The sequence below is a fragment of the Pelodiscus sinensis genome, chromosome 5 (genome assembly GCF_052426305.1).
Source record: "Pelodiscus sinensis isolate ZL-2025 chromosome 5, ASM5242630v1, whole genome shotgun sequence".
Classification (NCBI taxonomy): Eukaryota; Metazoa; Chordata; order Testudines; family Trionychidae; genus Pelodiscus; species Pelodiscus sinensis.
The window spans coordinates 128,306,561-128,449,647 of record NC_143056.1 but is presented as its reverse complement, the minus strand read 5'-3'; the positions used below and the strand labels follow the sequence as shown (position 1 = coordinate 128,449,647).

The 143,087-nt window shown below is 45.8% G+C and overlaps 9 protein-coding genes and 1 pseudogene across 10 annotated transcripts; 8 read left to right on the top strand and 2 right to left on the bottom strand.

Moving 5' to 3' along the window:
• Positions 1 to 4,952: 4,952 nt before the first annotated feature.
• On the bottom strand, positions 4,953 to 8,923 carry LOC142829017 (mas-related G protein-coupled receptor member H-like). Its single transcript, XM_075926067.2, has one exon. It carries the CDS (start codon positions 7,862 to 7,864, stop codon positions 6,902 to 6,904), a length of 963 nt encoding a protein of 320 aa, XP_075782182.2. The 5' UTR covers positions 7,865 to 8,923; the 3' UTR covers positions 4,953 to 6,901.
• Positions 8,924 to 17,227: 8,304 nt separating this feature from the next.
• LOC102455027 (mas-related G protein-coupled receptor member H-like) lies at positions 17,228 to 20,156 on the bottom strand. The gene has a single exon (XM_089778228.1). It carries the CDS (start codon positions 19,213 to 19,215, stop codon positions 18,253 to 18,255), a length of 963 nt encoding a protein of 320 aa, XP_089634354.1. The 5' UTR covers positions 19,216 to 20,156; the 3' UTR covers positions 17,228 to 18,252.
• Positions 20,157 to 26,375: 6,219 nt separating this feature from the next.
• Positions 26,376 to 27,895, top strand: LOC142829016 (proto-oncogene Mas-like). The gene has a single exon (XM_075926065.2). The coding sequence runs from the start codon at positions 26,485 to 26,487 to the stop codon at positions 27,421 to 27,423; it is 939 nt and encodes a 312-aa protein (XP_075782180.2). The 5' UTR covers positions 26,376 to 26,484; the 3' UTR covers positions 27,424 to 27,895.
• Positions 27,896 to 38,843: 10,948 nt separating this feature from the next.
• LOC142829280 (mas-related G protein-coupled receptor member H-like) lies at positions 38,844 to 40,114 on the top strand. Its single transcript, XM_075928575.2, has one exon. The coding sequence runs from the start codon at positions 38,944 to 38,946 to the stop codon at positions 39,754 to 39,756; it is 813 nt and encodes a 270-aa protein (XP_075784690.2). The 5' UTR covers positions 38,844 to 38,943; the 3' UTR covers positions 39,757 to 40,114.
• Positions 40,115 to 48,521: 8,407 nt separating this feature from the next.
• LOC102454511 (proto-oncogene Mas-like) lies at positions 48,522 to 49,513 on the top strand. Its single transcript, XM_089778227.1, has one exon. The coding sequence runs from the start codon at positions 48,570 to 48,572 to the stop codon at positions 49,503 to 49,505; it is 936 nt and encodes a 311-aa protein (XP_089634353.1). The 5' UTR covers positions 48,522 to 48,569; the 3' UTR covers positions 49,506 to 49,513.
• Positions 49,514 to 65,372: 15,859 nt separating this feature from the next.
• Positions 65,373 to 67,954, top strand: LOC102454029 (proto-oncogene Mas-like). Its single transcript, XM_075926064.2, has one exon. It carries the CDS (start codon positions 65,676 to 65,678, stop codon positions 66,621 to 66,623), a length of 948 nt encoding a protein of 315 aa, XP_075782179.2. The 5' UTR covers positions 65,373 to 65,675; the 3' UTR covers positions 66,624 to 67,954.
• A 5,462-nt stretch (positions 67,955 to 73,416) lies between these two features.
• LOC102453797 (mas-related G protein-coupled receptor member H-like) lies at positions 73,417 to 77,998 on the top strand. Its single transcript, XM_025178094.3, has 2 exons — positions 73,417 to 73,594; positions 75,763 to 77,998. Exon 2 carries the CDS (start codon positions 75,815 to 75,817, stop codon positions 76,727 to 76,729), a length of 915 nt encoding a protein of 304 aa, XP_025033879.3. The 5' UTR covers positions 73,417 to 73,594; positions 75,763 to 75,814; the 3' UTR covers positions 76,730 to 77,998.
• Positions 77,999 to 81,653: 3,655 nt separating this feature from the next.
• On the top strand, positions 81,654 to 90,805 carry LOC142829279 (mas-related G protein-coupled receptor member H-like). The gene is made up of 2 exons (XM_075928574.2): positions 81,654 to 82,197; positions 85,933 to 90,805. Exon 2 carries the CDS (start codon positions 85,977 to 85,979, stop codon positions 86,946 to 86,948), a length of 972 nt encoding a protein of 323 aa, XP_075784689.2. The 5' UTR covers positions 81,654 to 82,197; positions 85,933 to 85,976; the 3' UTR covers positions 86,949 to 90,805.
• A 24,276-nt stretch (positions 90,806 to 115,081) lies between these two features.
• On the top strand, positions 115,082 to 133,762 carry LOC102453307 (mas-related G protein-coupled receptor member H-like; annotated as a pseudogene). Its single transcript, XR_016349720.1, has 3 exons — positions 115,082 to 115,209; positions 120,234 to 120,335; positions 130,529 to 133,762. The product of XR_016349720.1 is annotated as a mas-related G protein-coupled receptor member H-like (transcript).
• On the top strand, positions 115,171 to 117,516 carry LOC149524386 (mas-related G protein-coupled receptor member H-like). The gene has a single exon (XM_075928569.2). It carries the CDS (start codon positions 115,171 to 115,173, stop codon positions 116,083 to 116,085), a length of 915 nt encoding a protein of 304 aa, XP_075784684.1. The 3' UTR covers positions 116,086 to 117,516.
• Positions 133,763 to 143,087: the final 9,325 nt, after the last annotated feature.

Sequence of the window (143,087 nt, the reverse complement as noted above, 5' to 3'; positions counted from 1 at the left end):
CTTTCCAAGATATTTAAGTTTTTACATTTTACGTCTCTATATATTGTGTATATAGTAGAGTTTTAATCATAAATTGTAAACCTAGGTCTTTTCATGTGTTTATGGTTGCTTTACATGATAATATTTCACCTGTACTGTTTCCTCGTCTACACTGGCCCCTTTTCCGAAAGGGGCATGTTAATTTCACAGGACGTAATAGGGAAATCCACGGGGGATTTAAATATCCCCCTCGGCATTTAAATAAAAATGCTCGCCGCTTTTTTCCGGCTTTTAGAAAAGCTAGAAAAGAGCGTCTACACTGGCCCCGATCCTCCGGAAAAAAGCCCTTTTCCAGAGGATCTTATTCTTACTTCAAAGTTCATCATCTCGAAGAAGTTCACGAATCTGAGGGCCAACAAAGACACCTTCCTTTATCTCAGCTTCAATTAACCTTGGAAATTTTCCACGGAAGTACTTGAAAGCTGCTTGTGTTTTGTCCATGACCTTGACAAAGTTCTTCATCAGACCCAGCTTGATGTGTAAGGGTTGTAACAAAATCTTCCTTGCTTCAACAAGTGGTGGATGCTGAACTCTTTTCCTCTCAGGCTTCAATGACTGTCGGAGTGGCCAATCTATCTTGATGTAGTGGGAATCTCTTGCACCACTATCCCATTCGCAGGGAAAACAGCAGTACTTTGTGTATCCAGTCTGCAGACCAAGCAAGAGAGCAACAACCTTCAAATCACCACAAAGCTGCCACTGATGTTGGTCATAGTTTATGCACCTCAAAAGTTGTTTCATGTTGTCATAGGTTTCCTTCATATGGACTGCATGACCAATTGGAATTGATGGCAAAACATTGCCATTATGCAGCAAAACAGCTTTAAGACTCGTCTTCAATGAATCAATGAACAGTCTCCACTCATCTGGATCGTGAACGATGTTGAGGGCTGCCATCACACCATCGATGTTGTTGCAGGCTACAAGATCACCTTCCATGAAGAAGAATGGGACAAGATCCTTTTGACGGTCACGGAACATGGAAACCCTAACATCACCTGCCAGGAGATTCCACTGCTGTAGTCTGGAGCCCAACAGCTCTGCCTTACTCTTGGGTAGTTCCAAATCCCTGACAAGGTCATTCAGTTCACCTTGTGTTATGAGGTGTGGTTCAGAGGAGGAGGATGGGAGAAAATGTGGGTCCTGTGACATTGATGGTTCAGGACCAGAAGTTTCATCCTGTTCCTCTTCCTCATCTGACTCAAGTGAGAATGATTCTAGTGCATCAGGAACCGGCAGTCCTTCGTGTGGCACTGGGCATATAGCTGATGGAATGTTTGGATAATGCACAGTCCACTTTTTCTTCTTTGACACACCTTTCCCAACTGGAGGCACCATGAAGAAGTAACAATTGCTGGTATGATCTGTTGGCTCTCTCCAAATCATTGGCACTGCAAAAAGCATAGATTTCCTTTTCCTGTTCAACCACTGGTGAAGATTTGTTGCACAAGTGTTGCAGCATATGTGTGGGGCCCACCTCTTGTCCTGATCTCCAATTTTGCAGCCAAAATAAAGGTGATAGGCTTTCTTAACCATAGTGGTGATACTGCGCTTTTATGATGCAAAAGTCACTTCACCACTAACATAGCATCTCTGCTCACTTTGGCTAAACAGAAATGTCTCCCTTTGCAAAATCAAACACTGACAAATGAGAGCACGACATTATGATTTCTAGAGCTGATATAGGGCAATTTGTTCAGCAGAGTGATGTAAGCTTCGTTATGATTGCATCATCCATGACTTCTAGGAATAACATGATGCAATTCATATCATGTATGACTCAATACCAGCTTCAGATTGCATCATTCATTGTTTTGCCTAAAAAGCAAGTACTGTCCAAACCCAGTCATAGATTTATTCATAGATCCAGTCAAAGATGTATTTTAGTCATTTCTGGTTTAAATTGAGATCCCTTCCCTTTATAACTCACTTATCCTCTGCCATTCGCAAATCAAGGGTCATATATACCGATCCAATAGCATATCTTGAAAACTAGATCCAATCAACAATTTCGAGCATAATTTTCATTCTCAGTGACCCAGAATTAGTAAAGTTTGACTACATTTATTTCAGAAGCATTTTGGCTGTAGAGCAGTGTTATCCTTTCTCCTGACAGTCCTTATTGAGGTTCTTGTCCTTATGTTTTTGGTAAGAAAGTTGCTTAAACATTGCCAGATAATTCCCTGATATACATAAATATTTCTTACTCAGGTGGCTTCTTATATTAATAACTAGCTAGACCATGCGGTCCTTCATTTTCATATTATTACATAACATAACATATTTTGGTGTTTACATAGTAATGAGAGCAGTAAGACACTACATCACATCCTTGTAACTATAACATCTGCAAAAAAGCATCACTAAAGCACCTTATAACATATCTATTAAGAGATGATTTCAACTCCATGGTTAGTTGATAGTAATTCTTAAGGGTATGTCTACACTTGCTTCCTAGTTCAAGCTAGGGATGCAAATGTAGCTGACCGAAATTGCTAATGAAGCGGGGATTTAAATATCCTGTGCTTCATTAGCATAATCTCATCCGTGCGTTATTCCGCTCAACAGCTGATTCAAACCAGGAAGTGAGCTCCGGGCCGTGTTAGTTCGAATCAAATGCCATGGTTCGAACTAACGTTACTCCTCATTTTTTTAGGAGTAACGTTAGTACGAACCTAGGGATTTGATTCCAACGAACGCATCCTGGGGCGCAGTCCCTGGTTCAAATCAGCTGGCGAGCAGAATAACGTGAGGGCGAGATTATGCTAATGAAGTGCGGGATATTTAAAGCCCCGGTTCATTAGCAATTTCAGTCGCCTACATTTGCATCCCTAGCTCAAACTAGGGAGCAGGTGTAGACGTACTAAGTGTTTCCATTCCAAGAGTAGTGAAGGTTTCAAATATCAGCCTGCAGAAGTGAGAGTCCAGGGCTGCATAGAAGCACCTCCTGCATTTCATGGACAGGAGAGCTGGCTGTGGAATGACTGAAGTGTAGTGGGGCTAACAGGCTGGGCAGGCCAGTGTATGTGTGGAGGGGTAGGGGGTGGGATCCATGCTCCCAGATGGGGCGGAAACTTGGTCTGAAGGGGCGGGACTGGAGACAGCCAACCCTCAGTGCTGTCTGGAATGCACCATGCTGGTCCCCTCCCTACCACTAGGCCACCCCTGAGACTTTGTGTGCTCCGCGGTGCTCCAGTTGCAATGTAAAGGCCTAGGGCTCCAGCCGCCACTGTTCTTGTGGTAACAGCAGCAGCTGGGAATCCCAGGTCCTTCTGAATCCCCCTTTCCTTCCTTTGAGCCAGACTCCCACTACAGGGCCCCTACTCTAGGAAGCAAGCACAGGAGGGAGAGAAGGGCTGGAGGAGGGGGGCAGGTCACTGAGGGCAGTGAGAAGGGCAGGAGTCAGGACAGCAGAGGAGAGTGAGGAGTTGGGGGGTAGTAGGCACAAGGGGAGATGATGGAGCAAGGAGAGGATACATGACAGTGAAGAGAAAAGGTAAAGGTTTACAAAATATTTATTAATAACTTGGTATGCTGCCCATGGCCAGTTTGTTTGCGCCCTGTGGTGCAGTTTGGGTTTATGTGGGGATCAACATGTGGCCGGCGAGTGAAGCCAAAACAAAAAAAGTAGTCAGTGTAATGATCTTCTGTTGATATGTATGTTAGTAGTTAAATTCTTGGACTGTCATTGCTCATGAAAAGTGCTGTCACATGAAAAGCGCTGTCGGGTGACTATTGCATTTTATTAATATCAGCAGAACTGACTTTAATGGCGCCTGTGTGTTGTGTAGTCTTGCCTTAATCTTTGTATTCATGCCTGTCAATGCGAGAGAAGCTATTTGTATATATTTGCTTGCATATGCAACCACACTTAAGTTGAGTCTCTCATGTTCTGTAAGTATCAGTGCGGCCTCTGGGGCTTCCAAAGTTGAGTTGTCCTAGCTCATCCCTGTCAGGTGTCTGTCTAACTTGGTCTTAAATATCTCCAGTGATGGAGATTCCGCAATCTCACTAGGCAATTTATTCCAGTGTTTAACCACCCTGACAAGTAGGAAGTTTTTCCTAATGTCCAATCTAAACCTCCCTTGCTGCAATTTAAGCCCATTGCTTCTCATCCTAACCTCAGAGGCCAAGCAGAACAATTTTTCTTCCTCCTCCTTGTGATACTTTTTTAGGGTATGTCTACACTAGTCCCCTAGTTCGAACTAGGGAGGCTAATATAGGCATTCGAAGTTGCAAATGAAGCCCGGGATTTAAATATCCCGGGCTTCATTTGCATCTTCCCGGGTGCCGCCATTTTTAAAAGTCCCTTAGTCCAAACTCCGTGCCCGTGGCTACACGCGGCATGGAGTAGGTAGTTCGAATTAGGATCTCTAATTCGAACTACTGGTACACCTCGTTCCACTGTAGACTCTGGGGGAGAGGGGTGTAGGCAGGCAGAGGTGTCTCCCAGCAGCAGATGTAGACACGTCTCTGTATTAATCATTCTCTCATTGAAGTTTTTAGCTTTGTAGTGAGTCCTTTTACATGGAAACTTTGTATTATGTCTTAGTAGAATAGTTCCTGGGACAAGTGAGGCAGAGACTGTCCCTGTGGGGTGAATGAGGTGGGAATGGATAAGGCGGAAGGTGAGCACCTCTGGGCAGTTGCAAAGGTTGGAGAGGGGATGGAAGCCGGATCCAAGATCAATGAGCCCTGGGAAGTGGACCCGTTGAAAGGAGACTGGATCTGTGGATGCCTTGGGGGTCAGCTGCAAGGGCCTGCTTTGGGAAGCCCCCTCTTTGGAGGTGAAGTGGCAGCATTGAAACACCACTCAGAAGTAGGTGCCACAGACACTAACTGCTTGAAAGTAGGAATAAGAGATCCTCCAGAAAAGAGCTTATTTTCCAGAGAATCACGTCCAGACTGGCGCTTTTCTCCGGCTTATCTACAAGCCGGAAAAAAGCGGCAGCCATGAAAATGCAAATGCCGCGGGGGATATTTAAATCCCCCGTGGATTTGCCTATTCCCAAGTGCTACATTAGCATCCCTATTGCGGAATAGGGGCCAATGTAGACACAGCCCCAGTGTTTAAAGGCAGAGCTGACCAGAATCAATTGAGAGTCCTTGTCTTGTCTCAGTGATCGCTTGAACAAAAATCATTGATAAAATCTTGTGTAGACTGACCTTGGACTCAACATGCAGTCAATGTGTTGAAGGGCAGTGCAAAGGAGGCAGTGGTGGTGAGATACCATATTACCTAGTGCAGTAGTCCCCAAACTTTTGGGGCTGCCGGGTGCCCGGAGGTGGGGCCGCTCACGCGGTGCATGCCCGGGGTTGGGGCCGCCCATGTGCCGCATGCCTGGGGCCAACACTGCCCATGCGCCACGTGCCCGAGGGTGGGGCTGCCCATGTGCCACGCACCCATGGCCAGCACCGCACATGTGCCACGCGCCTGGGGCAGGGCCGGCCCCGATCACTTGGCGGGAGCACATAAATGCCCCGGCAAGCGCCATGGCACCCACAGGCACCACATTGGGGACTAATGACCTGGTGAAATCATTGGTGCTGAATTCACTAAGGACTGGAATTTGACTACTGAACTGACACTTTCTTAACAAAGACTCCATTTTTGCTATTTAAAAAGTAAAACAATGTAACAGAAAACTGCAATGCTCTCTGGTAACTTTTTAAAAATCAACCTTTAAACTTTATTGAAAAGATTGGATAGTTTGCCATTGAGAATATTTGACCTACACTTCAGGCAACTGATTTAATTTTGTGTAAAATTTTGCATAATGAAGGATGCCTTTTTTTTTTTAAATGGTCAACTATATTGATATACATTTTGATCAAATCCACTTCTGATGTGATATTTGTGGTTGTGGTTTGTAGTGTGGGTGTCCTTTTTTTTTTCCTCAACAAAAAATCCTAGGTGGAGGAAGAGGGAGCCACCAAAACTGTTCCAATTGGGCCCCGCACTTCCTAAATCCAGCCCTGCTAGGAAGGACCCTTCACTGGCTTAGGTCTGAGAGGAATCGAGCAAATGTTCTTGCCATCTTTGATGACGTGAATTAGGGAATTCTCCATTCCCAGAGCAGGGCGTCCCCAGCTGGGTGGTGCCTAGATTTAAATAGACATCCTCACTGTGTCTTGTCTAGAGATTTCTCCATCCTCACTGAAATCTGTCTTCTCTTCAAAGATGGCCCGCAGTGCGACCAGGAGACAGCCTCTGAGTCGGTGCTGCCTGTAGCTCCCAACGATGAAGTAAATAACTGGGTTGGGCTGCAGTTGATAGAGGCCAGCAGGAAAGAGAACTCATTAGTGAGACTTTGCTCAATCAGGTCAAGGAAATATTGCACACTGAGGGGAACAGCAAAGACGAGGAAGAAGAAGACGGTGAGCAGAATAACAATGTATAACAAGTGTATAGTCTCCACTCCACCTACATATGGTCACTGTGTGATCACCTCCATGAGTCTGATTGATTAGAAGGTGGGCTCTTCTTCACTAGAGGACTGGAAGGAAATCCCAACTCTGCTCAGAAATGCCACATCCAACGAACACATCCGCTCTTCCGAAACATTTTTCGGGAAAGCGGGCGTGCTCTTTCACCAAGCCTGTAAAGCTCTTTTTATGAGGCCTAAGGGATGCATCAAAAGAGTGAGTTTGTCTGAAATTTGGTGCCGTGAAGAAGCGTCAAATTTCAGAAAAGCCTCTTTCAAAAGAAAAGTGGGAAAAGACACACACATTGCAGTTCGCAATTTGCATATTGTTAAAGCCAACACTCCTCTGGTTTGGCAGCTAATAAACAGCTTTATTGATCAATAAGGGAATTCTCCATCCCCAGAGAAGGGCGTCTCCAGCTGGGTGGTGCAGAGATTTAAATAGCCGTCCTCATTGTGTCTTGTCTAGAGATTTCTCCATCCTCACTGAAATCTGTCTTCTCTTCAAAGATGGCCCGCAGTGCGACCAGGAAACAGCCTCTGAGTCGGTGCTGCCTGTAGCTCCCAACGATGAAGTAAATAACTGGGTTGATGCTGCTGTTGATAGAGGCCAGCAGGAAAGAGAACTCATTAGTGAGACTTTGCTCAATCAGGTCAAGGAAATATTGCACACTGAGGGGAACAGCAAAGATGAGGAAGAAGAAGACGGTGAGCAGAATAACAATGTAAAGCTTTCCTGGGCGGCGGAACTGGAGGCTACGTCGGAGCTTGATAAACAGGACCAGGCTGGACCCCACCATGATGGGAGCAAAAATGAGGCAATTCAGACCATACACGGGTAGGAATCTCTCCAAGCAATATTCTGTTCCATCCACAAGACACAAAGAATACACTGTTCCTGAGACCAGGCAGGAGAGAGCCCAGAGCAGGACACAGATGATGGCAGACAAGTGTGTTGGGCGGCTACGGCGGTGCCAGATGGGAAAGAAGACAGACACGCACCTCTCCATGCTGATGGCCGTCAGGAAATAAAGGCTGGCGCTGTATGTGAGCAAAGACAGCACCAAAAACTTGTTCATTAAGTTTCCCCCATCTAAAGCAACACAAAAGTGCTGTTTGGCATTAGAGGTTATAAGGTAACCAGGCAGGAAAAGGAGGAAGCCAAAGTCTGCAGCAGCCAGGTTGAGGATGTAGACGGTGAAGACGTTCCTCTTAATGCAGAAGCCGAGGAACCAGAGGACGATCCCGTTTCCCACCAACCCAAACAGGCAGAGGAGCAGGGTGATGCTGTCGATGGTCACGACAGTTACATCTGTTGAGCAACCAGCCCAGTCGCTTTCCTCCTCAGGCCACAGGCCGGTCTCATTCTCAGTAAAATACATTTCAGTCGTCTCACTCATCACTGTGGGATGCTGGACCTTCTGGTTGGCACTCACCTGTTGGCAGAGAGCAGACAGGGACCATCAGTGAGTGGCACCCCCAGCGCTGTGTCTCACTGCTCATTCCAAGCCATCCCCAGCCTCTAGCCTTGGAACAGCCAGGTCTCAACGAGTGAGAGGAAAAAATGTCTAAAGAGATATTGGCCATGGGGATGCCAGGCAGAGAGAGAGACAAGGAAGGAAGATTGCTGTGTACAGGCCCTATCTGGAGAGACAGACAGGCACACAGAGGGAGAGGGAGGGGAATAGAAAGAGAACACAGGAGGTACTGTTGGCCGTGTATGTGCAGAGAATGGCAGGAGGAAGAAATGTTGGTGAGAATTGAAGAGTGACGTAGAAAGAGGCAGAGAGAAAAACAGAGAGAGCAATCACAAATCATTAATGATGACAAAAAGCAATCCTTTACCTTCCTTCCAGTGACCTGATCCAAGTATTTACTGGAGCTGGGCTGAGGTAGGTTTGCTCCAGAATCTCTCTGTCTCACAGGTTTCACTGTAGGATCTTCCTGGGAAAGATCTTTGGGTAATAACGTATAAAACAGCTATAAATTTTCCTGTCAGTGTCTTGCGCCGCATCAAGTCCCTTCTCTGTCAGGGAAATGTCTTCTCCACCTTGAGCAGAGTGGGACTCACAGATCACACAGTGTCAGGGCATCTGATGACTCTTGGGCAAATAGATAGTATCAGCCAACTTCAGCGCTGCATTTCCCCTTTCCGCCTGCCTCTGGCTGCTTCTGCAATAAAGGAAATGCTTGCACACGGTTCAGTCTCATGGGAGAGATACTGCAGAAAGTTCTCGCTAGCTTCTCTTCATCTTCCTCGATTTGCACCTTCTTAATTGTTTAATTTTTCGACTGTTTTTCCAAAGGTATTTCTGGGAAACTTGAGTTGTGACTTTTGTCATTTGATGCTAGGAAATCTTATGCTCTCCGGTCCCAGTCTGGTGCTAAGGGAAGCTTGACCTCAGGCTGGAGGAGCCAGAGGGCAGCCCAGAACCAGAAGGGGGCTCAACTCAGGGCTGAGGGACACTGTGCAGGCCTCCTACCATCACTCCCTGACTCAGGGTAGCTGGGGGCCGTGTGAGCCTCCCACTGGTGTTCCGTGGGCCAGGTTGAGGGGGACGAGGGCCACACATGCATCCCACTGGCATTCTCTGGACTCATCCCAGGAAGGGAGGGAGAGGCGACACTGGGTGGCCTGGCAGTGCTGGTAGTGAGGTTGTCTGTGGGTCCTGGGGAGTGGGCCATGACTGTGCTGCCTGGCTGCAGTGGTGCTGCTGGGGGGGCCGTGGTGGGAAGCCTGGGGGGATGTCTTTCCTCTGTCCTGTGCTAGGACTGAGGGCCAGAAAGGAGAAATTTGGAGCAAGGGGGCTGCTTTGGTGGCAGGCAGTGTGGCAAGCTCCATCTCTGCTCCCTGGGTAGTGTGGCTGCCCCAGTGGTCACTCTCTGCTGTACAGCTCTCCCCTGCACTCACTGCCCCGGTGGTGTCTGTGAGTATCGTATCCCTCTCTCTGTGCCCTTTTCTTCCATGTGATGGAAAATAATGTAATTCCAGGCACATCCCATTTTTCTGGCACAACCAAACCGTGATCTTGCTTTAAGTTAGGAGACGAGGAAGCTACATTCCAAATTTGGTTGCCCTAGCTCTTGCCGTTGATGAGGAGTTCTTGGACAAATGGACTCGCAGACAGACAGATGCACCAATCTCTAATATATAAATACCGAGTTTTTACATGTGATCATTAGAAACTGTAAATAATCCTAGAAGGCGCCAAAGAGCCCTCCGAGAACGAGGGAAATGCAGTGGGTATAAGAGAAGGAAACAGGCATAGAATCCTCTTGTGATGAGTTCTTGGGGTACAACATGGAACTGGGGTGTCACTGAGCTCTCTGTCCCAGCAACCTGGGCTCTCTCGCACTCTGCAATGCTGTGACAAGCTGCAAATAGTGACTTTATTGTATTGGCCCACAGCATGAGAACTGAAGGGCGGGGGCGGGAGGGAAAGGTTTAGTGACATATAGATATAGCTACAGTGAAACAAAATTTCAGTTAAACCGAACTTGACACCTTTCCTTTGGACACAGATACTAGGGCTTACAGCTGGGGGGAGACACTGACACAAGAACAGCAAGCAGCAGTGTAGAATCTATGGCAGAGGGGCCAAAGCTGGTTCCTTGCTTGCCTAGATCAGGACCCTGGGGATCGGGGCTCCTTTCCCAGCATCGAGGAGCTGGGCTGGTTCTCCAGCTCTGTGACTCTCCTCGCATCCAGACTCCATGCCCCTATTCTGCTCTTGCACCCTACCTCCCACCCAGCCCCACCACCCTCCCAGGCGCACCAACCGCCAACCCACTCCTGCATTCTCCCTCCTGCCCAGACCCCACACCACAAGAATGCCTCCCAGTAGCTCCCAAACACTGAACTCTTCATTTTTGGTGCAACTCGAGAGCACAGGTGGGCCCACAAACTCTACTAGCTGCCCCTCCTCCCCAGCTTTGACGTGGTGGGAGTGTCTTTCTCCTCCTCAAGCTTCAGCAGGGGACCCAAGTTAGCCTGTAACTGGAAAAGCTTTAAAAAAAACAACAAATAGTCCTGCAGCACCTTAGAGACTAACAAAACATGTAGATGGAATGATGAACTTTTGTGTGCACAGCCTACTTCTTCAGATGAAGAAGTGAATTGTGCCCACAAAAGCTCATGATACTATCTACATATTTTTTTTTCTCTAGGGTGCTGCAAGACTATTCGTTGTTTTTGTAAGTATTTCCTTCTAAGCTGGTATCACAGATCGTCTGTCCCAGAGCCCCACACACCCATGTCAATAGGTGGGCTTCTGGGACCTCTGTCTACTTCTCCTGATGCACCTTGCATCCTCTGAAGATATTAGTTTATACCATTATAGACCTAGCACACACCGCTGGATGCCCCCGGCTTGGGTTGATCTGGGTCCTACTACCTGCCCCAGGGGAGGGACGGGGGACCCGGGCCCTTCCTCTCTGCCTGGTCAGACCCTCCACCTGAATCCAGAGGTGCAGCAGGTGACCCTGCACAACGGCAATGGTCCCCAGCACCTCGGGCTATAGGTTGCAGGAGAGGAGGTGACGGCTACCGGGTCGTATGCTTTGGGGGCTGGGTGAAAGCCACCCCCAGACCAAGCGGAAGCAACAAAAGGGTGGGAAAGAGGAGAGGCCACAGCTGGCACCAGGGTCATGGCCTGGGGGTGAGCCTTCACCACAGGAGATTTAGTCTTCTGGGCAGGGCTCTTGCCCCTCATGGTTGCCTGGCCCTTCCTGCTTTTCAGAGGCCACTTCTTAATGGTGCGACTGGTGGCAGAAGGTGCCACGGCAGGAGAGGCAAGTTCCAGGAATCCCCGTCCTGTTCAATTCCTCCATTGTATGAATAGATATCCCGACAGCCTCAGAGGGCTCAGCATTTGCAGTGGTAAATGTGAAGATAGGAGGGGAAGGGGCGGCATCACAAGAAAGCCCCTCCATTGTTGTCATGGGCAGGGAGGGAAGGACAGGAACAAACAATTGGGGGAGGACAATAGTGCCAGGGGAGGGAGCAATGGGAGGAAGGGAGGGGAAGAAGAAGATTCACCACTCCCCCCACCGCTGGGCTGGGAGCAGGATGGGAGAGCAGCAACAATACAGAAAGGAGGGGGGTAGAGAGACAAGAGGTGCAACTCCCAGCACAGGATGGAAAGACCAGTTCCTCCAGCTGCAGTGGGGTTATGAGAAGGTAAATTTGAGGGGGTAAATTATGAAGAGGAGGCGACCAGACAACTCACCAACACCGGATTCTACAAGCTTCTCTCCTGTGATCCCACTAAAGAATACCAAAAAAACCTAAAATAACTGCTCATGAAGCTCTGTAAGAACTAAACACTCTTTATTAGTATGATGGACTCCATTTTGTTTAACTCCATCTTGTACAATGGACTCCATTTTGTTCCTACAAACTCCATATTGGATTGTGCCCTGCACTAAAACCAGCTTCATCCGTTTTTTCCCGCCAAAACTGAAATTACCTCAGGGATGCACTACCCTGTACTCGGCATGGGACAGGTTGCACACAGCACAGAGTCAGTGCACTCAGATCCCTTACTGTTTTTCCCACTCAAGGAACAATAAAAGGACTGTCAGGAGTGGGGCTTTTGCTCTTCCTCATGCTCCTACTGAACACTTTGCTGCTTGGTCCTCCAGTCCTTGGCCTCTTGCTGCTTCTGGTTCATCCTGCTGTCACTCTGTAGCAAAGGCTCAGATGAGGCCTACTACCCAGTTACAGGATAGAAGCTGCCTGAGGATTGGAATCTCTGAGCAGGAGTGGGCGCCTCCCGTCAGAGCTACAGCCCACAACTTAACACCCGCTCCCTCCAATGCATTATCAACAATCTTCAACCTCTCCTGGAAAATGACCCCACACTCTCACAGGTCTTGGGGGAAAGGCCAGTCCACGCCTACAGACAATCCCCTAACTTCAAACAAATTCTTTCCAGTAACTACGCAGCACACCTCCATCGTAATCATCCAGGAACCCACCCCTGCAATCAGCCCCAACCCCAACTCTGTCCACACATCTACACAAGCAATTTCATCACTGGATCCAACCACATCAGCCACTATATCAGGGGCTAATTTAACTGTACATCCACCACTGTGATTAATGCCATCAAATGCCAGCAATGCCCCTCTGCCATGTATATTGGCCAAACCGGACAGTCTCTACGGGAAAGAATTAATGGACACAAGTCAAATATCTGAAAAGGTAACACACAGAAACCTCTTGGAGAACATTTTAACTGGCCCGGGCACTCATTAATGGAACTCAAATTCACCGTGTTGTTTCAGGCCAATTCCACAAAACAAATACACAGGGAAATGTTAGTGCTTAATTTCATTTTCAAGTTTGGCGCCCATCACAAAGGTATGAATAAAGACATTGCCTGGCTAGCACACAACTGTCCACATCCCAATGACTTAACCAACCAAACAATGGGGACTTAAGAACAATTTGCACTTTCTCCATCAGCTTCATATAATAGGAACACTCTAAATTCCCTATTTTTTCCCTTCCTTCTTCCCCACACCATCCCCTATTTATTTTGGATCTGGACTATTAATACTCCATTCATCTGAAGAAGTGGGTTGTACCCAGGAAAACTAATGATACCATCTACGTGTTTTGTTAGTCTTTATGGGTATGTCTACACTACAGAGTTAGTTCGAACTAACGGACGTTAGTTCGAACTAACTTTGATAGGCACTACACTAGCGCTCCGCTAGTTCGAACTTAATTCGAACTAGCGGAGCGCTTAATTCGAACTAGGAAAACCTCATTTTACGAGGATTAAGCCTAGTTCGAACTAGCTAGTTCGAATTAAGAGGTGTGTAGCCCCTTAATTCGAACTAGTGGGAGGCTAGCCCTCCCCAGGTTTCCCTGGTGGCCACTCTGACCAACACCAGGGAAACTCATCTGCCCCCCTCCCAGCCCCGGATCCCTTAAAGGGGCACGGGCTGGCTACGGTGCCCGTGCTAGGTGCAAGCCTGCCAGCACCCAGCTAGCAGACCCTGCACCTTGCACGGATCGAGCCACCCACTCGATGCCCTCCAGCCCTCCCCCTCTTCCCGGGACCAGGCTGGTGGCTCCCAGGAGCTTGCCTGGGACCGCAAGAGGCGGGCACCCGCCTGGGCTAGTGCAGACATCGTGGACCTTGTCCACGATCTCCGCACTAGGCACAGGAAAGTGGCCGGCTAGGGCAGGAGAGCTGCCAGCCTGGCCACCCAGGAGCAGTTGTGCAAGGGAATCAAGGGGGTCCACTGAGACCCCGACCCTGAGCCCTGAGCTTACAATGGCCGTCCTGGGTCAAACCAAACGTCTATCTAGCCCAGTAGCCTGTCTGCCGACAGCGGCCAACCCTAGGGACCCTGGAGGGATGGACCAAAGACAGTCACCAAGCCATTTGTCTCGTGCCATCCCTCTCCAGCCTTCCACAAACCTTGGGCAGGGACACCACTCCTACCCCCTGGCTAATACCACTCCATGGACCCAACCTCCATGACTTGATCTCACTTCCCTTTAAACTCTGTTCTAGTTCTAGCCTTCACAGCCTCCTGCAGCAAAGAGTTCCACAAGTTGACTCTTTGCTTTGTGAAGAACAACTTTCTGTTACTAGTTTGAAGCCTGCTACCCATTCCTTTCCTTTGGTGTCCTCTAGTCCTTCTTTATGGGAACTAATGAAGAACTTTTCTGTATGCACCCTCTCCACCCAACTCCTCTTTTAGAGACCTCTATCCTGTCCCCGCTCCATCTCCTCTTTTCTAAGCTGAAAAGTCCCAGTCTCTTTAGCCTCTCTTCATATGGGACCTGTTCCCAACCCCTGATCATTTTAGTTGCCCTCCCCTCTCCTAGCCTCTCTCTTCCCCTCTCCCACCTCCTTTTCCCAGTCTTCCCCGGTTTTGTTCAATAAAGACAGATTCCATTTTGGAAGACACGTTATCTTTATTTTGTACATCAAGAAGAGGGGCTAGGGAAGGGTAAGTGGAAGGACGTGAGGGAGGAATGGGGCACGAGCCCCCGATGGGGAGGACTGGGCTGGCTCTGCGGGCTTCTGGGGGTGGAAGCTCTCCTGCAGCCCCCCAATTGCCCCCTCTCCCCAGATGGCAGCCTGCGGCAAGTGCAGCCGGGCTGATGGCCGAGTGCTGTGATGTGCCCAGTGTGGGTAGTCCGGGCAATCCAAGCCAGGACTGCTTTGCAAGCGGGGCACCCCTGAGAACTGTCTGTCCGGGGTGGGGGTCGGGACACTTTAAGCACAGCCCTCAGCTAGCCTGAGACAGCAGCTCCACGCTCTAAGTCCTCCTCTGATGCCCTTCCGGCACTGCTTCCGGCCATCCTTAACCCCGGTTCAGGGTCCACAGCCCTCGGCTAGACTGAGACAGCATCTCCACGCTCTAAGTCCTCCTCTGATGCCCTGCCGGCACTGCTTCCAGCCATCCTTAACCCCGGTTCAGGGTCCACTTAATGTGGACATGCTAGTTCGAATTAGCAAAACGCTAATTCGAACTAGTTTTTTAGTCTGGATCCGTTAGTTCGAATTAGCTTAGTTCAAATTAACTAATTCGAACTAAGTTAGTTCGAATTAACATTGTAGTGTAGACATACCCTATCTGCTACACTATTTGTTGTTTTTTAAGTTTTTCAAGAAACATATAGCCAGTTCTGACACCGTAAAGCTTACAGCAAACTTTCCTTAAAACTGATCATATTTCAGTTAAACCTCCAAGACAAAGAAGATCTTTTCCTCCTGGTTTCTCTGGTTCACCCTCTTGGGAGTGACGCGCAGCCAAGGACTAAGGGGCAGCTAGCAGCTTTCCATTGTTTTATAGATTCCTCTTTGGGACAGAACTTGGAGTTCTCTCTCCTACCTTCTACTGAACATTACCTGGTCCAGTCCTACCAGCTGGGATACTCACATGACTTCCTAAGACCAACCACAGCTTAGCCTCAAAGGGCTAAAGAGGGTGTTTAAAGGTGATCACCCAGACATTCACGAAAAGACCCCTGACGGCTTTCATTTGCACATTTAAAACCATTCCATAACCCACATTTCTAACTTTACATACAAACCTGATACATACACCAGAGTAAGATATACAGATCCAGCAGATTGTAACATTAAAATGGATGAGTCACATGAGGAATTTTCTCTAAAGCATCTTCGAATTATTTACATTTGTATCCATAAGACAATTCCATAATCATCATGGGGTGAGGGTGTCTCAGTATCTTTACAGCTACGATAGATAAGTTCTGCATTTCTCTAGATGATAAAGCAGGGGTGGGCAAACTACAGCAAAGACATATCATTATAACAATATGTAACAGAAATACTGTATTTGGGAAAAACAAACAAAAATCCTGAGGAATAAGGAAACTTCTAAATTTCATGCTAAGTAACTCAGCTGGTCACACCTAAATGTACCAAATGACTTTCTCAGATAATATCCGTTTTCTCTGATAGCGATCCATTGAGAAATACCCTTTGGTAAGTCGTTTCCATTATGCTTTGTAGAAAAGAAGTAACAAAGACATTGCCTGATCTTATAAAACTGACCTTTGCTCACAACCTGTGCTGATGTTATGATCTCTGTATCCCACTCAGCGTAAGGAAGACATTTCTTTGATGAGATTTGACTAGAACTGGTTCTCGGACACAACACAGGGAAATTCTGTGACCGTGTAACATGGCCACGTTTGTAAGGTTTTTTGTTGTCGCTGTTGTTGATTTGGAGGGGCTTCTTGCTTGTATGCAGCCTCCAACAGATTTTTCTGGGGTCAGCAGTTCCCCACCTGAGTTCTAGGCTATTCAGATCATGACTATGCAATCTGCCAGTGACTACTGAGCTGGGTTGTAATCTTTATCTTTATGACCACATTGCTTTTGTTTCTGTGGCAAGAAATTCTCAGAACTTGATTCAAGAAAGAGTTCTTATTGCACCTCGAGTCATTGTCTTAGTTGTTCCTTTAATTCGAATAGCAGTGAATAACAGCTAAAAATCTGTTTCTGCTGAGTGTGACTAACTCTATTTCCTGTATAAAACCCTGCCATATTTTAAAATTATATTTGTTCTTCAGTGCTTTTTGGGGAGTCGTTAAACTTTAACGGCCATCAGAGAGAATCCCATTATCCTTTCTTCTGACGGTCCTTGTTGAGGTTCTTGTCCTTATGTATTTGGTAAGAAAGTTGCTTAAACATTGCCAGATAATTCCCTGATAGGCATACATATTTCTTACTCAGGTGGCTTCTTATATTAATGACTAGCTAGACCATGCGGTCCTTCGTTTTCATATTATTACATAACACATTTTAGTGTTTACACAGTAATGAGAGCAGTAAGACACCACACCACATCCTTGCAACTACAACATCTGTAAAAAAGCATCACTAAAGCTCCTTATACCACATCTATTAAGCGATGATTTAAACTCCATGTTTACTTCATAGTAATTCTTAAGGATACGTCTACACTTGCTCCCTAGTTCGAGCTAGGGATGCAAATGTAGGCGACGGAAATTGCTAATGAAGTGGGGATTTAAATAACCCACGCTTCATTAGCATAATCTTGCCCGCGCATTATTCCGCTCGACAGCTGATTCGAACCAGGAAGTGCGCTGCGGGCCCCGTTTGTTCAAATCAAACACCATGGTTGGAACTAACGTTACTCCTCATTTTTTAAGAAGTAACTTTAGTTCGAACCAATGGATCTGATTCAAACGAACGCATCACAGGGTGCACTTTCTGGTTCGAATCAGCTGGTGAGGGGAATAACGTGCGGGCGAGATTATGCTAATGAAGTGCGGGATATTTAAATCCCTGCTTCCTTAGCAATTTCGGTCGGCTACATTTGCATCCCTAGCTTGAACTAGGGAGCAAGTGTAGACATACAAAGTGTTTCCATTGCAAGAGTGGTGAAGGTTTCAAATATCAGCCTGCAGAAGCGAGAGTCCAGAGCTATATAGAAGCACCTCCTGCATTTCATGGACAGAAGAGCTGGCTGTGGAATGATTTAAGTGTAGTGGGGCTAACAGGCTGGCCAGGCTAGTGTGTGTGTGGACGGGCGAGGGGGGGAGGGCTCCATGCTCCCAAAAGGGGCGGAGACTTGGGCTGAAGGGGTGGGGCTAGAGGCAGACAACCCTCAGTGCTATCTTGAATGCACCATGCTGGTCCCCTCCCTACTCCTAGCCAGCACTGAGACCTTGTGTGCTCTGCGGTACTCCAGTAGCAATGAAAAGGCCTAGGGCTCCAGCCACCACTGTTCTTGTGGTAACAGCAGCAGCTGGGAATCCCAAGCCCTTTTGAATCCCTCTTTCCTTCCTCCCCATCAGTAGGCTTGTGTATGTGGGAATATTTCTGCATGATCACTGTAAGCCTGCACCATGCTTTTTCCTGCCCACTGTGTTCTCATTCAGTCGGAAAAGTCGTGGGACTGAGAGGAGTCAGTGACAAACGTTGGGTGCAGAAAGGGCGACAACAGTCCTCCGGCAACACTGGGTTGTCACGTGCCACCCCAACTGAAATTGCTACTCCATGGCATGTTGAAAACAAAAGGAAGAAGCCCATTATGTGGCTCTTCATGCTCCCATTTAAGTCCATAGGCCTCTCCCCATTGATGCCAAAGACAGACGGGTTGGGCCTGAGGTAACCCACCACGGAGATCCACTCTAGGAAGGATCTTTCCCTGGCTTAAGTGGAGGAGAAATCGAGCAAATGTTCTTGACATCTTTGATGACATAAATTAGGGAATTCTCCATCCCCAGAGAAGGGCATCTCCGGCTGGGTGGTGCAGTGATTTAAATAGGCGTCCTCATTGTGTATTGTCTAGAGATTTCTCCATCTTCACTGAAATCTGTCCTCTCTTCAAAAATGGCCCGCAATGCGACCAGGAGACAGCCTCTAAGTCGGTGCTGCCTATAGCTCCCAACGATGAAGTAAATAACTGGATTGATGCAGCTGTTGATAGAGGCCAGTAGGTAAGAGAACTCATTAGTGAGACCATGCTCAATAAGGTCGAGGAAGTATTGCACACTGAGGGGAACAGCAAAGATGAGGAAGAAGAAGATGGTGAGCAGGATAACAACGTAGAGCTTTCCTGGGTGGCGGAACTGGAGGCTACGTCGGAGCTTGATAAACAGGACCAGGCTGGACCCCACCATGATGGGAGCAAAAATGAGGCAATTCAGACCATACACGGGTAGGAATCTCTCCAAGCAATATTCTGTTCCATCCACAAGACACAAAGAATACACTGTTCCTGAGACCAGGCAGGAGAGAGCCCAGAGCAGGACACAGATGATGGCAGACAAGTGTGTTGGGCGGCTACGGCGGTGCCAGATGGGAAAGAAGACAGACACGCACCTCTCCATGCTGATAGCTGTCAGGAAATAAAGGCTGGCGCTGTACGTAAGCAAAGACAGCACCAGAAACGTGTTCATTAAGTTTTTCCCCTCTAAAGCAACACAAAAGTGCTGTTTGGCATTAGAGGTTAAAAGGAAACCAGGCAGGAAGAGGAGGAAGCCAAAGTCTGCAGCAGCCAGGTTGAGGATGTAGACAGTGAAGACATTCCTCTTAATGCAGAAGCCGAGGAACCAGAGGACAATCCCGTTTCCCACCAATCCAAATAGGCAGAGGAACAGGGTGATGCTGTCGATGGTCACAACGGTTACATCTATTAGGCATCCAGCCAAGTCGTTTTCCTCGTCAGGCCCCGGGCTGGTCCAATTCTCAGTAAAATACATTTCAGTCGTCTCACTCATCACTGTGGGATGCTGGACCTTCCCGTTGGCACTCACCTGTTGGCAGAGAGCAGACAGGGACCATCAGTGAGTTGCACCCCTAGTGCTGTGTGTCACTGCTCATTCCAAACCATCCCCAGCCTCCAGCCTTGGAACAGCCAGGTCCCAGCAAGTGGGAGGGAGAAATGTCTAAAGAGGTATTGGCCATAGGGATGCCGGGCAGAGAGAGAGACACGGAAGGAAGACTGCTGTGTACAGGCCCCATCTGGAGAGACAGACAGCCACACAGAGGGAGAGGGAGGGGAATAGAAAGAGAACACAGGAGGGACTGTCGGCCGTGTATGTGCAGAGAATGGCAGGAGGAAGAAATGTTGGTGAGAATTGAAGAGTGATGTAGAAAGAGGCAGAGAGAACAACAGAGAGAGAAATCACAAATCATTAATGATGACAAAGAGCAATTCTTTACCTTCCTTTCAGTGGCCTGATCCAAGTATTTACCGGAGCCGGGCTGAGGTAGGTTTGCTTCAGAATCTCTCTGTTTCACAGGTTTCACTGTAGGATCTTACTGGGAAAGATCTTTGGGTAATAACGTATAAAACAGCTACAGTTTTCTTGCCCGTGTCTTGTGCCGCATCAAGTCCCTTCTCAGGGAAATGTCTTCTCCACCTTGGGCAGAGCGGGACTCACAGATCACACAGTGTCAGGGCATCTGATGACTCTTGGGCGGATCGATAGAATCAGCCAATTTCAGCACTGTGTTTCCCCTTTCCGCCTGCATCTGGCTGCTTCTGCAATAAAGGAAATGCTTGCACAAGGTTCAGTCTCATGGGAGAGATACTGCAGAAAGTTTATTTTCTCTGAGAAAGGTTCTTAGTGTGTGAATGAGCATGAAGATTTCATCATCATCATCATCATCATCTCCAACAACCATGGGTTCAATGCTTCTTGGTGCCTGATGCCTCCCTCACTATTTCCTTCCATCTTTCCCTGTCCAGTACGGAGTGGTTTCTGTAGACTAGCTCTGCACCAATCTACCATAACATCTACCCATTCTCTGTGGGGTCTGTATCTCCTATTTGGACCATCCATTATGCCGAATACCAGGGTCTTAACTTTTCGCTCGTTGTTCATTTTGTGGATATGCCCAAATAGCTGTAACTTCCATTGTATAACCTTCTGCCACAGGTTCTCTTTCAACTATATCTTCCTATGTAATTCTTCGTTGGTGACCTTCTGCAGCCATCCTACTCTCGGGATCTTTCTGTAACAACTCCTCTCAAATGCCAATATCCTTCTCTTCTAATGTTTCATATCACTTATGTCTCACATCCATACAAAATGCTGCGAAATACACACGTACACACGTTTTCAAGATGCTCAGCTTCGTTGCTAAGCTAATAGCTTTACTTTTCCAGATTTTATCCATCGCCTTCAAACTCACTCTTGCTTTTGCTATTCTAGTTGCAATTTCCTTCTTACAGTCTAGATCATACATCATGTTGCCCCCCAAATATGTGAACTTCTCTACGTTCTCTAGTTTGATCCCATCTACACTGCTCTTCCTTCCAATTTCCTTATCTCCAAATACCATTGTCTTCATTATATCGATATTCATAATCAGTCCGTACCACTTCCCTTCCTCATTTAGCACCTGCACCGTTCTCGCTAGCATCTCTTTATCTTCTCGATTTGCACCTTCTTAATTGTTTAATTTTTCTACAGTTTTTCCAAATTTGGTATTTCTGGGAAACTTGAGTTATGACTTTTGTGACTTGATGATAGGAAATCGTATGCTCTCCGGTCTCAGTCTGGAGCTAAGGGAAGGTTGGCCTGGGTCTGGAGGAGCCAGAGGGCAGCCCAGAACCAGAAGGGGGCTCAACTCAGGGCTGAGGGACACTGTGCAGGCCTCCTACCACCACTCCCTGACTCAGGGCATCTGGGGGCCGTGCAAGTCTCCCACTGGTGTTCCCTGAGCCTGGTCGAGGGGGACGAGGGCCACACATGCATCCCACTGGCATTCTCTGGACTCAGCCCAGGAAGGGAGGGAGAGGCAACACTGGATGGCCTGGCAGTGCTGGTAGTGAGGTTGTCTGTGGGTCCTGGGGAGTGGGCCATGACTGTGCTGCCTGGCTGCACTGGTGCTGCTGGGGGGGGCTGTGGTGGGAAGCCTGGGGGGACGTCCTTCCCCTCTCCTGTGCTAGGACTGAGGGCCAGAAGGGAGAAGTTTGGAGCAGGGGGACCGCTTACCTGGGCTGGTGGCAGGCAGCATGGCGAGCCCCATCCCCGCTCCCTGGCTACTGTGGCTGCCCCAGTGGTCACTCCCTGTTGTACAGCTCTCCCCTTCACTCACTGCCCTAGAGGTGACTGTGAGTATCGTATCCTTCCTCTCTGTGCCCCTTCCTTTCCATGTGATGGAAAATAATGTAATTCCAGGCACATCCCATTTTTCTGGCACAACCGTACCCTGACCTTGCTTTAAGTTAGGAGACGAGGAAGCTACATTCCAAATTTGGTTGCCCTACCTCTTGCCATTGAGGAGGAGTTCTTGGAGAAATGGACTCGCAGACAGACAGATGCACCGATCTCTAATATATAAATACCGTGTTTTTACATGTGATCATTAGAAAATGTAAATAATCCTAGAAGAAGCCAAAGATCCCTCCAAGAATGAGGGAAATGCAGTGGGTATAAGAGAAGGAAACAGGCATAGAATCCTCTTGTGATGAGTTCTTGGGGTACAACATGGAACTGGGGTGTCACTGAGCTCTCTGTCCCAGCAACTTGGGCTCTCTCGTACCCTGTAATGCTGTGACAAGCTGCAAATAGTGACTTTATTGTATTGGTCCACAGCATGAGATCTGAAGAGCAGGGTGTGGGGGCGGGAGGGAAAGGTGTAGCAACATCTAGATATTGAAATGAAACAAAATATACACTTGGTCCAGTTCAGCATTAAGACTGATCTTAAGAAAATGTAAATAATCCCAGAAGGACACAAATAAAAGAACAGAAAATGGGGGAAGCACAACGAATAGACATTACTCACATGCTAGAAAACAGCGAATCAAGTGTGTAACCCCCACTGCATGTGCAGATGGATTGTTTCTACTGCCTCTCTTCCATTGTTATTCAAAAGAATAAAACGTTTTCTAATGGTATTTACAATGGGAGTGCCCAGCTACAACTTGCGACAAAACCTCCCCGGTGCCAGTTTAATGTTTCAGTACAGAGAAGGGATTTACATAACAATTTATGCTTGGGCCTGACACACGCCTCAGCGCACTTTGTTGTGCATTTAATAGAATTCACGGAAGGGGACTGGATTACAACGTGACTGAGTTGGTGCTTTATGTGTACTTCATATTGGTACTGCTCTTGCATCAACAGTGGAAAATGGAACCATCAGCAACCAGGATGGAGGCCTAATCCAGGATACTGCGGGAAGACTGTGGGTGACTACAGGGCTAAATGAAAGTTAAACCAAACTTGACACCTTTCCTTTGGACACAGATACTAGGGCTTATTGCTTGGGGAAGACATTGACGCAAGAACAGCAAGCAGCAGTGTAGAATCTATGGCAGAGGGGCCAAAGCTGGTTCCTGGCTTGCCTGGATCAGGACCCTGAGGATTGGGGCTCCTTTCCCAGCATCAAGGAGTTGGACTGGTTCTTCAGCTCTGTGACTCTCCTCGCATCCAGACTCCATGCCCCTATTCTGCTTTTGCACCCTACCTCCCACCCAGCCCCACCACCCTCCAACCCACTCCTGCATTCTCCCTCCTGGCCAGACCCCACATCTCAAGATTGCTTCCAAACACTGAACTCTTCATTTTTGGCTCAACTCAAGAGCATAGGTGGGCCCACAAAATCTACTAGCTGTCCTCCCCCCAGCTTTGATGTGTGGGGAGTGTCTTTCTCCTTCTCAAGCTTCAGCAGGGGAGCTGAGTTAGCCTGTAACTGGAAAAGCTTTTTAAAAAGCAACAAATAGTCCTGCAGCACCTTAGGGTATGTCTACACTTTCCCCCTAGTTCGAACTAGAGAGGCTAATGTATGCATTTGAAGCTGCAAATGAAGCCCAGGATTTAAATATCCCGGGCTTCATTTGCATCTTCCCGGGCGCCGCCATATTTAAATGTTCCTTAGTCCGAACTCCATGCCCGTGGCTACACGCGGCACGGAGTAGGTAGCTCGAATTAGGATCTCTAATTTGAACTACTGTTACTCCTCATGGAACGAGGTGTACCGGTAGTTCGAATTAGAGATCGTAATTGGAACTACCTACTCCGTGCCTCATGTAGCATGGGCACAGAGTACAGACTAAGGGACATTTAAAAATGGTTTCGCCCAGGAAGATGCAAATGAAACCCGGGATATTTAAATCCTGGGCTTCATTTGCAACTTCGAATGCCTACATTAGCCTCCCTAGTTTGGACTAGGGGGTTAGTGTAGACATACCCTTAGAGACCAACAAAACATGTAGATGGTATGATGAACTTTTGTGCGCACAGCCTACTTCTTCAGATGAAGAAGTGAGTTGTGCCCACAAAAGCTCATGATACAATCTAAATATTTCGTTTTCTCTAGGGTGCTGCAAGACTACTCGTTGTTTTTGTAAATATTTCCTTCTGAGCTGGTGTCACAGATGTCAGTAGGTGGGCTGCTGGGATCTCTGTCTACTTCTGCCGATGCACCCTGCATCCTGTGAAGATATTAGTTTATACTATCATAGGCATCGCACACACTGCCAGATGCCCTCAGGTCGGGTTGATCTGGGTCTTACCACCTCCCCCAGGAGAGGAACAGGGGGACCTGGGCCCTCCCTCTCTTCCAGGTCCCAGCTCAGGGCCCTAAAGCGTAAGGGTTCGGTTGCCCTTACCCAGTTGACGGGGTGCCTCCCTGAAACTCATCGGGTGCCAATACACGGGTGTCTATACATAATCTCCTCTCCTGTTCACCTTTTCAAAATGCCTTTTTTCAAACTCTTCAAGATAGCTTTGTAGTAAAATTCACAAGTATTTATTACCACATTAAGTTAAAATAAATATTCTTGGCAATAATATAGCTTTGGGCATGTACAGAATATATAGTATTGGCCCACAAATCATGGCAATGAGATTTTTAAGACATATAATTGTAATAATATGTGACAGAAATATTGAATTTGGCAAAAAACAAGAACAACAAAATCCCGGAAGAATAAGGAAATTTCTAAATTTCATGCTAAGTAACTAAGCTGATCACGCCCTAAGTGCACCAGATGCCTTTCTCAGATAATAGCAGAATTCTCTGATAGCTATCCATTGAGAAATAGCCTTTAGTAAGTCATTTCTGTTATGCTGTGCAGAAAAGAAGTCACAAAGAAATTGCCTGATCTTATAACACTGACCAATGCTCACAACCTGTGCTGATGTTATGATCTCTGTATCCCACACTATCCAGCGTAAGGAAGACGTTTCTTTGATGGGGTTTGACTAGAATTGGTTCTCGGACACAACACAGGGAAATTCTGTGACCGCATAACAGATTATAAATCAGAAAAATTCAAAAAAGATAAGATTCATTCGCTGGGATTAAAGGAAGCCAAAGGTAAGTGTTTGTTAAATAGATTCTTTGCTGTTGACTGGTTTCTCTCTCTAGCTCCCTATCTCACCTCCTGCCACACACAATCCATAAATGGTAGAGAGTTCCTCCCAAGGTCTTTTTCTCTGTCTGCCTGTCTCTCTCTCTCAGATGATCCCTGCCCATAAGGCTTCTCTCCTCCCACCCCCGGTATCTTTCCCTGCCATCTCCCAGGACTGCAATCTCCCTGGCTATTTCTCAGTCACATCCACTGGGCTCTGGCTGTTCCAGGTCATTAGACAGAAGAGGGGCTGGAATGGTCAGTGAAGCACAGGGCTGGGGATAATAACCACATCTCTCAATCCCTTCTGTCTGCTCTGCTAACAGATGTGCATATGCAGTAGATTTAAGAGGAAGGTGCCACCTATCACAATGAACAGAGGTTTTATGATAACTGAGGCATCCACAATGTTCCCACCTCCCACAGAGACCGGCTTTCATAATTCTGGTAAAAATATGGGAACGAATGCTCCAGAGACAGTTTTACTGATGTCACCATTAACACCATTAACTCTGCTCATCGGCCTGTTGGGTAATGGTTCAGCTTCTGCATTAAGAGCCCTTCCGGCATTTCTAGCTCTCTCCCCCAGTCTGCACACACATCGGGACCATGTGTGTGTTTTTTAACAATATCAATATTTACATGAATTACTTTTTTATTATTTAGTGATGAAGCTAGGTAAGCCAGTCTGCATTTCAAAACAGACACAAAATCCATAATAAAAGGTCCTGGAAATATGGATAATTTTCAGGATAATTAACAGACAGTTACAGCCTAAATATATCAGGAGAAATTCAGAGATATAAGTGGCTTTTTTTCTCAAATTCTCCAAACTTAATAGTTAGAAAGCTATTTCCGTTATGCTTACCAGATCAGAAACAATCACGGACAGAGAGCAGAGACCTGATACTTTCAGATATCACAAAACTTCCCAGTACTCATGCAAAACCTCTGGTCTCAATGTATCTCCCTGTCCAGTGCATTGCAGGCATTTCTCACATGGGGTCCATTATGGATTGAGTGTCAGGTGTGGCACAGGAGCCCACAGGGAAATGTTTAGTATCCTGAAAACAGAGTCTTCCTCATATAACTTTTGGGAAAGGATCCTATGGGGAGAATCTCAATTAGTGACCAACCGATCCTGATATTCTAAGTTGGATCCACACTGCTCCAGCTCCAATACACACTTAATCACAGTTCAAGATACAGCAGTACACGCTCAGTTCAATAGAGGGAAGCAAGGCAAGGATTTGGTGGATGGATTCTCTGTTCTTTGTCATCATTAACACTACATGGATCTTCTTTTTCACTCTCCCAATATCTACTCTGCACCACTGTCCCTTTCCTGTCATTCCCTTTCTATGCACAGTCCTTCTAATATCTTTCTTCCTCCACCGCTCCGCTCTCCATATTCAAGTGCCTCTGCATCTGAAGTGGTCTACATCCATGAGCCTTTCTCCATGGCTCTCTCTGTTACTAACATCCCTCAAGGCCATCATGGCTCTGGAGATATCACACTCAGGACCTGGCAGTTCCAGGCTAAGAGGGTTGGGAGCATCTGGAACAATCAGTGAAACACAGAGAGTCTGAGACACTGATACCCCATCTGCTCTCTGCCTACAGGTGTCTGAGAGAGGGGTAGAAGGAGAGACCAGCATCCAGCAACAGAGGTTTCATGATAACTGAGCTGAGAACAACATCCCTACACCCGACAGAGTCCAGCCTGAAAAATGGAACCATATATAATTGGAATGATTTCAAAAGATACTATCCATCTAGAGATCAACATGTAATTATATCAATGGTTTATGTTACTCTGCCCATCTGCCTGTTGGGGCTGCTTGGAAACGGGATTGTGCTCTGGTTCCTCGGCTTCCGCATTAAGAGGAACCTCTTCACTGTCTATGTCCTCAACCTGGCTGCTGCTGACTTTGGCTTCCTCCTCTGCTTGGCTCTTTCCCGTGCAGTCTTTGACTTCGATTTATTTTACTTATCAATGTCCTTGGACTTGTTAATGGCGTTCACATACAGCACCAGCCTGTACTGCCTAACAGCCATCAGTGTGGAAAGGTGCATATCTGTCCTTTTCCCCATCTGGTACCGATGCCACCGCCCACAGCACTTGTCTACCATTGTCTGTGCCTTGCTCTGGGCTCTCTCCTGCCTCCTCACAGGAGTGAGATCTTTTGTTTGCTTTTCCGGCTCCAATGAACGTTGTGAAGAGATGCTCCTCCAACTCACTAGCATGAATTTCCTGATATTCACTCCCATCACAGTTCTGTCAAGTCTGATCCTCATCATCAAGGTCCAACGAAGTTCCCTGCGACGTAAGCCAGGAAAGCTCTACATTGTTATCTTGCTCAACGTCCTCTTCTTCCTCCTCTTAATTGTTCCCTTCAGTATTGTCACCTTCTTTGAAAATGTTATTCATTATATGTATTTCATTACTTCCAGTTTAATGCTGGCCTCTCTCAACAGCAGTGTTAACCCAGTTATTTACTTCCTCGTTGGGAGCTATAGGAATCAACAATTTAGGGGATCAGTCAAAAAGGCACTCCAGGGAGTGTTTGAAGAGGTGGCAGATACCAGAGAGGGAACAGTTAGTGCTGCTTAAATCCCTATGGCAACCAACCTGGAAGACCCTATGATGGGCTGAATGTTTCTCTAGAACAGTAGTTCCCAGCATGTGGGCTACTTGATGCCGAATCAGTACACAGCTGCAGCCCTTCTGACAGCGAATACCCATATAGATACTGTAAGTGTTGTGTGGCTGCATATTGGCCCACAATGATTGTCTGAGAACCACTGATCTAGAATGATCATAAATTTCAGAGAAATTAAAGATGAGAAACTTCCTCTCATTCCATTCCCGTGTTCTGCATATCTAGAGGACTCTCATCCTCAGTTACAGCCCAATCCTGGTGCCACCAATATCAGGGGTATAATTTCCTTTGAATTTAACACGAATAGAGTCAGGACCATACTGTTTATTTCCCTATAATAAAATAAAAATCTCTGATCATGAATCTCTCCTTAGATGTTCTATTTCTCCAATATAATGCACATTAGCTTGATCTGATGTAAGCAAAGCCTGAACAAACTAAGCCCTCACATAAGAAACTGAGGCAAAGAGCAATATCCAAAATATTGCAAGAATGTTTTATATGTGCTTTCCAGTCACTAGAGCAGCATTTTCCCACATCAGGGCTGTGTTTTCATCTCTTAATAAAGCTTTGCTTATGTAATACACAGACTCAGTGTTTGCAGTAATACAAGGATTGCTTCAGAGAGGTAGCCGAGGTGGTGTGTAGTTTCCAAAGATTTCTGGCTGGCAGGTTTGGGCTGGTCCTGTTTTGTGCTTTTTGGAAGCATCCCTAGATGCTGAACCCAGGAGTTTTTGCTGCCAAACCCATGTGGCAGAAGGGTCACTCTGATAATGACATGCTCTCAAGTGTGTTACTGTCTCCCCTATAGAGGATGTTTGCAAATAGCATCTCGCCGCCTGTAAATTAGACTTGGTAATAGGGGAGTGAACACGTGCGGATTTGGAAAAAAAAGGTCTCAGCAGAAGAACTGAAATACCAGCATAAAGCATCCTGTCGTGAGAACTCCTGTTCAGAGACAACCCCACAGAATGCGCAGGATGACCATGCCAGGGCTCTGATTTCTGTACCTTTGTTGGAAACATTTCCTTCTCCTCATACTAAAGACAGTAAATTCAGGTGCGAGTTTATCCCATTGCAAAAGCGCTCTGGGATTGCAGAGCCATGTATTAAATTGTGCTTTCAGCCTCAGTCTCCCCAATAGATTCCCACCTGGGTCCGTTCTTTCCTCACCCACTACATGCACTTTCCTCTACCTCCTTCTCCTGACTCATTTGCAGCAGGAAGCCCTGTCAATGTACAGGCCTAGAACCAGAGTCTCACAGAAACGGGAGGATTGTTCCCCTTGGTGACCAGACACAGGCTCAGGTTATGCTCCTTGTGCAACTGTATATAAGAAAATTTACCCATGATACCACTGTTATACAATTACCATAAATCTTGTAATATAAAGTCTCAATAGAAAAGCTATGATCTCTCAAGCATAATTGTCCTGATTAAAGTCGTGTATCATCTTTGTATGTAAACTTATGAATATTGGCAAGGTATTGGCATCTTCAAAATGTGTGTTGATCATGGGTCAGACAGCCACGCACACTGACAGATTTACATTAGGACAAAAGAGCTCTGTGTTGTTTGCCCAGTAAAGACACTTAATACAAAATGAGCCACTGAAGAAATTCATCTCTCCCAATGAATCCTCCTTGTGGATACCTCAGGCAGCAAGACACCACTGGCCATCCTTGTGACTCAGCAAAACATGGAATGACATGTGAGGACAACATGTAACCTAAGACTCATCCTGGGCCAGAAACTTTCCATTCACAGGTGCTGTAGGCTTGGTTTGGGACACTAAAATTTGCATGTACACAGGACAGGCCCCGAGACACCTGCATTTTGCCTCTTTGCTGCTCTAATTCCCTAGACTATGGATTTACAACTAAAAGTGCCATCTACAGCCATGGTCTGAGGACCTACCTATCTTTTAGAAGTGGCCAGAGAGACTTTTGCCAGCCAGCAGCCAGTCCCATCATTTCTACAAATCTGATAGAAGCATATTGCAATCATATGTAATTAACCGATCTATTAACCATTTACACCTCTATTCTGTTCTTGTATTATTAAATCTAGATACATATTGAGCTGGAGGTAAGTGTCTGATCCTTCATTGTCAGTAAGAACGTCACATATGGCAAAATGAGGTTTCACCCACCTCTCATTGCATTAGCCTGGTACCGCTGGAGCAATTCTGCAACACTGTTTAATGCAGGACTCTGCAGACATTAATTGCGTGTGCACAGAATCCTGCCTTCACGCCTGTCCAGAACACGCAGAGAGAAATGGGCTGTAGAGATACTGGTCACCACTAGAGACTGCTGGATCTGGTAAAACTCAGTTCACAAATAGGAGTCAAGTCTGGTGGGAGGGCACTGGTGGGTTCCCAGCGGCTACAGTTCACAGCATGCCCGATGAGTAGCTAGCCTACAAATCTGTAGCCATAGGCCGCATATCGTGGTAGCGTTTTACCGCTAAGGTGGATAACATCTGCATTTCTCAGAATGATAACGCAGTGGTGGACAAATGAAGCCACAAGCCACATTCAGCCCATTGGGCCTTTTCAACCTCTCCTTTAGCATCTGCTGGTGAGTGGGATTCAAGGATATTCTGCTCCTTTCATTTCTAATCCACCAATGGAAGGAAATTAAGGAGATAAGCACTTCTGCTCCATCATAGTATTTGCCTCCTTAGCTATTGCCCTCTGACCAAAACGTTTACTGACTCCTGTGAACAAGGCAAACACAATTTTAGATTTCAAAATTGGGAAGAGGCCCTCTGAACTGTTCTTGCACCTGGGTCTTTTCAGGGCTACTTCGTTGCTAGGGGAAAGCCTGAGCCCAGGTTGAAGGTTTTGAAAAGCCTCCTTCCTCCTCTCAGGAGCAGCAGCATTAGACACTGCTGACCTAACCACTTGTTTTCTTTCTCCTGACCAGTCTCTTTGACAGGTGATTGGCCCTGGGACAACAGAGTGGCCTGCCACCCATCCCATAGCTCCTCCCCGCCAGAGCAGGCATTCTTCTTCTGCACGGATACATGGACTGGCAGCAGGGAGTTAGGATGGGATTTCCTCACACTGATCTCACCAACCAGCATTCTAAGGCCAGCTCCCCTCTCTGCTAAACCTCATATCCCACAGGGCTCATGGGACTGGAGCTCTCACAATGCGGCCATCTGCATGGAAGGGATGTGCCTCCATTCTAGTTTCAGTCTCTTATAGCTCTTGGGTCATATAAATCTATTGAAACAAAATACAGGACTATGTAGCACTTTAAAGACTAACAAGATGGTTTATTAGATGATGAGCTTTCGTGGGCCAGACCCACTTCCTCAGATCAAATAGTGGGAGAAAATAGTCACAACCATATATACCAAAGGATACAATTTAAAAAAATGAACACACATGAAAAGGACAAATCACATTACGGAACAGAAGGGGGATTTGGGGGGGGGGGGGAAGGAAGGTGAATGCCAGTGAGTTAATGATATTGGAGGTGGGGAAGGGGAAATGTCTGTGAGTTAATAGAATTAGAGGTGATAATTGGGGAAGCTATCTTTGTAATGTGTAAGATAGCCAGGGTCTTTGTTAAGTCCGGTGCGGAGAGTGTCGAATTTTAGCATGAATGCCAATTCAGAGGATTCCCTTTCAAGTGCAGATTTGAATGTCTTCTGAAGTAGGATGCAGGTTAGCAGGTCATTGAGACTGTGTCCTTTCTGGTTGAAATGACAAGCAACTGTTTTTTCTTTGTGATCCTGTCTAATGTCTGTTTTGTGGGCATTGATTCTTTGGCAAAGTGTCTGAGACGTTTGTCCAATGTACATAGCAGACGGACACTTTTGGCACATGATAGCATAGATTATATTTCTGGAGGCGCAGGAATATGTATTCTTGATCTTGTAACTCACTTGGTTAGGCCCAATAATGGTGTCAGCAGAGTGAATATGTGGACAAAGCTAGCAGCGGGGTTTGTTGCAAGGGAAAGTACCAGGGTTGGTATTAGTGTGGTATGTCCTGTGGTTGTTGGTAAGAATCATCTTGAGGTTAGGTGGTTGTCTATAGGAGACTATGGGTCTGTCTCCCAGAGCTTCTTGGAGTTTAGTGTCCTGTTCCAGTATAGGCTGTAATCTATTGATAATGTGTTGGACAGGTATAAATTGGGAGCTGTAGGTAATGACAAGTGGTGTTCTATTGTTGGTTTTCTTGGGTCTGTCTTGTAGTAGATGGTTTCTAGGTATTCGTTTGGCTCTTTCAATTTGCTTTTTTATTTCTCCAGGTGGGTAGTTGAGGTTTATAAATGCTTGGTAGAGATCCTGGAACAGGACACTAAACTCCAAGAAGCTCTGGGAGACAGACCCATAGTCTCCTATAGACAACCACCTAATCTCAAGATGATTCTTACCAACAACCACAGGACATACCACACTAATACCAACCCTGGTACTTTCCCTTGCAACAAACCCCGCTGCCAGCTTTGTCCACATATTCACTCTGCTGACACCATTATTGGGCCTAACCAAGTGAGTTACAAGATCAAGAATACATATTCCTGCGCCTCCAGAAATATAATCTATGCTATCATGTGCCAAAAGTGTCCGTCTGCTACGTACATTGGACAAACGTCTCAGACACTTTGCCAAAGAATCAATGCCCACAAAACAGACATTAGACAGGATCACAAAGAAAAAACAGTTGCTTGTCATTTCAACCAGAAAGGACACAGTCTCAATGACCTGCTAACCTGCATCCTACTTCAGAAGACATTCAAATCTGCACTTGAAAGGGAATCCTCTGAACTGGCATTCATGCTAAAATTCGACACTCTCCGCACCGGACTTAACAAAGACCCCGGCTATCTTACACATTACAAAGATAGCTTCCCCAATTATCACCTCTAATTCTATTAACTCACAGACATTTCCCCTTCCCCACCTCTAATATCATTAACTCACTGGCATTCACCTTCCTTTCCCCCCCCACTAAATCCCCCTTCTGTTCTGTAATGTGATTTGTCCTTTTCATGTGTGTTCATTTTTTTAAATTGTATCCTTTGGTATATATGGTTGTGACTATTTTCTTCCACTATTTGATCTGAGGAAGTGGGTCTGGCCCACGAAAGCTCATCATCTAATAAACCATCTTGTTAGTCTTTAAAGTGCTACATAGTCCTGTATTTTGTTTCAGCTACACCAGACTAACACAGCTACATCTCTATCATAAATCTATTGAATTACCCTTGATCACTGCTCCTTCACTTGTGTCCTTCTGGGATTATTTGAATATTACAATAATCCTACTTAATACTGAATCAAGCAATGAGTTAAATTGTGTAACTATACCGATCCTTATATGTAATACTTCTTTTAGGAGAGTTTGCATTTGTGGGGTCTTACATGTTTGCGCAAATATAATAAAGTCACCATTCCATGGTTAATGGCTGTACATTATTTCCTCTCCTGTTCACTCTGAAATGCTTTTCAATTTCTCTTTCTACTAGACAGCTTTCTAGTAAAAATCACTAAGATTTACTGCCACATTAAGTTAAAACATATCTCCCTGGGGGGGAAACATAGCTTTGGGTGTATATAGAATGTATTTATAGGCTATATAAACATATAAAATGTAACAACATGTGACAGAAATATTGTTTTTGGCAAACAAGAGAAAATACAGAACAATAATGGAAGCTCTAAATTTCATGCTAAGTAACTAAGTTGTTGCACCCTAAATACCCCAGTTGCCTTTCTCGGATAACAACAGTGATAGCAGTCCCTTGAGATTAACATTTAGCAAGCCATTTCCGCGATGATTTGCAGAAAAGTAACAAAGACATTGTTCTCATCTCTGTATCTCACCCTCTTCATCATAAGACAGAGACATAACACAGGGACATTCTGCGTCCATATAATGGATTATGATTCAGAAAAGATCCCAGGAAGACAGGCTCATTCGCCAAGTGCTAGAGGAAACAAAAGTTTGTTATCTCTCCAGTTCATATTCCCCCATGACATCTCCTGCATGCCCAGTCCACAATGGCTGACTGCTCCTCCAAATATCTTTTCCCTTTCTTAATAAAGTTTACAGCTCTCACTGTATTTAACACTCTCACTCTCTCTCTCTCTCTCTCTCTCTCTCTGTTGAGGTTGCTCCCTCCCCATCAGGCTTTCTCCCCATCTCTTTCTGTCCCTAGCATCCCCCAGGACTGTAATTGCGCTGGACAATTCTCAGTCATGCTCACTGGCTCTTCTGTGCCGTGAGGGAGCAGAAGGGCTGGTTTGGTCAATGAAGCCCAGGGCTGGGGATAACTGAGCCTCTGAACCCCCTCTGTCTACCCTCTAGTAAGAAAGACTGTTTTATTGATATCTTCATGAACAGTGTCCCTCTGCTCGTGTACCTGTTGGGACTGGTAGAGAATGGAACCATCCTCTGGTCCTCAGCTTCCACATTAAGAGGAACCTTCACCATCTCCACCCTGCACCTGGGTGTGGACAACTTCTGTTTCCTTCTCTTCCTGCATGTTTTCCTTACAATGAATATGAGGGGTCATTTCCTCTGTTTGGCTTTAGAATGGAGGTCTTTTCTGCTGCTGTTTCTGTTCACATACAACACCAGCCTGTATTTCCTAACAGCCATCTGAATTCAGAGGTGTCTCTGTCTGCTTCCCACTCTGGTGCCTGGACCCTGCACCCAAAAAAAGTCACAGCTGTAACTGTCGACTACTTAGTGTTAACATGAATGAACACCATCTCACACTCACTCTCGTGCTTGCAACACGACTTATTGTCTCTTGCCCTGAACAGGAGACGCTCACAAAGGCTCAATCTCCAGAAAAAACAGACCATTTCTATGGTTACTCAGCGCATTTTTAGAAACGTGGCTTTTGGGTCAAACCTACTGGGGCTGCAAAAGAGCAGACTACAGGTGATGATGGGTTGAAATGCGAGGAAGCCTGAATAGCTGCTCTTTCCCATGTGTCCAGTCAGGTCAGGCTCCTCCCTTCCTGTCAAGGAGATGGCTAAACAACAAGTGCCAGCAAATCCACTTATCTCACAGGAACTCGGCCACCGCACCAGGCATACCAACAGTTGCACAAGGTACTGCTCTGCACTCTAGTTATAAAGGGCCCGGACACAGGGGAATTCATGACTAACAGAAACAGAGAGTGAGATGGATGGTCATGCGCTTACAAGGTATCCCCAAAAGTGGTGGGGGGAGAGAGAGAGAGAGAGAGAAAGAGATTGCTGGATGGTGGTACACTTAGGAGGTGTACACCCAGGAGACATAAGAACCATGTGGGATTAAAATAGTGTGGAAACCATCCCTGACTTACTATTAAGAGAGATGGTTTCTATAGTTTGGCCCCCTTGCATTTGTCTCCATTATGCATTTTTAGTAATTTGTGAATTCAAATTACATAGCGCTCCACACCTTAACACCCCCAACCCCGACATGCAGGAGAAACTGACTCACAGATGCTGTGTAAGGGGTAAAAAAAAGGGTGAAAAAAATGAGTCAGACTCTCCTACAGGACACTTTCCTGTTGACTCTGTTACTCTACCATGGATGAAAAGATTAGGAGAAGTTCATGGGAGTATTTCTCCCTTTGAACCCCCACTGTAACCTGACTTAAGGTAAGTCAACTCCAGCTACATTAGTGGCATTTCAGGAGTGGCAGAACTTAAATCAACTTCCTGCTGTAGCCTAACAAATGAAAGAAGAGAGAACCTCTTCAAATGAGATATTAATACGCTCACGGCACTTTCACCTCTGATTGGCCTATGGATGTCATGTTTTTCCTACAAGCAAATAGCAACAAGACAACAAAGATCAAGGAACCAGCCAGCATGAAGAAGCAGCACTTCTCTAATCCAGCTCTGTTTCTGTATCAGATCACCTCTCCCACACTTCAACATAATGACTCAGATAAAGTTTGCAGAAGCATCACTGAGGGTATGTCTACCCGGGCTTCATTTGCATAAACCGGGCGCCGCCATTTTTAAATCCCGGCTAGTTCGAACCTATGCCGCGCGGCTACACGTGGTACGGAGTAGCTAGTTCGGATTAGGCTTCCTAATCCGAACTAGCTGTACTCCTCATTCCTCATTTGCAAGTGCGGTATGCCTACATTACCCTCCTAGTTCGAATTAGGAGGGTAGTGTAGACATACCCTGAAGGATTACACGTCATGTACATGTGATCCTTGTAACGGGAGATTAAACTTTCTCTTAATTTCCAGACAGTTAAGGCTTCCTGGAGAAGAGTGTCAGGTAATTTTGATAAACAGAGAAAAATAGCAATAAGCAAGGGAAATTTCCTTCCTTTGACTGTCTCAAAACCACTCCATAAAGTGAATGTTATGGGGGTAACACTCTTTTAAGGGCATCTCCTCCCAGTCGCTCCTAGGATTAGCTCTTTCCCGGTGCTCACCCTCATGGTCTCTTCCTCTGTCCTGTCTCATGCTGCAGCCTCTAATTCTCCGCTGAACAGCAGATTCCTCTTCATGACTGGGCCCTCCAGCCAGGTCCCTGTGATCCTGACCTTCCAGGATATCAAAGTCTTACAAGGCAAACTCTCCTAGGCCAGCCATGCTCCCCTCTGTGCCTGCACCACTTCCCCAGTGGCTGGTAGGGAACCTGGACTCCAGTGACCTACTCATCAGCAACTCCAGGCACCAGAGACATCTCTGAATTCAGATGGCTATTAGGAATTCTGGAATCTCTCAAAAGTTCTGCAACACTGTGTAATATAGGATTTTGCAAACTTTAAGGTTGTGTCCACAGAATCAACCCATTCCCCTCCCTCCCTGACCTGCACCCACACGCCCACACACACACACACACACACACACACACACACACACACACACACACATACATACACAGAAAGGGGTTGCAGAGATCTTGGCCACTACTAGTCTTCTTGACCTAGTAAAGATCAGTTCACAAACAGAAGGTAAGTCAGGGGGTAGGAACCTGGAGGGTTCCCAGCAGCTCAGTTCACAGACCAGTGTGTAGCTAGCCCGCAAAGATCTGTAGACAGATCTGGCATATTGTGGTAGCGTCATTATAACCACTAAGGTGGTTAATTTCTGGATTTCTCAAGATGATAAAGCAGCGGTGGGTAAACCTTACACCACAGATTGCATTGAACTCTTTGAACCTTTTCATCTGACCCTTAAGTTCCTGCTGGGGAGTGGGATAAGAGGCTTCCTTACATAGCTCATTACGAATTAGCCACTGGAAGAAGGTGAAGCAAACAAGCACTTAGGACCTGCTGTACTATTTGCCTACACAGGTATCGCCCTCAGGCCAAAACCTTTGCCTAACCCTGTGATAAAGTTAAACAAAATTTGAGATTTTAGAATTGGGTTAGCACCCTTCTCCCTTGTCCAAACCCTGAGCCCAGGTTGAGGGGCTTGGAGTTTCCGTTCTCCAACAAGGAGCAGAAGCAACATTTACTGTTGACCTAACCATGTGTTTTCATTTTCTAGCCCAGTTTCTGTGCCAGCTGATTGGCCCAGAGACAAGAGAATGGCCTGTAACCCATCCCATAGCTCCAGCTGGATTGGGCAGGGTGGATTCTTTTTCTTCAGTAATAGATGGGCTGGCAGCAGGGAGTCAGGGGTGGAATTTCCTCACACTCATCTCACCAACCAGAATTCAAAGGCCAGCTCCCCTCCCTACCCAATCCCGTATCACACAGAGCCAATGGGGCTGGCGCTTTCACACTGTGGCCATTGACATATTGGATGGTGCTTCCACTCCAGATTCCTTCTCTTATGGCTCATTACCTTTGATCACTGCACCTTAATTTGTGTCCTGGGATTCCTTGAGTGTTAGAATGATCATACTTAATACTGAATCAGGCAATGAGTTAAGTTGTTTAACTATATTGATGATGAATATGTATCGTGTCTTCTAGGACAGTTTCCAGTATTTGAGCATTATATGTTTAGACAAATACAATAAAGTCACCATTCCATTGGTAAGGTCAATACAATATCTCATCTCCTGTCCACCTTTTCAAAATGCAGGTTTTTTAAGCTCTCTTCCTAGTAGAGAACTTTGTAGTAAAATTCACAACTTTTTATTGCCACATTAAGTTAAAATAAATATTCTTGGCAATAATATAGCTTTGGGCATGTATAGACTATATCTTATTGGCCCAGATATCATGGTGATGCAATTTTTAAGACATATAATTGTAGCAATATGTAACAAAAATTCTGTATTTGGCAAAAATGAAAACAAACCCCCTGAAGAATAAGGAAACTTCTAAATTTCATGCTAAGTAACTAAGCTGATCACACTCTAAATGCACCAGATGCCTTTCTCAGATAATAGCAGGTTTCTCTGATAGCAATCTATTCGAAAATAGACTTTAATGAGTCATTTCCGTTATGCTTTGCAGAAAAGAAGTAACAAAGACATTGCCTAATCTTTTAACACTGACCTATGCTTGCAACCTGTGCTGATGTTATGATCGACGTATCCCACGCTATCCAGCGTAAGGAAGGGATTTGACTAGAACTGGTTCTCGGACACAACACAAGGAAATTCTGTCAGCATGTAACAGATTATAATTCAGAAAAATCCCAAAAAGATAAGATTCATTCCCTGGGGTTAAAGGAAATTTAAGGTAAGTATTTGCTAAATAGATTCCTTGCTCTTGATTGATTTCTCTCTCCAGCTCCCTATCTCACCTTCTGCCACACTCATCCCATAAATAGCTGACAGTTCCTCCCAATGTCTTTTCCTCTGTCTGTCTGTCTGTGTCTCTCAGCTGCTCCCTGCCCATAAGGCTCCGCACCCCCCAGCACTTTCTGTCCCTGCCATCTCCCAGAACTGTAACCTCTCCGGCTATTTCTCAGTCACATCCACTGGGCTCTGGCTGTTCCAGGTCATTACACACCAGAGGGACTAGAATGGTCAGTGAAGCACACGGCTGGGGATAATAACCACGTCTCTCAATCCCCTCGGTCTGCTCTGCTAACAGATGTGCACATGCAGTAGGGTTAAGAGGAAGGGGCCACCTACCACACGGAGCAGAGGTTTCATGGTGAATGAGGCATCCGCAATGTTCCCACCTCTCACAGAAACCGGCTTTCATAATTCTGGTAAAAATAATGGGAACGAATGCTCCAGAGACAATTTTACTGTCACCATTTACAGCATCACTCTACTCATCTGCCTGCTGGGTAATGGTTCAGCTTCTGCATTAAGAGCCCTTCCAGCATTTCTAGATCCCTCCCGCAAACGGGGAGAGTTTGAGACACTGATACCCCATCTGCTCTCTGCCTACAGGTGTCTGAGAGAGGGGTAGAAGGAGAGACCAGCATCCAGCAACAGAGGTTTCATGATAACAGCTGAGAACAACATCCCTACCCCCAACTGAGTCCAGCCTAAAAAATGGAACCATATATAATTGGAATGATTTCAAAAGATACTATCCATCTAGAGATCAACATGTAATTATATCAATGGTTTATGTTACTCTGCCCATCTGCTTGTTGGGGCTGCTTGGAAATGGGATTGTGCTCTGGTTCCTTGGCTTCCGCATTAAGAGGAATGCCTTCACCGTCTATGTCCTCAACCTGGCTGCTGCTGACTTTGGCTTCCTCCTCTGCTTGGCTCTTTCCCGTGCAGTCTTTGACTTCGATTTATTTTACTTATCAATGTCTTTGGACTTGTTGATGGTGTTCACATACAGCACCAGCCTGTACTTCCTAACAGCCATCAGTGTGGAAAGGTGCATATCTGTCCTTTTCCCCATCTGGTACCGATGCCGCCGCCCAAAGCACTTGTCTCCCATTGTCTGTGCCTTGCTCTGGGCTCTCTCCTGCCTCCTCACAGGAGTGAGATCTTTTGTTTGCTTTTCTGGCTCCAACGACCACTGTGAAGAGATGCTCCTCCAACTCACTAGCATGAATTTCCTGATATTCACACCCATCACAGTTCTGTCAAGTCTGATCCTCATCATCAAGGTCCAACGAAGTTCCCTGCGACGTAAGCCAGGAAAGCTCTACATTGTTATCTTGCTCAACGTCCTCTTCTTCCTTCTCTTAATTGTTCCCTTCAGTATTGTCACCTTCTTTGAAAATGTTATTCATTATATGTATTTCATTACTTCCAGTTTAATGCTGGCCTCTCTCAACAGCAGCGTTAACCCAGTTATTTACTTCCTCGTTGGGAGCTATAGGAATCAACAATTTAGGGGATCAGTCAAAAAGGCACTCCAGGGAGTGTTTGAAGAGGTGGCAGATACCAGAGAGGGAACAGTTAGTGCTGCTTAAATCCCTATGGCAACCAACCTGGAAGACCCTATGATGGGCTGAATGTTTCTCTAGAACAGTAGTTCCCAGCATGTGGGCTACTTGATGCCGAATCAGTACACAGCTGCAGCCCTTCTGACAGCGAATACCCATATAGATACTGTATGTGTTGTGTGGCTGCATATCGGCCCACAATGATTGTCTGAGAACCACTGATCTAGAATGATCATAAATTTCAGAGAAATTAAAGATGAGAAACTTCCTCTCATTCCATTCCCATGTTCTGCATATCTAGAGGACTGTCATCCTCAGTTACAGCCCAATCCTGGTGCCACCGATATCAGGGGTATAATTTCCTTTGAATTTAACACGAATAGAGTCAGGACCATACTGTTTATTTCCCTATAATAAAATAAAAATCTCTGATCATGAATCTCTCCTTAGATGTTCTATTTCTCCAATATAATGCACATTAGCTTGATCTGATGTAAGCAAAGCCTGAACAAACTAAGCCCTCACATAAGAAACTGAGGCAAAGAGCAATATCCAAAATATTGCAAGAATGTTTTATATGTGCTTTCCAGTCACTAGAGCAGCATTTTCCCACATCAGGGCTGTGTTTTTATCTCTTAATAAAGCTGTGCTGGTGTAATACACAGACTCAGTGTTTGCAGTAATACAAGGATTGCTTCAGAGAGGTAGCCGAGGTGGTGTGCAGTTTCCAAAGATTTCTGGCTGGCAGGTTTGGGCTGGTTCTGTTTTGTGCTATTTGGAAGCATCCCTAGATGCTGAACCCAGGAGTTTTTGCTGCCAAACCCATGTGGCAGAAGGGTCACTCTGATAATGACGTGCTCTCGGGTGTGTTACTGTCTCCCCTATAGAGGATGTTTGCAAATAGCATCTCGCCTCCTGTAAATTACACTTGGTAATAGGGAAGTAAACACGTCTGGATTTGGAAAAAAATGGTCTCAGCAGAACAACTGAAATCCCAGCATAAAGCATCCTGTCGTGAGAACTCCTGTGCAGGGACAACCCCACAGAATGCGGAAGATGACCATGCTGGAGCTCTGACTTCCGTACTTTTATTGGAAACATTTCCTTCTCCTCATACTAAAGAAAGTAAATTCAGGTGTGAGTTTATCCCATTGCAAAAGCGCTCTGGGATTGCAGAGCCATGTATTAAATTGTGCTTTCAGCCTCAGTCTCCCCAATAGATTCAAGGATATTCTGCTCCTTTCATTTCTAATCCACCAATGGAAGGAAATTAAGGAGATAAGCACTTCTGCTCCATCATAGTATTTGCCTCCTTAGCTATTGCCCTCTGACCAAAACGTTTACTGACTCCTGTGAACAAGGCAAACACAATTTTAGATTTCAAAATTGGGAAGAGGCCCTCTGAACTGTTCTTGCATCTGGGTCTTTTCAGGGCTACTTCGTCACTAGGGGAAACCCTGAGCCCAGGTTGAAGGTTTTGGAAAGCGTCCTTCCTCCTCTCAGGAGCAGCAGCAATAGACACTGCTGACCTAACCACTTGTTTTTTCTCCTGACCAGTCTCTTTGACAGGTGATTGGCCCTGGGACAACAGAGTGGCCTGCAACCCATCCCATAGCTCCTCCCCACCAGAGCAGGCATTCTTCTTCTGCACGGATACATGGGCTGGCAGCAGGGAGTTAGGATGGGATTTCCTCACACTGATCTCACCAACCAGCATTCTAAGGCCAGCTCCCCTCTCTGCTAAACCTCATATCCCACAGGGCTCATGGGACTGGAGCTTTCACAATGCGGCCATCTGCATGGAAGGGATGTGCCTCCATTCTAGTTTCAGTCTCTTATAGCTCTTGGGTCATATAAATCTATTGAATTACCCTTGATCACTGCTCCTTCACTTGTGTCCTTCTGGGATTATTCATGGTGACTGAGGCATCCGCAATGTTCCCACCTCTCACAGAAACTGGCCTTCATAATTCTGGTAAAAATAATGGGAACGAATGCTCCAGAGACAGTTTTACTGTCACCATTTACAGCATCACTCTACTCATCTGCCTGCTGGGTAATGGTTCAGCTTCTGCATTAAGAGCCCTTCCGGCATTTCTGGATCCCTTCCGCAGTCTGGCTTATCCAGCTGAAACTGTCTCCTTCTTAGGAGGTGGGTAGGTAGGCAAGAGGAAATCAGGAGTAAGATTTCCCCCTATTTTCAAGAAAACCAGGAGACTGGGGATATCTCCCCTCTTCGAACCCCTCAAGGAAATACTGCTTGTGGGAATAGGGTTAGTTTCACCACATTGTTCAATATACATACTAGTTTCTTTCTTATATAGCCATTGGGTAATCTCTATCCATTGTATTTCATTTGTGAACTGTGCCTTTCTTTCCATGGACATTTATTAATTATCACACTTAATGCATATTGGACCAATGTGTATTGTTTAACAATATCAATATTTACATGAATTATTTTGTTTTAAAAGCCTTTCCTTTTCTTGAACATTATGCTTCAAGTGCAATAGTCATCATTCAATGTTATTTCTGCTCACATCCACCTTGTCAAAATGCATTATTTTCAATCTCTTTTCCTGCTTGGTGGGTTTGCAGTATGAAACATACAAAGACTACCCACACCTTAATTTACAAAAAATATGGTAGGTGATGTATTTTGGCAGTGTAAGGAATATATATTAAAAGTAAGATACCATAGCAATGGGGATTTCAAAGCAGACACAAAATCCATAATCAAAGGTCACAGAAGTATGTTTGGTAACAATAATAGACAATTAAACAGTTAAGCAAGTGATAACTTTCAAGATTATTACCGGTCAGTTACTGCTAAATATAGTAGGAGAATTTCTCAGATTAAAGTGGCTTTTTTCCCATCTTTTCCATGAGACTTAATCATTAGAAAGCTATTTCCATTATGTTTAGCAGATGAGAAGCAATCATGCACAGAGAGCAGAGACCGGATACTTTCAGATATCACAAAACTTCCCAGTACTCATGCAAAACCTCTGATCTCAATGTATCTCCCTGTCCAGTGCATTGCAGGCATTTCTCACATGGGGTCTGTGAGACTAGGTGTCAGATGTGGCACAGGAGCCCATAGGGAAATTTTTAGTATCCTGAAAACAGAGTAATCCTCAAATAACTTTTGGAAAAGGACCCTATGGAAAGAATCTCAATTAGTGACCAACTGACTCTGATAGTCTAAGTTGGATCCACACTGCTCTAGCTCCAGTACATACTTGGTCCCAGTTCAATACACTTCAGTACACACAGGGTGCATCTAGACTGGCAAGATTTTGTGCAAATACTTTTAATGGAAAAAAAATTCCGTTAAAAGTATTTGCGCAAAATCATGCCAGTCTAGACGCAGCCACACAGTTCAGCAGAGGGAAACAAGGTAAGGATTCGGTGCCTGGATTCTGTGTTCTTTATCATCAACATCTTTCCGTGCTCCTAGACCAATGCACTAGGCAATGCACTAGGGGAAGGAATTGGACAGCCCTTTGTGGGGAAAGAACAGGTTAGGAATTATTTAGAAAAGCTAAACATACACAAATCCATGGGTCCAGATTTTAGTGCATCCAAGGGTACTGAGGGAAATTGAGATAGAGATGTAGCCATGTTAGTCTGGGGTAGCTGAAGCAAAATGCAGGACAATGTAGCATTTTAACGACTTACAAGATGGTTTATTAGATGATGAGCTTTCGTGGGCCAGACCCACTTCCTCAGATCAAATAGTGGAAGAAAGTAGTCACAACCATATATACCAAAGGATACAATTAAAAAAAATGAACAAATATGAAAAGGACAAATCACATTGCAGAACAGGAGGGGGATGCGGGGGGGGGGGGGGAGGAAGGAAGGTAAGTGTCTGTGAATTGATGATATAGGAGGTAGGGAGAGTGGGATGTTTGTGAGTTAATGGTATTAGAGGTGATAATTGGGGAAACTATCTTGGTAATGGGTGAGATAGTTCAAATGTTTGTTAAGTCCTTTTTGGAAAGTGTCGAATTTTAACATGAATGACAGTTCAGAGGATTCCCTTTCAAGTGCAGATGTAAAAGGTCTTTGTAGCAGAATGCAGGTGGCTAAGTCATTGAGAGAGTGTCCTTTCTGGTTAAAATGGCAAGAAACTGTTTTCTCTTTGTGATCTTGTCTGATATCTGTATTGTGGGCATTAATCCTTTGGCGAAGTGTCTGAGATGTTTGTCCAATGTACATAGCAGACGGACACTTTCGGCACATGATAGCATAGATTATATTTCTGGATGCGCAGGAATATGTGTTCTTGATCTTATAACTCACTTGGTTAGGTCCAATAATGGTATCAGCAGAATGAATATGTGGACAAAGCTGGCAACGGGGTTTGTTGCAAGGGAAGGTACCAGGGTTGGTATTAGTGTGGTATGTCCTGTGGTGGTTGGTAAGAATCATCTTGAGGTTAGGTGGTTGTCTATAGGAGACTAAGAAATTGCAGAGCCTTTGGCCATTATCTTTCAAAACTCATGATAGGTATGTCTACACAGCAAAGTTATTTCGAAATAACTTTCCTAGCGCTTACACAGCCAAACTGCTATTTCGAAATTAAATCAAAATAGTGGAACGCTTATTTCAAATTTGGTAAACATCATTCCATGAGTGTGACGGGGCGGCCCCGCCCCGCACTCAATCCCAGGGAAACCACCTGGTGCCGGTGGCAGAGAGAGCCCCACCCAAACAGCCCTACTGGGCATGCTCCGAGGGGAGCAGAGGTATAAAAGGCTGCTGGCCTGCTCAGAAGGGGCAGACCGTGGCCCGAGCCGGAGCTAGTGCCCAACTGCCAGAGGGGGAGTTGCCAGGACGGCTGAACGCGCTGCTGCCAGGCCCAAGCCGGGCCCGGCCCCAACGACGGAGCCGCCGGGCGACCCCCCGTGACCCAGGCACCAGACCGGACTCTGCCAACCCCGACGCGGACTGGGGACGTGCCACGACAGCCACCCCACCACGCCGACAGGTGGGACCCCCTGCCGAGCCAGTGGTGGGAGCCACCCACTGCTCATAGGGCCCTGGTGGAGAGGGAGGGCCCAGGCCCCCCTACCCCTCCTGCCCTGAACCCCGGTGAGTGGGGAGCTCAGCAAGAGGACTAGGCTGCAGAATCGGCATCCGGAGGATTAGGCCAGTGGGCTGTATTTCCCCTAAGAGAGGGGCATTGTACTTTGGGACTAGGCCAGTGGGCCGTATTTCCCCTAAGAGAGGGGCATTGTACTTTGGGACTAGGCCAGTGGGCCATATTTCCCCTAAGAGGAGGGCATTGTACTTTGGGACTAGGCCAGTGGGCCGTATTTCCCCTAAGAGAGGGGCATTGTACTTTGGGACTAGGCCAGTGGGCCGTATTTCCTCTAAGAGAGGGGCATTGCACTTTGGGACTAGGCCAGTGGGCTGTATTTCCCCTAAGAGGGGGGCATTGCACTTTGGGACTAGGCCAGTGGGCCGTATTTCCCCTAAGAGAGAGGCATTGCACTTTGGGACTAGGCCAGTGGGCTGTATTTCCCCTAAGAGGGGGGCACTGCACTTTGGGGCTAGAACCAAGTGGGCCGAACTATGCCCCGGATGGGGGCGGCAACCCCAAACAAGGGGGGAGCCCCCCGACAATGAGGAATAACGCCAAATTCAAAATAGCTATTTCCAAATAAGTGCTGTGTAGACGCATTTTGAAATAGGGGCCTACAGCCTTCCCAGGGTGCCCTGGAGGCCATTCCAGCCTCAACCAAGAACACTTCTCTCCCTCCCCGCTTCTCTGGAGCCCTTAAAGGGGTTGACTCTGGCCACAGTGTCTGTGCCAGCTCCCAGCCTGCCAGCCCAGAATGAGCTGTCACTGCCCCTGACCCAGTGGCTCCAAAACATGAGCCAGCAACCACTGGCAACCGGCTCTCCACCGCTCCCCAGGAGCAGTCCGCTAACTCCCAGCAGCCTGCTAGGGCTCGGAGAAGGCAAGCGCTGTCTTGGTCTAGGGTGGAGATTATGGACCTTATTCAGGTTTGGGGGAGATGCTCCCAACGTCCATGATCTCTGCACTAGATGGAGTAACACAGCCATCTAGGGCAGGATAGCTGCCAGCCTGGCCACCAAAGGCCACATGCGAATCCAGGAGCAGGTTTGCATGACAATCAAGTTGGCCTGGTGAGACCTCCCTACCCTGAGCTTCCCCTCCCTTTTTTCCCCCCCTTCCAGCTCCCTCCTCCCAGGTTTCCCCCTCTCCTCTCGCACCCTCTCTTCTCTCCTCTCCCGCCTCCTTCCCCAGTCTCACCACAGTTTCATTCCCTCCCCCCCCCCCCCAGTTTTGTGAAATAAAGAGAGTTTGTGTTCCTGAAAATACATGTATTTTATTTGACATCAGGAAGGGGGGTTAGGGAGGGGTAAGTGGAAGGACGTGAGGGAGGAATGAGGCACAAGCCCCCAGTGGGGCAGACCAGGGAGGCTCTGAGAGCAACTCAGAGTGGAAGCTCTCCCACAGGGCCTCCTGGATACTGACAGCCTCCCAGATGGACCTCCCTGATGGCAGCCTGCAGAAAGTGCAGCCAGGCTCACAGCAATGCATCCACGAGAAACACTAAAGTGCCCAGAGGGCGCTCTAGCTCCATGTTGCAGAGTGCTTTGGTCTCCCGAGTGAGGGCAATCAGAGTATGCAGAGACAAAATGCTTTGCTTTCCCTCATTGAGGTAGGCAAGCAAGGAGGGAAAGCTGAGAACCGACTGTCCAGGGGGCATCCCTTTAAGCACAGGCCTCAGATAGCCTCAGGTAGCAGCCACACAAATTAATTTCTGTTCTGATGCCCTGCCGGACCTGGTTCCAGCCGGCCTTAAATGTGATTCAGCATCCATTCAGTGTAGCTGCGCTATTTCAATATAGGAAAATGCGATTTCAAAATGCATTTTGTGTGTAGACGCATTATTTCAAAATAACTTATTTCAAATTAACTATTTTGAAATAAGATATTTTGAAATAACGCTGTAGTGTAGACATACTCATGGAGATTGGGAGAGATCGTGGATGATTGGAAAAAGGCAAATATAGCACCCATCTTTAAAGAAGGGAAGGAGGACAATCCAGGGAACTATCGACCAGTCAGTCTCACTTAAGTCCCCAGAAAAATCATGGAGGGGATCCTCAAGGAATCGATTTGAAGCACTTGGAAGAGGGGAAAGTGATCAGAAACAGTCAACGTGGATTCACAAAAGGGCAAGTCATGCCTGGTCAATCTGATTAGTTTCTATGATGAGGTAATGGTCTCTGTGGATACTGGAAAGTCAGTAGATGTGATATACCTTGACTTTAGCAAAGCTTTTGATACCGTCTCCCACAATATTCTTGTCAGCAAGTTAAGGGAGTATGGATTGGATAAATGGACTGTAAGACAGATAGAAAGCTGGGTAGACTGTCGGGCCCAATGGGTAGTGATCAACGGCTTGATGTCAGGTTGGCAGCTGGTTTCTAGTGGAGTGTCCCAAGGATCGGTTCTAGGACTGGTTTTGTTCTGTTTTTATTAATGACCTGGATGAAGGGATGGATTTCACCCTCATCATTTTTGCAGATAACACTAAGCTAGGGGAAGAAGTATATATGCTGGTGGGCAGGTATATGGTCCAGAGTGACCTAGGCGGGTTAGAGGATTGGGCCAAAAGAAAGCTGATGAGGTTCAACAAGGACAAGTGCAGAATCTTGCACTTGGGACGGAAGAATCCCAAGCATTGTTACAAGCTGGGGACCGACTGCCTAAATAGTAATTCTGCAGAAAATGACTTGGGGATTACAGTGGATGAGAAACTGGATATGAGGCAACAGTGTGCCCTTGTAGCCAGGAAGGCTCATGGCAAATTAGGTTGCATTAGGAAGAGCATTGCCAGCAGATCTAGAGAAGTGATTATTGCTCTTTATTAGGCTCTGATGAGGTCACATCGGGAGTATCATGTCCAGTTCTGAGTCCCTCTCCCCCCATAGAAAGGATGTGAACTCATTGGAGAGGGTCCAGCAGAGGGAAACCGAAATGATTAGGGGGCCAGAGTATATGAACTATGAGAGCAGACTGATGCATTTCAGTTTCTTTAGTCTGCAGAAGAGAAGAGTGAGGAGGGATTTGATAGCAGTCTTCAATTTCCTAAAGGGAGGTTCCAAAGAGGATGGAAAAAAAGACTGTTCACAGTACAAGGAGCAAAATGAGGAGTAATGGTCTAAAGTTACAGTGGGGGAGGTCTAGGTTGGATATTAGGAAAAATTATTTCACTAGGAGGGTGGTGAAGCACTGGAATGGGTTACCTAGGGAAGTAGTGGAGTCTCCATCCCTAGAGATTTTAAAGTCTCGGCTTGACAAAGCTCTGGCTGGGTTCATTTAGTTGGGATTGGTCCTGCCTTGAGCAGGGGGCTGGACTTGATGACCTCCTGAGGTCTCTTCCAGGTCTATGATTCTATGACTAACAATACATGGATCTTCTTTTCCTCTTTCCCAATATTCATTCTGCATCCCTGTCTCTTTTCTATCATTCTCTTTCTATGCACAGTTGACAACTCTTCCAATTTCTTTCTTCCCCCACTACTCCTCTCTCCCGGTTCAACTGTCTCTCTGCCTCTGCATCCAAAGTATTCTTCATGCATCAGCCTTTCTCCCTGTCTCTCTATTACTAACATCCCTCAAGGCCATTATAGCTCTAGATATCTGACTCTCAGGACCTGTGGGCATCTCCAACTATCCATGAAATACGGCATTGGGGGAGTCTGAGACACTGAAACCCTATCTGCTCTCTGCCAACAGGTGTGTGTGAGTGGGGACGAAGTCGAGACCCGCATCACTCAGCAGAGATTTCATGATGACCGAGTTGATGACAACATCCCTGCCCTCAACAGAGTCCACCCTGAAAAAGGGAGCCATATATAACTGGAATGGATTCAAAATATGCTTTCCACCTCCCGATCGTATTCTTCTAACAAGCGTTAATGTTACTCTATTCATCTGCCCGCTTGGGCTGGTGGTAAATGGGATTGTGCTCTGGTTCCTTGGCTTCCGCATTAAGAGGAACCCCTTCTCCGTCTATGTTCTCAACCTGGCTGCTGCTGACTTTGGCTTCCTCCTCTTCTTGGCTCTTTCCCGCATAGTCTTTAGATTGTGTTTATTGAACTTTTCCATGTCCTTGGATTTGTTGCTGGCATTCACGTTCAGTGCCAGCCTGTCCCTCCTAACAGTAATCAGTGCAGAAAGGTGTGTGTCTGTTCTTTTCCCCATCTGGTACCGATGCCACCGCCCAAAGCACTTGTCTGCCATTATCTGTGCCTTGCTCTGGGCTCTCTCCGCCCTGCTCACTGGAGTGAGATCATATGTTTGCTTTTCCGATTCCAATGAACATTGTGAACACGTGATCCTACGACTGACTAGCATAAATTTCCTTATATTCACGCCCATCACAGTTCTGTCAAGTCTGATCCTCATCATCAAGGTCCGACAAAGCTCCCTGCGACACCAGCCAAGAAAGCTCTACATTGTTATCTTGCTCAACGTCCTTTTCTTCCTCCTCTTAGTTGTTCCCTTCAGTATTGTCGCCTTCTTCCGAGAATTTATTAATTATGATTATTTTATTAATTCCATATTAATGCTGGCCTCTATCAACAGCAGCATTAACCCAGTTATTTACTACCTTGTTGGGAGCTATAGGAATCAACAATTTAGGGGATCAGTAAAAAAGGCACTCCAGAGCGTTTTTAAAGAGGAGGCAGATAACAGAGATGAAAGGGATAGTGCTACTTAAATCCCTATGGCAACCAACCTGGAAGACCCTATTATGGGCTGAATGTTTGTCTAAAACTGTGGTTCCCAGTGTGTAGGCTGCTTGCAGGCCAATCAGCACCCAGCTGCAGCCCTTCTGACAGCACAGACCCATACAGATACTATATGTGTTGTGTGGCTGCATCTGTGGCCCACAATGTTTGGCTGAGAACCACTGATTTAGAATGATCATATAATTCAAAGAAATCAGAGAAGAGATAGTTCCCCTCATTCCATTCTCCTGTGTTCTGCGAATCTAGAGGACTGTCATCCTCACACAGGGCCCAATCCTGATGCCACTGAAAGCAGGGGCATAATTTCCTATGAATTTAACAAGAGTTGAGTCAGGACCATACATACCGTTTTTTCCCCTATCATGAAATAAAAATCTCTGATCATGAATCTCTCCTTGGATGTTCTATTTCTCCACTGTAAAGTACATTAGCTTCATCTGATGTAAGCAGAGACTGAACAAACTAAGCCCTGACATAGGAAATTCAGGCAAAGGGCAATGACCAAAATATTGCAAGGAGAATGTTTTACTTTTTGTATATGTGCTTTCCAGTCACTGGAGCAGCATTTTCCCACTTCAATGCTGGTGTTCTTAATAAAGCTTTGCTTCTGTAATACACAGAATCAGTGTTTACAGTAATACAAGGATTGCTTCAGAGAGGTAGCCGAGGTGGTGTGCAGTTTCCACAGATTTCTGGCTGGCAGGTTTGGGCTGGTTCTGTTTTGTACTGTTTGGAAGCATCCCTAGATGCTGAACCCAAGAGTTTTTCTAGCCAACCCCATGTGGCAGAAGAGTGACTCTGATAGAAACATGCTCTCAGGTGTGTTACTGTCTCCCCTATAGAGGCTGTTTGCAAATAGCATCTTGGTGCCTGTAAATTAGACTAGGTAATAGGGGAGTGAACACATGTGGATTTGGAAAAAAAAACAGTCTCAGCAGAAGAACTGAAATCCCAGCATAAAGCATCCTGTCATGAGAGCTCCTGTGCAGGGACAACCCCAAAAAATAGGCAGGATGACACTGCCTGGGCTGTGATTTCTGTACCTTTGTTGGAAACATTTCCTTCTCATACCAAAGACAGTAAACTCATGTGGGAGTTTATCTGATTGCAAAAGCGCCCGGGCACTGCAAAGCCATGTATTAAATTGTGCTTCCAGCCTCAGTCTCCCCAATGGACTCCCACCTGGGGCCGTTCTTTCCTCACCCACTACGTGCACTTTCCTCTCCCTCCTTCTACTGACTGGTTTGCAGCAGGAAGCTCTGTCAATGGACATGCCTAGAACCAGAGTCTCACAGGAACGGGAGGGTTGGAGAAAGCTGCTGATTGTTCTTCTTGGTGACCAAACACAGGCTCAGGCTGTGGCCCTTGTGCAACTGTGTATAAGAAAGTTTACCCATTATATCACTGCTATACAATTACCGTCAATCGTGTGATGTAAGTGTCAATAGAAAAGCTATGATTTATCAAGCATGATTCTCCTGATTAAAGTCGCATATTATCTTTGTATCTAAACTTATGAATATTGGCAAGGTATTAGCATCTCCAAGGTGTGTGTTGATCCTGGGTCAGACACCCATGCACACAAACAGATTTACATCAGGACAAGAGAGCTCTATATTGTTAGCTCAGTAAGGATACTTAATACAAAATGAGCCACTGAAGAATTTCATCTCTCCCAATGAGATGTGGATACCTTAGGCAGCAAGACACCACTGGCCATCCTTGTGACTCAGGAAACCATGGAATGACATGTGAGGACGACATGGAACCTAAAACTCATCCTGGGCTAGAAACATTCAATTCACAGGTGCTGTAGGCTTGGTTTGGGACAGTAAATTTGCATGCATACAGGAAAGACCCGAGTCACCTGCATTTTGCCTCTTTGGTGCTCTAATACTCTAGACTCTGGATTTACAACTAAAAGGGCCATTTTGAACCATGGACTGAGGACCTACCAATCTTTTAGAAGAGGTCAGAGAGACTTTTGCCAGCCAGCAGCCTGCCCATCATTTCTACAAATCTGATAGAAGCATATTGCAATCATTTGTAATTAACCAATCAATTAACCATTTACACCTCTATTTTGTTCTTGTATTATTAAAACTAGATACATTGACCTGGAGGTAAGTGTCTGGTCCTTTGTTGTCAGTAAGAACCTCACATCTGGCAAAATGAGGTTTCACCCACCCCTCATTGCATTAGCCTGGTTCCCCTGGAGCAATTCTGCAACACTTTGTAATGCAGGACTCTGCAAAAATTAATGTTCTGTGCACAGAATCCTGCCCCCAACATGCAGAGAGAAATAGGCTGTAGAGATACTGGTCACCACTAGAGACTGCTGGACCTGGTAAAACTCAGTTCACAAATAGGAGTCAAGTCTGGTGGAAGAACACCAGCAGGTTCCCAGCAGCTGTAGTTCACAGCACACCCTGGCTACGTCTACACTGGCACCCTTTTCCAGAAATGCTTAAAACGGAACAGTTTTCCGTTATAAGTATTTCCGGAAAAAGTGCATCTACATTGGCAGGATGCTTTTCCGGAAAAGCTCTTTTTCCGGAAAAGCGTCCGTGGCCAATGTAGACGCGCTTTTCCAGAAAAAAGCCCCAATCGTCATTTTCGCAATCGGGGCTTTTTTGCAGAAAAGACTACAGGGCTGTCTACACTGGCCCTTTTCCAGAACAGTTTTTCCGGAAAAGGACTTTTGCCCGAACGGGAGCAGCATAGTTTTTCCGGAAAAACACTGACAATTTTACAGTAGATCGTCATTGCTTTTCCGGAAAAGCAAGCGGCCAGTGTAGACAGCTGGCAAGTTATTCCGGAAAAGCAACTGCTTTTCCAGAATAAGTGGCCCAGTGCAGACACAGCCCCTATGTGTAGCTAGCCTGCAAATCTGTAGACATAGCCCACATACTGTGGCAGTATTTTTATAGCTAAGGAGGATAACATCTGCATTTCTCAGAATGATAAAGCTGTGGTGGGCAAGCTGAGCCGCAAGCCACATCCAGCCCACTGGGCCTTTTCAACCTGTCCTTAAGCTCCTGCTGGTGAGTGGCATTCGAGGCTAGCCTGCTCTGCTCATTGCTAACCCCCCAAATGGAAGGAAATTAAGCAGATAAGCACTTCTGCTCCATCACAGAACTTGCCTCCTTAGCTATTGCCCTCCGACGAAAACGTTTGCCCACTCCTGTGCAAAAGACAAACACAATTTTAGATTTTAAAATTGCGAAGAGGCCCTCTAAACTATTCTTGCACCCGGGTCTTTTCTGGCCTATCTTGTCCCTAGGGGAAAGCCTGAGCCCAGGTAGAAGGTTTTGGAAAGCCTCCTTCCTCATCTCAGGAGCAGCAGCAACAGGTACTGTTGACCTAACCACCTCTTTTCTTTCTCCTGACTAATCTCCTTGACAGGTGATTGGCCCAGGGACAACAGAGTGGCCTGCAACCCATCCCATAGCTCCTCCCCAGCAGAGCAGGCATTCTTCTTCTCCATGGATACATGGGCTGGCAGCAGGGAGTTAGCATGGGATTTCCTCACACTGATCTCGCCAACCAATGTTCTAAGGCCAGCAGCCCTCTCTGCTAAACCTCATATCCCACAGGGCTCATGGGCCTGGAGCTTTCACATTGTGGCCATCTGCATGGGGGCGGGCTGTCGCCACTCTAGTTTCCTTCTCTTATAGCTCTTGGGTCATATAAATCCATTGCATTACCCTTAAGCGCTGCTCCTTCATTTGTGTCCTTGTGGGATTATTTGAATATTACAATAATCCTACTTAATACTGCATCAAGCAATGAGTTAAATTGTTTAACTATATCAATCCTTATAAGTATTACTTCTTTTGGGAAAGTTTGCATTTACAGGGTCTTAAGTGCTTCGGCAAATATAATAAAGTCACGATTCCATGGTCAATGGCAGTACATTATTTCCTCTCCTGTCCACTCTGTCAAAATGCTTTTCAATCTCTCGTTCTACTAGATGGCTTTGTAGAAAAAAATCACTAAGATTTACTGTCACATTAAGTTAAAACATCTCTCCTGGGGGTGGGGCGGATAGCTTTAGGTGTATATAGAATGTATTTATAGGCTATATAAACATACAAATGTAACAAAATATGACATAAATGTATCAAATGTAACAACGTGACAGAAAAATTGTATTTGGCAAAAAAGAGAGAATACTGAACAATAATGAAAGTTCTAAATTTCATGCTAAGTTACTAAGTTGGCAACAGCCTAAATACTCCAGTTGCCTTTCTCAGATAACTGCAGTGATAGCAGTCTCTTGAGATTCACATTTAGCAAGCCATTTCCGTTAAGATTTGCAAGAAAGTTATAAAGACATTGTTGATCTGATAAAACTGCCCTGTCCTCACAAAATGCCTTGATGTTATGATCTATGTATCTCACCCTTTTCATCATAAGACACAGACACGACACAGGGACATTCCGAGTCCATATGATGGATTACAGTTAAGAAAAGATCGCATGAAGACAGGCTCATTCTCCACGGTGCTAGATCGCTATATCTCCAGTTCATATTCCCCAAGTATTCTCCTGCATGCCCAGTCCACAATGGCTGACTGCTCCTCCAAATATCTTTTCCCTTTCTTAATAAAGTTTACAGCTCTCACTGTATTTAACTCTCTCACTCTTTCTCTCTCTCTGTTGAGGTTGCTCCCTACCCATCAGGCTTTCTCCCCATCTCTTTCTGTCCCTAGCATCCCCCAGGACTGTAATTGCTCTGGATGATTCTCAGTCATGCCCACTGGGCTCTGGCTCTTCTGGGCCACGAGGAAGCAGAGGGGCTGGAATGGTCAATAAACACAGGGCTGGGGATAACTGAGCCTCTGAATCCCCTCTGTCTACTCTCTAGTAAGAAAGAGAGTTTTACTGACATCTCCATTAACAATATCAGAGGGGTGGCCATGTTAGTCTGGATCTCCAAAAGCGACAAGGAGTCCTGTGGCACCTTGTAGACTAACAGATGTATTGGAGCATAAGCTTTCATGGGCAAAGACCCACTTCATCTGATGCCCCTGACGAAGTGGGTCTTTGCCCACGAAAGCTTATGCTCCAATACATCTGTTAGTCTACAAGGTGCCACAGGACTCCTTGCGGCTTTTCCATGAACAGTGTCACTCTGCTCATGTACCTGTTGGGACTGGTAGAGAATGGAGCCATTCTCTGTATCCTCAGATTCTACATTAAGAGGAACCTTCACCATCTCCACCCTGCACCTGGGCGTGGCCGACTTCCGTTTCCTTCTCTTCCTGAGTGTTTTCCTGACATTGGATAGGATGAGTCATTTCCTCTGTTTGGGTTTAGAATGGAAGCCTTTTCTGCTGCTGTTTGTGTTCACATACAACTCCAGCCTGTATCTCCTAACAGCCATCAGCATTCAGAGCTGTCTCTTGTCTGCTTCCCACTCCGGTGCCTGGACCCCGAACCCAAAAAAAGTCACAGCAATAACTGCCAATTAGTTTCCTGCCTGCTAACCATAGAATTCACAGGAATAAACACCATCTCACACTCACTCTCGTGCATGTGAGACGTCTTATTGTCTCTTGCCCAGAACAGGAGATGCTCACAAAGGCTCAATCTCCAGAAAAAACAGACCATTGCTATGGGTCCTCAGTGCATTTCAGAAAGGTGGCTTTTGGGTCAAACCTACTGGGGCTGCAGGTCATTGGGGGCCACTACATAAGAGCAGATTACAGCTGATGATCCAGGAATGGGTTGAAATCTGAAGAAGCCTGAAGAGCTTTTCTTTCCCAGTTGTCTAGTCTGGTCAGGTTGCTCCCTTCCTTTCAAAGAGATGACTACACAACAATTGCCAGCAAGGCTACTTACCTCACAGGAACTTGGACACGGCACCAGGGATACCAACAGCTGCTCTGGGTACTGCTCTGCACTCTAGTTATAAAGAGCCCAGACACAGGGGAATTCATGACTAACAGAAAGAGACAGAAGGAGAGAGTGAGGTGGCTGGTAATGCACTTAGGAGGTATCCCCAAGAGTGGGGGAGAGAAACACATAGAGGGAGAGAAAGATTGTTCAATGCTTCTACACTTAGGAGGAGTACACTCACAAGACATAAGAACCATATGGGATTAAAATAGTGTGGGAACTACCTCTGACTCACTATTAAGTGAGACAGTTACTATAGTTTGACCCCTTTACATTTGTCTGCATTATATATTTTTAGTAATTTTTTAATTAAAATTACATTGTGCTCCACACCTTAACACCCCCCACCTCCCACCCCAACATGCAGGAGAAAATGACTCCCAGATTCTCTGTGTAAGGGGTAAAAAAAGGGTGAAAAAAATGAGTCTGACTCTTCTACAGGACACACTCCTGTTGATTCTGTTACTCTACTGTGGATGAGTAGAGTAGGGAAAGATTGAGAGCATTTGTCCCTTTGAACCCCATTGTAACCCAATTTAAGGTACATCAAATCCAGCTACATTATTCACATTGCTGGAGTGGCAGAACTTAAGTCAAATTTCTGCTGCAGCCTAAGGAATAAAAGAAAAACCTCTCTGAATGAGATATTAATACTCTCATGGCACTTTCATCTCAGATTGGCCTATGGATGTCATGTTTTTCTCACAAGGAAATAGCAACAACACAACAAAGATAATGGAACCAGCCAGCATGAAGAAGCAGCACTTCTCCAGTCCAGCTCTGTTTCTGTATCAGATGACATCACCCACACTTCAACATGAAGACTAAAATAATGTTTGCAGAAGCATCGCTAAAGGATTACGTGTCATGTACATGTGATCCTTACAATGGGAGATTAAACTTTCTTCTAAATTCCAGATAGTTAAGGCTCCTGGAGAGGAGATGTAAGGTATTCTTGATAAACAGAGAAAAATAGCAATAAGCAAGGAAAATTTCCTTCCTTTGCCTGTCTCAAAACCACTCCATAAAGGGAATGTCATGGGGTCCACACACTATTAAGGGCATTTCCTCCCAGCTCACTCCTGGGTTTAGCTCTTTCCAAGTGCTCACCCTCGTGGTCTCTTCCTCTGTCCTGTCTCATGCTACAGCCCTTTCTTCTCCTCAGAACAGTAGGTTCCTCTTCATGACTGGGCCCGCCAGCCAGGTCCCTGTGATCCTCCCCTTCCAGGGGATCAAAGTCTTCCAAGGCGAACTCTCCTAGGCAGACCATGCTCCCCTCTGTGCCTGCACCACTTCCCCAGTGGCTGGTAGAGAACCTGGACTCCAGTGACCTATTTATCAGCAACTCATCAGTTGAAACTCCCTCCTTCCAGGGAATGACTAATAATGTACTTACTGCTATAGCCCAGAACACACCTCCCTCCTTCACTCAGCAAGTGACTGCAGCCCCCACCTAATCCCAGTGTCTGGGCTTTATACAGGCTTCCTCCTCTACCTTTACCATGGAGTTCCCTGTCTAATTAATTGCCCGCTTCTTGGATCCTCTTCCAGGTGCAGCCTGGGTAACTAATTGGGATACATGGTCACCTGAGGCCTTTTAGTTTTTTGTGAGGTGGCTACTTCCTCACAATGGGTATGTCTACACTAGAAAGTTAGTTCGAACTAACGGACGTTAGTTCGAACTAACTTTCCTATGCGCTACACTAGCGCTCCGCTAGTTCGAATTTGAATCGAACTAGCGGAGCGCTTAGTTCGAACTAGGTAAACCTCATTTTACGAGGACTAACGCCTAGTTCGAACTAGCCAGTTCGAACTAAGGGCTGTGTAGCCCTTTAGTTCGAACTAGTGGGAGGCTAGCCCTCCCCAGGTTTCCCTGGTGGCCACTCTGGCCAACACCAGGGAAACTCTATGCCCCCCTCCCGGCCCCGGACCCCTTAAAGGGGCACGGGCTGGCTACGGTGCCCGTGCCAGGTGCAAGCCTGCCAGCACCCAGCTAGCAGACCCTGCACCTGGCACGGCACAGAGCCACCCACCCGATGCCCCCCAGCCCACCCCCTCTTGCCGGGACCAGGCTGGCGGCTCCCGGGAGCTTGCCCTGGACCGCAAGAGGCGGGCACCTTCCTGGGCTAGTGCGGACATCGTGGACCTCGTCCACGATCTCCGCACTAGGCACAGGAAAGTGGCCGTCTAGGGCAGGAGAGCTGCCAGCCTGGCCACCCAGGACCAGGTGTGCATGAAAATCAAGGGGGTCCACTGAGACCCCCGACACTGAGCCCTGAGCTTACAATGGCCGTACTGGGTCAGACCAAAGGTCCATCTAGCCCAGTAGCCTGTCTGCCAACAGCGGCCAACCCTAGGGACCCTGGAGGGGATGGACCGAAGACAATGACCAAGCCATTTGTCTCGTGCCATCCCTCTCCAGCCTTCCACAAACTTTGGGCAGGGATACCACTCCTACCCTCTGGCTAATAGGACTCCATGGACCCAACCTCCATGACTTGATCTCACTTCCCTTTCAACTCTGTTCTAGTTCTAGCCTTCACAGCCTCCTGCAGCAAGGAGTTCCACAGGTTAACTATTTGCTTTGTCAAGAACAACAACTTTCTCTTACTAGTTTCAAGCCTGCTACCCATTCCTTTCCTTTGGTGTCCTCTAGTCCTTCTTTATGGGAACTCAGGAAGAACTTTTCTGAATGCACCCTCTCCACCCAACCCCTGCTTTTAGAGACCTCTATCCTGTCCCCCCTCCGTCTCCTCTTTTCTAAGCTGAACAGTCCCAGTCTCTGTAGCCTCTCTTCATCTGGGACCTGTTCCCAACCCCTGATCATGTTAGTTGCCCTCCCCTCTCCCAGCCTTTCTCTTCCCCTCTCCCACCTCCTTTTCCCACTCTCCCCCAGTTTTGTTCAATAAAGACAGAGTCAATGTTGGAAGAAACGTTATCTTTATTTTGTACATCAATAAGAAGGGGGGCTAGGGAAGGGCAAGTGGAAGGAGGTGAGGGAGGAATGGGGTACGAGCCCCCGATGGGGAGGACTGGGCTGGCTCTGCGGGCTTCTGGGGGTGGAAGCTCTCCTGCAGCCCCCCAATTACTCCCTCTCCCCAGATGGCAGCCTGCGGCAAGTGCAGCCGGGCTGATGGCCGAGTGGTGTGATGTGCCCAGTGTGGGCACTCAGGGCACTCCAAGCCAGAACTTCTTTGCAAGCGGGGCACCCCTTAGAACTGTGTGTCCGGGGTGGGGGTCGGGACCCTTTAAGCGCAGCCCTCGGCTAGCCTGAGACAGCATCTCCATGCTCTAAGTCCTCCTTTTATGCCCTGCCGGCACTGCTTCCGGCCATCATTAAGCCCTGTTCAGAGTCCACTCAATGTGGACTTACTAGTTCGAACTAGCAAAACGCTAGTTCGAACTAGTTTTTAGTTCTAGATGCGTTAGTTCGAACTAGCTTAGTTCGAATTAACTAATTCGAACTAAGTTAGTTCGAACTAGCGCTGTAGTGTAGACGTACCCAATGAGTTTAAATGAAACACTGGTATTTCAGGTGAGTAACTCACAAAAGGCTTGATTTCAGTAGCTCCAGTAGAGACTTTCTTCAGTTTCACAGAATTTAATTAAGACACTCTCCCCTACCCATTTAAAAATTGCATCTCTGCCCAAGTCTCTTTGGCCCATACCCAAAAGGCACAGAGACACCTAACTTCCAAATAGCTTTCTGGATCTGTGTCTTAGTCTCAAACAGGGATCTGCCTGGTGCAACCAGAGATTCGTGGGTGAGTCGCAGAATCTGTTCTCTTACCTAGGGGCTAAACCCTTTCTGTTCATATCTCCTCATTTACATCTGGTTTGTTCTCCAGCCTGGCTACCCATGTGCCCCCGCCTGCTGTCTCAGCTCATCCCATAAGCCCTGTCTCAGGCTGAATTTTGGCCCTTGGCATCCAGCAACAACCACAACATGAACTCGAACCTAAGTGATATGGTTCCTCTCTATATCCCCCACCCTCATGGCAGCTGATATGGCATTCATTGAAAGCCACTCCTCACATGGATGGATTGAAATCCTGCTCTAGACTGGTGTAGTCCCCTTACTAAAGGGGCCTCTGTTTTTTTTCCTGGAAAGACCCTGTGCTGCAATCCAGACTACAATTCCCATGAGCCCTTGGGAAAAACAGAAAGGAAGGACTCTTGTCGGGGAGAGGACTCTCTCTCCATGTGCATGAAGAAGAGAGGCCAAGCAGTCTGGGACTCTGCCTTGGAGTTTGGAACCGAAGGGGAGCCAGGCTTCTGCCAAGGACATTGATCCAGTCCAGGGGCTGTTGGAGTGCAGCTACAGACCGGGACTAGATGCCTGTTGGAACTCAGATTTAGAAGGTTACTTCCGATAGGTACAGCATGAGGCAGTAAGTTTCCGATAGGCACAGCATGAGGCACTCTGGGGTGGGATCAATATTGGCAGAGCAAATGTTAGCTATATAAGCTTCAATTAGTGTTGTGCGTTTTGTTAATGCTATTCATTGCTAATCTGTTAACCCCTGTTTATTTAAGTTAAGATTCTTTATTGTAAAGTATTCTATTAGATGTATATGATTTGTAGTTGTTCTGGAATTAGATCCAGTTTATAGTTGGAATGAGTATGTTCCTGGAGGCTCTCAAGGCACACCAGTGAGTGTGCAGGGCCAGTCAGGTGGAGGCACTGCCATTTGTGCATTCATTATGAGCAGGGGACTGCAGCAAGGGGGTGGAAAGGTTTTTTTCCCCCCAAATTAAACACCATCACTACCGGGGTGCTCAGGATCTCCTTTTGGGTTAAAACCATCAGGCGCCCAAGCACACCTGTGAGTGTGACCTGCTCCCAAGTAACCCGGGGAGGAAAAAGGGGGTTACACTGGCATTTCCCTCCACCAATGAGAGATGGGTAGGCAGGCAATGGGGAGTAAGGAGTGAGATTTCCTCTCAGTCCTCAAGGAAACCAGGAGGCTGGGACCAGCTTCCCTCTGCACACCACACAATGAAACAGTGCTTGTTTATCTCACAGTGGCAACATGCACACTTGTTTCTTTCTCATATCGCCATCGGTGTTCTCTATCCATTGCATTTCATTTGTGCACTGCTCCTTGCTTTCAGTCCTTCTGGGGTTATGGACATTTTAAAATTATAACACTTACTCCATGTTGGGGCAATAAGTGTGTTGTAAAGAGGTTCCATGGCGACTGAGATGAGGACAACATCCCTGCGCCAAACAGAGGGCAGCCTGGAAAATGGAATCACATATACTGTGATCAATTTCCAAAGTACAGCAGTCACTGGTGTCACTCTTCTCATCTGCCTAATGGGGCTCGTGGGAAATGGAATCGTCCTCTGGTTCCCTGACTTCAGCTGCCTCTTCGGCTGGGCTATTTCTTTCACAATTTGACTTATTGTACCTATGCATGTTCTTGGACTTCCTGCTTCTGTTTATGTACAGCACCAGCCTGTACCTCCTGGCAGCTATCAGTGTGGAAAGGCGTGTGCCTGCCCTTTTCCACATCTGGCACTGATGCCACCCCCAGCACTTGTCTGCCATTCTCTGCACTGTGATCTGGGTACTCTCCTGCATGCTCACCGGAATTAGATCTTTGTTTGCTTTTTGGAAATACTATGCACATTGCAAAATGATGCTTCTTCAACTCACTGCCACAAATTTTCTGATATTTACCCCCATCATGGTTCTGACCGGTCAGACCGTGTTCATTAAAGTCCAATGGAGCTGCCAGTGATGCCAGTCAGGGCAGCTCTACATCATTATCCTGCTCACCATCCTCTTCTCCTACCTCTTTCCTGCTCCCCTTAGTGTTGTCTTCCTCCTCCAGAGTGCTGTTGATATTGTAGACCTCAACACTGTCCCTTTCATGCTGGCCTCTGTCAATGGCAGCATCAGCCTGGTTATTTAGTTCCTCATTGGGAACGACAGGAATCGACAATTCAGAGGATCTGTTAAAAATATGCTCCGGGGGGTGTTTGAAGATGGGGCAGATAACAGCGATAATAGGGTTATGGCCACTTACATCCCTATGGCAACTAACCTGGAAGACCCTATTATGGGCTGGAGATATCTCTAGAACAGTGGTTCTTAGCATGTAGGCTGCTTGCAGCCCAATCAGCACACAGCTGCAGCCCATGTATGTCGTGTGGGAGCATATGAGGCCCACAATGATTGGCTGGGAACCACTGATCTGGAATGATCATAAAATTCAAAGAAATGAGAGAAGAGAAAGTTCCCCTCATTCCGTTCCCCTGGGTTCAGTGTATCTAGTGGACCGTCATCCTCACTCAGGGCCTAATCCTGGTGTCCGTGAACAGGGCCGGCTCAAGCCATGCCTGTGCCCTGGGCAGCGGGCGTGTGATGCATGTGCAGCCCCGCCCATCCGGCGCATTGCACACCTTACAGCTGCAATCGGGTGTGCGGCGCCTGATTTCAGCTCTAAGGGGTGCCACACGGCCCGTGGCCCCGGGCACGCGGCACCCCATACAGCTGCCATCAGGTGCCCCCATAAGTTAGTGCCCCAGGCAGCTGCCTGGCTACCCCCCCTTAATCAGGCCCTGCCTGTGAAATCAGGGGCATTCCCTTTGAAATTAATATGAGCAGGAGCAGGATCATACCATTCATTTTCCCTCTGATGCAAGGAAAATCTCTCCTCAAATAGGAGTAACAGTTAATTTGAGGGAAGGGTTTTGGATCGGACTACCGCGTCTACATGCAGCAAGTTAAATCGGGGCGTCCGGCATTTTAAAATGGAGATCAGCCACGAATATGCTAATCAAGCACGGGTTATTTAAATCCCGCGCTTCATTAGCAACTTCAGTATGTTTCATTTGCCTCCCTAGTTCGAACTAGGAGGCAAGTGTAAGCATACCCTGAGGACCTACCAATCTTTTGGAAGGGAGCAGAGAGATTTTTGCCAGCCAGCAGCCTGTCCCATCACTTCTACAAACCTGACAGAAACATTTTCCTATCCTTTGTATTTAAATGATTGATTAACCATTTATACCTCTATTCCTTTCTTCTATTATTAAATATATTAAATCTAGATCCATACTGAATGGGAGGTAAGTATCTGATCCTTTGACATCAGTAAGGACCTTACAGATGGCAAAATGGGGTTACAATAACCTCTCATTTCATTAGACTTGTATCCCCTGGAGGAATTCTGCAACACTGTGTAATACAGGACTCTGCAAAATTTAAGCATGTGTATGCAGAATCGACCCTTTCCCCTCCCCTCATCCCCCGGCTCCCCACGCGAACACACACAGAAATGGGCTGTAGAGATCTTGGGCACAGCTGGAGTCTGCTTGATCTGATAAAGATCAGTTCACAAACAGAAGTTAAGTTTGGGGGTAGGAAACTGGAGGGTTGCCAGCAGCTGCAGTTCACAGCCCAGTGTGTAGCCTGAAAAAATCTGTAGACACACACTACATATTGTGGTACTGTCTTTACTGCTAAGGTGGCTAAGTTCTGCATTTCTCAAGATGACAAAGCAGGGATGGGTGAACCTTACAGCAAACTTGCACATAACCTTACTCCACAGGCTGCATAGAACCCATTGGACCTTTTCATTTGACGCTCAAGTTCCTGCTGGGAAGTGGGATCAGAGGTTCCTTACATAGCTCATTACGAATCAGCCACTGGAAGAAGGTGAAGCAAACAAGCACTTAGGACCTGCCGTACTATTTGCCTACACAGGTATCGCCCTCAGGCCAAAACCTTTGCCCCACTCTGTGATGAAGTTAAACAAAATTTGAGATTTTAGAATTGGGGAGAAGACTCAAAACCCTTCTCCCTTGGCCAAACCCTGAGCCCAGGCTGTTTCCTTCCTCTAACAAGGACCAGCAGCAACATTTACTGTTGACCTAATCACGTGTTTTTATTCTCTAGCCCAGTTTCTGTGCCAGCTGATTGGCCCAGAGACAAGAGAATGGCCTGTAACCCATCCCATAGCTCCAGCTGGACTGGGCAGGGTGGATTCTTTTTCTTCAGTAATAGATGGGCTGGCAGCAGGGAGTCAGGGGTGGGATTTCCTCACACTCATCTCACCAACTAGAGTTCAAAGGCCAGCTCCCCTCCCTACCCAATCCCGTATCACACAGGACCCATTGGGCTGGCACTTTCACATTATGGCCATTCACATAATGAATGGTGCCCCCACTTCAGATTCCTTCTCGTATGGCTCTTAGGTCACCTCTATTCATTGCATAAGTTTTGATCACTACTCCTTGATTTGTGTCCTGGGATTCCTTGAGTGTTATAATGATCATATCTAATACTGAATCAGGCAATGAGTTAAGCTGTTTAACTATATTGATCGTTATATGTATTACTATTTCTAGGACAGTTTCCAGTATGGGAGCATTATATGTTTGGACAAATACAATAAAGTCACCAATCTATGGCTAATGTCTATACAGATCTTCTCTCCTGTCCGCCTTTTCAAAATGCTTTTTTAAAGTTCTCTTCCTACTAGAGAGCTTTGTAGTAAAATTCACAAGTTTTTATTGCCACATGAAATTGAAATAAATATTCTTGGCAAAAATATAGCTTTGGGCATGTATAGAATATACATTATTGGCCCAAAAATCATGGTGATGGGATTTTTAAGACATACAATTGTAACACTATGTTACAGAAATTCTGAATTTGGCAAAAACAAAAACCCTGAAAAATAAGGGAACTTCTAAATTTAACGCTAAGGAACTAAGCTGGTCACACCCTAAATGCACCTCAGATTCCTTTCTCAGATAATAGTAGTTTTCTCTTACAGTGATCTATTCAGAAATAGCCTTTAGTAAGTCATTTCCGTTATGCTTTCCATAAAAGAAGTAACAAAGATATTGCCTGATCTTATAACACTGACCAATGCTCACAAACTGTGCTGATATTATGATCTCTGGATCCCACGCTACCCAGCATAAAGAAAACGTTTCTTTCATGGGATTTGACTAGAACTGGTTCTTGGACACAACACAGGGAAATTCTGTGACCGTGTAACAGATTATAAATCAGAAAAATCCCCAAAAGATAAGATTCATTCCCCGGGGATTAAAGGAAACTAAAGGTAAGTTTTTGCTAAATAGATTCTTTGCTGTTCATTGATTTCTCTCTCCAGCTCCCTATGTCACGTCCTGCTACTCTCAATCCATAAATGGCTGACAGTTTCTCCCAATGTATTTTCCTCTGTCTGTCTGTCTCTCTCAGCTGCTCCCTGCCCATAAGGCTTTTCCCCACCCCCATTTCTTTCTGTCTCTGCCATCCCCCAGGACTGTAATCTCCCTGGCTTTTTCTCAGTCACATCCACTAGGATCTAGCTGTTTCAGGTCATTAGACAGCAGAGGGACTGGAATAGTCAGTGAAGCACAGGGCTGGGGATAATAATAATAATGAGAAGCAAACATGTGCAGGGAGCAGAGACCTGATACTTTCAGGTATCATAAAGCTTTCCAGTACTCATGTAAAACCTCTGATTGCAACGCATCTCCCTGTCCAGTGCATTGCAGGCACTTCTCACGTGGGATCCGTTATGGACTGGGTGTCAGATATGGCACAGGAGCCCACAGGGAAAGTTTTAGTATCCTGAAAACAGAGTCTTCCTCAAATAACTTTTGGAAAAGGACCCTATGGGGAGAATCTCAATTACTGACCAACTGACCTTGATAGTCTAAGTTGGATCCACCCTGCTCTAGGTCCAATTTAGTCAGACTTCAAGACATTTCAGTACACACGCAGATAAAAAGAGGGAAGCAAGGTAAGGATTTGGTGGATGGATTCTGTATTCTGTGTCATCATTAACACTACAGGCTACATGGATCTTCTTTTTCTCTCTCCCAATATCCATTCTGCACCCCGTCCCTTTTCTATCATTCCCTTTCCATAAACGATTGACAGCCCTTCCAATATCTTTCTTCCCCCACTGCTCCTCTCTCCATCTTGAACGGTCTCTCTGCCTCTGCATCCAAAGTAGTCTACACCGACGAGCCTTTCTCCATGTCTCTCTCTGTTACTAAGACCCCTCAAGGCCATTATGGGCTCTGGAGATCTCACACTCAGGAACTGGCAGTTCCAGGCCAAGGAGCCTGGGAGCGACTGGAACAATCAGTGAAACACGGCATGGGGAAAGTCTGAGACACTGATACCCCATCTGTTCTCTGCCTACAGGAGTGTAAGAGAGGGGTACAAGGAGAGTCCAGCATCCATCAGCAGAGCTTTCGTGATGACTGGACAGAGGACAACATCCCTGCACCCAACAGAGTCCAGCATGAAAAACGCAACCAAATATTATGGGAACTTTGTCATTCTATTGAGTTCATCTACAGATCAACAAGATCAACCTGTAATTAAATCACTAGTTTATGTTATTCTGTTCATCTGCCTGTTGGGGCTGGTGGGAAATGGGCTTGTGCTCTGGTTCCTTGGCTTCCACATTAAGAGGAATGCCTTCACCGTCTATGTCCTCAACCTGGCTGCTGCTGACTTTGGCTTCCTCCTCTGCTTGGCTCTTTCCTGTACAGTCTTCGACTTCAATTTATTGTACTTATCAATGTCATTGGACTTGTTGATGGTGTTCACGTACAGCACCAGGCTGTCCTTTCTGACAGCCATCAGTGTGGAAAGGTGCGCATCTGTCCTTTGCTCCATCTGGTATCGATCCTACTGCCCCAAGCACCTCTCTGCCATTCTCTGTGCATTGCTCTGGGCTCTCTCCTGCCTGCTCACTGGACTGAAAGCATATGTTTGCTTTTCCGACTCCTGCTCTGAACATCGTCAAGAGATACTCCTCCAGCTCACTAGAATGAATTTCCAGATATTCACCCCCATCATAGTTCTGACAAGTCTGATCCTCATCATCAAGGTCCAAAGAAGTTCCCTGCGACACCAGCCAAGAAAGCTCTACATTGTTATCTCGCTGAATGTCCTCTTCTTCCTCCTCTTAATTGTTTCCTTCAGTATTGTCACCTTCTTCCAAAAAGCTATTAATTATGACTATTTTATTAATTCTAGTTTAATGCTGGCCCCTATCAACAGCAGCATTAACCCAGTTATTTACTTCCTCATTGGGAGCTATAGGAATCAACAATTTGGGGGATCAGTCAAAAAGGCACTCAGGAGTGTGTTTGAAGAGGAGGCAGATATCAGAGAGGAAAGGGTTAGTGCTACTTAAATCCCTATGGCAACCAACCTGGAAGACCCTATTATGGGCTGAATATTTATCTAGGACAATGGTTTCAAACAAATAGGCCGCTTGCAGCCCAATCAGCACCCAGTTACAGACTTTCTGACAGCACAGACCCATATAGATAAATGAGAGAAGAGAAAGTTCCCTTCATTCCGTTCTCCTGTGCTCTGTGTATCTAGTGGACTGTCATCCTCATTCAGGGCCCAGTCCTGGTGCCCGTGAAATCAGGAGCATTTACTTTGACTTTAATACGAGCAGGAGCCTGACTGTAACATTCATTTTTCCTCTTATGTAAGGAAAATCTCTGCCCATAAATATTTCTGTGGATGTGCTAGTTCTCCGAGATTAAATGAATTAATTTGATATCACATAAGCAGGGTCTGAACAAACTCAGCCCTGACATGGTAAACTGGGCAAAGGACAACGGCCAATATACTGCAAGGAGGGTGTTTTACATAAAGTTTGTGAGTTTCCCTGTCACTAGAGCAGCGTTTTCCCAAATCAATGCTCTGTTTTCTTCTCTTCATGAAACTTTGCTTGTATTATACACACAGTCGGTCCTTGCAATAGTGGAAGGATTGAGGTAGCCAGGGTATCATGCAGATTTCCGGCTGGCAGGTTTGTGCTGGTTCTATTTTGTATTGCTTAGAGGAACCCCTAGATGCTGAACCCAGTAATGTTTGTTGCCAACAATATGTGTCAGAACAGTCACTCGAATAATGACGCGCTCTGAGGATGTGTTACTGTCTCTTCTGTAGAGGCTGTTTGCAAATGACTTCTCACCACCTGTAAACTGGGCTTGGTAACGTGGGGAGTGAATAAGTGCGGATTTGAGGGGAAAATGGTCTCTGGAGAAGAGGCAAAATCCCAGCATCTCTGTTGTGAGACCTCCTGTGTCAGAAACTTTCCACTCACCGGTGCTGTGGGCTTTGTTTAGGACAGTAAATTAACTTGCACAGAGAAAAGGTCACTGAGATGCCTCCATTTTGCCACTTTTCCGCTTTAATTGCCTAGACTATGGATCTACAACTAAAAGGACCATCCTGAACCATGGACTGAGGACCTACCAATCTCTTGGAAGTGCGCAGAGACACTTTTGCCAGCCAGCCTGTCCCATCATTTCTACAAACCTGACAGAAGCACTTTGCCATTGTTTGTATTTAAATGCTCTATGAACCATTTATACCTGTATTCCTTTCTTGTATTATTAAATTTAGAGACATATTGACTGGGAGGTGTCTGATCCTTTGACATCAGTAAGAACCTTAGCTATGGCAAAATGGAGTTACAATAACCTCTCATTTTATTAGACTTGTTTCCCCTGGAAGAATTCTGCAACACTCTGTAATACAGGACTCTGCAAAATTTAAGGTTGTGTGAGCAGAATCAACTCTTCCCCTCCCCTCCACCTCCAAGCGCGCACACAGAGAAATGGGCTATAGAGATCTTGGCCACTACTACAGGCTCCTAGACCTGAAGTTGAATCTGGGTGTAGGAAACTGGCAGTTTTCCTGGAGCTACAGTAAACAGCCCAGTGTGTACCTAGCCTGCAAAAAACTACTGTGGTAGTGTCTTGCAGCTAAGGTGGATAAGTTCTGGATTTCTCAAGATGATAAAGCAGAGATTGGCAGACCTGACACCACAGGCCTTTTATAACTCATTGGGCCTTCTCATCTGACCCTCAAGATCCTGCCGGGAAGTGGGATCAGAGCTTCTGTACATAGCTCATTACAAATCAACCACTGGAAAAATGTGAAGCAAACAAGCACCTATGGCCTGCCGTACTATTTGCCTACACAGGTATCGCCCTGAGGCCAAAACGTTTGCCCAACCCTGTGATAAAGATAAACAAAATTTGAGATTTTAGAATTGGAGCGAGGACCTCTAAACTATTGTTGCACTAGGGTCTTCTGAGGCCTTTCTACATCCTTCTCCCTTGGCCAAACTCTGACCCCAGGTGGAGGGGGTTGGAGTTTCCTTCCTCCAACAAGGAGCAGCAGCAGCAACATTTATTGTTGACCTAACCACGTGATTGCATTCTCTAGCCCAGTTTCTGTGCCAGCTGATTGGCCCAGAGACAAGAGAATGGCCTATAACCCATCCCATAGCTCCAGCTGGACAGTGGAGGGCGGCATTCGTTTTCTTCGGTGATAGATGGGCTGGCACCAGGGAGTCAGAGGTGGGGTTTCCTCACACTCATCTCACCAACCAGAGTTCAAAGGCCAGCTCCCCTCTCTACCTAATCCCGTATCACATAGGACACATGGGGCTGGTGCTTTCATATTGTGGCCACTCTAGTTTCGTTCTCATATATCTCTTTATTAACCTATCTCCATTGCATTATCCTTGATCACTACTCCTTGATTTGTGTACTTCAAGGATTATTTGACTATTATGATAATATTCATTTATTTAAAATATTTAACCTCACCTCTCTATTTAAGTTATTGGAGGAGGCTTTTATGCACAATGTGATTCCAATGATCATACTTAGAAGTGAACCATATAATAAGTAAAGTTATTTACCTATACAGATTGTTGTAAGAATTACTTCTTTTAGGTCAGTTTGCATTTTGGGATTCCGGATGTGTTTGAGCAAATACAATAAAGTCACCACTCTATGGTTAATGTCTGTACATTATTTCTTCTCCTCTCTACCCTGTCAAAATGCTTTTTATCAATCTCTCTTTCTAGTATACAGATTTCTAGTAAAAATCACAAATATGTACTGCCATATTAAGTTAAATTAAATTAAATATTCCCAGGCAAAAAATATAGCTTTGGATATGTATAGAATATATATTATTGACCCAGAAATTATGGTGGTGGGAATTTTTAACACATATATAATTGTAATATAATGTAACACAGTGCTCACCAGCCAGTAGATTGGGATCTACCAGTAGATCTTGAAGTCTCTGACAGGTGATCTTGACTGGTTTGGCCAAGAAGCTATCAAGTGCCAGCACACCAGCTGCCCTTCCCCGCACTGCTGCACATCTCCTGCCCTTTGCCTCGGAACTGCCTTTTCTCCTGCCCGGGAGATTCCTGCTTGTGGTACAGATTAGGAAAGGGAAAGGAGGGGGTGCTGATGTCAGGGTGCCCCCTCTTCCACCCTGTATTCTATCTCCACAGAATGGGAGATGCGGGGGGCATCCAGGGCTTGGAATGGAGTTTGTTGTCTGCATGTGAGAGTGGTGGAAAGCCAAGCAAAGATGATCCTGCCTTCGCCCCACTGCACCACCACACAGGAGCAACTGGAGATAAGCCATGTCAATCTGGACCCAGCTATGAACTCCCTGCTGCACCCCAAGCTCCCTCGACCCAAACTCCCTTACAGAGCCTGAACCCCCTCCTGAACCCCTACTCCCTGCCCCAGGCTCAGCTCAGAGCCCTTCACATTCCGAATCCCTTAGCCCAAGACCAGAGTTTGTGCCCTGACCCTGTGTCCCTGCCTGATGAAAGGGAGGGAGAATGGGAGATGGAGGGAGGGAGGACGGAGTGAGCAGAGGCAGGGCCTGAGAAAAGGGTCACAAAGAAGATGGGGGAAGGGTGTTTGGGTTTACATTGCACTTAAATTCAAAAAGTGATCTTGTGGCTTAAAAAGGTTGATGACCCCTGATGTAACAGAAATATTATTTTGGCAAAAAAGCCCTGAAAAATAAGACAAGTTCTAAATTTTGTGCCAAGTAACTACATTGGTTACATCCTAGATGCCTAAATGCACCAGTTGACACTCTCAGATAATAGCAGTTTTTTGTGATAGGGATCTGTTGAGAGATAGCTTATAGAAAGCCATTTCCGTTATGCTTTGTAGAAAATAAATAACACAGACATTGCCTAATATATAACACTGACCTATTCTCACAAACTGCCCTGATGTTATCATCTCTTTAACCCATGCTATGAAATATAAGAAAGATATTTCTACAATCAGACTTGACAAAGACTGGTTGTTGGACACAATACAGGGAAATTGTGTGCCCATATAACAGATTATAATTCAGAAAAGATTCCCTGAAGATGGATTCATTCCCCAGGTGCTACAAGAAACTAAAGGTAAGGCTGTGTCTACATTGGTGCGATCTTGCGCAAAAGCAAAAGCTTTTGTGCAAAAACTTGCTGCCTGTCTACACTGACCGTGAGTTCTTGCGCAAGAACACTGACGTTCTAATGTATGAAATCAGGGCTTTTTGCGCAAGAACTATGATACTCCCACTCAGGAATAAGCCCTTTTGCGCAACTGTTCTTGCGCAAGAGCCAGTGTAGACAGGCATCATGAATTTCTTGCGCAAGAAAGCCCTATGGTTAAAATGGCCTTCAGAGCTTTCTTGTGCAAGAGAGCGTCTACTCTGGCATGGATGCTCTTGCACAAAAGCACATCTCTTGCACAAAGGTACATGCCAGTGTAGATGCGCTCTTCTGGAAGAGTTTTTGCACAAGAACTCTTCTGCAAAAGAGTTCATGCGCAAAATCAATGCCAGCATAGAGGTAGCCAAAGTGTTTGCTAGATTAATTCTTTGCTGTTGATTGCTGTATCTCTCTCCACTTCATAATCCCCATGTCAATTCCTACCACTCCCAGTCCATAAATGGGGGATAGTTCCTCTCAATCACTCTCCCTCTCTGCTGCTCCCTTCCCATCAGGCTTTCTCCCCATCTCTTTCTATCCACAGCATCCCCCAGCACATTAATCTCTGTATATTTCTCAGTCACACCGAGTGGGATCTGGCTGTTCCAAGCCAGGAGGCAGAAGAGAGGCTAAAATGGTCAGTGAAGCACAGTCTGCGAATAACCCCTCTGCTTGCTCTCTACACGCGCAATGTGTGTGAGTGGGAGATACCCCCTACCAGAGAGCAGTGGTCTCATGGTAACTGAGCACACAACAATCCTCCCTCCCACAGAGACCAACCTTAATTATTCTGAGGATAACAATAATGGGAAAGAATGCTCCAGAGAGTATTTTACGGATATCTCCATTAACAGCATCACTCTGCTTATCTGACTGTTGGGGCTGGTGGGGAACAGTTTCTCAGCTTCTGCATTAAGAGCCCTTCCTGCATTTCTGGCTCTCCCCTCTCTCTGGCTTTCCCAGATGAAACTCCCTCCTCCTAAGGACTGACTGTAGCGTACCACTATAGCCCCAAACACACCTCCCTCCTTCATCCAGCAAGGGACTGCTGACTCCTGCTCAGCAGTGCCCACCAACTCTCAGCTCCTGGGCTGCAAACCAGCTTCCTTCCCTTCCTGTCCTGCTGAGTTCCCCCTCTAGTCATTTCCCTGCTTCTTGGCTCCTCCTCCAGGTGCAGCCTTGCCCAATTAATTGGGCTACGTGCCCACTTGAACCCTTCCAGTCTTGTGTTTTGAACTACAGGCAGTCCCCGGGTTACATGGATCCGACTTACATCAGATCCCTACTTACAAACAGGGTGAGGCAACCCCACACTAGCTGCTTCCCCCCAACAGACCAGGGAGTCGTGGAGCGGCTTTTCTCAGCAGACACTTCAGCTTGAGAATAAAGGACTGAGGGAAGTGAGGTGTGGGAGAATAAAACTGAGCTCTGGAGAAATGTTTGGCGAGAGTTTCCCCTACAATATGTACCAGTTCCGACTTACATACAAATTCAACTTAAGAACAAACCTACAGTCCCTATCTTGTACGTAACCCGGGGACTGCCTGTACCTAGTCTGTGCCGCGTGTAGCCGCGGGCAGGTAGTTCAAACTAAAGGGCATTTAAAAATGGCAGCACCCGGGAACATGCAAATAAAGCCCAGGATATTTAAATACCGAGCTTCATTTGCAAGTTCGAATGCCTACATTAGCCACCCTAGTTCGAACTAGGATGGCAGTGTAGACATACCCATAGTGAGTAAAATTGTTTAACAATACTGATAGTTATAAGTAACAACAGTTATCATTTTGAAGATCCTGATGTGTTTGGGCAAATACAGAAAAATCTGTGTTATCCAGCACGCTCAGGGATTAGGGCATTCCACTTACCTAAAAATTTCAGCTGAGGGTCCCATCAACCTAGGAAAAACCAATGGACAATAATAGTAAAACTCGAGTTTTTAATATTGGTAGTTTTGTAGTGCGAGGCAGTTGGTCTCACATTTCTATGTTGAGCTCAAGATTATTAGTACTTCTTAATTAAAAAATTGTTAAACCAATCATGGTAAACCAAGACAGGCCTGTGCATCTGAAGAAGTGACAGTATTGTTGCTGGGCGTCATGCCAGTTAAAGTTTTTTGGTTAACAGAGTGTCAGATAAAAAGGTTTCACTGTACTATAAAGTCATCATTCCATGGATAATATCTGTACATTATTTCCTCTCCTAAATGCTTTTTATCAATCTATCTTTCCAGTAGAGAGCTTTGTAATAAAAATCACAAATATTTACTGGCACATTACATTAAAATAAATATTCTTGGGCAAAAATATAGCTTTGGGTAAATATAGAATATATGTTATTGGCCCAGATATCATGGCAATGGGATTTTTAAAGCACATATAATTGTAACAAAATGTAACCGAAATATTATATTTTGAAAAGAAAAACCTTGAAAAGTAAGGACACTTCTAAATTTCATGTAAAGTAACTAAGTTGTTTACACTCAGATAATACCAGATGCCTTTCTCAGATAGTACCAGTTTTCTGTGATAGCAATTCCTTGCAAAATAATCTTTAGCAAGCCATTTCCGTTATGGTTTGCAGAAAAGAAGCAACAAAGACATTGCCTGATCCTATAACACTGACCTATGCTCACAAGCGGCCTTGATGTTAAGATAACTGTATCCTACTCTACGCAGTAGAAGCAACATATTTCTTGGATTGCACTTGACAAGGATTGGTTGTCAGACACCACACAGGAAATTTGTGTGTCCATATAAGAATTATAATTCAGAAAAGATCCAAGAAAAATTCATTTATTCCCCGGGTGGTAGAGAAAACCAAAGGTAAGTGTTTGCTAGATGGATTCTTTGCTATCGATTGCTTTGTTTCTCTCCACTTCATATTCCCCATATCACTGCCACTCTCAATTCATAAATGGCTGACAGTTACTCCCAATGTATTTTTCTCTCCTTTCTCTCTCTCTCTCTTTCTCTCTCTCTCAGCTGCTCCCTGCCAATCAGGGATCCTTCTCCCATCAAATCCCTGGTCCTCCTCCAGGTTCAGCCAGCCCAGTTAACTGGGCTATGTGGCCCTCGGAACCCATCTAGTCTGGTGCGGGGTGACCACATCCTCACGATGAGTTTAAATAAAACATTGTTATTTCAGGTGAGTAACTCACCAAAGGCTCGATTTAAGTACCTCACTTAGATACTTACTTCAGTCTCATAGGCTGTGTCTAGACTGGCAACTTTTTCCGCAAAATCAAATGATTTTGCAGAAAAACTTGCCAGCTGTCTACACTGGCCGCTTGAATTTCTGGAAAAGCACTGACGATCTCATGTAAAATCATCAGTGCTTTTCCAGAAATACTATGCTGTTCCCGTTCGGGCAAAAGTCTTTTTCCGAAAGACTTTTGCGCAAAAGGGCTAGTGTAGGAAGCATAGTACTGTTTTCTGCAAAAAAGCCCCAATCGCGAAAATGGCGATCGGGGCTTTTTTGCGGAAAACCGCATCTAGATAGGCCACGGACGCTTTTCCACAAAAAGTGCTTTTGCGGAAAAGCATCCTGCCAATCTAGATGTGCTTTTCCGAAAATGCTTTTAACGGAAAACTTTTCCGTTAAAAGCATTTTCGGAAAATCATGCTAGTGTAGGCGTAGCCATAGGGTTTAAGTAACACTCTCCCCTCCACCCATGTATAAACTGTACCTCTGCCCCAGTCTCTTAGGCCCAGACCCTTAAAGGCATAGAGACACCTAACCTCCAAATAGCTTTGTGTATCTGGGTCTTAGCCTCAAACAGGGGAACTTGTTGAGTGAACTTGTAACGAGAACTTGTTGAGTGAGTCCTAGGATATGTTGCCTGGCCTGGTAATTCTCCTCATTTCAGTCAGATCCCCTCACTTTGGTCTGGTTTGCGCTCTCAGCCTGGCTCCCCAGGTACCACAGCCTGCTCTCTGGGCTGATCCTCTGGCCCCTGTTTCTGGCTGAATTTTGGCCCCTGCCATCCAGCAACAACCTCGTCATGAGCTCAAACCTAAGCTGCATGGTTCCTCTCTATATCCCCCATCACCATGGCGCTGACTGACCCTAAAATTCTAAAGTGGATATGGTCCACTTCAGTTCCAGAACACACTGAATCCAGGCATAGTTCCAGACACTTCAATACACACTCAGTTCAGTAGAGGGAAACAAGGCCAGGGTTTAGTGGATGGATTCTCTGTTGTTTGTCATCATTAACACCACATGGATGTTCTTTTTCCCTCTCCCAATATCCATTCTTCACTCCTGTCTCTTTCCTATAATTCCCTTTCCATACAAGACTGACAGCCCTTCCAATTTCCCTCTTCCCACCATACCTCTTTCCGGCTGTGTCTAGACTGGCCAGTTTTTCCGGAAAATCGGCCGCTTTTCCGGAAAAACTTGCCAGCTGTCTACACTGGCCGCTTGAATTTCCGGAAAAGCACTGACAATCTCATGTAAGATTGTCAGTGTTCTTGTGGCAATACTATGCTGCTCCCGTTCGGGCAAAAGTCCTTTTGCGCAAAAGGACCAGTGTAGACAGCTCAGATTTGTTTCCTGCAAAAAAGCCCCGAAAATGGCGATGGGGCTTTTTTCCGGAAAAGCGCGTCTAGATTGGCATGGATGCTTTTCCGCAAAAAGTGCTTTTGCGGAAAAGCGTCCGTGCCAATCTGGACACTCTGTTCCGAAAATGCTTTTAACAGAAAACTTTTCCGTTAAAAGCATTTCCAGAAAATCATGCCAGTCTAGACGTAGCTTCCATGTTTAACTTCTCTCTGTCTCTGTGCTAGACACTTCCCACCCGTTAGCCTTTCTCCTTGTCTCTCTCTGCACCTAACATCACCAAAAAAGCCATTGTGGTTCTGGATATTTCACGCTGGTTGGGACCTGGCTGTTTCAGGCCAGGAGGCCGGGGAGGGGCTAGAATGATCAGTGAAACACGGCACTGAGGATGTCTGAGACACTGATTCCCCCATCTCCTCTCTGCCAACAGGTGTGAGAGAGAGGGGTAGAAGGAGAGACCAGCATCCTGGAGCAGAGGTTTCATGATGACTGTGCTGAGGACAACATCACTGCCCCTAACAAAGCCCAGCCAGGAAAATGGAACCAAAAATGATAAGGCTGATTTTGAAAGAGATCATGTAACTATAGCAATCGCTGGAGTCACTCTGATAATCTGCCTGTTGGGGCTGGTGGGAAATGGAATTGTGCTTTCGTTTCTTGGTTTCCGCATTAAGAGGACTGTCTTCACCATCTATGTTCTCAATCTGGCTGCTTCTGACTTTGGCTTCCTACTCTGCTTGGCTGTTTCCCGCACAGTACATGTCACACCTTTATTTCACTCGAAAGACTTAACGAAGTCTTTGGACTTGCTGCTTGTGTTCACATACAGCACCAGCCTGTACCTTCTAACGGCCATCAGTGCCGAAAGGTGCGTGTCTGTCCTTTTCCCCATCTGGCATCGATGCCGCCGCCCAAAGCACCTGTCTGCCATTATCTGTGCCTTGCTCTGGGCTCTCTCTGGCCTGCTCACTGGAGTGAGTTCTATAGTTTGCTTTTTATTCTCAAACTATTGCCTTAAAATGGTCATCCAACTCACTGGCACAAATTTCCTGATATTCACTCCCATCACAGTTCTGTCCAGTCTCATCCTGATCATCAAGGTCCCACGAAGCTCCCAGGGACCCCAACCAGGAAAGCTCTACATCGTTATCCTGCTCAACGTCCTTTTTTTCCTCCTCTTAGTTGTTCCCTTCAGCATTGTGACCTTCTTTTACAACTATGTTCATTATGAACATTTCATCACTTCCAGTTTTTTGCTGGCTTCTCTCAACAGCAGCATTAACCCGGTTATTTACTTCTTTGTTGGGAGCTACAGGAACCAACAATCCAAGGGATCTGTCAAAAAGGCACTCCAGAATGTGTTTGAAGGGGAGACGGATACCAGAGGAAAGGATTAGTGCCATGGAAATCTCTATGGCAACCAACGTGGAAGACCTATTATAGGTGTAGGTGTCTCTAGAACAATGGTTCTAGGCACATAGGCCACTTGCAGCCCAATCAGCACCCAGCTACATCCTATGGAACAGTCTCAGGCCCATAAAGGTAGTATGAATTTTATGTGGCTGCATATGTGGCTCACAATGATTGGTTGAGAACCACTGATCCAGAACTGTCATAAAATTCAAAGAAATTAGAGAAGAGAAAGTTCCCCTCACTCCATTCCCCTGTGCTCTGCGTATCTAGAACAGTCATCCTCACTCAGGGCCCAATCCTGGTGACACTGAAATCAGAGGCAACATTTCCTTTGAATTTAATAGGAGCAGTACTGTACCATTCCTTTTCCCTAGAACATAAGAAAAATCTCCGACCATGAATATTTCTTTGCGTGTTCTATTTCTCTATATGGAGTTAATGAGCTTGATCTGATGTAAGCAGGGTGTGAACAAACAGCCCCGACATGGGAAACGAAGCTAACAGTAATGACCAAAATGCTACAAGGATGGTTTTTGACTTATTGTTTGTGTGCTTTCTGGCCACTGGTGCAGCGTTTTCCCAAATCAATATTGTGTTTTCTTCTCGTAATAATGCTTTGTTTTTCTTAAACATGGACTCAGTGCCTACAGTAGTAGTAGGATTGATTCATAGAGGTAGCAGGGGTGGCATTCAGTTTTCCCAGATTCCTGGCAGGCAGGTTGTGCTGGTTCTGTTTCATACGGTTTAGAGGCACCCCTAGATGCTGAACCTGGTAATTTTAGTTTCCAACCCCATGTGGCAGAACGGTCACTCTGATAACAATGTGCTCTGAGAGCGTGTTACTGTCTCTTCTGTAGAGGCTGTTTGTAAATAGCTTCTCACCACCTGTAAACTAGACTTGATTATCGAGGAGCGAACACCTGTGGATTTGGAGAAAATGGTTCCAAGAAAAGAAGTGAAGTCCCAGAGTGAAGCATCCTGTTGTGAGAACTCTTGTGCAGGGGCAATCCCACAAAATGTGCAGGAAGTCACTGTCTGCACTCTTGACTTCTGCATCTTTGTCCTGGAAACATTTCCTTATATTTATACTAAAACAGCAAACTCAGATGGGAGTTTATCTAAACACAAAAGCTCCCTGGCATTGTAGAGCCGGGTATTAAATTGTGCCTTCAGATTCAGTCTCCCCAATAGATTCTCCCCTGAGACCATTCTCCTCTCACACCCTACAGCTACGTCTACACTGGCATGATTTTCCAGAAATGCTTTTAACGGAAAAGTTTTCCGTTAAAAGCATTTTCAGAAAAGCACGTCTAGATTGGCAGGACGCTTTTCCACAAAAGCACTTTTTGCGGAAAAGCGTCCATGGCCAATCTAGACGCGCTTTTCCGCAAAAAAGCCCCAATCGCCATTTTTGTGATCGGGGCTTTTTTGCGGAAAACAAATCTCTGCAGTCTACACTGGCCCTTTTGCACAAAAGTTTTTCGGAAAAAGACTTTTGCCCGAACGGGAGCAGCATAGTATTTCCGCAAAAGCACTGACAATCTTACATGAGATCATCAGTGCTTTTGCAGAAATTTAAGCAGCCAGTGTAGACAGCTGCTAGACACAGCCTATATGTATTTTCCTCTCCCTCCTTCTGCTGACTGGTTTGCAGCAGGAAGCCCTGGTCAATGTACATGCCTTGAAGCAGAGACTCAGAGAAATGGGCCAGTTTCAGAAAGCTGTTGATTGTTCTGCTCAGTAATGGAACGCAGGCTCAAGCTGTGCTCCCAGTGATGTGTAAAAGGAAGGTGAGCAGTTATAGGACTCGTATAAAATTACTGTAAATGTTGCCATGTCAGGTATCAATACAAAAGCTACACCTTATTAAGTATGAAACAAAAAACAGGACTATGTAGCACTTTAAAGACTAACAAGATGGTTTATTAGGTGATGAGCTTTCGTGGGCCAGACCCACTTCCTCAGATCAAATAGTGGAAGTGGGTCTGGCCCACGAAAGCTCATCACCTAATAAACCATCTTGTTAGTCTTTAAAGTGCTACATAGTCCTATTTTTTGTTTCAGCTACACCAGACTAACACGGCTACATTTCTATCCTTATTAAGTATGGTTCTCCTGATTCAAGTCATGTATCATCTATGCATCTAAAGTTATGAATATTGACCAGGTATTTACACCGTTAAGATGTATGTTGTTCCTGGACCACACATCAACAATATTTACATTAGGACAAGACAGCTCTATGTTGTTAGCCCATTAAGGACATTTAGTTCACAATGGGTGATGGAAGAAATTCATCTTTTCCAATAGGCCCCTTCCTTTGAATACCTCAGGCAGTAAGACATCAGTGGTCACCTTGTAATTCAGCAAACCATGGAAGGATATGTGAGCAGGACATGTAACCTAAGACTCTATCCTGGGTCAGTAAATTTCCATCCACAGGTGTTGTGGGCTTTGTTTGGGACAGAAAATGTATGTGAACGTAGAAAACGTCCATTAGACACCTCCATTTTGCCTCTTTGGGGCTCTAATTCTCTATCTAAACTATGGATTAATCAACTAAAAGAATCATCTTGAACCATGGACTGATGGACGACCAATCTTTCAGAAGTGACCAGAGAGACATTTGCCAGCCAGCAGCCTGTTTCCTCATTTCTACAAACCTGATGCAGGCACTTTGCAATAGTTTAATGTAAATGCTCTTATTAACCATTTATACCTCTATTCCTTTCTTGTATTATTAAATCTAGATGCATAATGACCTAGAAGTAAGTGAATGATCCTTTGGTATCAGTAAGAACCTCACATATGGCAAAATAAGGATACAAAAACCTCTCATTTTATTAGACTTGTACCCATGGAGGAATTCTGCAACACTTTTTAATGCAAGACACCAGAGAAATTAATGTTGTGAGCACAGAATCACACAGAGACACAGAGAGAGAAATGGGCCGTAGAGATGGTGGCCACCACTAGAAGTTGCTGTACCTGGTTAAGCTCAGTTGACAAACTAAAGTCAAGTCCGGAGGGAGGAAACTGGGGGGTTCCCAGCAGCTGCAGTTCACAGCATGCCCTTAGTGTTGCTTGCCTGCAAAAATCAGTAGGAATAGCCTGCATATTGCGGTAGTGTCTTAACAGCTAAAATTGGGCTGTGTCTAGACTACACCTCTCTGTCGACAGAGAGATGTAGATTAGGCACATCGAAACTGCTAAGGAAGCGGGGATTTAAATATCCCGCACTTCATTAGCATAAACATGGCCACCGCTTTTTTTTCTAAACGGAGCACACTAGACATGGATCTGTCGAAAATAAACCCTTTTTCAACAGCTCCTGTAAACCTCATTTTTTGAGGAATACAGAATCTGTCGAAAAAGGGTTTATTTTCAACAGATCCACGTCTAGACTGCCGCTTTTTTTTTTTTTTTCAAAAAAGCTCCATTTTGAAAAAAAGGTGGTGGCCATGTTTATGCTAATGAAGCATATGATATTTAAATCCCCACTTCATTAGCAATTTCGACGTGCTTGATTTGCATCCCTCTCTCAACACAGGATAGTCTAGACATAGCCATAGATAAATTCTGGATTTCTCAAGATGTTGAAGTGGGGAAGGCAAACTAAACCCCACAGGCTGCATACAGACCATTGGACATTTGCACCTGGCCTTCCAGCTCCTGATAGGAAGTGGAATTGAGAGCTTCCCTGCTCCACTCATTGCCAATACTGCCCTGGAAGGAGGTCAACCAAACAAGCACATGTGGCCCATCATAGTATTTGACTGATCAGGTATCGCTCTCAGGCCAAACTGTTTGCCCAACCCCAATATTGCACAGGGATCAGGGGGCTGATGCTTTCACATTGTGGCCATCTGCATTTGGGATGGTGTCTCCACTTTAGTTTCCTTCTCATATATCTCTTGGGTCACCTATTTCCATTGCATTACCCTTGATCACTGCTCCTTAATTGGTGTCCCTCTGTGATTATTTTACTGTTACAATGATCATGCTTAATACTGAATCACACAATGAGTAAAGTTGTTTAACTATATTGATGGTTAGGTGAATTACTTCTTTTAGGACAGTTTGCATTTTGGAAACCTGAGATGTTTGGGCAAATACAATCAAGTCACCATTCCATGATTAATGTCTATACATGACTTCCCCTCCTGTCCACTAGGGATGTGAACAACTAGTCGACTATCCAATATGCAAATGCTTATCAGATTGTCAACATGCTAGTTGACTAGTGACTTCTCCCCCTCCTAACCCTCTCCCCCCCCCCCCCCCCGCTTGCTGCCTCTATCAGAAAGATGCAGCAAGAGGGAAAAAGGAGGGGGTGCTTCCAAATGGCAATGCCATGTGGAGCCCAGGGCCAGACCCTGGGCGCCACACACTGCTGCCACTTTGAAATGCTGTGTGCAGACTGGGACCAGCTGGGAGTCCTCGGGATGCACATGGCGTTTCAAAGCAGCTGCACAGCATGGAGCCCGGGCTCAGCTGGGAACTCCCTCACTGAGCCCGGGCTCCATGCAGTGCTGCCACTTTGAAACACAGGTGTGAAGCCTGATGCTGGGTTTCCCGCAGAGTTTCAAAGCAGCAGTGCCTCATGGAGCTAGAAGTCAGCTGGGGACTCTGAGTCTTTGAAACGCCGCAGAAGCACGGGGCCAATGGGGGAATACTTGAGTCCATTTCCGGCACCATGCTCCCCGCAACACTTCCACCTTTGACGTGTAGAAAAAGCCCTGGAGCTATTACTATACTTCAAAGGCGGAGGCACTCTTATCGACTATTCGATTAGCCAATTAATCAATTTTATGTCTCTACTGTCCACCCTCTCAAAATGCTTTTTATCAAACTATCTTTCTAGTAGATAGCTTTGTAGTAAAATTCACAAATATTTACTGCTACATTAAGATAAAATAAATATGCTTGGGCAAAAATATAGACTTTGGTATCTATAGAATATATTTTATTGGCCCAGATATCATGGTTATTTGATTTTTAAAACATATATATAATTCTAACTAAATGTAACAGAAATATTGTATTTGGCAAAAAAGCCCTCAACATTAAGGCAGTTCTAAATTGCACGCTAAGTCACTCACTTGGTTACACCCTAAATGCACCAGATGGCTCACATAATAGCAGTTTTCAGTGATAGGCATCCCTTCATAAATAGCCTTTACTAAGCCATTTCCGTTATGGTTCACAGAAAAGAAGTAACAAAGACACTTCCTGATCTTATAACACTGATCTAAGGTCACAAGCTGCCCTAATGTTATGATTGCTCTATCCCACCCTACCCAGCATAAAGAAGACATTTCTTTGATGGGACTTCACAAGGACTGGTTCTCAGACACAACACAGGGAAATTCTGTGTCTATATAATGGATTATAATTCAGAAAAGATCCCAAGGTGACTGATTTATTCCCTGGGTGTTAGAGGAAACTAAAGGTAAGTGTTTGCTAGATGCATGCTTTGCTATCAATTGATTTCTCTCTCTCTACTTCATATTCCTCACCACTCCTGCCACTCCCCATCCATAAATGGCTGACAGTTGCTCCCAGTGTCATCTTCTCTATCTCCAGCTCCACTGCTTGCTGCCCATCAGGCTCCCCTCCCCTCATCTCTCCAGCATCCCCCAGGACTGTAATTTCTCTGGATACTTCTCAGTCACACCCCCTGGAATCTGTCTGTTCCATCTCCTGAGGCAGCAGAGGGGGTGGAACGGTCACTGAAGCACGGTGCTGGTCCCTTCCAGTCCTAGTATTCTAGGATTCTATTACTAACCAAGTCTCTCAATCCCCTCTGTCTACTCTCTGCTCACAGGTGTGTACATGCAGGGAGTGTGAGAGGGAGATACCACTGATCCCAGATATCAGAGCTTTCATGGTGACTAAGTCAAGCATAATGATCCTGCCTCCCACAGAGACTGGCTCTAATTATTCTGATAAAAAATAGTGGGAACGAATGCTCCAGCAAAAGTTTTACCGATATCACCATTAACAGCACTATTCAGGCTGATGGTCAATGTTTCCTCGGCTTCTGCATTAAGAGCCCTTCCTGCATTTCTAGCTCTCTCCCCTAGTCTGGCTTATCCAGCTGAAACTGCCTCCTCCTCGGAAGTGACTGTAGTGTATTTACCTCTATAGCCCCAAACGCACCTCCCTCCTTCACCCAGCAAGTAACTGCAGACTCTTTCTCTGCAGCCCCCACCTGCTCTCAGCTTCTGGGCTTTAAACCGGCTCCCTCCTCTTCCTGTCCTCCTGAGTTCTCTGTCTAACTAATTCTCTGCTGCTAGCTCTTCCTCCAGGTGCAGCGTAGCCAATTAATTGGGCTACATGGCCACCTGAACCCTACCAGTCTTCTGTAAGGTGGGCAGGTCCTCACAATGAGTTTATATTAAAAGGTTGTTATTTCAGGTGGGTAACTCAGGAAAAGCTTGATTTAAGTGCCTCAAGTAGAGACTTTCTTCAGTTCCATAGAATTTAATTAAGACACTCACTTTACCCATGTATAAACTTCATTTCTGCCCAAGTCTCTTAGGCCCGGACCCACAAAGGCATAGACACACTTTACCTTCAAATAGCTTTATGGACCTGAAACAGGGACCTGCCTGGTGCAACAAGGGCATGGTGGGTGAGTGCCAGTATCTGTTCTCTTACCTAGTGTCTATCCCCGTTCTGTTCAGATCCCCTCACTTATGTCTGGCCTGCTCTCCCAGCCTGCTCTCTGGGGGTATGTCTACACTGCCGAGTTTTTTCAGAAAAATGGCCATTTTTCTGAAAAAACTTCAATTATGTCCACACCGCCATCATGTTTTTTTAAAAAAAAATTGAAAGAACAGAGGGGTTTTTCCTACATTGGTAAACCACTTTCTGTGAGGAAGAAGACTTTTTCCAAAAGAGCTCTTTCAGAAAAAGGTGTGTGTGGAGGGGGAACAGGGAGTTCTTTCAAAAGAAGGAGAAAGAGGAAAAAACACAGGTACCACTCAATCCATAGTAATCACAGCTTAAATGCAAGATAGCATCCATTCAATATGGACGCTATCTTTCGAAAAAGCAGATCGCTTTTTGGATGCACTTGCCAATGTAGATGCTCTCTTTTGGAAGACCTTTTTTCAGAACATCTCTTCAGAAAAAATGTCTTTCAAAAGAAGCTTGCAGTCTAGTCGTAGCCTGGGCTGAATTTTGGCCCCTGAAATCCAACAACAACCACAAGATGAACTCAAACCTAAGCCGTCTGGTTCCTCTCTGTATCCCCCACCCCATAGCAGCTCATACAGCATTCGTTGAAGGCCACTCCTCACATGGGTAGGCTGAAATTCTGCTCTAGATTGGCATTTCCCTCCACTAATGATAGGTGGGTAGACAGGAAACACAAAGTCAGGAGTGAGATTTCCTCCTGCCTTCAAGAAAACCAGAGGCTGGGGACAGCTCCTTGCTGCACACCCCTAATGAAACAGTGTTTACTGGGACAATGCTGGATTTATCACACTATGGCAACATGCACACTTGTTTCTTTCTCAAATAACCATTCCATTTGCATGCTGCTCCTTTTTTCAGTCCTTCTGGGAATATGGAATTTTTAATGATGATACTTAATACACATTGAGGCAACAGATATGTAGTTTAACTATACCAATATTTATGTGAATTACTTTCTTTTGAAAACCTTTTGTTCTCTTGAACTTTATGCTTCCGGTGAGCAAAATAGTCACCATTCAATGTTATTAAAATCCATATACCTTAGTGATGAGCATTTTCAAGAAAGACACAAAATCCATAACCAAGTGTCCCAGAAATATGTTTGTTAAAAAATTATAGAAAAACTAAACAGTTAAGCAAGTGATAAATTCCAAGATAATTAACAGTTACAGTCTAAATATAGCAGAAGAACTTCCCATAACCATGTGGCTTTTTTTTAATTTTCCCATGAGACTTAATTTCCATTATGCTTAGCAGACAACAAGCAATTACAGAGAGGGAGCAAAGACCTAATTCTTTCTCATGTTACAAAACTTCCCAGTGGTCACACAAACCTCCGATATCTGTGTATCTCCCTGTCCAATGTATTGAAGGCACTTCTCAACGGGGTTCCATGGGGGATGGGGTAGGAGATGTGGCACAAGAGCCTACATGGAATATTTTAGTATCCTAATTACAGATTATTCCTCAAATAACTTTTCAAGAAAGACCCCATGGGGAGAATCTCAGTTAGTCCCTCGGGGTATGTCTACACTACCACCCTAGTTCGAACTAGGGTGGTTAATGTAGGCAACCGAAGTTGCAAATGAAGCCCAGGATTTGAATTTCCCAGGCTTCATTTGCATCTTGCCGGGCGCCGCCATTTTTAAATCCCCGCTAGTTCGGACTCCGTGCCCGCGGCTACACGTGGCACGGAGTAGGTAGTTTGAATTAGGCTTCCTATTCCGAACTACCGGTACACCTCATTCCACGAGGAGTACAGGTAGTTCAGAATAGGAAGCCTAATCCGAACTACCTACTCCATGCCGCGTGTAGCCGCGGGCATGGAGTCCGAACTTGCGGGGATTTAAAAATGGCAGCGCCCGGCAAGATGCAAATGAAGCCTGGGAAATTCAAATCCCGGGCTTCATTTGCAACTTCGGTTGCCTACATTAACCACCCTAATTCGAACTAGGGTGGTAGTGTAGACATACCCTGACTGACCCTGAGATTCTAAAGTGGATCTGTTCCACCACATCCTAACACACACGCAGTCCAGGCACAGTTCAAGAGACAGCAATATTCACTCAGTCCAGCAGAGGGAAGCAATGTAATGGCTTCGTGGATGGATTCTGTGTTCTTAGTCGTCAACAACACTACATCAATATTCTATTTCTCTCCCCCAATATCCATTCCATACCCCCATCTCTTTCCTATCATTCCCTTTCCACGCATGACCGACAGCCCTCTCAATTCCTCTCTTCCCCCACCACCTCTCTTCTCCATGTTTAACTCTGCATCCACCAGGGTCCCCATCTATCAGCCTTTCTCCATGTCTCTCTGTACCTAGTACTCCCAAGGCCATTACGGCTCTTGAGATCTCACACTCATTGGAACCTGGCTGTTTCAAGCCAAGTGGCCTGGGAGGGGCTAGAAAGATCAGTAAAACACGGCACTGGGGGGAGTATAGACACTGATTCCCCCATCTGCTCTCTGCCAACAGGGGTGTGTGAGAGGGAGAGACCAGCATCCTGCAGCAGAGGTTTCATGATGACTGAGCAGAAGGCAACATCTCTGCCCGTAACACAGCGCATCCTGGAAAATGGAGACAAATATAATGAGACTGATTTTCAAATAGACCATGTAACTACAGCAACCTCTAGTGTAATTGTGCTCATCAGCCTGTTGGGGCTGGTGGGAAATGGGATTGTGCTCTGGTTCCTCGGCTTCCGCATTAAGAAGAACCCCTTCACCGTCTATGTCCTCAACTTGGCTGCTGCTGACTTTGGCTGCCTCTTCTGCTTGTCTGTTTCCCTCACCATCAATGTCCTGCGTTTATCTCGCTTATTGCTCTTAATGATGTGCTTGGATTTGCTGTTTCTGTTTATGTTAAGCACCAGCCTGTACCTCCTGACAGCCATCAGTGCAGATAGGTGTGTGTCTGTTCTTTTTCCCATCTGGCACCGATGCCGCCGCCCAACGCACTTGTCTGCCATTGTCTGCGCCTTGCTCTGGGCTCTTTCCTGCCTGCTCACTGGAGTGAGATTTTTTGTTTGCTTTCTGGACTCATCAAAACATTGCTTCCTTGTAGTCACTGACCTCACTGCCACGAATTTCCTAATATTTACTCCCATCATGGTTCTATCCAGTCTGATCCTGATCATCAAGGTCCAATGTAGCTCCCAGCGACGCCCACCAGGAAAGCTCTATGTCGTTATCCTGCTCACCATCCTCTTCTTCCTCATCTTTGTTGCTCCTCTGAGCATTGTCACCTTCTTCCATAATGTTTTTTCTCATTACAATCTCATCACTATCATTCTCATGCTGGCCTCTATGAACAGCAGCATTAACCCAGTTATTTACTTCTTTGTCAGGAGTTACAGAAATCGACAATTCAGGAGATCTGTCAAAAAGGCGTTTCATAGTGTGTTTGAAGAGGAGGCAGCTCGCAGTAAAGGAAGGGTCAGTGCAACTGAAATCCCTACGGGAGCCAAACTGGAAGACCCTATTATGAGCTAGAGGTATCTCTAAAACAGTGGTTCTCAGCACATAGACTGTTTGCAGCCCAACCAGCACACAGCTGCAGAACTTATGACAGCCTCAGACCCATACACGTGGTATATATGTTCTGTGGATGCATGTGTGCCCCACAATCATAGGTTGAGAACCACCAATATAGACTAATCATAAAATTCCACGAAATTAGAGGTGAGAAAGTTCCCCTCACTCCATTCCCCTGTGTTCTGCGTGTCTTGAGGACTGTTACTATGACTTAGGGCCCAAGCCTGGTGCTACTGAAATCAGAGGCAACATTTCCTCTGGATTTAATGAGAGCAGGACCGTACCGTTCATTTTCCCTATAGTGTAAAAAAAATCTCTGACCATGAATATTTCTTTGGATATTCTATTTCCTTCAACATGAAGTAAACTGGCTTGATCTGATGTAAGCAGCGTCTGAATAAACTCAGCCTTGAGATGGGAAACTGAGGCAAAGAACAATGTCCAAGATACTGTGAGGAGGGTGTTTTACTTATTGTTTGTCTGTTTTCAAGCCATGTTTCTTGGATAATAAGTCCTGATTAAAGTCACATATCATCTATGTATCTAAAGTTATGAATATTGGCCAGGGATTTCTATCTGCAAGACGTGTCTTATGCTTGAGTCAGGCAGCCACATACACTGATAGCACAATATAGCTCTATGTTGTTACCCCCATTAAGGACACTTAGTTCACAAATGGTCATTGAAAAAATTCATCCCTCCTAATGGACCCTTCATGTGGATACCTCAGGCAGCAAGACACACAGTGGCCATCCTTGTGATTCAGTAAACCATGGAAGGATAAATGAGGAGGACATGCAACCTAAGATTCCATGCTTGGCCAGTAGCTTTCCATTCAGATGTGCTGTGGACTTTGTTTGGGACAGCAAATTTACAAGCACAGAGAAAACGCCCTGGGACACCTCCATTTTGCATATTTGCAGCTCTAATTCTCTAGACTATGGATTTACCACTAAAAGGGCCATCTTGAACCATGGACTGAGGACCTATCAATGGCACAAGACGAATCGCTTGATCACTGTCTTCGGTCCACCTCCTCCAGGACACCTGGCACTGGCCACTGTCGGCAGACAGGCTACTGGGCTAGATGGACCTTTGGTCTGACCCAGTACAACCATTCTTATGTTCTTATGTTAGTGAATTAACTAAAACTACACAACAAAAATTCAGGCTATATGCATGGCCATTCTTCATCAAGGAGAAGAAATACTTAGAATAGTAGACCAGGGTAAAAAATTGTGTTCATCATTGTTATGACATATTTAGAGAATGGTCGCCCACCTGGACCACAGCCTTAAACACAGCTTTGCACCCCATCATTTTCATACTGATCCTGATAGTGACTATGTTTATCATTATGTGTTGTATGATCAAAAGAATGTATGTTCAGCTGAAACCACAAGCTTATGTAGTATCTTAATATGTTGCCATGAAACAGTAAAAAAAATTCTAGGCTTCTTCACAGCCTTCCTGGAGGAAAAACTGACCCTTTTTCCAAAGGAATGTCTGTAAAGAATCCAGGCAAAATGACAATTACAAAATATTTAAAAATGTGACCACTCAAGAATTGTTCCTGAGGGGGCAAATGGGGACAACGTAGCCTTCTAATTGTGCAAGTAATAAGTTAGTTAGTTATAATGAATCTATGTTATGGAAAAGCTTTGGATTAAACTTCAACACAAGATGTAGGCCTCCGACAGGCCAGGCAGCTATGTTAATTTAGCTGCAGCTCTGTTTGATTTTACCATGTTCTGATGTTAAAGCAAAGGGATGGAATATTGTAATACATAGTAATGTTAATATTAGGCAAGGCCTTGTAATAGATAGAAAGAAGTTTAAGGTTGAAAGTCTTTGTAACTTTGTTCAAGTGACTAGAAGTACCCTTTTGTCCAATGCTGCAATTGGGTAAATGTATTGTTTGTGTGAATGAGAGAGAAGTGTGAAGGCCACTGATGCTCAAATGGTCAGAGGAGGGGCCGGAGACTCAGAAGCACCAAATAATTATCAACTAAGTGAAAGCACACTGAAGACGCAGATACCGGGCAGATGGATAAACCCTGAAGTTAGTGGCAAGCACCCCTTGGTAGGGAACCAATAACAAGTTTTACCAGAAGACAACACCCAGGAGGGACTGTCAGCATACCGAGATCAGATGACTGCGAGAACAACCTCCAGATAAACATATGTCACAGAAAAACTGATTGTGATGCTGAATGACCGATTAAGGCCTGACAAGGCAAAATGCATAGACTTGCGTGGAAGGAAAATCCTGTAACAGAGGGGTGTCTTGTATGGTTCTTTGGGTTCTGTCCTGCTAAGACCATAGAGCATCAGTCCGGACTGACAAGAACTCAGCTCACCCCTCATACTCAACCTATCTGGCCAATAGGTGGGTCGAGCAACAGACTGGTAACTATTCCATCAGAAGGACGTGTGTGTGTGTGTGTGTGTGTGTGTGTGTGTGTGTGCGTGCGCGCGCACGCACGCATGCGTGCACGCGCTACTTTCTTATATTATCAATAAATGCAGCGTGTTGCTTTATCACCCTGAAAAAGGTCCCATGTACTTCTTTTAAGCACAACATTTTGGTGGAGAATAACGAAAGAGGGAGACCTCACACCAAAATCGTTGGATAACATGCAAAGAAAAAACTGCAGTATAAACTAAGAAATATCGATATATTGAATATGAAATATTGATCTGTCAAGGTGTATGTATCCCCAGCTGTAGAGTCCCAGGCTTAGGAGGTGGAATTAGTGACCTTCCCTCCCCGTTGTTCAGTTTGAGGGTATTGGTATTGTGATGATCGATCAATTGAGGTGTATGCACCCCCGGCTGTAAAGTCCCAAGCACTAAGAAAAGAAGCTTAATGTCTTTTATTCCCTCTGCAAGGCAGAAAGGAATTGAAAGACAAAACAGGTATTTACACCCCACCCATAGAGTCCTGAGCAAACAGGGAAGGTTTAGAACCCCTTTCCTGGCCTATCTAGGACGGGTGATACAAACACACAATAGTTTGTGTGTGTGTATATATATATATATATATTAGTGTAATACCCCCGGCTGTACAGTCCTGAGCACTAGGAATAGAAGCTTAGTATCTTCTATTCTCCTGGGAAGGTGCAGCAGGAAGGAATTTTTGATTATCAGATACTGAGTAAAATGTACAAGCGAAAAAGGATGAAAAATTGCAATTTGTAAAAGAAAGTACCCCTTTAAAACAAATCCTGCATAAATTTGGACACAATCCTTGGACAGGACAGGCTCTTGCCGACGTCCATTCCGTTGCAGACTTAGAAGATAAATTTGCCAAATGTTTCCTGATATATAAACCCTCTACAGTCAGTAAAAAAGAATCAGCTCCTATTTGGCTAATGTGGAAGGCTTGTAATGAAACCTTTTATTGCCTAGCAGGCCGTAAGAATGAGTATACAACTTCTCACCAGGAATTAGAAAAATGGAAGGCGCTTTGCAATGGTACACTGAATCATAGAGTAGAGATGCCCCAGTTACGTTTTTACCCCTCAGGATTATCCACTGTGCCATTGACATAGGAAGACTGACATTGTAGGAGATACTGTGGAAGCTTTATCCCATCCAAACGTTCTACCTACACTGGGGAATCTTCAAGTAATTGTATAAGCCAACTCAATGTCCACAGCATCACCTTAGTCAAGGTTCTGTAACAATCCACAGGAAGAGGAAGAACATTATACTGTAACCTGATTCTATAGTCCTTTAATACCAACCACCGTTTCACTATCAACAAATTCTATGAAATCACAAAATGTTAACAGGTGATTTTCTCCATAGTTGAGGGACCCTATCAAAAACTGATTGTCGGGATATTAAAACAGTTTTGGTTTTGATTTAGTATGTAAGCGTTTGCCAAAAAGAAAAAAAAAACCTATACACCCGTAAATTTCATCACGCAACAACACCCTATATTATTTAACACGTAACATTTAAATATTAAAATTAAAAATTTTATCTTATTGTGCATGTCAAATGTTTGGTCAAAATAATACCACAGATCCTGAAACTGTAGTTGTGAGAGGATATATATTATTATATATATTTTACATAGAAATATTTTTCAGCTGGTTATACCACATCTTAAGCATATTTATCCTTGTCAAGCTCTTTCAGTAGTCAGTGGGAATATATTATACTGTGATTTAACACCTAACATTCCCAACTGGCTGTAATAGAATTTTCTGTTTACTATTGATGGCATGGATTTGATCTGGAAATCAATTTAGTAATTAAATTACATATAGTGACAGATAAGGATTAGACAAAGGCAAATGTAGAGTTTGTCAAAATTGAAAATCTTCCTCCAATCAGTCCCTGAAACTTGGGAAAACTGGGATAGAAATCTGGATCTGAACTTTATGCTTGGTTTTATCTATAATACAGTCTGGATCCAAATCCAATGAGGTTAGGGAAAGTTTGGGTTCACGCCTAAATTCCTTTGCTCAGGCCTATGGTTATAACCAATCTAAAACGTTCATCACATAGAAAGTGAAAATATACAGAGTACTGCAATCTAGTATCATATTTCCCACTCTCTGCCTACTAATCAAATATACTTCTGTTATTTGGGAACAATCAGTTCACACACACAGAATGGGAAGTGACTGTTTAGGAAGGAGAACTGCAGAAAGGTACCTAAGGGTCATAGCGGACCACAAGCTAAATATGAGCCAACAGTGTGACACTGTTTCAAATATTCTTCCTCTCTCTCTGCACTGATTAGGCCTTGATTGGAGTATTGTGTCCAGTTCTGGGCACCACATTTCAATAAAGATGTGGAGAAATTGGGGAAGGTCCAGAGAAGAGCAACAAAAATGAATAAAGGTCTAGAAAACATGATCTGTGAGGCAAGGCTGAAGGAATTAGACCTGTTTAGTTTAGAAAAGAGAACATTGAGAGGGGACATGATAGAGGTTTTCAGTTATCTAAAAGGATGTTACAAGGGGGGGGAATTGTTCTTGGTCTCTAATGATAGGACAAGAAGCAATGGGCTTAAATTGCAGCAAGGGAGGTTTTGGTTGGACATTAGAAAAAACTTCCTAACTGTCAGGGTGGTTAAACACTGGAATAAATTGCCTGGGGATGTTGTGGAATCTCCATCACAGGAGATATTTAAGAGCAGGCTAGACAGTCACCTGTCAGGGATGAGCTAGACAGTGCTTGGTCCTGCCATGAGGGCAGGGGACTGGACCTGATGACTTCTCGAGGTCCCTTCCAGTTCTAATGTTCTATGATTCTATGAATTCGAAATTTTAAGAAACAAATGTCAAAGATTAAAACAGCTAAATGGAAATCTACAAGACTTGGCTGACAAAAGGGGGAAATTAGAAAAGGAGAATCAAGTGTTACAGAGTATGATAAAAAGATTAACCCTGGAGCAAGGTAGAGCTCCTCTGGATCATAGACGTTGTGATTCAATTTTTCAGAACCGATGGCAAAAATTAGGATTTGCTACTAAGCAAATGGCTGCAGTTACTTCCGGAGAATGGGATGATATCCCTGAGTGGGAAGGAGATCCAGAGGAGATTGGGGAAAGAATAGAAATAAAAGTAAAAGAGCTAGAATTCTGTAATTAATGTAAGATGGCTTAAACAGAATTCCACTATACTAGCTTCCCAAATAAATGAAAAAAATAGAGAAATAGAGGAAGTAACACAGGCTATCGAGCACTGAAAAGCTGCTCTGTGGCAGGGCAACAGGCTGTGCAGGCATTGATCAAACAAGTAAAGTGGGAAAATAAGGAATTGGGAAAAGATGTTGAAAACCTGGAAGAGAATGAGATGGGGTTCACTGCATTGCAACCACAATCATATAAGGGACAAGCCCAAAAGAATGAAGGTTAGTGTCCCCGTTCTTCCCTGACATGGGATCTTAAGGGTACATCTACTATATAAAGGAGAATGTTTGTATGTTCGTGCTCTAATAACCTGGACACTATAAGACAGGCCTGCACAACTTGGAAAGCAGTGAGGTCCGAATGACTCCAAAGAAAACAGCCACGGGACGCAAGGGTAGATTTGTGGGGGGGGGGGATACTTGAGGGATAAGGAGTAGGAAGGGGGGGCTGGCACACCGGCGCGGCTCCCCAGTGCTGAGGGGCAGCCCCGAGCCACAGAGGTGGGACCCCGGCAAGCCTTTGGTTCCCCACCCCCCGCTTTAGAATCGGCACCCCGTCCGGCTTGCGTGCCAGCCTGCAGCGCCCGGCCCCAGTGCACACAAGATGGACGGGCAGCGGGGCCTGCGTCAGCGAGCGGAGACAGGACAGTCCCACTCCCCACCAGCTGATTTACTTACCCTCCGTCCCTTTCCGGCCAGTTCTCCCTCACTTCCTCTCCCGATCTTCCCCAGCCAGCCCCCCTGCACCGCTCCCCAGCTCTGCTTCCTGCCAGCTGGTTCCTCTTCCTGATCTCTGCCCCCCCCCAACGCCACTGCACCCCCCCGCCAGCTCTGCTTCCGGGCCCCCCTTCCTCCCAGCCAGCCCCACAGCTCCCGACCCCCCCCCACCAGCTCTGCTTCCCGCCTCCCCTCTTCTTCCCAGCCCCCCCATCCTCCTAGCCAGTCCCACCTCCCTTTCCGGAGGCAGGAGAAGATGGGGCCTGTGTGGAGCGGGGAAAGGGGCGGGGCCTGTGTGGAGCGGGGAAGGGGGCGGGGACTGTGTGGAGCAGGGAAGTGGGCGGGGACTGTGTGGACCAGGGAAGTGGGCGGGGCCTGTGTGGAGCGGGGAAGGGGGTGGGGACTGTGTGGAGCGGGGAAGGGGGTGGGGACTGTGTGGAGTGGGGAAGGGGGCGGGGCCTGTGTGGAGCGGGGAAGGGGGTGGGGACTGTGTGGAGTGGGGAAGGGGGCGGGGACTGTGTGGAGCGGGGGGCCCAGGCCACGCCAGCAGCAGTGCAAACCCGAGCAGCAAATGGCGTTGGAGGCTCTGGGGTGAGCGCGTGAGGCGGCCTCTCGCTGCCGTTCCCCTGGGGCCACACAGAGAGCCCCTGCAGGCCGTATGTTGTGCATGCCTGCTATAAGAGCTACCGCAACCAAACTTTGCATGGGATAACCTTTCCTCCAGGAGAAGGTTTTAAGGTCCTGTGGGAGGTTGTGATGGGGGCCCCACTCCCCCTCCCCCTGCACTAGCTCTGCCGGCAGCAATGCACTCCCAGGCCACCGCTGTTCTGGGCCTGTGGCGCTTACGCAAAGGCAGCGCACGGAGGACCGCCCTCACGGCACAAGCGCGCCTCAGCCAGAGTGCAAATCGGCGGGCAGGTGGACCTGGGAGAGCAGGGGCACCGGCAGGCACTGACGGTTAAAACCGGCGCCAGGCCAGACACAGAGAGAGAGGAGGAGGAAGGGGGAGCGGGGTCAGCTCTTTTGCATGCTGCCAACCCCTTCCCCGCCACAGACAGCGCCCCACGTCTTCCCACCCTTCCCTGCCACCTCTCACGCTCCCATCCTGTGCCCCACATAGATAGCGCCCCACTCCTCCCCAACCTTCCCCGCCACCTCCCTAACTGCCGGTCTGTGTCCTATACAGACAGCGCCCCATTCCTCCCCACTCTTCCCTTGCCACTTCCCAAACTGCCAGCCTATGCCCCACACAGACAGCGCCCCGCTCCTTCCCATCCCTCATCTGCCATCTCCCAAACTGCCGGTCTGTGTCCCATACAGACAGCACCCCACTCCTTCCCACCCTTTTCCCGCCACCTCCCTAACTGCCAGCCTGTCCCCCACATAGAGAGAGAATCTGATTTTCTTCCACCACATCTGTCCAAGTACCACCCTATCTAATATCTGAAGGAGAATGTTTGTAAGTTTGTGCGCTAATAACTTGGACACTATAAGAGCTACCGCAACCAAACTTTGCATGGGGTAACCTTTCATCCAGAAGGTTTTAAGATACTTTTGGACTCGATTGGGGTCCCGCCCTGCCCCCCGCAGCACCTGTGGCCCCGGCTGTGACCTGAGGTACCCCTTCCGTACGTATAGTCCTGGGACTCGTCCCCCCCTCCCCACAAGGTTACAAACCTCATCCCCCCCCCCTGTGCACAATGGATCAGGCACCTGCCCTGTCCCCCACAGCACCTGAAGCCCAGGGCGTGAGCTGGAGCGCCTCTCCCATGTGTAACCTCCCCTCCACCCGGGGTCGCTCCCCACCTGCCACCATCACCCCCCAGAAACCGAAACCAAAGCCGGCCAGCCTTTCTGCTCAGCTCACTGGGCTTATCTGAGCGGAAGGAATCCATGTATCTGCTGCAGCGCAGGGCGGAGAGGCCGGGTTAAACCCTCGATGCGAGACACTGCTGTGAAGCCAGCCAGCTGCTGTTTGTACTGTGCGTGGGGCTCTTCTGTGTCTGGTTCCAGCCATCAGGGTTAGATGTGAGCTCTGAGCTTTTGCTTGCCAAGGCAGGGCAGGTGGATCCCTGAGCCAACCTTGCAAAGAGAAGTCCCCTTGCTACTGGCCACATGACTGTGTACTGTTCTCCTGGGGGCTGGCTGCTCGGTCCTAGGGGGAGGAGGGTCCTGCCGCTCTCAGAGGGTCAGGTGTAGGCCAGGAGCCATCAGCCTCCTGGGTCTGTGGCTCTGGGGGGGTCTCCTGGCTCAGGGTCCCCTCCTTTCCTAAATTTTCTAAATTTTGTTCCTCCGGTTTCCCAAGCAATGCCGGGAAAGTCCAGCTAGTGAAAAATAAGACTAAAAATTGCTAGTGAAAACAAACTGGGCACATTGGTGCAAAGATTCAGAAAGAGACCCCACATGAAGAGGAGAAAATGTAAAGTATATCTTTTGAACAAATATTGCAAAAGTTTAGGCATAGCTCATGGTCGACCAATGCCTTAGCTTATGTTTATACCATGCAGACCTTAAAAGCAAATTGGTGACATACCGGTATTTACTGGTTTACAAATCCTTAATCTCAATCATAAGGAATACTGCTGCAGTCTGGCTATTATGAAAAGCCTGTCATGTGGAGTTAAAAAAAGTTTTATTAGCTGACTGCAAAAATGAAAATTTGGATTTACCCAAGAAAGGGAATTAGAAGGTGTGGGGGCTAATTAAGGAGCCACACTTCTTACTAAATTAGTGAGAGACAAAACCTGTGTCCATGGAAAGGTGCCATTCAGCAGAGAAAGAAGACTCAGGCCCAGACAGATAGGAAAGCTAACAAGCAACTGAGAGTGGGGGAAAAGGTTCAGAGCCCCAAGGAATAAGGGAAAGCAGTAAGTATAGGTATTGGAGATTTGAATTCTTGGAAAATGTCTTGGAATGGTAATATCTAAACTAATGAAGTTTTCGTTTGAAGGACAAAGCAAGTGATTAAGGGAAAGAGAGTGAGAAGTTGACTCTGTGGAGTCTGGAAGGAATTGAGCAATTGTTGTAATATGCTAGAAGGAAAATGTTATAAGAAAATGTATGCAAATGTTATTGTTTAAGCCTGGGATAAATCTAATGTTTATAAAATAACCCTGTGACCATCTATAATGTATATGATTTTGTTTTGGAAAAGGAAAACCCTGTAAGTATGATGAAGTGGTAGCTGAAAACACATTTTCTACAGTACAATAAGGAAACGGAGGTATACCACCTCATTAATTTAATGATTAAACAGTGAGATAGTTCACCCTCAAACCATAAAGGGAAAAGTTATTAAAACAACTTCTGCTTATGAAACAAAATTACAGGGGAAGTATTGGGGAAGTATTACAGGCAAAAAAAGACATCAGAAAGAATATCTGTAAAAGAAAGAAGTATGTTAAGACATAATGTGCCACCCCCACAGGGTTAGAAAAATGTTTTCTTTTGTCTTTCAGAACATCAGAAAGAGCTGGTACCAGCTGACAAGCAATCGAGGATAATATGGATCTACTGTTGCAACAAAAATTGTGTTTCATGTGTTGTTGTGTCTCATGTGTTGTGTTATATGTTTGTTGTTCTGTGGCGTTTGTCTCAATGATAGCATTATTGTGTATTGTTTCGGGAAGAGGGGATACTGTAGTAAGCAGGAATAATCAATGACACTCTAATCAGACCTCTTCCTTTCCCTACTCACCTGCTGCCAAATTGTTAATTAAATGCCCATCTCCATGGTGGGCCACCTAAAGAGCAACAATCAGGCGGTGGCATGGTTGTTGTGGCAAACTTGCTGGGCTTGGCAAGCTGCTAAAGTTGATTCTGAAACTATGTAAGTAAAGCAGAAACTGGAGTGGGTAGGTACAAAAAGAAACTGTGTAGTAAGCAAAAAGGGAGCAGGCATAGGAAACTTAAATTCCTGTAAATTGTAACAGCCTGGTATGGTAATGGTTTAAGCTAGTAGGTAACATTTTAAAGAATAGACAGTTACTCAAAGTGGTATGAAACATAAATACCAGATAAACCACAGGTGGGAGGGAGGGTGTCCCTGTTCCTAAAGCACACGCAGGGGCAATAATGGGAAACAGCGCATGCCCTCTCTCCTGTAACCCCAGGATGGGCTGGTAAACAGGTTATGTACCTGAATCTCGAGACTAATACCTGGAGACAGGGGGTCGTCATTGCCATGGGTGCAGGGCACACCTATTGGGTCTTAATTCCTTATAACACTTTACTTTTTGTGCCAGGGTAAATTTAAAACCCTGAGAATAGTTTTGTATTTTCTCTGCAAATGCTGTTAATCCTTTGCCCATGGATGGTGGAAGCGTTTGAAGGTTGACTTATTGTTTAAACAAGAATGCATGTAAAAACAATTGCTGCTCCACATCTGATATCTGCCAACTTGACCTATTCTCCCATGGCTAAAATACTGTGTGGAGCAAGAACCAATTTCCTCCATTATCAACCATGTACTGATCGGGAACAGATTGGACCAAGTTGTATAAATGAGTCTATCAAAAGCAGATCAGTGAATAAACTGAAACTACACAACAAAAATTCAGGCTATAAGCATGGCCATCCTTCATCAAGGAGAAGAATAGTAGACCAGAGTAAAAAATTAAGTGTTCATCATTGGTATGATGTATTTAGAGGATGGTCGCCTACCTGGACCTGTTGGCCATGTTTGCCCTGTGAAAAAGGAGCACTGACCCAAACTTTTGGGACTTCCAGACCGTCGAGGGGGCTTGCCCCTTGACATCTTGGTGGAGAACGTGGATGTTGTACCTGATCCAGCCCTTGAGATAAAGGGCATTGAATAGGGCAGTCAGTGCCCTTGGGGAGGGCTTATAGTAAGGTAGCTCAAAGACAATCACAGATATGGATCCTGGGAAGCTTTTTGAATGGCTGCTGGAAAATCAATAGCAGCAGGCGGCCCAAGCGCAGGAGCAACAGAGCCAATTACTGCAGCAACTCACCAACAGCAGCGACAGGTGAACCAACAGCTGGAGCAACAATAACTGTTCAGGGAATGGGCCGCTCAGCAGCAGGCCCAACAGGACTTGTGTGGGTGTCATTGATGATTACCCCTTCCTCACAGCCCTGGAGATCTTCCCTTCACTCCACCCAGGAGATCACATGAGTTTTTGAGATTGGAAATCCTGTTTGGGGAGCAACTAACCAAATGCTGATCTTGTTCATTCAGGTCTGTGCCGTTATTGATTCCACAGCCAGGATCCGATTCACCTACCCAGAGAGGCTCCTTCCCCACCTTGCAGAGACTGGATGATACAAGATCCTGGGACATGCTCCCCTGCAGTAAAGGTGCTTCACCCCCTGCCTGAGGAATGGCCAAGCTATTTCCCGGGGGAGCTGAGTGCTCTGTGCACTCCTGAGGGATAAGCTCCTCCCGGACCTACTGTTTGCAGTTCACAAGGTGCCTCAGGCATCTACAGGCTTTTCACCTTTTGAGCTCCTTTATGGGCAACAACATTGGGGGATACTTGACCTCTTAAAAGAAAGCTAGGAAGAGCAGAGGTCCCGGGTCATGAGCACAGTACCCTACATGATGCAGCTCAGGGAGCGCCTGCAGAAGTTGGGAGAGTTTTCCTGGGCTAACCTCTTACAGGCCCAAGAGACACAAGCCCACTATTGTAACCAAGGGGCAAAGCTCCAAACTTTTGAGACGGGAGACCATGTGCTTTTCCTACTGCCCTCTAAAGAATCCAAGCTGTTAGTGAAGTGGCAAGGCCCGTGTGAAGTGGTGCAACGTGTTGGGCCAGTGGACTACGAACTGAGACTGACGGAGAGGAAGAGGGAGGTGTGGACGTATCGTGTAATCCTGTTGAAGTGGAAGACACAGGAAGGCCTGTTTGCCTCATACCCACTGGACCCAGAGTTGGCACCCTTAATCGAGGATTCCTTGGACATACCCCAGGTCACCATGGGAGAGGAGTTGGCCAGGAACAATGGGCAGAGTTACAGCAGTTGGTCCAGACCTTTCCACTCGTCCTATCTACCCAACCCTGATGAATTAGCATAGTCAACCCCACATCGCTACCCTACTAGGCCACAAGGTCCGAGACCAACATAGGCCGCTCCCCAAGATGTGTGTGGGGAAGTTCAGAAGGAACTCCAAATGATGATAGAAATGAGAGTCCCACAGCAAATGGAGAAGCCCCATTGTGCTTGTCCCAAAACTGGATAGGATCATTCGATTTTGCATTGATTTTTGTAAATTAAATGCTATATCACATTTCGTTGCCTACCCAATGCCTCAGGTCAACGAGTTGTTACAGAGGCTGGGCAACACAAGGTACATCTCCACTTTGGATTTGACAAAGGGATACTGGCAGATCCCCCTGACACCAACCTCTAAGGAGAAGAGTGCCTTCCCCACCCCCTTTGGGCTATACCAGTTTATCACAATGCCCTTTGGGTTACATGGAGCCGCAGCCCCTTTCCAACAGTTGACAAACCAGCTGTTACACCCTCACCACCTATACGCAGCTGCATGAACAGATGACATAATGGTCTATAGCCAGATGTGGTAGGATCACCTCCAACACCAAGAAGCCATATTGAAAATGCTGGGTGAGGCGGGTCTTACAGCAAACCCAGGGGAATGTCATTTGGGATGCCATGAGGTGATCTACCTGGGGTACACGGTTGGACAGAGGACTCTGTGCCTGCTTGTAGACAAGGTACAAGCCTTGAAAGAGTGTAAAACCCCTACCACCAAGAAGCAGGTACGTCAGTCTTTGGGATTAGCGGGATACTACCGCTGCTTTGTGCCTGACTTTGCAACACGCGTGGCACCCCTGTCGGATCTAAGCAAGAGTTCGAAGAAGGGACGGTGGTCTCAGGAGTGTGAGAGAGCTTTCCAGACCTTGAAGGATTGTCTAACTAAGGCCCTGGTCTTGTTCCACCCAGATTTCTCGAAATGCTTCACCCTGCAGACCAACGCATCTGAGAGGGGACCAGGGGCCATACTGTCCCAGGAGGTGAAGGGAGAGGAACACCCTGTACTGTATATGAGTCGCAAGTGGTTTCCACATAAACAGAAGTACTCGACCATAGAGAAGGAAGCGCTTGCAGTGAAATGGGTGGTTGACACATTAAGATATTATCTACCGGGGAACCCCTTTCAATTAGTAACCGACCATGCCCCATTAAGATGGTTGAACAGCATGAAGGAGACCAACGCCAGGATCATGACATGGTACCTATCCTTGCAGCCGTATGATTTTAGCATGGCCCACTGGCTGGGAAAGACCCATATAAATGTGGAATTTTTCTCTCTGGTAAAGGAGGAGGAGACTGAGCCAGAGCAGAGGCCAGCCACCCATTTAAGGGGGAAGGTGTGTGACACTTTCTGGGTGCCTGGCTGGTGAGTCTTGCCCACATGCTCAGGGTTTAGCTGATCGCCATATTTGGGGTCGGGAAGGAATTTTCCTCCAGGGTAGGTTGGCGGAGACTCTGGAGGTTTTTCGCCTTCCTCTGTAGCATGGGGTACATGTCACAGCTGGAGGATTCTCTGCATCTTGGGGTCTTCAAAGTATTGAAGGCTTCAATATCTGAGATATAGGTGAGAGGATTATTCTAGGAGGGGTGGGTGAGATTCTGTGGCCTGCACTGTGCAGGGGGTCGGACTAGATGATCATAATGGTCCCTTCTGACCTTAAAGTCTATGAGTGATGGGGTGTATCTAAGGAGCAGGGAGTTGCCCTGGCCCGGCTGGCCTAGCAGGCCCCGCCCCCACAGCCCTGCTGGGCATCCTCCCTGAGGATACAGGGTATAAAAGCCCAGAGAGCCACTCATTTGGGGCTGACCATCGGGGAGAGGGAACTCCGGCCCAAGCTCCAGAGCAGCCCCCACAGCCTCAGCTGCAGCCACCCGAGGCGCACCAGCCCCAGCAGCAGCTGCCTCAACCATGGTGACAGCCACAACTACAGCAGCTCCAGGAGTAGGCGCTCCGGCAGCAGTAGCAACTGCTGCCTCAGTAGCCACAGCCCCTGCAACAGCCCCGGCTAGGGAGGCCATGCAGGAGGGCTTGACCTGCTGAGCAACACCCCGAGTGCTGAGCAGCACACCGGAAAGGGAAGGAAGTGGCCCAGGGCGGAGGACTGACTTCCAGGAGCTCGGTGCATTTCAGCAGGAATCCCCACCGAGCAGGTAGCAGAATCGTCCGCTACTAAGAAGGCCCTGGGGTGGGACCCAGTGGAGTGGGAGGGTGCCCCTGCCTCCATACCCACAACAACCCTGCTCCCTAGTAGTCTGGGAGGCGTACCTCTTGAACTAGGCCTCTACACCATAGTTACCCTAGTAGAGGGAACTGTGTTTGGGAGTAGACCTCTGGGCCATATATGCCCTACCAGTGAGGACTGAGTTTGTGACTACGTCTCTAGGCCATATATACCCTGATAGAGGGAACTGTGTTTTGGATTAGGCCTCTGGGCCATATATACCCTGCTAGGGGGAACTGTGTGTGTGACTAGGCCTCAGGGCCGTATATACCCAGAAAGAGGGTACTATGCTCTGAACTAGGCCTCCAGGCCATATAGACTCTGATAGAGAGACATTTGCTAGGAACTGACCCTACGGGCTATGTTTGCCCTGCCAAAAGGGAGCACTGACCCAAACTTTGGGGACTTCCAGACTGTCGAGGGGGCTTGCCCTTCGACAGCCCACAATTACGGTAATTGGTATTTTTAAGACATATATAATTCTAACACAACGTAAGAAATATTGTATTGGGCAAAAAAAGAAAAAAGCTGAGCAAAAAGGGAAGTACTAAATTTCATTCTAAATCACTAAGTTGCACCACATGCCTCGCTCAGGAAACTGAACGAAGCCATTTCCGTTGTACTTTCCAGAAAAGACATAACAAAGACATTACCTGATCTCATAAGACTGACCAATGCTGAGAAGCTGCCCTGATGTCATGATCTCTGTATCCCATCCAACCTAGTGTAAGGAAGTTCCTTTTTTGATAGGACTGGACAAGGACTGGTTGCCAGACATGACACAGAGAAATTCTATGTCCATATAACAGATTATCATTCAGAAAATATCCCAAAAAGATTGGATCATTCCCCGGAGAGAGAGGAAACTAAAGGTAAGTGTTTGCCAGATGGGTTTTTTGCTGTTGATTGTTTTCTCTCTCTCTCCAATTAATATACCCCATGTCATCTCCAGCCACTCCCAGTCGATAAATGGCTGACAGTTCCTTCCAATGCCTTCTGCTCCTCTCTCTGTCTCTTTCTTTCAATCGCTCTCTCTCTCTCTCTCTCTCTCTCTCTCTCATCAGGTCCCTACCCATCAGGCTTTCTCCCCTTCTCTTCCTGTCCCTAGCATCCCCTAAGACAATAATCTCCCTGGATACTTCTCAATCACACCACTGGGATCTAACTGCTCCAGGTCATGAGGCAGAGGGGCTGGAAAGGTCAGTGAAGCATAGGGCTGGGGATAACCACGTCTCTGAATCCCCTCTGTCTACTCTCTGCTAACAGGTGTACACATGCAGTGGGTTTCAGAGGGAGATGCAACCTATCACAGAGACCTGAGGTTTCAGGATGACTGAGACGATCACAATGTTCATGCCTCCCACAGAGACCAGCTTTAATTATGCTGATAAAAATAACAGGAATGAATGCTCCAGAGATGGTTTCACTGACATCTCCATTAACAGTCTCTCTCTGCTCATCTGCCTCTTGGGGATGGTGGGGGATGGGACTGTCGTCTTCTTCCTCACCTTCCACATTAAGAGGAACACCTTCACCGTATACCTAGGTGTTGCTGACTTTGGTTTCCTTCTCTTCCTGGGTGTTTTCCTTACAATATGATGAATCATTTCCTTGGGTTTAGAATGGAGACCTTTTCTGTTCATGTACAATACCTTCTGGTATCTTCTAACATCCATCAGCACTGAGAGGTCTCTCTCCATCTTCTTTCCACTTTAGTGCCAATGCCACCACTCAAAGCCTTTGTCTGCCCTTGTGTGTGCTTTCCTCTGAGTTTTTTCCTCCCTGCTATTTGGACCAGGTCATTATTTTTGCGCTTTTAATCTGAATGACGTGTTCAGTGACAGTCACATCCATGACACATGGACGGACGGACTGACTGGGAAGGCAATGGTACTTGGACAGCTCGGTCTGTAGGGTGGATTATAGACCCGGCTGAAGACCAGGTCGTGGTGAGCTAGAGAAAATTGCAGGACTCTGGACAGTGAGTAGTGAGGACTTAAAGTGGGCAATGATAGAAGAGATTATTTGGGAAGTGGACCAAAGAGTGAGCAGCTGTGGACAGTAAAGACACTTTGCAGGCAACTGCTATTTACAGGGTCTCTAGGTCAAGACCCGAGGAATGAGTGGATCTGGCTCCCTCCGTACCTCCCAGTAGCTACTCAAAGGGAAAGGAAAGAGAGCTGGTAAAAGACAACTGAGAAGAAAGGTCATCTGGGATTCTCCACTCCCAGAGCCTATCACACAAATGGGAGCTCATGGATACACATCCTTTGGCCAAAAGGGGGCACTCATGAGAGGATGAGCCAGTGACATGAGTCAAGAAAACTCTATGCTGTTCCCCTACTTGCTGTCCTCTTGCTCTTTGTCTTTGCTGTTCCCCTCAGCATTCAGAACCTCATGCTGCATTTTAATTACTTGTTTCTCTCCACTGAGACGTGTTTCATGCTGCCCTCACCAAACAGGAAATATAACTGTGTTGACGGTCATTGGGAGCTACAAGAAATGGTGATTCAGGGGAAGGGTCTGTACAGAAAAGGCAGACATCAGTGAGGATGGAGAGACCCTCAGAGCAGACCCAAGAGAGAAAGAAACTAAGAGAGAAAGCTGCTTACTTACTGTTTGCTAAGTTTCTATCTACACCCACCATATCACAACCCTTTTCTAGCATGGATCCCCAGGGTTCACTGCAGTTCTGAAAACACAAATGTTTCAGATGAGGCCCAATTCTGCTCCCTTTAGAATCAGTGGGGAAAGTCCTATTGATTTCAAGTGGGGCAGAAATACTCCCATCACAGTCCCATTTACATTGTTTTAGAAATGCCATTGATAAGGAATTTCAGTTTTGTCAGCAAGTTTTCCCCAACATTTCTGGCTCAATGCTACCGTCTCTTCCGTAAAAGCCTTCTGACCCCAGCAGCCTTAACATTTTTCCTGTAAATTCCAGGTAAAGCTACCTGAGTAGGAGACAAGGTTAATGGCAGGTAATAAAAACCATGGAGAAATAGCCCCATGTAAATCATTCCACACCCAGCTACTGTGCATGAAATACAGGCAGATGTTTCATGCAGCTCCGGGTTCTTGCTTATGCACAGTGATATGTGAAACTTTCACCTCTCTTCCACTGGAAAAATGCAAGTGACTATCAACTAAGTGTAGAGCTGATGGGCCCTGGTCATTGACAGGAGGAATTGGAGCTTGGACCTCTGGGGCTAAAGCCATGGGTCTCTATCGCAAGAGCTAAAAGTCAACACCCTCTCAGCTGAGGCTGTAGAGCAGAATTTACTCTCTGTCAGTGCCTCTGGGCTACAGAAGCAAGGAGTTTACTCTCTTCTAATAATAATGCCTAGACCATACACTTCCCAAAAGTCACCTTTGTACCTCCCCACTGTTCACTTTTCTACGGTATCTTCCTGTCTGCTGACCCTCGTGTTAACATGTAAAAACACTATCTCACGCATACTGCGTGTGGCTTCTCCTTGTCTCTTGCCCTGAACAGCAGACATACACCAATGCTCGAGCTCCAGGAAGATCAGACCATTTCTCTGGGTGTTCAGGGCATTTTCAGAAAGGTAGCTTTGGGGGCAAATCCACTGGGGCTGTAGGACATTCGGGCCCAGTGCAAATAAGCAGATTACAGGTGCTGATCAAGGAAAGGGCTAAAATTGGCGGAAGGCTGAACAGCTTCTCTTTCCTGTGTGTCTAGTCAGGCTGGGCTGCTCCCTTTCAGTCAAGGAGATAGCTACACAACAGGTTCCAGTTGAGCTACTTACCTCAGAGGAACACATCCACTGCACCAGACACACCAACAGCTGTCCTGGGCACTGCTCTGCATACTGGTTATAAAGGGCCCAGACACACAGAGGAATTCCTGACAGATAGAGGTAGAGACTGAGGTGGAGGTGGATGGCTGTGCAATTAGGGGGTATTTGCAGGAGACATAAGAATCGTGTGAGACTAAAATAGTGTGGGAACCATCCCTGACTTACTAGTAAGAGAGACAGTTACTAAGATTTGCCCTCTTGGCATTTCTCGGTATTATACTATCTTAGTAGTTTGAAAAATAAATTTACGTAACGCTCTAAACCTTAAAATACACCCTTTTACTAAACTTTCATTGAATCACTTAATCAATTTAGACTGTTCTTATCACAAAGCTCCTCATTTCCTTGCTCTGTGACTCTATGGAGTCCGGACCCTCCTGATTCAGACCCAGACCCTATTGCATATAAACCAGATTATTTTTCTAGTGTGGTTTCGTTAAATGGATCCACAAGTCCCAAGCCATGTGTCTGAGACATCCCTGCTCCCACTGGGCTCAACTATGTAGGCTTCCTTCCACAGCGAGCTGGAGCTAGTCCACTGACCTCCTGGATACGTATTGAGGGGGCTAGCCTGAGCTGTCTCCCATACAACCAGGGCCACCTTGCTATTTTCACTGACTAGTTTGAATAGTATTTACCTGTCCATGCTGGAACCGACCCTCCCAGCTGCTGTGTAGACATACCCATTCAACTGAAGCTACATCTACACTACAGCCCAAATCAACGCTCTGAGATCGCTCCACCAGCAGTCAATTTAGCAAGTCTAGAGAAGACCTGCCCAATCAACCACAGATCACTCTCCCACCAATTCTGTTCTCTTCCGGGGTAGAGTAAGAGTAGGAGAAGTAAATGAGAGCATTTCTCCCATCGACACCCCCCTCTCGAATCCCCACCCCACCCAGGGCAACTCGACTTAACGTATGTCAGCTCCAGCTATCTTGTTCACATAGCTGGAGGTGCACAGCTTAAGTCAACTTTCTGCTGTAGCCTAAGGAACTAAAGGAAAATAAACCTCTCTGAACGAAACACCAATAGCCTTATGTCAACACTTTCACCTCAGCTCTGCCTATTGATCTCATCTCTTTTCCACAAGTAAATTGCAACAAGAAAACAAACACCAAAGAACCTGGCAGCATGAAGAAGCACATTTCCAGTCAAGAGAAACTGTGGTATGGAAGAGGAACTGGAGATGTGCAAAGTAAGGAAAATCATCTGTCTCATGACCATAAAGTGAATGTCATGGGGCCCACATACTGCTAGGGGAACTTCCTCCCAGTCACTCTAGGGATCAACTCTTTCCAGGTACTCACCATACTGTCTCTTCCTCCATCCTGTCCCATCCTGCAGCCCCTTCTCAAAACAGCAGATTCCTCTCCATGACTTAGTCTTCCAGCCAGGTCCCTGCAATCCTCCCCTTCCAGGGCATCAAAGTCTTCCAAGCTGAACTGTACCAGGCTGTCCACATGCCCCTGTCTGCCTGCACCACTTCCACAGAAGCTGGTAGGGAACCCGGGTTCACCCTCTGCTCCAGGTTTCAGCCCAGCGGCCTGCTCATGAGCAGCCAAAGTCTACACTATTCTCACCCTTGCTGCTTTCCTCTTCAGTCCTTCCCATATTTCTGGCTCTCTCACCTCTCTGGCTTTGCCAGCTGAAACTCCCTCCTCCTAGGGAATGATTGTAGCATACTTACCACTAGAGCCCCAAACACACCTCCTTCCTTCACCTAACAAGTGACTTTGAACTAACCAGAGTTCAAAGGCCTGCTCCCCTCTCTACCCAACCCTGTATCACACAGTGCTCATGGTGCCGGTGCTTTCACATTGTGGCCATCAGCATGTAGGATAGTGCCTCCACTCTAGCTTCCTTCTCATATATTTCTTGATTAACCTAAATCCATTGCATTACCCTTGATCACTGCTTGATTTGTGTACTTCTAGGATTATTTGACTATTATAATGATATGTATGTATTTAAAATATTTTACCTCACCTCTCTTTAAATTATTCAAGAAGGCTTTTAGACACAGTAGGATCCCAATGATCATACTTAGTACTGAAGCACATAATGAATAAAGTTGTTTACCTATATAGATTGTTGTAAGTATTACTTCTTTTAGGTCAATTTGCATTTTGGGGTTCCAGTTCTGTTTGGGCAAATACAATCAAGTGACCATTCTATGGTTAATGTCTGTACATTATTTCTTCTCTTTTCTACCCTGTCAAAATGCTTTGTATCAATCTCTCTTTATTAATCTAGATAGATTTGTAGTAAAAATCACAAATATTTACTGCCACATTAAGTTGAATTAAATATTCCCAGGCAAAAATATAGCTTTGGATATGTATTTGCCTAGAAATCATGGTGGTGGGAATTTTTAACACATATATAATTGTAACAAAATGTAACAAACATTTTATTTGGCAAAAAAGCCCTGAACAATAAGACAAGTTCTAAATGTCATGCTACGTAACTAAATTCTTTACAACCTAAACGTACCAGTTGCTTCTCTCAGATAATAGCAGTTTTCTGTGATAGGGATCTGTTGAGAAATAGCCGTTAGTAAGCCATTTCTGTTATGCTTTGTAGAAAATAAGTAACAAAGACATTATAACACTGACCTATGCTCACAAACTGCCCTGATGTTATGATCTCTTTAACCCAAGATACCCAATACAAAGACGACATTTCTTCGATCGTACTTGACAAGGACTGCTTGTTGGACACAACACAGGGAAACTGTGTGTCCATATAACAGATTATAATTCAGAAAAGAAGATGGATTCATTCCCCAGGGATTAGAGGAAAGTAAAGGTAAGTGTTTGCTAGATGAATTCTTTGCTGTTGATTGCTTTGTCTCTTCATATTCCCCATGTCAATTCCTACCACTCCCAGTCCATAAATGCAGAAGAGTTCCTCCCAATCTCTCTCTTTCTCTCGGCTGCTTCTTGCCCATCAGGCTTTCTCCCCATCTCTTTCTGTCCGTAGCGTCCCCCAGCACTCTAATTTCTCTGTATATTTCTCAGTCACGCCGAGTGGGATCTGGCTGTTCTGAGCCAGGAAGAAGCAGAGGGGCTAAAATGGTCAGTGAAGCACAGTCTGGGAATTTCTCAGACACAAGTGGCTTTTTTTTAATCTGTCTCATGACAGCTTTAGAAAGCTATTTCCATTATGCTTAGCAGATCAGAAGCAATCACAGTGAGCAGAGACCTGATACTTTCTGATATTACAAAACTCCCCAATGCTCACGTAAAACCTCTGATCTCTGTGTATCTCCATGTCCAGAGTACTGCAGGCATCTCTCAGGTGGGATCCAGCAGGGACAGGCTGCCAGATGTGGTACAGGAGCCGACAGGGAAAATTTTAGTATCCTGATAAAGATTATTCCTCAAATCAATTTTGGAAAAAGACTCTACAGGGAGAATCTCAATTAGTGACTGACTGACCCTGAGGCTACATCTAGACTGCAGGCTTCTTTCAGAAGAAGTCTTTCCGGAAGAGATCTTCCGTAAAAAAACTTCTGAATGAGCGCGTCCACACTGCCAATGTGCATGGGAAAAGTGATCTGCTTTTTCAAAAGAAAGCGACCACACTGATTGGACGCTCTCTCACACAAAAAGCCACCCAGAACCACGTCAGGCAGGGCTTTAGGTCACCAGTTGCTTCCGAGTGCTGGTGCCGGAGCCATGCAGAGACACGTGCTTAAAGGGACCCCCCTGAACAGCAGTTCCTCTGCTTCTGCTGCCTGCTTGCCTATCTCCTCGAGGGACAACAAAGCTCTCACAGTGCCTGCTGTGGTTGCCCTGCTTTTTTGGATACCACAGCTTTTCTCTTGGGGCCATGAAGCCGGAGCTGCCCCGGGCATGCGATGGCCCCACATGGTCGTGCTGCAGTTTCTGCAGCACTTTGTGCCAGCTGCCTTCCTGGTCCTGCACTAGCTCGACCCCGAGCTCATTCTTGGGACCCTCTCACCGGGTGCGGGAGCTACTCTCTTGCAACTGCCCCTCACAGCGGAGAGGTGTTTTTGGAGGCTCGACACCAGTTCCAACGGGTGAGACCAGCTGGTCATGGAGCGACGGGACGACCAGCTGTGGATCCAAAACTTCCACATGCAGAAGGCCATCTTTTTGGAGCTATGTGCCTGGCTCACCCCCGCCCTCCGATGATGCAACACCCACCTGTGACCCACCCCCTGGGGAAGTGGGTCGCAACAATCATCTGGAAGCTCTCCACCCCCAACAGCTACCGGTCGGTGGGCAACCAGTTCGGCGTGGGGAAGTCCACAGTCGGGGCCCTCCTCATGAAGATAAGGCACTCTCAGGCTGCAGTCCCTGCACGGGGAAGGGGAGAGTCCTGGAAAAGGGGGACCCTCAAGAAAGAGAGGGTGGGAGAGAAGCTCCGTCCCCAAGGAATTGTGCCATCCTGCCCTCACACAGTCCTGCTGCTGGGGGGTGGGGTGGCCTCATAGCGCTCCTGGGGTGTTTGTGGGGGGGACGGAATGGGAGAGGGACGAACAGCTGTGGAGAACACAGAGCGCGGTCAATCATCCATGCGACCAACAGTCCTCGGGGCAGAGGAGGGGGATGTCCCAGGAGCAAGGCCTTGTGTGGCCTGCACAGCAGGTCCTGCCTCATAGGGACCCTGAGGTGCCATGGGGACCATGCTGCCTGCTTCCCCCTAACCCTCCCCCAGCCCATGGACAAGCAGGCAAGGGAAGTGTCCAGTGGGCAGGAGAGGAGCTGGGAGCCGCCTGGCTCTCCTGGGGCCCGCACACCCCCCTGCGGCTCGCAGCGCTGTCCGTGGGAGCGGGTGGTCCTTGCACGGTCAGGTATGCCTGTGTGTGGCGCTCCTCGGCGTATCTGAGGTTGTGCCTGCACCCTTGTGGCCAGCCCGCTTCCACCCATGGAAGGTGCTCAGAGGGCCCCCCCTTGGGGCCGTGGGGCCTCCGTGAGCCTGGCAGCAGGATCCCACCCACGCTCAGGGGCTGCCTGCGGGGCACACACGAACGCTGCACGCGGCTTCATGTGCATGGACTGCAGCACCATGTCCAGCCCAAGCAATGCTCACACCCCGCCCCCTCTGCGCCCACCTCCCCTCCCCGCCACGTGAGAAACAAACGGAGAGCCCTCGTCTGATGATCTCTTCCCTGCGTCAGACAAGGCCTGGGAGACTTCCTGGTTGACGGGAACCAGCTCCAGGGACAGGGTGATGGTGTCCGTCTCCTCCTCCTGCTGTCCCTGGTCTTCCTCCTCCTCCACTGTGACCTCCAGCCAGGTGACTACCGGGGTCTCAAGACCGGAGTCCGCCATGATGGGTGGGGAAACGGCTTCCCCACCCCCTAGGATCTGGTAGAGCTCCTGGTAGTAGGGACAGGTGTTGGATCCTCCCCTGAGTGCGAGCTGCGCTCTCTGGCCCTGATGTATCCCTGACGGAGCTCTTCCACCTCACTCTGGACCTGTTCTAAGGTCCAGGGTGGGTGTCCGTGCTCCGCCAGGAACTCGGCTATGCATTCAAAGATGTCCGCGTTGCAGCGCTTGGAAAGGAGATCCTGCAATGTCTCCTTCTTGCCCCACAGCTCAAGAAGGGACAGGATTTTTGCTCTGGACCAGGAGGTTGCCCACCTCTTGGTCCCCTGTGTGGGTCCTGGTACACCTGAGGCTACTCCCTGAGAGGGCCAGGAGGGCCTCTGAGGGCTTGTGGCTCCGCCATGGGTGAGCAGGCTTGTGGCAAGGAGAGACACATGGTCAGGTGCTGCTCTCAGGCCGGCTTCCTGCCACAAGGCTTGCCCAGGGTGCCTGCAGCTTTAAAAGCTGGAAGGCGACGGAACTATAGAGTCCTGATTACTTTGGACGGAGTGTCCACCAGGGCACCTGTGTTATTTCCTGGAGCCCTCTTCCGAAAGAAAATCCTCCTCCCCATCTGTGACGGACTAGGCTGAGTCCGGGCAACGCTGAGGGTGTCAGCTCAGGGCAAATTGCTCAAAACCAGGGCTACTTACAACCCTCAACTGGAGACCTTTCCCAAATAGGCCACAAACCGGTCACATCGAGCACTTCAGCTGACAATCTGGCCATCAGGAAGCCTCACGAGCAAAATCCCTCAGACACCCCAGTTTTCCCCATGCCACCACACTCAGCCCTGGACCTTACACACAGTTGAGAGGTTATAGAACCCAATCTCACCAACCCCAAACAGACCTTCCCGGTCCCAAAGAACCAGCCACAGTCCCAGGCCAATTTACACTCTACATCTTACCCACAAGAGCACGCTGAGCCAATCCTTTAGAATCTAAACGCTAAGGCTGTGTCTAGACTGGCAAGTTTTTCCGGAAAATCAACCGCTTTTCCGGAAAAACTTGCCAGCTGTCTACACTGGCCGCTTGAATTTCCGAAAAAGCATTGACGATCTACTGTAAAATCATCAGTGTTTTTCCGGAAAAACTATGCTGCTCCCGTTCAGGCAAAAGTCTTTTTCCGAAAGACTTTTGTGCAAAAGGGCCAGTGTAGACAGCATAGTAGTGTTTTCCGCAAAAAAGCCCCGATCGTGAAAAAGGCGATTGGGGCTTTTTTGCGGAAAACCACGTCTAGATTGGCCACGGACGCTTTTCCGCAAAAAGTGCTTTTGCGGAAAAGCATCCTGCCAATCTAGACGCGCTTTTCTGAAAATGCTTTTAATGGAAAACTTTTCCGTTAAAAGCATTTTCAGAAATTCATGCCAGTGTAGACATAGCCCATAGGTTTATTAATAAAAGAAAGAAAAGGTTGAGAGTGAGATTGTTAAGGAGAATACACTACAGACATCAATCACCACATTCTTGATGCAGGCTCTTAGCAGAGACGTTAAAAAACTGCTAGCTTAGACGTCTCTGGTGTACACCCTATGTCAGGATGGGCCAGCAATCCTTGCCAGCTCTCTGTCCCTAGCAAGGATGCATCTGGAATCAATAGCAAGACTGAAGACAAAATGGAGATGGCCTCATGGCATTTTTATATTCCTGATGTCTCCCAAACTGAAGCTGGTCACGTGATCAAGTGATCTATCTGGCTGTGTCTACACTGGCATGAATTTCCAGAATTGCTTAAAACAGAATAGTTTTCATTATAAGTATTTCCGGAAAAAGAGCATCTACATTGGCAGGCTGCTTTTCCGGAAAAGCCCTTTTTCCGGAAAAGCGTCTGTGGCCAATGTAGACGCGCTTTTCCGGAAAAGACTACTGGGCTGTCTACACTGGCCCTTTTCCGGAACAGTGTTCCGGAATAAGGACTTATGCCTGAGCGGGAACAGAATAGTTTTTCCGGAATAGCAGCTGATTTTGTACAGTAGAGCACCGTTGCTTTTCCGGAAATTCAAGGGCCAGTGTAGACAGCTCGCAGCTTATTCCAGAAAAGCGTCTGATTTTCCGGAATAAGTGGCCCAGTGTAGACACAGCCTCTGTGTTTCACATGCAAGTAGCCATTACGCATTGGCTAGTCTGCTAGCTTCCAGACACATTCCTCAGGTGTGTGTTTGCCACTCTGAGAGCCGTTGTCCATGGAGCAGTGCTAGTTAGCACAGCCATTCACTGAACAACCCTTCCTCACCTCACACTAGGCAGTCCAGGCCCATTGCTCCCTCCCAGAACATTTAAAATACAAGAACAGAGCCCTTAGTCATAACTTCACATATAAAAACTACACGAGTACATGAGTATCATACATAGAATCAGCAGAGCATAAGCTTCCATTTGACACCTCACACGGCCCACTTGGGACAGAATTTGGGGCAACCACCACCCATGGGTGCAACAGTGTTCTGTCTGCTCACTTTAAAATCCAATAACGTGACACCCCCAACACAAAATGGATGCAGGCAGTGATGCCAGTAACATCACTGAGTGCATCACAGGGCCTCCCCATGTTTTGGCTCTGTCTTATGATAGGTTCTAATCCAATATTAGAAACAACAGTACAGAACTGGACAAGTATATGAAAACCAGGCTTGCCTAAAATAGGCTGCTTCATTGCAAGGTCCATCATAGAGACAACAATATCCCTGCACTGTTTTATAAACCCAAAGTAAAACTTGGTAAAAAACATAGCAGATCGGCTCTGCTTTTGCAGCATGAGTCCCATGTGTGTCATGTGACCTTGCCCAGCGCTAAGGAAAATATTAAATTCATCCATGCCAGCTCTGGCAACAGCCTGGATAAGTAGGCTGTGCCCACGAAAGCTCATGATACCATCTACATGTTTTGTTAGTCTTTAAAGTGCTATCAGACCATTTGTTGTTTAAGTGGAATCCAATTAACATTGAGTCAATGTAGGTATTCACATTCCCCAAGTGTAGGCATCTTGGCACTTAGTCATGAAAACATAATGGTGATGTGCCCTCAGTTTCACTTTCCTCGCAGCACATTATGGCTGGAATCTCCTTTGCCCTGTAAGAAGTTCCAAGACCAATTACAGGCATTAACTGTGAAATAGCAATATTGCAAGGTCCTTTAACATACAGTGTGTCATTTGATACATTTCTTGACAGGTTCAACGGTCTTTCCAAAAGAGCATGCACATTGTACATTTTTACAGTTCTTGGTAACAACAGCACATTGATTACAAAATTTATCAGCACTAGGAACAAATCCACACTGTTCGCATACACCTTTTTCCAAAAGAGCTCTTTCAAAAAAAGTGTTCTTCCTTGTAGAAAGAAGAGTATGGCGTTCAGAAAAACCCCTCTGTTCTTTCGATTTTCTTTCAAAAGAACGCGATTGCAGTGTGGATGTAACTCTGTCATGTAGACATACCCTGAGATTCTAAAGTGGAACTGCTAAGCCCCACTGTAATACACAGTCCAAGACATTCCAATACAAAGTGGCTGTGTCTACACTGGCACCTTTTTCTGGAAATGCTTAAAACGGAACAGTTTTCCGTTATAAGTATTTCCGGAAAAAGAGCGTCTACATTGGCAGGATGCTTTTCCAGAAAAGCGTCCGTGGCCAATGTAGACACGCTTTTCCGGAAAACAGCCCCGATTGTCATTTTCGCGATCAGGGCTTTTTTGCGGAAAAGACTACTGTGCTGTCTACACTGGCCCTTTTCCGGAACAGTTTTCCGGAAAAAGGACTTTTGCCCGAGCGGGAGCAGCATAGTTTTTCCGGAAAAGCAGCTGATTTCTTACAGTAAATCGTCACTGCTTTTCCAGAAATTCAAGGGGCCAGTGTAGACAGCTCGCAGCTTATTCCGGAAAAGCAGCTGCTTTTCCAGAATAAGTGGCCGGTGTAGACACAGCCAGTCAGTTCAGTATAGGGAAGCAAGGTAAGGGTTTGGTATGTTCATTTACACTACAAGGATGGTCTATTGTTCTCTCAATATTTATTCTACGCCACGGTCTTTTTCCTATCATTCCCTTTCTATACATGACTGAGAGCCCTTCCAATTTCTCTCTTCCCCCACTGCCCCTCTCTCCCCATGCTGAACTGTCTTTCTGCCTCTGTGTCCAAGGTGGTCCCCACCCATCAGCCTTTTTCCCTGTCTCTCCGTCTGTACCTAACCCCTCCACCCGCAGGCCATTATGGCTCTAGATCTCTCACACTCATTGGGACCTGCCTGTTCCAGGCCTGGAGGCTCAGTGAAACACAGTGCTGGGGAAGTCGGAGACATTGATTCACCATCTGCTTTCTGCCAACAGGTGTTTGCGACAGTTAGGAGAGACCAGCAGCCCACAGAAGGTTTCAGGATTACTGAGCTGAGGACATCATCATCATCCCTGCCCCCAATGGAGCCTGGCCTTGAAAATGGAAACAGAAGTCACAGGGTTAATTTCATACCAGATAATGTAGCTACAGCAATCATTGGTGTCACTCTGCTTTTCTGCCTGTTGGGGCTGGTGGGAAATGGGATTGTGCTCTGGTTCCTCGGCTTTCGCATTAAGAGGAACCTCTTCACTGTCTATGTTCTCAACCTGGCTGCTGCTGACTTTGGCTTCCTCCTCTGCTTGCCTATTTCCCTCACGGTGTACGTCGCACATTTATTTAACTTATTATTCTTAATAACAATCATGGACTTGCTGCTTGTGTTCACGTACAGCACCAGCTTGTACCTCCTGACAGCCATCAGTGCCGAAAGGTGTGTGTCTGTCCTTTTCCCCATCTGGCACAGATGTCGCCGCCCAACGCACTTGTCTGCTATTGTCTGTGCCTTGCTCTGGGCTCTCTCCTGCCTGTTCTCTGGACTGAGAGCATATTTTTGCTTTTCTGACTCCTATGAACGTTGCATGGTGGTGCTCGCTCAACTCACTGGCACAAGTTTCCTAATATTCACCCCTATCATGGTTCTATCCAGTCTGATCCTGATCATCAAGGTCCGCTGTAGCTCCCAGCGACGCCCGCCAGGAAAGCTCTACGTCGTTATCCTGCTCTCTGTCCTCTTCTTCCTCCTCTTTATTGTTCCCTTCAGTATTCTTGCCTTCTTCCTGAATATTGTTAATTATAGCCATTTCATCGCTACGGGTTTCATGCTGGCCTCTCTCAACAGCAGCATTAACCCGGTTATTTACTTCTTTGTCGGGAGCTACAAGAAACGACAATTCAGAGGAACCATCAAAAAGGCACTCCAGAATGTGTTTAACGATGAGGCAAATACCAGTGAGGCAAATCCCAGTGAGGAAGGGGTTAAGGATTCGGCCAATTAAATCCCTATGCAACCAACCAAGAACCTATTATGGACGTTTCTCTAGAACAGTGGTTCTCAGTATGTAGGCTGCTTGCAGCCCAAACAGCACACGTGACAGCCTCAGGCCCAGACCGGCGGTAACTACATTGTGTGGCTTCATATGCGGCTCACGATTGGTTGAGAATCACAGATCTAGAAGGATCATAAAATTCAAAGAAATTAGAGATGAGAAAGTTCCTCTCTTTCCATTCTTCTGTGTTCTGCGTATCTCGAGGACTGCTATCATCACTCAGGGCCCGATCCTGGTGCCGCTGAAATCAGAGGCAACATTTCCTTTGGATTTAATAGGAGCAGGACCATACCGTTCCTTTTCCCTATAATGTAAGGGAAATCTCTTACCATGAATATTTCTTTGGATGTTCTATTTCTCCAATATGAAGTAAATTAGTTTGATCTGATGTAAGCAGGGTCGGAACAAACTCATCCTTGACATGGTAAACTGAGGCAAAGCACAATGCCCAAAATACTGTGAGGAGATTGTTTAACTTATTATTTGTATGCTTTCAAGTCACTGGAGCAGTGTTACCCAAACAAATGTTGTGTTTTCTTCTTTTAATTAAACTTTGCATTTGTTAAACAGGGATTCAGTGCTTGCAGTAGAAGTATTGTTTCAGAGACGTAGCCAGAGTGGTGTACATCTTTCCCAGGTTCCTGGCAGGCGGGTTTATGCTGGTTATATTCTATACTGTTTAGCAGATTCCTTAGATATGGAACCCTGTAATGTTTGTTGCCACCCCCATGTGGCAGACCGGTCACCCTGATAATGACATGTTTGGAGGGTGTGTTACTGTTTCTTCTCTAGAGGCTGCTTGTAAATGACTTCTCGCCGCTGGTAAACTAGGCTTGGTAATGTGGGGAGTGAACACGTGTGGATTTAGGAAAAACGGTCTCAGGAAAAGACGTGAAATCTCAGCATAAAGCAACTTGTTGGGAGAGCACCTGTACAGGGACAATCCACAAAACGTGCAACATGGCACTGCCTGCCCTCTGACTTCTGTACCTTAGTCCTGGAAATATTCCCTTCTGTTCATACTAAAAAGAGTAAACTCAGATGGGAGTTTATTCAATTGCAAAAGTGCCCTGGCATTGCAGAGCCATGTATTAAATTGTGCTTTCAGATTCAGTCTCCCCTAGAGATTCTCACCTGGGGCCGTTCTTTCCCCACACCCAACATGCACTTTCCTTTTCCTCTTTCTGTTGACTGGTTTGCAGCAGGAAGCCCTGTCAATGGACATGCCTCACAGAAACAGAGCGAAACAGAGTCTCACAGAAACGGGCCGGTTGGAGAAAGTTGCTGACTGTTCTTTTCGAAGATGGAACGCCGGCTCAGGCTGTGGCCTTTGTGACACTGTGTCTAGGAAAGATGACCCTTTATATCACTTTTATAAAATTACCAGAAGGCATGAATGGAAAAGCTACGATCTATCAAGTACGATTCTCCTGATTAAAGCCACATATCTTCTTTGTATCTAAAGTTAGGAATATTGGCCAGGTATTTCCATCTCCAAGAAGTGTGTTGTTCCAGGGCCACACACCAACACAAAATGACAGATTTACATCAGGATGAGACAGCTCTCTGTTGTTAGCATGTTAAGGACACTTATCGCACAATAAGACATTGAAAAAATGCATCCCTCCCAATGGATTCTTCCTGTGGACACCTCAGCTAGCAAGACACCAGCATCCATCCTTGTGACTCAGCAAAACATGGAAGGACATGTGAAGAGAACAGGTAACCTAAGACTCTGTCCTGGGCCACTAACTTTCCATTCAACAATGTTGTGGGCTTTGTTTGGGACAGTTAATTTACATGCACATGGAAGATTCCCCATAGACACCTCAATTTTACCTCTTTGCTGCTCTAATTCTCTTAACTATGGATTTACAAGTCAAAGGGCCATCTTGAACCATGGACTGAAGACCTACCAAACATTTGGAAGTGACCAGAGAGACTTTTGCCAGCCAGCAGCCTGTTCCAGCATTTCTACAATCCTGACAGAAACACTTTGCAATTGCTTGTATTTAAATTATCTATTAACCATTTGTAACTATTCCTTTCTTGTAGTATTAAATCTAGATACATATTGACCTGGAGCTAAGTGTGTGATCCTTTGACATCAGTAAGAACCTCACATATGGGACTGACAGGACTCTGAAGAAATCAAAGTTGTGTACACAGCATCTTCCCCCCACCCATAGAGAGAAACATGCAGCTGTATGTGGTAAAGCTCAGTTCAAAAATGCAAATCAAGGCCACCTTGGGGAAACTGGAGGATTCCCAGCAGCTCCAGTTCACAGCACACTGGGGCTACAGCTGTACTGCAGCCTTCTTCCACAAAAGCTTATGCAAATGAAGCACGCTTCATTTGCATAAGTAATGAGCAGCCGCTTTTGCACAAAAAGGAGCTGTGTAGACAGCTCCTTTTTGCACAAAAATCCCTCTTTCACAAGAATCGTTCTTCCTCATTTTTTCAGGAAAAACAGCTCTTGCGCAAGAGGGGTTTTTGTGCAAAAAAGAACCATCTACGCAGCTCTTCTCTGCAGAAGGTTCTTCTCTGCTGAGGTTGAAGGTTTTGAGGCTTCCTACCTCCTCTCAGGAGCAGGAGCAACATGTACGGTGGACCTAGCCATGTGTTACCTGTCTCCAGAGCTGTCCCTGTGCCAGCTGATTGGCTCCAGAGCCAAGAAAATGGCCTGCAACCCATCCCATAGTTCCACTTGGGGAGGGCAGCGTGGCAGTCTTGTTCTGCAGTGCTAGATGGGCTGGCAACAAGGAGGCAGGAGTGGGATTTTCCCTCACACTCACCTCACCAACCAGAGTTCTAAAGCCAGCTCCCCTCTCTACCCAACCCCATGTCACACAGAGCTGGTGCTCTCACATTGTGGCCATCTGCATGTGGGATGGGGCCTCCACTCTAGTTTCCTTCTCATGTAACTCTCGGGTCACCTATAACCATTGCATTACCCTTAATCACTGCTCCTTCATTCATGTCCTTCTGGGATTATTTGAGTATTATAATCAGGGCTTGACAAATCCCTGTTTCTACTCGCCCATGGCGAGTAGATTTCAGCCAGTCGCCCTGTTCACCGGCGGCGCGTGCATGCGCAATGTGGGTCTTGCGCATGCGCAGTGCAGGGCTGGGGGGCAGATTTTGCCGCCGTTTGTCAAGCCCTGATTATAATGATCATAGTTAATACTGAATCAGACAATGAGTTAAGTTGTTTAATGGTATTGATGGTTATATGTAATACTTCTTTTAGGACTGTTTGCATTTTGGCAATCCTGGTGTGTTGGGGCAAATACAATAAATTCACCATTCCATGGTTAGTTTCTGATTATTTCTCTCCTGTCAACCTTGTCAGAATGCCTTTTTTCACTCTCTCTTTCTAGTAGATAGCTTTGTCGTAAAAATCACAAATCACTGCCACATTAAATTACAAATCAATATTCTTAGGCAAAAATATAGCTTTGGGTATGTACGGAATATATTTTATTGGCCCAGAAATCATGGTTATTGGATCTTTTTAGACATATATGAATGTAACAAAATGTAACAGAAATATTATATTTGGCAAAAAAAAGCCCTCAATAATAAGGTGAGTTCTAAAACTCATAACTAACTACCTTGCTTAGACCCTAAATGCACCAGATGCCTCTCAGATAATAGCAGCTTTCTGCAATAGTGATCCCTTGATAAATAGCCTTTAGCAACCCATTTCTGCTATAATTTGCAGAAATGTAGTGACAAAGGCACTGACTGATCTTATACTGACCAAAGTTCGCAAGCTGCCCTGATATTAGGATCTCTGTATCCCACCCTACCAAGCATAAGGAAAGGATTTCTTCGATAGGACTTGACAAGGACTGGCTATCATCTGTGTCCATATAACAGATCATAATTCAGAAAAGATCCCAGGAGAATGGGTTCATTCCCCGGGTGTTAGAGAAAACTAAAGATAAATGTTTGCTGGATGGATTTGCTGTTGATTGTTTTCTCTCTCTCTCGAGTTCATATTTCTCATGTCAACTCCTGCCACTCCCAATCCATAAATGGCTGACAGTTCCTCACAGTATTGTGTGTTCTCTCTTCCCCCCCTCTCTTCCAGTCTCCGGCATTCCTCAGGACTGTAAGGGCTCTAGATACTTCCCAATTACACCTACTGCAGTCTGGCTGTTCCATCCCATGAGGCAGCAGAGGAGCTGGAAAGGTCAGTGAAGCACAGTGCTGGAGATAGCCAAGTCTCTTATTCCTCTCTGTCTGCTCTCTGCTAATAGGTGTGCACATCCAGTGGGTTTGAGAGGGACATACCACCCATCACAGACAGCAGCATTTTCATGATAACTGAGTCAAGCACAGTGATCCTGCCTCCCACAGAGACCGGCTTCAACTATGCTGATAAAAATAATGGGAATGAATTCTTCAGAGAGTTTTACTGACAACTCCATTAACAGCACCACTCTGGTCACCTGGCTATTGTGGCTGAGGGGAGTGTTTTCTCAGCTTCTGTATTAAGGGCTCATGTAGGGTACATCTAGACTACGCTAGACTTTCAAAAGGATATGCAAATTCCGTGGGAATCTGCATATCTTCTTCTCATCTCACTTTCGAAAGTGGAGCTTTCAAAAGTGAAAGTAATCTAGACACCATTTTGTCGGCAAATCCTGAGCTGTCCAAGGTACTGCTGCCTTCCTAGTCAGTCCTTAAGTCTGCCCGGCTTGAGCACCAGAGAAGAAATGCCAAGCTCTGATGCAGCAGCTTCTTAGACTGGCTTGCTGCCGTGAAAACAGATACTCCTATCTTGTCTGGAGGACAACCAGTACCTCCTGACAGCCATCAGTGCCAACAGGTGTATATTTGGGTATGTCTATGAACTAGGGGGCTAGTGAACTAGGGAGGCTAATGTAGGCATTCGAAGTTGCAAATCAAGCCCATGATTTAAATATCCCGTGCTTGATTTGCATCTTCCCAGTCGGTCACGATTTTTGAAATTTACAAGTCTGGACTAACTGCCCACATCTACAGGCAGCAGGGACCCGGTATTTCGAATTAAAGCCCCTAAATCGAACTATCTGTTAAACCTCCTTGCAGGAGGAACAACAGGTAGTTCGATTTAGGGCTTTAATTCGAAATACCGCGTCCCTGCCATGTGTAGACGCGGGCAGTTAGTCCAGACTTGTAAATTTCAAAAATGGCGACTGGCCGGGAAGATGCAAATCAAGCATGGGATATTTAAATCACGGGCTTGATTTGCAACTTCGAATGCCTACATTAGCCTCCCTAGTTCGAACTAGGGGGCTAGTGTAGACATACCCTTTGTCCTTTTCCCCCTCTGGCATGGATGTTGCTGCCCAAAGCACTTGTCTGCGCCTTGCTCTGGGCTCTCTCCTGCTTGCTGACTGGACTGAGATTTTGTGTACACTTTTTGAACACCTCTGCGTATTGTGACACCATGATCACTCAGCTCACTACCATGGATTTCATGATATTTACTCCCATCACTGTTCTGTCCAATTTCATCCTGATCATCAAGGTCCAACGAAGCTCCCAGCGACGCCAGCCAGGAAAGTTCTGCATCATTATCTTGCTCAATGTCCTTTTCTTCCTCCTCTTTATTGTTTCCCCTCAGTATTTTCACCTTCTTCCTTAATTTATTTCATAATTTAAAACTCATCGCTACCACTCTCATGCTGGCCTCTATGAACAGCAGCATTAACCCAGTTATTTACTTCTTTGTTGGAAGCTACAGGAATCGACAATTCAGGGGATCCATCAAAAAGGCACTCCAGAGTGTATTTCAAGAGGAGGCAGATCCCAGAGAAGAAAGGGATACTGCCAATTAAATCCCTATGGCAACCAACCTGGAAGACCACGTTATGGGCTGGAGGTTTCTCTAGAAAACGGTTCTCAGCCTGTAGGCTGCTAGCAGCCCAGTCAGTACGCAGCTGCAGCCCATGTGACAGCCTCAGGCCCATACAGGTGGCATATGTGATGTGTGGCCGCATGTGCCTCACAATGATAGGTTGAGAACCACTGGCTTTGAATGATCATAAAATTCAAAGAAATTAGAAACAAGAAAAGTTCCTCTCTTTCTATTCCCGTGTTCTGCATATCTAAAGCACCATTATCCTCACTCAGGGCCCAGTCTTGGTGCCATTGAAATCAGGAGCAAAATTTCCTTTGAATGAAATAGAAACTCTCAGGACCACTCATTTTCCCTAGAACATAATAAAAATTTCTGACCATGAATATTTCTTTGGAGGTTCTATTTCACCGGTAGAAAGTAAATTAGCTTGCTCTGTTGTCAACAGGGTCTGAACAAATTCAGTCCTGACAAGGGAAATTGAGGCAAAGGTTAATGCCCAAAATCCCATAAGGAGGGTGTTTTATTTATTGTTTCTATGGTTTCAAGTCACTAGCACAGCATTTTCCTAATTCAATGCTGTGTTTTCTTCTCTTATTAATACTTTGCTTTTGTTATACAGGATTCAGTGTTTACAATAGTAGACAGATTGCTTCGGAGAGATAGCCAGGGTGGAATACAGCTCTCCCAGATTTCTGACAGGCAGGTGTATATTGGTTCTTTTTTTAACCATTTAAAGTAACGCATAGATGCTGAACTCAATATTTTTTCTTGTTAACCCCATGTGGCAGAAGGGTTGCACTGCTTATGATGTGCGCTGAGGATGTGTTACTGTCTCGCCTGTAGAGGCTCTTAGGAACTGCCTTTTCACCGCTTGTACATTAGGCTTGGTAATAGGTGAGTGAACAGGTATGGAGTTGGAAAAAATGGTTTCAGGAAAAGAACTGAAATCCCAGCAAAAAGTATCCTGTTGTGCGTGCTCCTGTGCAGGGACAATCCCACAAAAACCGCAGGATGACACTCCTTGCACTCTGCCTTCGGTACCTTTGTCCTGGAAACATTTCCTTCTGTGCACACTAAAATCAGTAAAGATGGGAGTTTATCCAGTCATAAAAGCGCCCAGGCATTGCAAAGCCATGTAATAAAATTGTGTTCTCAGCGTCAGTCTCCCCAAGAGATTCTCTCTTACGGCCATTCTTTCCTCACCCACTGGCTACGTCTAGACTGGCATGAATTTCCGAAAATGCTTTTAACGGAAAAGTTTTCCGTTAAAAGCATTTTCGGAAAAGCACGTCTAGATTGGCAGGATGCTTTTCCGCAAAAGCACTTTTTGCGGAAAAGCGTCCGTGGCCAATCTAGACGCGGTTTTCCCCAAAAAAGCCCCGATCGCCATTTTCGCGATCAGGGCTTTTTTGCTGAAAACAGTACTATGCTGTCTACACTGGCCCTTTCACGCAAAAGTCTTTCGGAAAAAGACTTTTGCCTGAATGGGAGCAGCATAATATTTTCGGAAAAGCACTGATGATTTTACAGGAGATCGTCAGTGCTTTTCCGGAAATTCAAGCGGCCAGTGTAGATAGCTGGCAAGTTTTTCCACAAAATCAGATGATTTTGCGGAAAACTTGCCAGTCCAGACACAGCCACTATGTGCACTTTGCTCTCCCTACTTCCGACTGGTTTGCAGCAGGAAGCCCCGTCAATGTACATGCCTTGAAGCAGAGGCACACAGAAACCGGTCGGCTGGAGAAAGCTGCTGGTTGTTCTGCTTTGCGACGGAATGCAGGCTCAGGCTGTGGTCCATGGGATGCCGTGTATAAGAAAGGTGACCCTTTCTATCACTGTTACACAACTACCATAAATCTTGTCATATAAGGTATCAATAGAAAAGCTAAGATCGATCAAGTATGATTGTCCTGATTAAAGTCACATATCTTTGTATCTAAAGTTATAAATATTGGCCAGTATTTCCATCTCCAAGATGTTGTTGTTCCTGGGCCACACACCCTGACAGATTTACATCAGGACAAGACAGCTCTGTGTTGTACACCCATTAAGGACACTTCGCTCACAATGGGTCTTTGAAGAAAATCATTCCTCCCAATGGACCCATCATGTGCATACTTCAGGCAGCAAGATACCAATGGCCATCTTTATGGTCCAGGAAATCATAAAAGGACATGTGAGGAGGACATGTAACCTAAGACTCCATCCTGGGCCAGTAACTTTCCCTTCACAAGTGCTGGGGGCTTCACTTGAGACAGTAAATTTACATGCACATAGAAAAGGCCCCCAAGACACCTGCCTTTTGTCTCTCTGCTGCTCTGATTCTCTATACTATGGATTTACAACTGAAAGGGCCATCTTGAACCATGGACTGAGGACCTACCAATCTTTTTGAAATGACCAGTGAGACTTTTGCCAGCCAACAGCCTGTTTCATCATTTCTACAAACCTGATAGAAGCACTTTGCCATTGTTTGAATGTAAATGATCTATTTGTAACTCTATTCCTTTCTTCTCTATTAAATCTAAACACATAGGGTGTGTCTAGACTACATGGCTCTGGCGACAGAGCCATGTAGATTTGTTTACTAGACATACCCAAATGAAGTGGCGATTTAAATAATCGCCGCTTCATTTAAATTAAAATGGCTGCCACGCTGAGCCGATCAGCTGTTTGTTGGCTCAGTGCGCTAGTCTGGACGCTCGCCCCGTTATGCCTCATGGGATGAGGTTTATCAGGGCAGTCGACAAATGCCTTTGATGTCGACTGTGAAGTGTCCAGACTAGAGTGCTGAGCCGACAAACAGCTGATTGGCTCAGCGCGGCAGCCATTTTAATTTAAATGAAGCGGCGATTATTTAACTCACCGCTTCATTTGGGTATGTATGTTTAGTAAACTAATCTACAAGGCTCTGGCGACAGAGCCATGTAGTCTAGACACACCCATCATAACCTGGAGGCAAGTGTCTGATCCTTTGCCATCAATAAGATCCTCACGTATGGCAAAATGGGAATTCAATAACCTCTCATTGCATTAGACTGGTGCCCCTGGAAGAATTCTGCAACACTATATAATGAAGAACTCTGCAGATATTAATGTTGTAGGTGCAGTGTACACACACACACAGGCTGCAGAGATGTTGGCCACCACCAGAGGCTTCTAGACCTGGCACAGCTCAGTTCAAAAACAGAAGTCAAAGCCAGGAGGATGAAACTGGAGGGTTCCCAGCAGCTGCAGTTCACAGCACACGCTGAGTGTGGCTTGCCTGCAAAAATCATTAGGCACAGCCTCCATGTACTGGTCGTGTCTGTGATGGGGGGGTGGTCACAGAAGACCTCTTCAGGGTGCTTCCCAAGTGCTGACAAAGCCACTGACACTCGCCTCTTTAATGTTCTCACCACCCTGTCCTGATGACTTAGATCTCCTGGTTTCCCCGGCCAAGGCACAGAGCTGAGATCACTACCCCCTCCCAGAAGAGCAATATAGACACTGAACCTCTTCAGGTCTGAGGAGAACGCAGTTTTGGGCACAGCTCTTCAGGAAACTCACTCTGGTTCATTCTCTTGGGAGTGACATGCCAGCCAAAGACAAAGGGAGAGTCAGGGGTGGGATTTCCTCACATTAATCTCACCAACTAGCATTCTAAGGCCAGCTCCCCTCTCTATCCAACCCCATATCACACCGGGCTCATGGGGCTGGCACTTTCATATTGTAGCCATTGGCATGTGGCTTCCACTCTAGTTTCTTTCTCCTATAACTCTTGGGTTACCTAAATCCATTTCATTACATTGGACCACTGCTCTTTGATTTGTGTCCTTCTGGGATTGGGTATTATAACGATTATACTTAACTCTGAATCGGGCAATGAGTTAAGTTATTTCACCATATCGCTCACTACATATAGTCCTTCTTTTAGGACAGTTTGCATTTTGGGGGGTTTATGGATTAGGGCAAATACAGTAAAGTCACCTTTCCATGGTTAATCTCTGTCCACTATTTCCTCTCCTGTCCACCTTCTCAAAATGCCTTTCAATCTCTCTTTCTAGTAGTTTTGTAGTTAAAAAAAATTACAAATATTTATTGCCACATTAAGTTAAAAAAATAGATTCTCAAGAAAAAATATAGCTTGGAGTATGTATACAGTAGAAGACCTAAGTAACTGTAACAAAATGAAACAGCAATATTTTATTTAGCAAAAAAAGGGAAAAAATGAACAAAAAGGGAAGTTCTAAATTTCATGTTAAGTGATTAAGTGGTTTATAATCTAAATGCATCAACTGCCTCTCAGAAGACAGAAGGAAGGACGTTATTTCCGTCACTCTTTGCAGAAAAGTAGTAACAAAGACATTATGTGATTTTCATAATGCTGACCAATCAGCTGCCCTGATGTTATGATCTCTGTATCCCACACTACCCAGCATAGAGAAGTCAATTCTTTGATGGGACTTAAGGACTGGTTGTTGAACACAACACAGGGAAATTGTGTCAGTATAGCAGATTATAATTCAGAAAAGAGCCCAAGAAGACTGGATCATTCCCTGGTGACAAGAAACTAAAGGGAAGTGTTTGCTAGATGAATTCTCTGCTGGGTGAAGGGGCGTGTTTTTCCCCCTGTCATCTCCTGCCACTTCTTATCCATAAATGGCTGAAAGCTCCTCCCAATGTCTTTTTTTCCTGTCTGTCTCTCTTTCATCTGGTCCTTACCCATCAAGCTTTCTCCCCATCTCTTTCTGTCCCTAGCATCCCCCTGGACTGTAATCTCTCTATATACTTATCAATCACACGCATGCGGTGTCTAGACTGGCAAGTTTTTCCGCAAAATCATCTGCTTTTGGAGAAAAGCTTGCCAGCTGTCTACACTGGCCGCTTGAATTTCCGCAAGAACACTGACGATCTCATGTAAGATTGTCAGTGTTTTTCCGGAAATACTATGCTCCTCCCGTTCGGGCAAAAGTATTTTTTGCGCAAAAGGGCCAGCGTAGACAGCACAGTACTGTTTTCCGCAAAAAAGCCCTAATCACGAAAATGGCGATCGGGGCTTTTTTGCGGAAAACCGCGTCTAGATTGGCCACGGACGCTTTTCCGCAAAAAGTGCTTTTGCGGAAAAGCATCCTGGCAATCTAGACGCGCTTTTCCGAAAATGCTTTTAATGGAAAACTTTTCCGTTAAAAGCATTTTCGGAAAATCATGCCAATGTCGACGTAGCCCCACTGGGATCTAACTGTTCTATGCCACGAGGCAGCACAGGGGCGTGGATGGTAAGTGAAACACAGGGCTGGGGATAACCCAATCTCTGAAACCCCTTTACTAACAGGTGTGCACATGCAGTGGGCTTGAGAAGGAGATATGACCTACTGCAGAAAGCAGAGGTTTCGGGATGACTGAGCCTAGCACAAAGTTCCTGCCTCGCATAGAGACCAGCTTTAATTATTCTAATAAAAATAATGGGAACAAATGGTCCAAGACATCTCCCTTAATGTCACTCTACTCATCTGCCTACTGGGGGTGGTGAGGAATAGGACCATTCACTGCTTCCTAAGTTTCTGCATTAAGAGGAACCCTTCACGTTCTACATCCTGCATCCGGGCATGGCCCACTCTGGTTTCCTTCTCTTCCTGTGTGTTTTCCTTACAATGGATATGAGGAGCCATTTCCTCTGTTTGGATTTAGACTAGAGGCCTTTTCTGCTGCTACTCTGTTCACATAAATCACCAACCAGAATCTCCTAGCAGCCATCAGCATTGAGAGATCTCTCTCCAACTTCTTACCATTCTGGTGCCAATTCCATCACCCAAAGACTTTGTCTGCCCTTGTGTGTGCTTTGCTCTGGGCATTCTCCTCCCTGCTAATTGGACTAGTGTGTTATTTTCGTGCTCTTAATTGGAATGAAAAATGTCCGGGGACAGTCATAAGCCATGACGGACTGGGAAGGCAACAGTCCCTTGAACAGGTCAGTGTATAGAGTAGATTTTAGATCCAACTGAAATCCAGGTCATGTTGAGCTAGGGCAAATTGCAGATCCTTCCACAGACTGCAGTGAGGACAGAGATAAAGCCCTGAAAGAGGGTAAGGATGGAGCAGATCCTTGGGGAAGTAGCCCTGGTAAAAGGCAACTGAAAAGAAAGTGCATCTGGGATAGGGCCTGGGAGTGGAGGGTATCACAGGAATGGGAGCTCATGGACATGTCCTCGGCCAGAAGGGGACACTCATGAGAGGATGAGCCCTTTACAAGCTCCCAGCGATGTCAGCTGAGAAAACTCTATGCTGCTAGCCTGTCCTCATGTAAATCATTCCACAGCCAGCTACTGTGCATGAAATACAGGCAGCTGTTCCACACAGCTCTGGGTTCTTGCTTATACACGGTGATGTATGAAACTTTCAGCTCTACTCCAAGGCTGCGTCTAGACTGGCAAGTTTTTCCGGAAAAGCGGCTGCTTTTGCGCATAAACTTGCCAGCTGTCTACACTGGCCGCTTGATTTTGAGCAAAAGCACTGACGTTCTTCTGTCCGAAATCAGTGCTTCTTGCGCAAATGCTTTGACGTTCCCGTTCAGGCAAAAGCCCTTTTCCAGAAATGTTTTTGCACAAGAGGGCCAGTGTAGACAGCTAAAAACTGTTTTGCGCAAAAAAGCCCTGATGGCGAAAATCGCGATCGGGGCTTTCTTGCCAAAAACCACATCTAGATTGGCACGGACGCTTTTCCGCAAAAAGTGCTTTTGCGGAAAAGCGTCCGTGCCAATCTAGATGCTCTTTTCCGCAAGTGCTTTTAACGGAAAAACTTTTCCGTTAAAAGCATTTGCGGAAAATCATGCCAGTCTAGACGTAGCCCAACTGAAAAAATGCAAAGTGACTATCAACTAAATGTTGAGCCGATGAACCCTGATAGTCAGCAGGAGGAATTGAACCTGGGACCGCTGGGGCTAAAGCCATGTGCCTCTGTAGCATGGACTGAAAGTCAACACCCTCTCAGCTGAGGCTGTAGAGCAGACTTCACTTTGTCAGTGGTGTCAGTGCTTCTGAGCTACAGAAGCAAGGAGTTCTCTCTTCTACAAATGATGCTTGGCTCATACACCCCCAAATAAAAAGACACTGTACCTTCCCACTGTTCACTTGTCTAAGGTATCTTTCCATCTGCTGACCCTAGTGTTAATATAAACAAACACCAACTCACACTCAATGCCCACAAAACAGATATTAGACAGGATCACAAAGAAAAAACAGTTTCTTGCCATTTCAACCAGAAAGGACGTTGTCTCAATGACTTAATTACCTGCATCAAAAGCCTTTTAAAACTGTACTTGAAAGAGAATCCTCTGAACTGTTATTCATGCTAAAATTCGACACTTTACGCCGGGGTCTTAACAAAGACTCTAGTTATCTTACCCATTACAAAGATAGCTTCCCCAAATATCACCTCTAATATCATTAGCTTGCAGACATTTACCTCCCCCCGCCCCCGTATCATCCTTCTGTTCTGAAATTTGATTTGTTCTTTTCATGTGTGTTCATTTTTTTATAATTGTATCCTTTGGTATATATATGGTTGTGACTATTTTCTTCCACAATTTGACCTGAGGAAGTGGGTCTGGCCCACAAAAGCTCATCATCTAATAAACCATCTTGTTAGTCTTTAAAGTGCTACATAGTCCTGTATTGTGTTTCACTTTCCTGTGAGTTTTATTCCTTGTCTCTTGTCCTGAACAGGCAATGCACAGAAATGCTCGATCTCCAGAAGAATCTGACCATTTCTCTGAGCATTCAGGACAGGTGGCTTTTGGGCCAAACCTACTGGGACTGCAGAGCATTGGGGTCCAGTGCAAAAGAGCAAAATACAGGGGCTGATCAAGGAATGGGTTGAAACGTGAGGAAGGCAGAACAGATCCACTCTCCCATGTGTCCAGTCAGGCAGGGCTGCTTCCTGGACCGGGTGCCAGATGTGGCACAGGAGTTTACAGGGAACATTTTAGTATCCTGATAACAGATTATTCCTCAGATAATTTGTGGGAAAAGATTGTATGGGGAGAATCTCAATTAGTGACCGACTGATCCTGAGATTCTAAATTAGATCTGCTCTACTCCAACTTGAATGCACAGTTCAAGACATTCCAATACACAATCAGCTCAGGAGAGGGAAGCAAGACAAGGGTTTAATTGATGGATTTTATGATTTGTCATAATTAATACTACCTCGCTGTTCTTTTTGTGACTGCCAATATCCATGCTACACCCCTGACTATCCTCCCCTTTCCCTACATGAGTGTCAGTACTTCCAATTTCTCTCTTCCCCCACCCCCCTCTCTCCATGTTTAACTGTCTCTCCGCCTCTGCAGCCAAGGTGATTCCCACCTATCAGCCTTTCCTCCCTGTCTCTCTCTCCATAATTAAACCCCCGCCCCCCGGGCCATTATGCCTCTGGATATCTCAAATTCATTGAAACCTGGGCATTGCAATGAGTGAAAGACTTAACTTTGATAGGCTACAACGATCTGTGAAACACAGGAGTCTGCGACACTGATTCACTGTCTACTCTGCCAACAGGAGTGTAGGAGAGACCAGCATCCCACAGCAGAGGTTTCATGACGACTGAGTTGAGGACAACATCCCTGCCCCTCACAGAGTCCAGCCTGGAAAATGGAACCAATTTTGAAACAGACCGTGTGACTACAGCAATCATCAGTGTCGCTCTTGTCATCTGTCTGTTGGGGCTGGTGGGAAATGGGATTGTGCTCTGGTTTGTCAGCTTCCGCATAAAGAGGAACCCCTTCACCGTCTATGTCCTCAACCTGGCTGCTGCGGACTTTGGCTTCCTCTTCTGTTTGGCAATTTTCTTAACAATTTATGTCATGCGTTTATTTCACTTATTCTATTTAATGAAGCACTTGAACTTTCAGCTTTTGATCATGTACAGCACCAGCCTGTACCTCCTGGCAGCCATCAGTGCCGAAAGGTGTGTGTCTGTCCTTTGCCCCATCTGGCACCGATGTCGCCGCCCAAAGCACTTGTCTGCCATTCTCTGCACCTTGCTCTGGGCTCTCTCCTGCCTGCTCAATGGACTGGGATTTTTTGTTTGTGCTTCTATGTCCGTTAGACATTACATCACGATGCTCATTCCACTCTCGGTTACAAGTTTCCTGATATTCACCCCCATCATGGTTACCTCCAGTCTGACCCTGTTTATCAAGGTCTGATGTAGCTCCCAGCGATACCACCCAGGGAAGCTTTACATGGTTATCTTGCTGAATGTCCTCTTCTTCCTCATCTTTGCTGTTCCCCTAAGTATTGTCACCTTCCTCCAGAATTTTGTTTATCATTTTAATCTCCTCATTACTACTTTCATGCTGGCCTCTATGAACAGCAGCATCAATCTGTCCTTCCTTGTTGGGAGTTACAGAAATCGACAATTCAAGCGATCTGTCAAAAAGGCACTTCATAGCGTGTTTGAAGAGGAGGCAGATACCAGACAGGAAAGGGTTAGGGCCACTTAAATCCCTATGGCCGTGGTCACCAACCAGTAGATCTCAGGGGCTCTAAGAGTAGCTTTTGAGCCCTCTCTGAACTGCTCACCTGCGCAGTACATTTACATTAGATTTCCTCATGTAATGTAGGCGGGGCTTCAAGGAAGGGGCGGGGCAGTAGATCTTCGCCTGTTCTGAGACTTAAAAAGTGATCTTGGGTGTAAAAAGGTTGGAGACCACTGCCCTATGGCAACCAACCTGGAAGACCCTATTGTGGGCTGCAGGTCTGGCTAGAACAATGGTTCACCGCCGAGGGCTGCTTGTAGCCCAGTCAGCACACAGCTGCAACCCATGTGACAGCCACAGGCCCATAGAAGAACTATATATGTTGTGCAGCTGCAGATGTGGCCCACAAAGATTGGCTGAGAACCACTGATCTAGAAGGATCATAAAATTAAAAGAAATTAGAGACAAGAAAGTTCCCCTCATTCCATTCCCTGGTGTTCTGCGTATCTAGAGTCATCATCCTCACTCAGGGCCCAATCCGAGTGCCACTGAAATCAGAGGCAACATTTCCTTTGGATTTAATAGGAGCAGGACTGTACCATTCATTTTCCCTATAATGTAATAAAAACCTCTGACCATGATTTTTTTTGCATGTTCTATTTCTCCAATATAAAGTAAATTAGCTTGATCTGATGTAAGCAAGGTCTGAACAAACTCAGCCCTGACATGGGAAACTGAGGCAAGGGGCAGTGCCCAAAATACTTCAAGAACGGTGTTTTACTTGTCTGCTTTCCAGTCACTGAAGCAGCCTTTTCCCAAATCAAAGCCGTGTTTTCCTTTCTTAATAAAGCTTTGCTTTTGTTATACCCAGATTTCTGGGTGATAGGTTTGCGCTGATTCTGTTCTGTTTAGAGGAACCACTAGAGGTTGAACCCTATTCTTTTCTTGCATTATTAAATCTAGATACATATTGAACTAGAGATGAATGTCTAACCATTTAACATCAGTAGGAACCTCGCAAATGGCAAAATGGGGTTTCAATAACCTCTCATTGTATTAGATTGGTGCCACTGGAGGAATTCTGCAACACTGTGTAATGCAGAACTTGGCAGAAAATAGTGTTATGTGAGCAGAATATCTTCCCTCCCCCTCCCACAGCAAAGGGCGGTAGACCTGGACCTGGTAGAGATCAGTTCACAGATAGAAGACAAGGCGAGGGGGGGAGGGAGGGAACTGGGGGTTCATAGCAACTGCAGTTCATAACATTCCCTGATGGACAGCTATGGCAGCAGCGTGCAGGAAATTCTGCAAGGCTAGGACTCACCTTCAGAATGTTTTCTCTCTGAGCTGTAGGGGGGGGGGTCAGTTCTGAGAGTGTCTGGCCCTAGCTGGGCTCTGTGATGGAAGGGGCAGAGAAACATGATTTGCCAGGGATTTCTTTAACTTTCTACTCTTGGGGGAATTTGAGTGTGTCTTTCCATAGTTAGAGATTAAGGTTGCCAGGTGACCAGTTTTGAACCGGACAGTCCAGTATTTGAGCTTTCTGTTCAGGAAACAAATTGAGAAAAAATAAATGAGAAAATAGAAATGGCCAGTATTTTCTAAAGAAGACGTAATGTAAATTGTGATGTAATGTCAAGTGTGTCCGGTATTTTTGCTGAAACCATTTGGCAACCCTATGAGAGAAACACTTGCTGATGGGTATTTTGAAACAAATTACCAAAATGATTGAAACTGTCTCGATTATATTGTTTTATTTTCCCAAATACAATTTGAAGAACTTTAAAATCTTGTGCACAGAATTAATTTTTTCATGCAGAATCCCAACTTATTCAATGTTTAATTTTTGATATTGAGGGTTTTAAGGGTTAAAGATTAGTCACACAGACTGAGCCACGAACATACGAGGATCTTGGTAGAAAAGGCCTTACAGATGCTCACAAAGAACTGTCCTTTAAAAAGATAACATCACATCAGGAAATGAAAGTTCAGAATCATAGAACTAGAAGGAACCTTGAGATGTCAAGTCCAGTTTCCTGCACTCACAGAAGGATGAAGTGCCATCACTCTAGACAATCCCTGATGGATGATTTTTAAGAGCAGGTTAGATCAGTGGTCCCCAGCCTTTGTGTCCAATAGCACATTCATGGTTCCTGAAGAGTGTGGCGGGCGCCAACAATTTTTCAAGGCTTATTTTGTATTTGTACATTAAATACAGAAAATATAATATTTAATATTACATAATATATGACTCCATAAGAAAGGTAATTTTACATGTAAAAGGTATTAAATTATTCAGCCATTACTCTTTCACCTTACCATGTGAGTGTGCTCTTTTTTATCTACCTGTAAGAGACATTAAAGAATTTTTACAAAATAAATATCAGTTTTTATCTTATTTATTTTTAAAAAGTAAAACATTGTTGAACTGCTGGTCCAAATATATTTATTATTCTTACTTTAACATAGATAGCCCGTTATGGTTAATTACAAAATATTCTCTGTATTGTCATTTGTTTCTGGATTTCAATAAACAAACAAATATGAAAAAAAAAGTTAAACAACATCATACACACTTATCGGCACAATGGAAAACAGTGAAAAAAACATTAATTTATGTGGTTTTTCTAATAAAGTCAGTGTTATTTTTGGCACTGCATTTCTTCAGCCAATTTTTCATAGTTGGGAAAGTAGGATGATATTCGCGTTCGTAAGCAATCAAGATGAGCATCTGTAAGCCTAGATCTGTACTTTGATTTTATGAAGTTCATTGTTGAAAACAGAACTTCGCTTAGATAAGTGAAAATAAAATAAAATCTTATTTTGGATGCTACGTTTAAGGCAGGAAACTTTTCGGTCAGATTCCAAAAGTTTTCATCTGTTGCACAGGATTTTAGAACAATATCATTTTGAAGGTCCAAAATCTCCAGTTCCACCACTTCTGTTCTTACTTGAATGAGACTCGCAATTGATGTAGCCATTTCTGTTACCTCTATTTGGGAAGTAAAAGGATTCACAAGAAAGGCAACTACAGGCTCAATGATGGTGAACTGTTGAAATCTCTTTTCAAATTGTTCCAGAAGTGTTTGAATATGGATAACAAATGGTGATGGGTTAAAATCACTGTCACATACCATTTTCTTCATGCTTGGGAAATGTACGAGAGACTTTGCCTTCATATGTGACATCCACAAGATCAGTTTTGCTTTGAATGATTTTCCAGAACCTATCATTTGAGCCACATGTTTGTCTTTTTCCTGGAGCTCAAGATTTAAAATGTTCAATTTGCCAGTTATGTCAGCAAGAAAAGCCAAGTCCATTAACCAGCTGGAGTCTAGTTGCTCGAAGTTCTGATTTGTGGACTTCAGAAATTCTTTGATCTCTACAAGTAGGCTTAAAAAACGTGCAAGAACTTTACCTTTGCTCAGCCATCGTACTTCTGCATGCAAGATAAGATCAGATTGTTTATCATCAATATCTTCCAACAGGGCCTTAAAAAGTCAGTGTTGCAAAGGTTCTGCTCGAATCGAGTTAATTATTTTAATAACATTCATGACATGTTGAAAAGAAAGAACTTTGACACACAAAGCTTCTTGGTGGATAATGCAATGATAAGACAAATTTCGGAAAGGATTCATCCTTCTTGCAGAGTGCAATGAATCCATTGGTGTTGCCCATTATTGCTGGTGCCCCATCAGTAGTGATCGCAGACAGCTTGTGTAGTAGCATGCTAATTGATGTTGCATACAATTTGAATAAATTATAGATGTCATCACCCTTTGTTTGCCCTTTCATAGGCAATACTTTTAGTAACTCTTTTTACGGTGAAGTCACTAAATACCATCCTCACCATAACTGCCAACTGCGCTGTATCCGATATATCTGTCTACTCATTGAACTGCAGTGAAAACCAGTCACATATTTCCAAGTCATCCTTTAGCTGAGTTTGCATGTTGCTTGAAATTGCATGTATTCTCCTCGTAACTGTGTTGTCTGATAACTGCAAGTCTTGTATTGCCGACAAAATCTCATGCTTGTTAGAAAATCCTTGAAACAGGCAATCAGCACCAGTCAAAAATGCTTCCTTCGACAATTCACCATCTTCAAAGGGTTTTTTCTTCTTTGCGAGCAGATGAGCAATTTTAAAGGAAGCAATAGTAGCACTTTTGGACTTTACTAATTGTCTAGTGAAAACAGATTGCTGGGCAGATAGAAGAAAATCAATCAACTCAAATCAAACCTCTCTCAATTCAGATTTAAGTGGATGGCTAATGTCAAAAGAGCCGTGATTAGTTTGGAAATGGCGCTCAACATTATGTTTTTTTGGCGCTGCAACAGTATCACCGCACAATAGGCAAACACATTTTCCTTTGTCAATAAAACAATAGGATTCTTCCCACTCCGCGTTGAAATAATATGTACATTGTCTTATCTGAACCACTTATTTTGGGCAAAATGTTATAAAAATAATAAATCGCAAAGCACGATAAAACAGCCGTATCAGTCAGGGGCAGATGAAAGTTTTGCAGGGCCAGGGTAGTACAATTTCGCGGGCTCCCCTTTGGAGAAAAATTAGAAAAAAGGCGTCAAATGTGAAATTGAAGGCTATTTTCATATTAAATGTGAATTGGGTAAATTTGATAGAAGTTGGATAATTTTTATTTTAATTATACTGTAATTCTTTTAAACAAAATTTTGCATTAATAAGAGGGGGGATGTCCAAATGTTGAGCAAAAAAGCACCCTCCCTCCCCCCCAAAAATCATGGCACCTTTAAATCTCACACTCCCTTCCACATGGCAGGATAAGAATGTCCCAAGTGGCTTTCCAGATGAGAAACTGAAAATACCAGGTATTTTACTGGTGGGGAGGGGGTCAGGCCAGGGGTTTGGATTGCGCTTCAGGGCAGGGGATTGGGGTGCAGGGTCTGGGAGGAGAGTTCTGTGGGTAAGGTGTCAGAGTGGGAGTAGCTGGGGGGCCGGACACTTCCCAGCAAGGTGCACAGCTCTTCCGTTTCTCCCACAGGAGCTGCCTGGCCATGTGCTTGGGGATTGGTAGGTTCCTGCAGCTGCCACTGTCCAGGTCCAGCCAATGGGCTTGTGCGGGGGACAGAAGCAGCCATGAGGGACCCTCCCCTGCCAGCTCGCAGCTCCTGTACCACAAAGGGCCCCGCCACGGCTGTTTTGCGGGGAAACGGAGGGAGGCTGTTGCTGCCTCGCAGCCGGACCCGACCAGCACGGGGTTTGCTCCAGCTGCTGAAGCGCCTGCACAGGCTGCCTGCTGCGGTGGGGGTGGGGCTCGAGCTTCCAAAGCGCCACGTCTGGCTCCCTCGCGAGCCCCGGGCTGCCAACCCTGCTCTAAACAGGGGTGAATGTACGTAGTGGCGCACACAAGTGCCACTGCGGGTGCTATGGTGCCCGCGGGCACCATGTTCGGGACCACAGGGTTAGACAGTCTCCAATGATGGAGATTCCCACAACCCCCCTAGACAATTTATTCCAGTGTTTAACCCTGGCAATTAGGAAAAAATTCCTAATATCCAACGTAAGTCTCCCTTGCTGCAATTTAAGTCCATTGCTTCTTGTCCCCTCAGAGGTTGAGAATAATATTTTTTCTTCCTCCTCCTTGTGACAGTCTTTGAGATACCTGAAAGCTGTTATGTCCCCGCTCACTCTTTTATCCCCAGACTAAGCAAACCCAATTCTTTCAATCTTCTCTCATAGGTCACATTTTCTTGAGCTTTCATTTTTATTGTTGTTCTCTGGACTTTCTCCAATTTGTCCACATTTTTCCTGTAACATGGCACCCCAAACTGGACACTATTCTAAATGAGGCCTAATCAACACAGAGCACTAAGTGAGGCCTGATCAACACAGAGTAGAGTGAAAGAATTCTCATGTCTTGCTTACAACACTCCCGTGACTACACTCCAGAATGGTGCTTCCTTTCTTTGTAAAAGTGTCACGCTGCTGACTCATTTAGCTTGATTATGATCCCTAGATCTCTTCTCTCAGTACTCCTTCCTAGGCAATCATTTCCCGTTTTGTATGGGTGCATCCGATTGTCCGTGAGCAAGGAAGGAACAATAAGTAGAACAAGGGTTATGCATTCACCTGCCTTAAATGCAGCTACACAAAAGTGGTCAGACTAAGTGCTGACAGAGAAGCACTGTCTCAAACTTTAAGAAAGCACTTTGATTACAGGAGAAGCAAGAAATAGCTTGGATGGAGAAGGAAGCTGAAGAGAGACTAACAGATGTATGGAGCAGCTGGATCCTGATGAAAAAGTTCACTGCAGGTAAATAGAAGAGCTAGAAGCCGAAAAAGCAGCTCACTTGAGACAAAGAAACTGACAGTTCAGCTCCAAGTGATTGAGGAGCCCAAAAAAAAAAATCTCAATAGCAAAAATTGAGACTGTCCCATTGATAAAGATACTGAAATATTTACCCAGCATTGCTCGGGTCCTTAACTCAATTTTTGGAAAATAAAGTGAAAGTGTACATGCTTCATTTAAGTCATTGCTCAGGACTGGAGGGGGGGTTAGTATGCAGACTGCCCCACGGAGAGAGGACAACCCTAGCTCCCTTCAGCGTAGCAGCTTGAGGCCTGGGGAGAAGCACCTCTCCATGGCTGCTGCAGCTCCAGTGGGCACAGCTGGAGGAGGGGTGCATGTCCCCAGCTGGGACAAGTCCAGGTTCATCTGCCCCCTGCATACCCCCAGCCAGAGTGAGGAATGCAGCAAACTGTGCTCTTTGTCCTCGCTCCCTGACCATGAGGAACAGCCAGCAATGTTCTCATATAAACTGGAGAAAAAGGGAGCTGAGTAGTGGAAAGCTCCAGGCTGGGGCAGATCCACATAGGGAGGCAATCCCAGCCAGTCCCTTTCACCTGCCAGGTGATGGTCTCTTTTCTATCTGGTTTTCTAAGAAGCCCTCTTATTCCAGGTACATCCCATTGTCCTGGCACAATGAAATAGTGACCTTGTTTTAAGTTATAAAAGGCCACATCTGGAGTATTGTGTCCAGTTCTGGGCCCCCCACTAAACAGGGATGGGTGTGGAGGTCATAGGGTCAAAACAAGGTACCGGATGGAAACACTGAACAGAGAACCCCAAACAGCACCCACTGCCCCTCAAAGATCTCGAGAGAGACAGCCAGTGGACACTGCCCAGTAGAACTCTGGGGTGGCTCTGCGGGCTCCTCAGGGTGGAAGCTCTCCTGCAGCCCCCCCGATTGACTCCCCCGGATGACAGCCTGCGGCAAGTGCAGCTGGGCTGATGGCCGAGTCCTGTGATGTGCCGAGTGTGGGCACTCAGGACACTCCAAGTCAGGACTGCTTTGCTGTCCTTCATCGAGGTAGACAAGCAAGCGGGGAACCCTGAGAACTGTCTTTCTGGGATGGGGGTCGGGTCCCTTTAAGCACAGCCCTCGGCTAGCCTGAGACAGTAGCTCCACACTCTAAGTCCTAACCTGATGCCCGGCCGGCACTGCTTCCGGCCAGCCTTAACTTCGGTTCAGGGTCCACTCAGTGTGGACATGCTAGTTCGAATTAGCAAAAGGCAAATTTGAACTAGTTTTTAGGTCTAGATGCACGAGATCTAATTAGCTCAGTTCGAATTAACTAATTTGAATTAAGTTAGTTTGAATTAGTGCTGTAGTGTAGACATACCCTTACTGTTTTTCCCCAGTAATTATTTGACATTCTGGGCTCTGTGGACCCTCCCTGTAGGTTGAGGGGAGGTCCTTTAGATGTGTCTCCTACTCATAAAAACATAAGAATGTTAGCCTGCCCACCTCCCAGTATCCAACAGGACCACAGTGTGGCAGGCTACTGGCTAAGGTCTGTCAAAGCCCTACAGCCTCAGTTGGTTTGACCCAAAAGCTACCTTTCTGAAAATGCCCTGAGCACCTATAGAAATGGTCTGATCCTTCTGGAGATTGAGCATTTGTGTGCATTGCCTATTCAAGGCAAGAGAGGAGAGGTCACACACAGGAAAGTGAGTGAGAGATGGCGTTTATTCATGTTAACACTGAAGTTAGTGGACAGAAAGATAGCAGGCAGTTACTGCTGTGACTTTTTGGGGGCTCAGCATCCAGGCATTATTACTAGAAGAGAATAACCTCCTTGCTTAGCTGATAGTCATTTTGGATTTTTTTTCCATTGGAATAGAGGCGAAAGTTTCATATATCACTATGCATAAGAAAGAACCCAGAGCTGCAGGGGACATCTGCCTGTATTTCATGCACGATAGCTGGCTGTGGAATTATTTATATGGGGCTATTTCTACATGATTATTCTTACCTCCCACATAACCATGTCTCCTACACGTAAGAACATAAGAATGTCCACACTGGGTCAGACCAAAGGCCCATCTAGCCCAGTATCCTGTTTTCCAGATGCCCCACAAGGAGGGAACACAACAGGTAATCATCACATGATCCTTCTCCTGTCATCCATTTCCAGACAAACAGGGGGTAGGGACACCATTCCTGCCCACCCTGGCTAATAGCCATTGATGGACCTAACCTCCATGAATCTATCTGGATTTTTTAAAACCCTGTTAAAGTCCTAGTCTTCACCACATCCTCTGACAAGGAGTTCCACAGGTTGACTGTGCGCGGAGTGAAGAAAGACTTCCTTTTGTTTGTTTTAAAACTGGTACTTATTAAATTCATTTGATGACCCCTTCTTCTTATATTGTGGGAATAAGTAAATAACATTTTCTTATTCACTTTTTCCATACCAGTCATGATTTTATAGACCTCTATCAGATCCCCCCGTTAGTCTCCTCTTCTCTAAGCTGAAAAGTCCCAAACTTTTTAATCTCGCTTTATATGGGACCCCTTCCAAACGAAACTACTCACCCATTTTCCCTGTAAATGGCAGGTAAAACTAAGACTATGAATGGTTATTGACAGTAGGTTTTTATGGAAAAGACAGTAGCACTCTCCTGGTGATTTGAGGAGAAACTTGCCACCAAAAGTGAAATTCCTTATCAACTTCCTGAAGGGAGGTTCCAAAGAGGATGGAGAAAGGCTGTTCTCAGTCGTGACAGATGACAGAACAAGGAGCAACGGTCTCAAGTTGTGGTGGGAGAGGTCCAGGTTGGATATTACGAAAAACTATTTCACTAGGAGAGTAGTGAAGCACTGGAACGGGTTAGCTAGGGAAGTAGTGGAGTCTCCATTTCTAGAGGGCTGTGTCTAGACTGGCCCCTTCTTCGGAAGAGGCATGCTAATTTCTAACTTTGGAATAGGGAAATCCGCGTGGGATTTAAATATCCCCCGCGATTTAAATAAACATGGCCGCCGCTTTTTTCCCGGCTTGGGGAAAAGCCGGAAAAGAGCGTCCAGACTGGCACGATCCTCCGGAATAAAGCCCTCTTCCGGAGGATCTCTTATTCCTACTTCAGGGCTTTATTCCGGAGGATCGCGCCAGTCTGGACGCTCTTTTCCGGCTTTTCCCCAAGCCGAAAAAAAGTGGTGGCCATGTTTATTTAAATCCCGCGGATTTCCCTATTCCTAAATTAGAAATTAGCATGCCTCTTCCGAAGAAGGGGCCAGTCTAGACGTAGCAGAGATGTTTAAGTCTCAGCTTGACAAAGCCCTGTTCAGGTTAATTTAGTTGGGATTGGTCTTGCCTAGAGCAGGGGGCTGGACTTGATGACCTCCTGAGGTCTCTTCGGCTGCGTCTAGACTGGCATGATTTTCCGGAAATGCTTTTAACGGAAAAGTTTTCCCGTTAAAAGCATTTTTGGAAAAGAGCATCTAGATTGGCATGGATGCTTTTCCGCAAAAGCACTTTTTGTGGAAAAGCGTCCGTGCCAATCTAGATGCGCTTTTCCGCAAAAAAGCCCCGATTGCTGCTCCCGTTCAGGCAAAAGTCCTTTTGCGCAAAGCTTTTGCCCAGTGTAGACAGCTCAGATTTTTTTTCGCAAAAAAGCCCCGATTGCTGCTCCCGTTCAGGCAAAAGTCCTTTTGCGCAAAGCTTTTGCGTGAAAGGGCCAGTGTAGACAGCTCAGATTTTTTTTCGCAAAAAAGCCCCGATTGCGAAAATGGCAATCGGGGCTTTTTTGCGAAAAAAAATCTGAGCTGTCTACACTGGCCCTTTCACGCAAAAGCTTTGCGCAAAAGGACTTTTGCCTGAACGGGAGCAGCATAGTATTTCCGCAAGAAGCACTGATTTTACAGTAGGAAGTCAGTGCTTTTGCGGAAATTCAAGCAGCCATTGTAGACAGCTGGCAAGTTTTTCTGGAAAAGCGGCTGATTTTCCCGGGAAAACCTGGCCAGTCTAGACACAGCCTTCCAGTTCTATGATGAAGCTGCATACCAAATTTGGTGGGCCTTGCTTCATAATTAGTAAGAGCTTTCTCAAACAGACAGAGGGACAGACTTACAAACTCACAAATATATAGCAGATTGCAGAGGTGGAAGAATTTCTGTCTACCATTAAATGACTGAGGGACGTTTACCATATTCCAGATGTGCAGTGAATTCCTGCCCTACTAACCAAATAGGTTGGAAAAGCTAGTGAGATATTCAATGAGATGGGGGTGGGCAAGGCTTTGAATTAAGTATATAATGCGCTAAAGCAATTTAATGTTTACCCTGCAACTTTTGGTTTAATGTTTAGAAGTTTTAAGATGTCTAATCATGTTTTGGCTGTAGAGTGTGTTCATAAATTATTGGGAAGTGGGTTTTGGAAGGAAAACGTGATGGATTTGACAAACTGTTACATTGGAGCAGTTATTAAAATTAGTGCCAGATGAAATCAGGGCTACAATATTCAATAAAAAAATCTGATTCGGTTTTACAAACTGTAGAAACTGCTGAAGAGAATGTATGTAATAAAACTCAAGATTAAACCCCAGTTTAAAGGGAGCAAAAGGTTTAAAAATAAACCTACCCTCAACTTTGGTAAGAAAGCTCACTGGAGCTTAGAACATAAATACTCTTAGGCTAAGGTGAGTGGTCTGTCACATGTGCAATACAACTAGTTACAGCCAGGCTGCTCAAATCTGAAAAATAACCCATAAGCTTCACCCACCATAAGCCCATATCAATTTTAATGCAGTTACTTTAAGCATGGAGGGAGATCAAATAAATCCCAAGGCAGCCACCTTGTGTGCAAATGCTGCTACTGTAATCTTGGAGGTGAATTCATCTCATGAGAAGTAAGGGGAAGTAGAAATAACGAATTCAAAGAGATGCAAAAGTCAATGCAAACACCATTTCACATGGCTGGACAACTTCTGACATCACCCTAATTAAAGCAAGTCTCGTCAGCAAGGATGGCTAGTTGCCAGATAAGAGTGTGAATATTGTTGTGCTCTCGCATTTTTTTAATGTGCCTATGGCTAAAATCCAGAGAGACTTCAACCAGGAAAGCTCTATGCTGCTGCCCTGCTGTGTCATCTTCTTCCTCGCCTTTGCTGTTCCCCAGAGATCCTGGAGCTTCCTGTGGTATTTTAAAAATGAGTAGCCTTACAGCACCGTAGAGACTAACAAAAATAGCCGGATATAGTATTATGAGCTTTTGAGGGCAAAACCCGCTTCTTTAGTGGATCAGAGTGGAGAGTTACTGCAAAATTTCCTTTGCATTCAGTAGAAACAGGATTGAGCCAATACTGTTTCATTGC

Bases quoted from the DNA above. Each gene is read 5' to 3' on its own strand.
- LOC142829017 (XM_075926067.2), bottom strand. From the start codon at position 7,864: ATGAGTGAGACGACTGAAATGTATTTTACTGAGAATGAGACCGGCCTG.
- LOC102455027 (XM_089778228.1), bottom strand. From the start codon at position 19,215: ATGAGTGAGACGACTGAAATGTATTTTACTGAGAATTGGACCAGCCCG.
- LOC142829016 (XM_075926065.2), top strand. From the start codon at position 26,485: ATGATAACTGAGCTGAGAACAACATCCCTACACCCGACAGAGTCCAGC.
- LOC142829280 (XM_075928575.2), top strand. From the start codon at position 38,944: ATGGTTTATGTTACTCTGCCCATCTGCTTGTTGGGGCTGCTTGGAAAT.
- LOC102454511 (XM_089778227.1), top strand. From the start codon at position 48,570: ATGATGACCGAGTTGATGACAACATCCCTGCCCTCAACAGAGTCCACC.
- LOC102454029 (XM_075926064.2), top strand. From the start codon at position 65,676: ATGACTGGACAGAGGACAACATCCCTGCACCCAACAGAGTCCAGCATG.
- LOC102453797 (XM_025178094.3), top strand. From the start codon at position 75,815: ATGATGACTGTGCTGAGGACAACATCACTGCCCCTAACAAAGCCCAGC.
- LOC142829279 (XM_075928574.2), top strand. From the start codon at position 85,977: ATGATGACTGAGCAGAAGGCAACATCTCTGCCCGTAACACAGCGCATC.
- LOC149524386 (XM_075928569.2), top strand. From the start codon at position 115,171: ATGGAGCCTGGCCTTGAAAATGGAAACAGAAGTCACAGGGTTAATTTC.